Below are 144,179 nucleotides of genomic sequence, written 5' to 3'. Positions count from 1 at the left end.
AGTGTTTAGGTGGCCACAAAGAAGCTTTGCTGTCATCTCTGAAACACTTCCTCAATAAGAAATTTCCTGGAACACCAAGGTCTTATTTCTTGTGGGGGGTTAAGTCATTGCATTATCTCCTCAGGTGAAAATTCATTATGTTCATCTCCTATGTGTGTCGAACAGCCTCTTCCTTTACAACTGGCTGCCCATCTCTCCCTTAGGCAGTAACAGCATCAAGTGGTGTTCACTGCTACTTATCTTGCTCACCTGCCTATTAGCTATAAACTGTAAGAAGCATTGTACCCAAAAAGAAGAAGAAAAAAACCCCAGCAAGTTGGATCAGTTTCAAGTTTAATTAGTCCAAAAGAATTCAATATATTATTGCCTCAAACAAAAGAAAAAAACATCTGAACCTTTAATCCTCTTTGAAGATGCTTCTTACTGATATATCCCATCACATTTTTAACACTTGTGACAGTACTTAGAGAAATCATATCCCATGTTCAGTTAAGCCAGGAAATGCATTTGATTCTCCTGCTAAAATCTTCACAGCAGCTTAGTAACTGCAGCCTCTTTACCCCTTGTAAACCATCCCATCCATGGTACTTGGTGAAATGCTATGTACTAAATGCAATAGCTGTAAATTAATTTAATCTGTTTGCATCTCTGTTGTATCAAATACTTACCTCGCATGTGTGAATTTATTATTCAAGCATTGCCTTTTTTTTCTAAAGAAGGTCCTTCAAGGGTTTCCACAGTCCTGTTTGTGCCTCATGACTGAGATTAAACCTGACCGCTGGGGAGTCAGGATGAGATTCACCCCTGTCCTTGGAGTGTGGCCCCACGGGGATGAGGGGAGAGTCAGGCCCTGAGGATAATCCTGTCTCAGGGGCTTGGCTCAGGTGGGGCTGGGGAGCACCCACAGGAAGAAAATGACGTTAATTCAGTGTGCTCCAAGAGATAATGCTTGACCCAGGAGACACAAATATGCTGCATGGTTGAAAGAAGAAGGGCAAAGAAGAGGAACAGGGGTTTATCCTCAAGGAATCTGAAAGCAGCCATGAGCCAAAGACTTCTGAGGGTGTTTTCTTACTCACAAGCTTGTAGGGTGTCTTTGTGCTGCGACCAGGCTGCTTGAGTTGAGGCCAGCGTGGCTCTGTGGGGTTTGGCTGCAGGAGGGGTGGGTGGCACCTCTGTGGGTGTGGGGGGACACCTGCTTGGGATCCCATGGGATCTGTGTCTTCCTGTAGTCCTGCTCTCCTGAAGGGAAGGAGGTCCTGGTGTAAATAGGGATGGAGCTGGACGCTGCAGGGCACACCCAGACATGACCTTACCTGAGTGCAGCCAGCCAGAGCTGAGGGGCCCAAGGGCTCTGACCCCCTCCCTGCTGCTGAACACTGTTATTACTTCAAAAGAACCCTCCGAATGCCTTCAAAGTTTGGACTAATTATTTGTTTTCCACACAAATCCAACGGTTTGTTTTGCTTTCCCTTTGAATCAGCTCAGGTACCAATCTGAGATCTAGAGACTGGAGCGTGGTGCAAATTATTAAAAAGCTTCCTCTGCGCTTTCCCCATAATTGAAAAAGTGCTGACTCTGTTTCATTTTAAAACTGAGCAGGTTCTTTGTGAGCATCAGATTTACAAAACAAGACTGTTTTCAACACAAACTGCTTCAGGAGTAAAGGCCCTTACTGATTGACATAGTTTCATTTATACTCCATTTTTTAAAACACTGAACTCTTGAAACTTACATTCCTCAGGAGATCTACTCTCCAAAAAATAGAGCAATTAAAAATACAAGCTGTCATTTCAAGTTTTAAAATGGGACATTTGAAAATGGAATATGCACTTTTATGCAATCCATTTGTTTTCTGTTTTATTATGCAGTGGCATAAAGTGCAGCATCATTTTGGACAAGGACACACTTACAGCAGAGTTCTTTATTTTAACTCTTCCTGAGCGTACCTTTCTTGATTTCTGGGTATTACAAACACATTCAGAGCTGCATTTAAGTTGCTAAAACTGCTCAGAGTTGCTGATTTAACCCTTCTCAGCGAGGTGCCTGTGGAATGAACACCAGCCAGATAAAAAACCTGCACTTTTGCACTAGTTTGAGCCAAAATGCACAGTGCCAAGGTTTGATATTACCCTCCAGTGGTCGGGTCATTTGTCCAGCGTTGGACGACCCAAAGATCAGAGCTGCAGACGAGTCCCCTTGCAAAGGACGTTTGCTCCAGGCTGGTGACAGGAATTCGTGCAGAGGCGCTGCTGATGACGATGCAGAAATTGGGATGGGAGTTTAAAAGGAAAGCGCTGAAATTCGGCTATTCGGAGCCTTTTCCGTGGTTTAAGGCAGCCCTCTAGAGACAGGAGAGAGCAGTGCCGGGAATGCCAGCGCACCGGGGCTGCGAGGGAGCGCTGAGCTCGGGAAGAAAAAAGGAATTGTTTCAGTTTTGTTTGGTTTTATTTTTATTCGATTTTTTGTGTGTGTGTGTGTGCTTTTCTGTGTGTGGTTTTCCTATTGTTTCTTTGCTCGTGGTTATTGTGTTTCATTTTCTTTTCATACAAAACTTCTCCACTTAAAAATTAATTACTGCAAATGTAGTGACGGGACAAGGGGAGTGGCTTCCCAGTGCCAGAGGGCAGGGATGGATGAGATATTGGGAAGAAATTGTTCCCTGGGAGGGTGGGCAGGCCCTGGCACAGGGTGCCCAGAGAAGCTGTGGCTGCCCCTGGATCCCTGGCAGTGCCCAAGGCCAGGCTGGACGGGGCTTGGAGCAGCCTGGGACAGTGGGAGGTGTCCCTGCCATGGCAGGGGTGGCACTGGATGGGCTTTAAGGTCCCTCCAACCCAAACTATTCTATGTTTCTATGAAATTTTTATTCCACAATTACTGTTTCTTTATAACACTGTCAGCACTTTGAATATCCTGATAAATGGCTGGTACCTGTAAAAGAGGTAGAGTTTTGGCACATGGATGCTTTGCCCAGGTGGAAGGGAATTGCTGCTCTGAGAACAGGGTAAAGCTGGGCAGCAGCTCTGGGAATGAACTCTCCAGAGCACATGGAAACACACAGGGATGCCAAATTATTTCAGTGAAGTTTGGGTTAGATATTAACACATGCACCAGTTTAATTCTGCACCTGGATTAAAATTTGAAGAGCTTCCTGTGGCACCTGCTGAGCTCTTAGGGCTGGAATATATCACAGCAATGCACATATCTCCATCACACCAACTTTAACCTGCCCCTCTCTTTCTCAAACCCCTATAGCTGCTGTATCTGAAAGCTTTACAGACCATCTGGTCAGGCCTCAGAAATCCAGAGCTCCTGGCAAGTGAGGGAAGTTTGAGATGGACGGTCTCTGTGGGATCTCTCTCCTGAGTTCCCATCTGCTGCAGCTGCCACAGGAGATTTCCCCATCTGGCTCAGCCTGCTCCAAATGAGCTCCCTGCCCTGGGGGCTGTGATGTGTGACCCTGAGAAAGCAAGTTCTGCCCAGAGAAAATGTGCAAATGTCAGACCTGGAACCTGGGTCTAGTTTTTGTGATCAGCAGTTTTCAAGCAAAATGTCAGAAATGCCCTGTAAGAACCAGCCCACCCTGTCTTCTCTTCCCTGGCCCAAAGCAGAATAATCCATGCATCTGTTTGATTTCACAATAAAATGCAAAGTCACTTAATCTTGCATGAAGGAAATTTTGAAGGAAAATGCTTTATTCTTTTTAGAAAGTGTAGATAGTTGAACAAAAATGGCACAGTGTCAAAAATATACAGTGACTTCCCTATAATACCTTTTGCTTAAACCAGCTATTTGATAAACTGGGAGAATCACATCAATCTTTATTTTAGTGCAAACCGATGCTGAATATTCACCCCACAGAGGCTTTTTTGGGGGGGAATGGAGGAAGCTGATTTTATAATTGATGGTAGAGTTTGCATGTAGTTTCTTTATGTGATTTTTCTATATTTTTTCTCTTTGCCAGCAGCCACTCTTTTTCTTCCCAAAAGAAAACTCAAAATTGATGAGTATCAGGTTATTTGGTTTAATCCACTGTGATGGACATGAGCTGGCATTTTCACAGAATCACAGGATCATTTAGGTTGGAAAAGTCCTCTGAGATCATCAAGTCCAACCTGTGACGTATCCCCATCTTGTCACCAGCCCAGAGCACTGAGTGCTACATCCAGTCCTTCCTTGGTCACCTCCCAGTGTAAATCCCTCAATCTGAATAGCCCACTCTTGTTTTATAGACCCAACTCTCTTTGAAAATTAAGAAAACAACAGAAAAGAGCCTTCTTGGGATGGCACTGTGTGTGTGCCTTTCAGAGCTGATGCCCTTCCCTCGGAGCTGCAGATGTTGTGCCATGTGTATCCAGATGGGTGGCATAAACAAGGCTCTTTTGTTTTTCTATATAATTTGGAGAACAACTGTAACTTCTAAATTGTTGCCGGATTGTTTACTTTGGTCCACATCTGACAGAAACAACTGCAGTCGCTGAGCTGAACAGAAATTAAAATAGAAGTATTTATGTGTCACCTGGGATAGCAGAGCAATCTGTGGTTTCTGACCTCTCTAAGCAGCCAAGGAGCATCTGATGAAAACAAAAGGCAAGTTTAAACTAAGAAAAAGGGGATATCCTTTCATGTGGAGGCTCACTTTGGGACCAGGACCCCAAAGTGTTTGGATAGATTCATGTTAAAAAGAAAAGTCATTTAAATATGTAATCTCTATATCTGACTCAAGAAATCTCCAAGTCACTGAGCAGCAGATGGGGGATTGCTCTGCAACCTTTCACTGTGGGATCTTCTGATCTTCCTTAAGCCTCTGCTGTGAGTTTCCACTAGAGAATAAGTAATAATATCAATAAATTTTTCCCAGATGAAGTGCAGCTGTTCATTTGCTCACATTCACCAAGGAAGGCCAGAAATATTCAGCATCACACAGAGACAGCTCCTGTCCTCCCCAAAACTTCAGACAGAACAAGTTCAGCAGGGTGTGCAAGCCCCAGGGGTGTTCATGGCTGGATTTTTGGCAAGCACTTGCACACCTGCACGTGCATCTTGAGGAATTGCAACTGTAGGTCCTTAACGTAGAGATTATATTTATCTAAATCTATGGTTTCACTGAGTCAGGATGCCTTTTGGTCAAATCTTTATATCTTAGGAGGGTATGAACAGCAAAGCTGCACAAACCTCCTTACCAAAGCCTCTTTCTCTTACTATCCTTTGATATTTTCCTACCTGGCTCCTGAATTTTTTTTTTTTTTTAATATTGACCCCTAAAATGCAACTTATCTGTGAAATTACAGTTATTGCAGCATCTCTCTCCCATGGGCAGGGACCCTGAGCAACTGGCAACCTGATATAACAACCCTGAGCGATTTGGTTGTGCTTTTTTGGATGCTCTTGTTTTCACCTGCCCCAAGCCCATGCTGGCATGATAAGCATAATCATTTTCTCCCCTGGACTGTATTTGGGCCATATACTGGAATTTGATCCAACATTCCCCATTTGCTAAGGATAAGAAATGGCTTTAATGCTGCACACCGAGGTGTGAATCCCATCAATTCTTCCCTGTTTCATTTCTTCCAATCACCCAACCAATTGGCTTGGGCAAGCAATTCAGGGGGGGAAAAAATATAATAGAGGTCCCTCTTTTGAGAAAGGTACTTCTGTCCAATTGCTTTCATCTTGAGAATACAACTCTGAGGTCTGTTTCGAGGGATGTCCTTCAGCAGGCAGCATGAATTGCAAAATCAGTCACACAAATGGCCTCCCATATATAAAAATAACCAATATATCAACAGGGCTGGAGCCAAGCAGCAGTTAAAATAACTACCAGATCAGTAGCACTAAACTTACAACAGACAGTTGTGTCTGAAAAGGGAAAGTGCACGGTGTTTTTAGTTTGATTTATGTTGTTGCTTCATTTTTTATTCAAGATACAAAACATTCTGAAAAGCAAATGCTAAGAATCGAAGAGATTGCCATAACAAAAGGAAATACAGTGGAAGTGTAAAATTACTGGGGGAACATTGCTGTCTCTAATGAGGCAGGGTGCTGTGGCCAAGGTAAAAATTGGTGCAGACTTTGTGGAAAAGCCTTTTGAGGTGGGTGCTGCCACTTCTGCTTGTGCTCCATGGAGTTTTCTGTCTTCCTTGCTGCTGCTCCAGGGTTAAGCCTTACCCTGCTCGTGCAGGCACAAGAGAGCAACTCCCTTTTAGGCTGAGCTGCATTTACTCATACTCGTGTTCCTAAAGTTTTCCAAGTGTTTATTTCGAGAGTTCCAACAGGAGGTTGGAGGGGTCTAAATCAGGGAGGTAACAAGGAACGTGCACAAGTAAAAGCAGGGTTATGAAACTCCTGCAGGGACACCTTCCACTAAACCAGGTTGTTTCAAACCCTGTCCAACCTGGCCTGGAGCACTCCCAGGATGAAGGCAAATAATATTTATTTCTGGTACATATTATATAAGATGAGAATAACCTTGTCTGTGTAGGAATAAGAGGATTTAATGAGAGTACAGTTGCTGAAAGACACGTTTGATCTGCCTTAGAAGAGATGAAACCTCACTCATTAGCAAAATTCATGCTGACTTCAGTGAGGCCAGAGTTTTACCTATTAATTGATTAAAAAATGCAAATATATTCTCTTAGCTAAAGACAATTATTTTATAGGTTGTTGCTACCTGTGTAAAACTCATAGAGGGGATAAATACCCCTTTAGGTAAAATACATGTACAAGTGAATACAATTCTGGTTACAAAAACAGTTGAGAAAGTTCAGACCTAATATATCTTCAAAGCCCAAGGTGTTTGAGCTGTGCCAAAGGTTCAGTACAAACAGATACTGAACCAATATATTCCATAGGTTTCATTCAAACAGAATGGGGAAGCTCCATTTTGAGCTCTAATGACACCTTGTATAGCCCTGGGTTGATTCAGGGCTTCCTGAAGATGAATTTCCTGTAGCTCTAATATTAACTCGAGCATGTTTTCTGCTGTGCTGGCAGCTGCCAGGCTTACAGGAGAGCTGGTAATTCATTTCATCAGATGGTTTTTCAAGGGGTGAAACAGGTGCACCAGACTTCACAGAGAGTGCCTGGATACCCAACAGGCATCTGTCAGAGGAGAAATTTCCTTCCAGGGTTTTGATAGCTTTATTTGTCTGAAATATGTCAGCACTGTTTAGTTGATAATTAGGAATGTTTGCTTAGCAATTGGTAATGTTTAATGAGTTGTGTTGGTAAGGAGGGTGTCTTTTTAGGCTCTGGAAAACAGGCTTTGAATATCCTGTGCTGCAGGGAATCACAGAATTATAGACTTATTTAGGTTGGAAAAGACCAAGGGAAAAAAAAGTGTTGGGTCCAACGGTTCCCCCTGCACCAATGCATGTCCCCAAGTGCCACATCTACACCTCCCTCCAGGGATGGGGACACCACCACTGCCTTGGGCCTGCTCCAATGCATGCAAACACTTTGGTGAAGAAATTTTCCCTGATTTTCAAACTAAACCTCTCCTGTCACAATTTGAGGCCATTTCCCCTTGTCATGCCACCTGTTAAAAACCGACTGTCACCCGGCTGCCCCCTCCTGTCAGGGAGTTGTGCAGAGCCACAAGGTCCCCCCTGAGCCTCCTTTGCTCCAGGCTCAGCCCCTTTCCCAGCTCCCTCAGCCGCTCCTGGGGCTCCAGACCCTTCCCAGCTCCGTTCCCTTCCCTGGACACGCTCCAGCCCCTCCATGTCTGCCTTGTCATGAGGGGCCAAAAGTGTCCCCAGCGCTGGAGGTCCCTCAGCAGTGCCAGCACAGGGGACGGGCCCTGCCCTGGGGCTGCTGCCACCCTGCTCTTCACGGACACGCGTGCAGAGCTCCTCAGAGGAGGCTGCTGGTTTGGGAGAGATGCAGGATCTGCTGTTGGACTCCAGTTCTGTCAGGGCATCCCTGGAGTTCTGCCTTCACTTCTGGGCTCGGCCGGAATTTGCCTGTCCGACCTCTGGGCAGCGCCTCACGGCACAGTTTGCACAGAGCTCCCGAGTACTTTTAAAAGGATTGGTTGACGTTTCCCCTCGTTTTCCTGTTCCAGCCTCTCCAGCACCTCCTATTCCCACGTTTTCCGTGTCCGCCTGCGCCCGTCCGGCCCCTCCGCGCATCCCCCGGCAACGCCACGGGAGGGCGGCCTCGGGCCGCGCATCCCGGGAAAAGCGGGCTGGAATCGCCTCCCGCATCCCGGGAAAAGGGGCAGGAATCACCTTCCGCATCCCACATCCCGGGAAAAGCGGGCAGGAATCACCTCCCGGCCGCGCATCCCGGGAAAAGCGGGCAGGAATCACCTCCCTCATCCCGGGGAAACGGGGCAGGAATCACCTCCCGGCCCCGCATCCCCGGGAAAAGTGGGCAGGAATCACCTCCCGCATGCCGAGAAAAGCGGGCAGGAATCACCTCCCGCATCCCGGGAAAACGGGGCAGGAATCACCGCCCGGCCGCGCATCCCGGGAAAAGCGGGCAGGAATCACCTCCTGGCCCCAGGAAAAGCGGGCAGGAATCAGCTCCCGGCCCCGCATCCCGGGAAAAGTGAAACTCTTTGCAGAACTCTTTGAATTGCAGATACTTTAAGAATTCATTATAAATGAAGCAGGATTTCAAAATTATCCACATTATAGCTGTTTTTAATGTCATTTGTACTTCACCATGACTTTGTAAAAAACTCATGGCAGCGGCTTTCATTTTGTGGGTGATTTACAGCAATTCCCCTCCGGCGACTGCTGTGCTCCTGGGGTTACAGCCTCTCACAGGTTTTTGTCTGCTCTTTATTGCTTCTGTGCAATTATTTCCCTGGTACGAGGGGATAACTGAGCGAGACATAACCATATGAATGTTCCTCTGATTACTTGTGATGCCTATAATACACTGTGGAGGATTTCTCAGCATGAGGAAACTCTCCAGCAAATTCCAGCAGAAACGAAGAGCAGGGAATTTAAATATTTTAGAACGGAGTGGCTGAAGCCATAGATACACACCCATCCAAAGAGTCAGGCAGCTGGGAAATATCAGGGCCCTACAGCTAAAAGTACCCAGATCCCACATTTAGGGGCAGACTGGAGGCTTTTCTTGGGAATTCAGCCCCAGAGGCAAATAACTGATGGTGGCAGAGGGAAGGGCTGCAGTGTCAGCTCACAACTGTCCCACCATCCCCAGTACACAGACACACCCCACACAATGGATCTCTCCAGCCCTCCGGAGGTGATGCAACACAATTTTTTAATTTTCTTCTTTATTTGGACTTGCTGATAACATTTCCCACCCCCCCAGCAAATATCAAAAACCTTTCCTTGTTTACTCACAAAAGTCAAGTCATACCTCGCTTCTCTACTCCTTGATTCTCCTTACAAGTCCTAGTTTGGGTTGAGAATTTCCAGGTGAAAAAAACCCATTCCTTCCTAAAGAAAATGCATGGAAACCAGGCCTTTTTTTTTTTTTTTTTTTTTTTTTTTTTTTTTTTTTTTTTCTGAGTAGCAACATGTGTGTTTTGGGGTTTTTTCCCAGCAATAGTGGACCAAAGCAACTGAGCATCCATCTCACCCACACAGGATGTCAGTGAAATCCCCTGTAACACAGAGGCAGCACCTTTCCCTCGAGTAGTTATTTGTATCCAGTAGCTTCCTGATTAAATAATTTATTGGGACTTTGCATATTTATAATTTCTTAATGAGATCGGTTATGAAAGTTAACAAGTCAAGACCAGCTGGGAGGTTTGAGACACGTGTGGGACACGCCTTCTCCTCTGGCTGTACAAATGTGTTCCCAGGCCCAGCAAGTGACACAGCAATGACTTCAGTGACTTTCTAGGGGGCTGAAATAGAAAATACTCAAAAATAGTGCCCAAAAAATCAAATAAAGTCTCTTTTTGCAGGCAACCTGTGAAAAAAATGATTATTTTTACAAAACACAGGTTCTTGAGATCCTGCAAAGTTGTACTGAGCTAAACAGAGAAACTACTACAAAACAAGAGCAATAGGCAAGAGTAATGACTCCTCTTTTCCTTATGAATGCTGAGATTTTCTTCCAATCTGGAGTGCCCAGTGTGATGTTTGCCACAGGCACATGAACACCTCATTAAACAGGAGGGATGCCACCATGCATTAACCTGCTGTGCTTTCCCCCACCCCACAATGACAGGAAATGGTTGGAGCAGCTTTACAGCCCCCAAACTGATGTGCTGAGAGGTAGAGCCTCCCCCATCACTGTAAGTGCACAGGTTTTATCTCTGGTGGCAAGATTTTTTTGCCCAGCTGTGTCCCCCTTGATTTCATGTTTGCTGGAAGAAAAGTGATCGAAGCAATCACTCCTGGCATCTCTGTTATTCAAGGGAATGTCAGTTAATCCAGAAAGTCACATGCTGGTTATTATCCCTGTTAGTTTTACTCTGTATCATTTCCAAATCTTGGATATTTGCAGGCACTTTCTGCTATTGTGGATCTTAATCAGGCAGTTTCAAGCCCTGGGAAGCTGTTCCTGGGTTCAAATGTCCATTATGGACTTTTATTGTGTTTTTTCTCAGCAAGTGGGTGTCAAGCATATAATATATGAGGGTATTACAGAGGATTCCCCTTCCTCAGTCATGGAGTCATAGAATTATAGAATGGCCTGGGTTGGAAAGGATCTCAAATCTCATTTAGTTCCAACCCCCTCAGATATGTTCCAAGGCAGGATTTCAGCAGCACCTCCAGGTCCATGTGATGACCCTGTAGCAGCTTCATTTCCAAAGCTGTACAGACAAATGGTGGAAAACAAAGAGAAAATATAACTTGTCTAGGTCTTCCCAGAAAAACATCAGGAGAGATAGGAATAGTCTTGAGGCAGGAAACTTCATTCTGAGAGCATCTCTGGATGAGGAACCTCACAGCAGTGAAGACCTGAGCCAGAAAATAATTATAATATTAAATATTTGTGTCTGATAACCTCCAGAGGAGATCCCTGTGGGAGTTCCCCTCCAGTGTCACTAAAAAGGATGTTGTCACTGCTTTTCCTCTTGATTGTCCCCTTCACCTGCTCCTGGGTAGACCAGTAGGTAAGAACAAAACTCTTCAGGTAAAAGGTGTTATGAAGTGTACACAACCTTCAGTCTGGTGGCACTGACCACGTGAGCTGAGCTTCCTGTGACGCTTCTCAAGTTACCTAAATTTAAAGTGCACTGCAAACCACGTAAAGAAAGAAATGACACCGTGATGATGCACCCTGTGGAAAATGTGGGTGGGGAAGGAGGCCTGTGATTATCAAAGAAGAAGTGCAAACTGTGCAAGCCAAGGCTCATTTGTACAGCCCGGGATCCTGCGTGGTCCTTGGGAAGTGGCACCATATGGAGCCCAATGTTGACAGAGATGGAAAATCGCATTTCCAGGAGCAACACAGCTGCCTTTGTGTGCATTAATCACCAAACTGAAAAGCTGAAAATGAAGGGCAAATAATTACTAACAATGATGAGGAGGAGAATGATGATAATAATAATAATAACAGCAACAACAATAACAAAAAGACACTCGGAGAGATTAAAGGCAAGGAGGCTTCTCTGGATGTGACTCAAAGCCTGAGGAAATCCAGACCACCATTTCAGCCTGGCAGTGGGGGAAGTTCTTTGTGCTGTTGGCATCTTCTTCATGTGTGCTGCGTTGTGCAAGGCCCAGAATTCCTTTGAAAAACCTGGATTGGATGATTAAAAAAATGATAAATATATAAAGTATAATTTCTCTTGGTCAAAACAGCTTCTAAGCACGTGTTGAAAAGTTTGTTTGAGAGTAGTCTTAATGTTTTCATTTTCTGAAGGGCAGGCTGCAATAAGCAAGTTGTTGAAATTAAACACAATAACCTGGTGATTTTAATGAGTTTTTAAATCAGAGGTGCACAAATACCCACTGAAGCTGAATTAATATTAAAGAAAAGTGGCAGAGTATCCTGATGAGGCACCAAGTCTAACCAGGGGATTAATTGTGTTACAAAGTAATATTGGGGGAAAAAATCATAGTTTATAAGGAATGGAGAAACAAAAGAATAATCAGAAAAGTGTCAGTATGCTCCATATCATTAAGGAAGGAAATAAAATGAGAAGTGACAAAAGTTAATTTTTTGTAGAGGCTTTGGGAAGGATTTTAATACAAACAGCAAAAGCTTGTTGTGGCATGTAACCATGAAAAGGAAAAGGAAAGAAGCTGGATTACTGTGCAGGAAGGATGTTTTAGAGCATGGAGATAATCCACATAAGGCCCAAACTTAATGGAAGTTCTGCTTCCTTTCTTTTCAGAGATAAAGAAAACAAGCACAGCAGAAACCAAATAAGTTAATAAAGTGAACGAGGGTATGAAACTGGAAATTACTTCATCAAACTGCTGCATAAATGTCAATTGTCTGCAACAATTTAGAGCAAAGAAAATGAAAGAATCTGGTCACGAGAAATGACATCTGACAGCATTATTTCTGAGGAAGGGATCAAATTCCTGACTGACAACTGCAGAAGAAAACAGGAAATAAAGCAAGATAAGGAAAGGCTGGATGTGGATGTGAGCAACCTGGTCCAGGGGAAGGTGTCCCTGCCCATGGCAGGGGGTGGAACAAGGTGGTCTTTAAGGTCCCTTCCAGCCCAAATCATTCCATGGTTCTGTGATTCTGTGGAAGGGGAAGAAACAGCGAACTTAACTTTTCCATGGATGCCTCTGAGAAAAAAAAATTCCTATTTTCATGTTAACGTGGGACATAATGGCAAAATGCTTGAAAGGAAGGGGCAGCCTGCATTAGTAAGAACTGCTGTGTCACTGGGTGTTGCAGTACACGATAGGGAAAGACATTTGCAGACAGCACCATCCCCATAAATTTTCACACCAAAAAAACCAGTGGATAGCTTCTTTACACATGAAAAAAATCTCAATTATTCATGTATGAAGCAGTTTTGGAGCCCAACAGATCTCTCTTGCACTCAGCATATGCCCTGCCTTGGAAATATTCATGTGTTGGCATTGCAGCCGAGTGCACAAAGACATGGAAGAGCTTTCATGGAGATCCTCTCAGTGAGGCTGCCCATAGCGTGGCTGAACAAAACACAAATGCTACACCAGTCTTAATAAAGAGGATAAAACTGGCAGCAGTTCCTGCCAGAATAAACACGTGGAAAATTCAAGCTGATCTTTCTCACCCTCACTGTAACTGTAGGGAAGGGAAGATGGAAGCCAGTGGAGTCATGGAGTGAGATATTGCTCATCATGGACATTTAAATTATTTCCCCAGGGGCTGTAATTTCTTCAAGGAATGTGCTCGTTCTAACTTGTTTCACACACTAATCATGGCTGCAATTTGTTCTGAAGGTTTCTGCCCTTCTCTGGTTTGCATGTGGTCCTGTCAGTCCTCTGGGATGGCATCTCCCACTGAGTGTCCCATTGGGCACCCTGAGCCTGCCCAGGGCCTGCTGGACAAGAGCAGGACGGTGCTTGGGGGTGTCACCTTCTCTCTGGTGACCAGGAGCAGGACCTGAGGGAATGGCTGGAGCTGGGAGGGAGGGTTAGGAAAATCAGGATAGGATTTCAGTTAGGATATCAGGAAAAGGTTTTCCCCCAGAGGGTGCTGGGCACTGAACAGGGTCCCCAGGGAAAGGGCACGGCCCTGAGGCTGCCAGAGCTCCAGGGATGCCCAGGGTGGGATTGTTGGGGGGTCTGTGCAGGGACAGGAGCTGGACTGGATGATCCCTGTGGGTCCCTTCCAGATCAGGACATTCTGTGATTCTATGAACCTCCGTTAATCAGAATCCTCCGATGGATGGGAGGCACAGCAGTCTGAATTTTGGGTTTGGCACGCAAGGATCAGCAGTCCCAAGAAAGTCTTTCCAAGACATTCAAGTACCTCTTGCCCATTTTTCAGGAAGCTGGTGGAGACCAGATTCTCACCTGGGAACCAGTTAAGCAGAACAGAGACTTTGGGGAATTCATTCTCCTTTTTGGGAAGAGCCAACATTGAGCCACGTCAGAGTAATTTCCTGAAATGAGGGTACAGGAAAGGCAGTTCTTGTGTTCCCTGCCCGGTGCTTCAGCAGTTCCTGAGGTCTGCTGGGCTCCCTGGATTTTCCTGCCCTTAAAAGAGTGCAGTGACCTTTTCCTCAGGCTCCCAGTGGGGTGTGACCTGATGGCAGAGCTCAGGTGTGCCCTGGACCTGCTCCAGCACAGCAGCACTCACTGAACTTTAACACAAACTGCCGAGAAACCAGGGGCAGGTGCAGTTCCTGCATCCACCACCCCAGAGACCTCCCTGGTCACACAGAGAGATGCCCAGGAATGTTACAAGCTCTGGGAGTAGAGGGTTTGCAGCTTGCAGCCTTGGATTTAGGTGCTGAATTCCACCCAAATCCTTGTTTAAGTAATTTAATCCTGTATTGAGGCCAGCCTTCAGCTCTCTGCCTTAGTTCACCTGTAAAGCATTTCTGGCCTGGGGCTGGGAGGTTTGCAGGAAATTTCTCCAGCAGGACCTAAAGAGGATTTCATGAGTTCTTGGTACTTGCTAAGCCAGGAAGAGCAGCTCACAAATTGATGCCTTCAATTGTGCAACTTGAGTATATAAAATGTCACCAAATCAGAAAATAACAAATGATGTGGAGGATTTCTTCACAGCAAACAGCTTGTTAACAGTGTAAAAATGCCCTTCAGTGGCTCTGCTAATTGTTGGAATATTTTACAGTTGGGAAATTCTGCTTAAGAATCTCCCAGCTATGTAAAAACTGTAAAAATAAAGGAAAACAGGTAAGACTGAGCATTCAGGACAGACCTGTGTCAGGAGACAGGCTTGTTGGAGAGAATTAAAATCACTGTTTGTTCAATGTAACCAGACAGTGAGTATGCAGTCCTTGGCTATTTATAACTCACAAATAAGGCAAGCAGACAGCTAGTATAGCCAGGGGCCAGCAGGAACAGAGCAGTGCAGCTTTATTAGCAAACCTACATGGACATGCCATTTGATATATCCATGTGTGAAAGTATTTTTATGGTCTGTGTGTTGAAAAAGGTCAGAGATGCTTTAAAAATGAAATTAAATAAAATTAAACTTTATTGAAGATAGCTGTGTCCCTCAGGCACTCAGGGTCCCTCAGAGGCTTAAAGATTGTCTGTAGAGAGAAGTGGGTTAATCACAGGGGACTTCAGTCTGTGTGGAAAAAGCCAGCATAGCCAGATTTGCACTAGATGGAGAAAGACACAGCATTTAGGAACATATGGCAATTATCAAGCAAGAGAGAATAATAGCTGCTTAATTATAAACTCCTGCATGCAGACTTTGTGACATGCGAGCTGAAAAGCAACTCAGCTCTCCGAAAATGCTGCAATCAAAATAATTCCATGGAGTTGTGATGTGTCAGTTCCATGGGCTGGGTAATCAGCCAGCATGAGCCAGGCCAGCTGCAGCAGAGGTGTTGGTGGCTTTCATCCACCTGTATTTGTGTCTCACAGGGGCAGCTTTGTGCTGGGAAAATGAAATAAAACAATTTGCCCCCGTCGGTGTCGTTCGAGGTGTTTCAGTTTACTCCTTGCTGGGTTTCTTGCCTGGAAATATTTGCAGGGATGTGCCGTGGTTTGCCTTTGTGCTGAAGCCCCAGAGAGGCTGTGGCAGTGCTGGGATGGCTTCTCTGCAGCTCCTGCCATCCCTGGAGGAAAGTCACCCATCCCAGGAGAGTCACACATCCCACGAGTGTCCCAACAGCATCCACACACTCATCTTTTGCTTTTGGAGAGGAAAGTTTGTCTTTGGTTAATAGCTTTATTTTTTGTATTCTTTAAAAAAACCCCTAAAACCATTTATGAAGGAAGCCCATAGTTTTTCTGTCATTTTTTCATATATTTCATTAAAAACTAAATTGGTGAGAAGAAGTTTGAACCACTCCCAGTGGCAGCTCCTTTTTTAAAAAAGGGAAAAAGAAAATCGGTTTCTTCCCTTAAAATTTTCAAGAGATGCAAAATAAAGGAAAAAAGATAAACATGTAGGAACTTTTTTGTGGTGTTTTCTTTGGAGGTACAGCAATAACCATGACTCAGGTAACTCTGCCCATGGAGTGATTTCCTTGTGCATGGGGACCTGTGGCTGTTGCGACCAGCCTTGAAGGGATGAGGCAAGCAACCCTAAATATGCTGATCCTTTCAGACATTTCTTATTGCTTACTCCTCCCTGTGCTCAACAGTAATGATGATTTAATTGTTGTGCAAAAGTTAGATATTATTAGCAATGGTTTGGCCTCCCTCTGCATTGTACTGCATTCAAGTATGCTGTTAGCTTCTATTTTTGTCCCAATAACTTAGTTTTCTTCAGGAAAAACATCCACCCATCATTATTATAAATTCGAGACAAGCTATTCCCCCATCCAGAAAAAAAATCTGTTCATTTTTTTTTAGCTCTCAAATATGTCCTATTACAGTTCTTTTCTAAATTTTATTTGGAAGTGTCTGTGAAGGTGTGTACTTTCCACAAGAAATGAGTCAATATTAAATGATTGCTGCGTTATTTTAAAATAAGTGGGATCATAGATTCCTGGGATTATAGACTGGTTTGGGTGGGAAGGGATCTTAAAGCCCATCCAGTCCCAACCCTGCCATGAGCAGGGACACCTCCCACTGTCCCAGGCTGCTCCAAGCCCCAATGTCCAGCCTGGCCTTGGGCACTGCCAGGGATCCAGGGGCAGCCCCAGCTGCTCTGGGCACCCTGTGCCAGGGCCTGCCCACCCTCACAGGGAACAATTCCTTCCTAAAACCTAATCTAAACCTACTCCTTTTCAGTCTGAAGCCATTCCCTTTGTCACTCCACACCCTTGTAAATATTCTGTCTCCAGCTCTCCTGTGAGGTAATGGAAAGCTGCACAGTTTGCTTAGTGTTTTCTTTTTCCTTTTCACTTTTAATCTTTTCATCCCAGTCCATTTTTGATTTTTATCTCGATGTTGGGAAAGGCAGTAGCAGGACAGAATTAAAGTAGGTGTTTTTGTGCATTTGAACTCTCCTTACGCTTCAAACCCAAGGGCAGCAAGAAATCAACCTTGTTTTGCTACAGCCAGAGCAGGGACAGAGAGAGAAGAAAACTTCAGGCTGGAAGGAAAAGATTTTATGTTCTTTCATTTCTCTGTGTGCTGGAAAGGAAATGTTCTTGAACAAGATGATGCCCAGAGTGGCACAGCTTGTGACACCAGTGTTTTCCTATGGGCCTCTCTGATCCTCACCCTCTTCTACAGCAACAAGAAACGAAACTCTCCTTGTGCTATCAGTAGTAGGGCAAGCTGTGGTCATTAAAAATTGGGAGGAAATGAATTTCATCTATCAAAGCATAACCTTCCTCACAGAGCAACCTGGAAGAATGCAAAGCCCAGTGAAAAATACGTAGTTTTTATTTCCACCGCCACTTTTGATCTGAGTTTTGCTGGGGAGGGTCACAGGGTTTTTATATTTTTAATTGGTCCTAGGAGCAAAATCTCAAAGAGTCCACTGGAATAGCAAAATAAGCTTTGAATTTAGTGGGTGGAAATCAATAATTTAATGGGGAAGAGTTCTCTTTTTGTTGGTGAAAAAAGCAGTTTTGCCTTCTAGAAGCAAAGCATTTCAGCCTGCATGGGTCATGTGAGACTGGCAAATGCAAGAGGATGTTGTTAAAAACAGAGGCCACAATGCAGAGAGTACAAACAGAGACAGGTAAGAGTACACTGAATATCACTCAACAAGTAACATTTTGGACTAAAATGTTTGTTATTCCCCATTTTAACTTTTCACTAATCCTTTGAAAGTTTATATTCCAGTTATCTTTCCTATAAGAGCAGACATCTCTTTTCTTAATCTGGATTAAATTTATTATTTGTCTTCTTAGAAACAGGAATAAAACCTGGTCACATGCTTAAAATCACAAGAATCTTTTGAAATGCTCAATTTCAGTGTCTTTAGAAGAGTTATATTAATTCAAATTCATTCAGTTTCTTTCTTTTTTTACAGCAACTTGTGCAGTTCTACTGGAAAATATTTATTCCCTTGGCTAAGGACTGTGTTGATGCCTTCTTTAATTCACATTACTATTTCGTCAATGGCAAACCATAATATTTCCAGTGTGTAAGGAATGTTTCCTGTACACCATACTGCATAAAAAGGCATGAAAATAAACCCACTCATTCAGAGAGAAAAGAACTGGTGGGACTGGGAGAAGGTTTCCATCCCTCTGAGTCAGATATTCTTCTGCTTAGGCCAAAAAGCAGCACCCTCCATAAAAAAAAAACCAGTTTCCTTGTGCATCACCTACTGCACTTGTCAAAATAAGTTGTATATTATGTACTTATGAGAAAAGAATAACCAGGGAATTAGCTCAGGCTAATTTAAACCAAATTAATTAATCTACATCAGGAAAATATAAATCACCAGCTCGCTAATTTTTTTTTTTTCAAAGCTTTTTATAACTTTGCAAGAGGAAAAATTCCAGAGGAACAATCCATAGCTGCAGATGCAGCTGCTTAAAACATGAAGAGAAGAATTTATTTCTCTGTGCCTATGACATTTTTCTTGGGTAAGAAAGATATTTAAGCTCTGCAGCACAAATATCAAGACTGTGGGATCTTCACATTCCTGGGATCGATTCATTGTGTGTTTGACCCTGTGAGATGAAGCAGAAGAATCAGGACAGTCTCTTTGGCCCATCCTTTATGTATCCTTGATATTTTTTAAGGGCAATGGTTTGTCTGCTTTCAACTTCGGTGTCTTCTGAGGACTCCTGTCAGTAATTCCTTACTGAGAAGCCCTATCTCACACATTTTTACTTCCCTGCCACTTTAGCTCCCAGGGATCCATCAGAAACCCTTCCTGGGGAAACAGTGAATATCCATAGTGCTACTAAGAGTTTATCAGCTTCTTTCTTTTTCTAAAAATATTCTCATAAAAAAAAAAAAAAAGGTCACTTGCAGAGATATTAGTGAAGACTGTGTAGCAGGAATTGCAAAGGAACTGCAATTGGAGGAAAATGTTGGTTTTATTCAGGTAAGCAGGTAAATGATGTTTTTACAAGCTGCACACAGCTGGCATTGTGCTTGTGTGAGTATTTATATATTGATTTGTTTGTATATATTTCTTTATATTGTGTATACCTGTACAGAAACAAAATAAAATGCGCCAGTGCCAAGCCTCAAGCCCACTGAGGAGCATTGTGTCCCAAATGTCCTCATGAAATGGAAAGCAAGGCAAGAGCAACCCCATTTGGGGAAGCTCCTGAACGTCCAACTACAGAACCAAGAATTCCTGTTTCTGATCAGTGATATGGCAAAGCACTGGGATTTTTTGGAGTTTTTTTAACAGGATTTCCTCAAGAATCTTCATCTGTGCCCCTGAATAGATTGCAAACTCTTGTGAGCAAGGAATCTCTGGAAACTGGCAATACCTGCTATGATGAAGACGTGGTTTCAGCGTTTCCTGTGTTAAAATCAGTACCTGCTGAGATCCCGTCCTACGTTCCTCAGATTTCTGGGAATCCAAGACAACTGGGGAGACATTCCTTCCTTTGGAAAGGCTGCTGGCCTGAAGCTCTAAGGAATGGTGTGTCCAGCAGTGTGTCATCTGTTGCTGTGGGTATGTTGTTGACAAAGTTTTGTCCTAATGAGGAATGAAGTGACTCGATTGCAGCCGCTGTCTACCAGCACACACACCCCAGGGATGTGGGATTTGTCCCAGGAATAGGGAGAAAATCTGGGGGAGACTTCTGGGAAAGTGTTAATACACTTCTGGAAGAGTCTGTGGGAACTCCCACTGATACATCCCACAAACTCCACTGGTGCTGAGGGTCTCCTGGACTCACGCACGTGTCAAAAGCCATGTGCAAAGTCCTGGAGGACTTCCAGCTTCCTGGGCCTTCTGTGGGTACAACAATATCCACAGGGATATAAATAAAGAAGGCATTTTACCCCAGAAGTGTACACGAAATAGATCCTTGATAAAAAATAATTTACAGCAGTGATGAAAAAATACATGGGATAAAACCCCATTCCAAAGCCAAGTCATTCTCCCCAGCTGAAGACCAACCACAGACAAAACTAATAACTAGAAGCAATTTATAAGGAGCTGAAAACACCATGAGAATAGGGGAATAAAATACATTTTGACTAGAACAATATAATGTTATTGGCAACACAATGGCATAGAAGCCTCTGGAGGTGTCATGCTGTCTTCTTTGATTAAAAGCTTGAAGAGAAGCATGAGTATTAATTTAGAAAAACTGTTTATATCTTCTGTCTCTCCAGAATATTATTAATTGGAGTGTGCAAAATTAGGTCTTCAGAGCTCTTGCAAATTACTGTAAGCAGCGAGTCTTTATGCAGAAGGATAAAGCAAGGATTTCAGAGACTTTGGGAGAAGTAATTAAGTTCTGTTACTTGCAAGTGTGTTTGTTTACAGGAACAACTTTCCCCACAGAAGTGGACACAGTTATTTTTCTTTGTTTTCCTAACAAATATTTCCCAAGGGATGACTACCAAGATTAATTAATCTTATTAAGTCTAAGGCAGAAAACATCTCACTACTGTGAGAGACTTGAAAATCTGAACTAGTTGTCCTGGATCCTCAGGCTCCATGACTTGAGCATCAATAATGTCCCCCCATCCAAAGGCAGGGGACAGCTGAAAAAATGCTGTTTGCAGCAATTCCTTTCTTTCAGCTGGCTCAGGAGGTAAATTCCACTTTTAAATGGGTTCAGGTAAGACAGACACACCTCTCTGATCTTCCCTTTGGTGACAGCATGGGATCCATGATGAGCTTTATTCCTGGGTATTTGGTGGTGTGGGAATAGAGAAGGAGTTTTACATTTATCCCTCCTTTTAGGTTTTGAAATCAACATCCACCATTCCTTTTCCACCTTCATTCTTTTTAATCTAAAAACATCCTTCACATATCTCTTGATACTTTTAAGAGGTACAAATCTGGGCTCAAGGACAGAAAGAAAAACCAAAAAATCATTGCATTTTTTTGTACTGTGGAGCTTTAATTTGAAAAAAAATGGGGGTCATATTGTGGCCTAAGCACAATTAAATTATTCTCTAATTTTCACAGCAGTCTCTTAATGAAGGCTTAAACTCTCAAGCTCTACAAATCAATCAAAGTGATGATATTTTCCCATGAAAACGGTTAAAAGATTGGGACCCCAAATCTGCAGCTGGTGCTGAGCAGAAAAGCAGTGGCTGGGAGGATGATGAATGGTCAACTTCCAACTAAAGTCATTACACTGGAAGTAAAGGAGCTCAGGGAGTGCCCATTGCCCAAATCCAATTTTCATAGCAATGTGTGGCTGAGAGTGCAAATTACTGAAAATTTGCCAATCCAAAGGTAATATTCAGAAAAGCCTTTCCAGTAAAAGTGGAAACAGCCTCTCAGTTAACAGAGCTGCTCTCCCAATAAAGCACAGGTGGAATAAACCACACGTAATTTCGATAAATAAAACAAAACACAAAGAAAACAGAGTTGTAAGAGGAATTGCATTCTAACACTGAGCACATGGAAATAAACCCTTTTGGAATGGTTACACTCCAGCTGAGTTAGAAGTAAAATAAACCTTCATGTGCAGTCAAAGACCAGTGGATTTCTTGGTGGGAGGAAAGTCAAAGAGCCGAGTATTACCAGCAGAAAAGGGAAAGGTGGGAATGCTGGATCCTAGCAAAGCCTAAGTTTGCCTGCTAAAGTGACTTTTCCCCACCTGATAATTTCACTGACACTCATATATGACGTATTTACCTGCCTCCTTTCCACCAGATTCGCTCCCATATTTGTCCCTGTCTATCCCCACAGGAGATGATGTGGCTGCTCAGTTCCCAGGTACCTCACACATCCCACATGCCTCTGCTGGTGTGTCCTGTATCCGCCTCACCAGCCTTTGCTGAAGATCTCCAGAGGTCATAAACTTATTGCCTTTGACACAGCGATTTCCCTTCTAAATCTCATAATCCGATGTCTAAGCTCCCTGGGATGTGTGTCCATGAATCCCTGATCATTGCTTTACCCCACAGGAGGGAAGAGTTTTCTGGCACCACCTGGAAGCTGAGCAGGTTCCCCAGCCCCAACCAAAGTCTTACTGATAAAAAGTCAAATATTGTGAAGCACAAACTTGTTAAAATTATGATTAAACCCAGGGGGTGCATGTGGTAGAATCTAGCTTTAATGTGATTCAAAACTATAAATGTGAGTGAAAGCTTTCCAGTTTGGCATGTGCCTATTTCTTTGGCCAGTTTGGGTTCCATGTGGATGCACCAGCACTGAGCCAGCCTGGCTTTACCTGGCACAGCACTGGACTGAGTTGTTGACAGGCACCATGTCTGCTCTAAAGGAGAGTTTGTGTGGAAAACCTCATTAGGAAATCAAGGAGTTTGATGGAAAATGAAATCCTACTTCTATCAGCGAAATTTGGTTGCTGAGAGTCAATTTGGTGCCTTATGAGACAGGAAAAATACTTTCTGCCTCAGGAAAGCTGCATGTTAACTGGATATTACTTTGAATATTTTAGTATCCTGGCTGACACATCTGTTCCAAATAGATACAAACTTCTCTTTCACATGGCAGTTGATAATCTGGCAGCCGATGGAGGAAGACTGATGGAGATTGTTTCAGAGGAAGATTGTTTCGAAACATGATTTAAATGGAACCCTGGGATTTATAAACTTTAATTAGTCTCAGTTCAAATGCTTTTGTTTCCAGACAGAAAGTGCTGATGCCTGGCCAGGGCTTGTGCAGTGCTCCTGGGCTTGGGGTGGGGGGCACTGGAAGCTTTTTTCCCCGTGCTCTCAGGGAAAATCAAATCTCTGCCGGCCACAGCCGTGCACATGTGCTGCCACCAGATTTACACAGAAGTGATTGTCTGCCATCCTGTAAACACTTCTTTTCATGATGCCCCAGAAAGAGAATCTAGTTCACTTCCTCCAGGCTACGCAGAGCTAACTGGGATGGAAAAGAGTAAGCAAATGTGTGGAAAAGAGCCAGCAGTGGCAAAGGAGCGGCTGGCATCCCCGGGAAGCAGAGTGCCCTGCAAGGGAGGCTTTCCTGAAGCTGCCGGAGCAGAGGGCAGCCAGCTGAGCTCCTTAAATGCACATTTTCTGATGAATAAATATTGTGCCTGTCATTTGGAGAGGCAACTCTTCTGAGGGAATGCTCCCTTCCCAAAGACAGGCACTGAAATGCTCTTGAAGCCCTGCTGCTCGGGAGGGGTGTCCCAAGGCTGCTTCCTCCCTTCCCCAGTTAATTGGAGAGGATGGGATTCCAGTGTCTGGCCAGCCAGGGATCTTCTGCCCTGTGCACCTGAGCATTCAACCTTTCTGCTGCACTTTGAATCACTCCATGATACTTCTATTATTAGCAGCACCTGAGCAGAGCAAAGGGAGCACATCCTTTTAGGGGGATTGTTTTTGCCCTTAATGTGTTGGTTTATTTATTTGTGAACACTCTGGCTGGAGGAGCTTATTAAATAATGATAATGCTGGGATACAACCCTGAAACAGCTGGCATGGTGTGCTCTGAAAAACCTGACAGCATCACCACACTGCTGGATATTCAACTTCAACATTGTCATGGATTTTAAAAAAACCCCAAAACCAAATACAAATAACCATGTGTGCTTTTAGATGGGATTTATTCCCAGTTTGGTGGGTTTTCACTTTCTCCTTCATAATTTTGCTCCTGATCTTGCTCAGCATGGCAGACCTGACTCATTTGATTGCTGCACAAAGGATTTAACACTGGATTTCCATGAGAAGGTGGAGGGGGCTCTAAGGGATCATGTGTGAGGGGAAGAGAAGTTGCAGCATCAGAAGCATCCACAAGCACAGAGATCTGTCCCTCCCCTGGCCAAGGGACTTTTTCAGCTTCACCCTGCACCAGCTCACTGCTGCTGCTGCTTCCAGCATTATGCAGGGGGTTGGCATTGCCTTGGTAACTCAGCAAGAGTCTTCTCCTTGCAAACATTACCATGTTTATTTTTTTTTCAACCTATGGGAGCAATTTGGGTGCCCAGACTAAGTGCTTGTCCTATTTCAGTCCTTCCAGACTGTCTCTGCTGCCACCTGAGCTGCCCCCTGCAACCCCTCCAGAGCCCCAAAGGAGGTCTCAGTCACCCTCAGGGGTGAGAATGGCACTAGATGCCTATATTTGAGTTATTAAATATCATCTGGAAGACCTGTTTGCACACAAAACCAGCTGGAATTGAGTGAAAGCATGAGAGAAAAATAAGCTAAGTGACACTGAGCCTTTCTTAGGATAGGCATGGAAGTCACCAGCTTTCAGCCATCTGGGTAAGGGCCAGCTTACTGGGGTATTCCCTGCAATTAGGAGGCTCTTTCCCTTGCTCTGGAGCTCTGGCAGCAGCTGAGATGAGAGATCGTCTGGTTTGAGGGATTTCCTGATGATTATGGCTTTTCCCCTGAGCTTTGTATGGCAGCTCAGGCCTCCGAGCACTTTCCCTTAACAATCTTAGTGATAATTACAATTTTCCCTAACTTAAACAGAGGTGAGGGAGAATCAAGGCAAGGAGATGCTGCCTTCACTATTAAAGCCCTCTGCTTTCCTGAACCTCTTGCTGCCTCTTTCAGGGCCTGGGTTATAGTGCCTGTGCTCAGATAACACACTGTCCCTTCCCATCCCAAAGTGGTCTCTGCAGGAAGTGAAACTTTCTCGGTTGCCTCTGGCATTCTCCCAGCAGCTTCTCCGGAGCAGCTCCTGCACAGCTCAGAGCTCTCACAGGTCCCACTGCAACGGGACCAACCCCAAACCACACACCTTCTGAGTGTAAAAGATCCATCACAGCTTTCCTTGCTGAGGCTGGGATTTTTATTGGAGCTGCAGCAGAATCAGACATCCTGCATCCGCTGCATTTCAGCGGGATTTGTGCGTCTGATTGCCGGCAGCTCCTCTGACAGGCTTCCCCTCTGTTCCTGCTGCAGCCAGCTCTAAGCCTTCCATCTATTTTGGCTATTACCACACTATTAGCATCATTTCCCATTAAATCTCATCCTGCATCAAGCTCCTGACACATAACAGTGTTATAATACTTCATAACCTCACATTTACCTTGTAGCACTTGCAAGCAAGACAAAATGATTCACTCTTTTGGCAATCTCCCCTGTTTGTGGCACATAAATTATTATAGAAGTATTTAAAATTGGAGTGTGTCTGTTTAAAATACATTTCTAAGTAAGGAGGATGTATGAACAAAATAAGCTTGGTGCAGAAATTTCTAACCTAGCAGATTTAAAGCAACTTTGCTCAGAGCTTACTAACACACCTCTCAGAATCTCTCCCCCATCACCTCAGCTGGCTGCTTGCAGGGTGATTTTGCCAGAGTCCTCACAGAGAATGACCAGATTTTGGGGGTCATGCCTCATTATATCCTTCCTTTGGCTCTAGGCTGATTTTCTGCCTCTTCACTTGGATCGGGTTTGGGTTTGGAGAGCAGATCCCCCTCCTGCTGTTGTGTCACCTGAGCACAGGGGTTGTACTCTCACGTAGGCATCATGGAACAATCAAATCACAGCACAGTTGGAGTTATTTTCATGGCTCTTGCTGGGATATTATTTGGATTTCATAACCAAACAAGCCTGACATAGTTGATCTTGCACACTGAAATCTGTGGCTCGCCACAAGTATGAGCAGCAAATCAAGGTCTAGTTCTCCTTTTTTTCCCTGTACGTATTCTTAAGGACCAAAGACATCAAGTGAGGGGTTTGTGAGCCACCTCCATGCTCTGAGGCCAAAAAGGGCTTTTCCTTCCTTTATGTGAGTTGGATGAGCCTGGCACATTCTCACAGAATTGGATCCTACCATAGGATCACAGAGTGGTTTGTGTTGGAAGGGACCTTAAGGATCATCCAGCCCCAACCCTCTGCCATGGGCAGGGACAACTTTCCATTAGATTTCTCCACTGTTGTGCTCTCTTTCCATAACCAGGCTGTAGCACAAGAACATGGAGCTAATAAAGACCAAGTGGGATGAGTTTGGGAGGGGACAAACGCCTGGTGGAAGCAAACAGTGCCCACCCAATATCTCTGTAGGCATCTCATTTCAGCTGGTGGGACTGACACGTTTCCCCTCAGCCCTGTGCAGAGCTGGAGGCCAGGTTTGCCCCAGGGAGGGTGCTGGGGACTGGGCTTGGCCTCACTCGGGGTCAGACAGGGAGACATCCAACACTTCCCACCCACCCTGATCAAAGGCTCTGTGTTTGCAGAGGTGGCAGAAGAGCCTTTAGCAAATCTTCAGAAGATGGTGCAAGCGAAATGGACTGGGAGGTTTGCTCACAGCCCTGCTCTCATTAGCAGTTAACACTTCTCCCTCCTGGAGAGGAGTTAATGATTCCTTCGCAGGGGTTGACATTTTCCCACCTCCATAAGTTGCTCCCTGTAGGCAGAATGCCACGAACTGTTAGACCTCCTCCCTGAAGTGGCTTGTCGCTGAGAGAACAGCCAGGGAAACAGGCAGCCCAGGGATTCACCACTTGCAATTACCGCATCTCCCCTCCTGTTTCTACATCCAAACCCATCTGGATCAATCCTGATCTCTCTGGATTGCTCTACCCCCAGTTGTCCCATGACAGCCACCCCTACTGCACTGCACGTGACTTCAGCCAAAAGTAGCAACTCATAAATAAAAAAGAGATTTCTTCCCACCACATCCTCTATCCATACTGCCTACACAGGACTTAGTTTGCTTGTATAGAGTGATCTTATTTGATGGCACACAATACCTGTCCTGTGCTACAGGAGCTGAGTGGAGCACAGTGTTTTCCTAACACCTTCCCACTTCTTGGAAGCAACCTGCAGGCAGCTCCAAAGACGCTGACCTCAAGACTGTTTCACACACATGCTTTAAAAGTGACGCTGTCAGAGTTTTTCACGTTTTACACTGTGGTAACAGGTCAAGAATAGGCCTTTGCTCTTCTGAAAGTGCAGTGATGCCAGAGGATCCAGGGGAATCAGAGACTCACGGAATAGCCAGGGTTGGAAAGAACCCACAAGGATCACCAAGCCCAGCTCCTGGCCCTGCACAGGACACCCCAAGAATCCCACCATGCTCCCTGCCCTGGGAAAGAAGAGAAGCAGCAGCAATCCCTCCCCATGGGCAGCAAGCCCAGTGCCTCCAGGGCGCAGCCAAAGATTTTTCAATGCCTGCTGTTTGCTGCCCAAATTGTTACCACCTGGAAATCCCAGCACCTCCCCAGGAGAGGGGGAAAGAGCCCAACAGCAGTGATTTCTGGGGTTTGGGCAGTCTGACACCTTCTTTTGGATCCATTCCCTCCTGGGCTTCACTATTGCTCAGGGTGGCAGCAATACCCCCCCCAGGCTGTGATTAATCAGTGACGTCCATGCCTGGTGGTTGGTGCACTGCTTCAGCACATCTCTTCATCTTTTCCAGGGAATCCTGGAATTTTGAATTCTTCTTTAATTCATGTTCTGAGAAAATTCTGGTTTTACTGGGAAATGCAGCATTCCTGGGGACTTTGAGAAATGTCACATTTGTGGCTCATTTAAGCTGCATAGCTGTACTTGGAGCAATATTACATTAGGTCTACTGTTATTGTCATTCCAGAGATACACTGATTTCCATATCTGCACCCACCTGCTGTGTCCCATCTGATGTTATACCAGGAGCTTTCCTTCTTCATTTTTGATCTTTTTTTTCCTTCTTCCTCGGAACATTTTAAGGAACTGTAAAACCCTCATAACATGGAAGATAAGGTAGTTTTCAAGTACAGCAGACCACAGGAAGAAAATCTGATCTTTCACTTATTTTTATTTAAATTCATTTCATAACCAGGGAGCCAGAGGTTATTGCTCTTTAGAACATGATGCTGAATTTGTCCAGGTTTCTTGGTATAGACACTCATCCAGTTACATTTATTTAATGTGCTAAATGACCTTTTTAAAGTGCTTTTTGATGTCATGTAGAATATCGGCAACACATTTTAGAACAGCAACAATGCAAGTTCTTTTTCTTTCTTACTTTTGCTGTAAATCATAAAACTGAACATGCTTGCAGTATTTTTCTAACAGTCCTTTGGATCAGCTATGATATCTGTTTTTAAAAAAAGATGTAACAACCTTCAGTCCTTCCTGCCCATCTCAGGTGTTAGAAGAAATAAGGGACTAGCTGAGAATTAATCTGTAATTCCACTTATTTGCCTAAAATGTTCGTGTTCATAGCTGAAGGGACCTATCAGGCCTATTCTTCCACAATTTGCTTCTAGAGCTGACAAATATCTGGAGGGTATGGACAGAACACCAAACCCCAGGGGTGTTTAAGATGAGTTATACTGGATGGAAAGGCTTTAATAGAATAATCTTTCAGAATACTAATTGGTTGGTAACGCTGACAATTAGTTGCTTCAACTGTTTTATTTCCTTCAATTTAGACAGTTAAATATAGACACAACGTTTGATAATTACATTCCAATTGGGAGATGTACTATAAACAAATAAGATACAGTGTCTAAATTGATTAGCAAATCTGCATAAAGCTTTCTTTAAATGCAAGATGTATTTTTCATTGCTGTGTAATTATTCATTAAACACCAGCTGTTAAAAGTCAAGTTAATGAAATACAAAAAAGTGTAGGATAAAAACCAAAGTCAACTCATCTCAAAAGAATTTTCTTGAAAGGGTTTTCCGGAAATAAATATGTTTGATTTGAGTCCATGAAAGTTGTCACACAAATCTGAGGAGGAGAGGATAATATTTGCTGAGGATTTCATTGTGAAAACAAAAATGTTCCCATTTCCAAATACCATTTTCATGTTGGTTTTTGAGAATCAAACATAACATTTTACCCAAAGTCTCCTAGAGCACAGTGATATTTAAGCTCCTAGGAAGTTTATGGGAAAGCAAAACTCACCACTTCTTTTCTGTCTGAAATATTTCTCAGATTTTCACTGTCAATTACTTCTCATTCTAATTTTAAACATGAACTTAATTGCATTCAACACATTTGACTGCTTCCATATGGAATAAGACCGCAGTGAGGTTTGACAGAGCACAGAGGTGCTGCCATTTGAAATCCTCTCCTGAGCTGAAGAGGCAGGATAATGCAATGGCACAGAGGAATTCTTCTGTGTACAGTTGAACACTCCTTAAATAGCTGGAGCCTTTACATAAGGACATGTGTGCTCATCAGCTGTTGTGGGGGAGCTGCAGCTGGGCCATGGAAAGCTCCTGGTTCTGGTTATTCAGCAGAATTGTAGCAGGATTGGGAAAGATTTGGGTCCCCTGCTCCTCAGTCGCCTCCCTGCTGCTGGTCCAGCATCTGTGGTGACCAGTGACATTTTATTCAGGAAAGCTGGGAGTTTGGGACACAGAAACAAAGAATTATAGAATGGTTTGGGCTGGAAGGGACCTTAACACCTGTCCCATTCCACCCCTGCCATGGGCAGGGACACCTTCCACTGTCCCAGGCTGCTCCAAACCCCAATGTCCAGCCTGGCCTTGGGCACTGCCAGGGATCCAGGGGCAGCCCCAGCTGCTCTGGGCACCCTGTGCCAGGGCCTGCCCACCCCCACTGTAAAAAACATCTTCCTTAAATCTGATCTAAACTGTTCTTCCTTCAGTTTCAAGCCATCACCCCTTGTCCCATTGCAGTAGGACCTGCTAAAATGTTTGTCCCCAGTTTGTCAAACTGAAAAGTCTGACACTGTTCATCCAGCTGCATTTTTCAGCCTGTCTGCCAGTTAAGCAGCAAGGGTTGTCATACATAAACATTTTTTTTCAGAAATCTGATATTACTCCCTGCTGCCAATTAGATTTAGCATAAGCAATTCTTTTCCCCAGCTCTCTTTCCACTCGGTGGAAAAGCCTGATGTTTTTCTGCCTAAGTCCAGCTGAGAAGTCAACAAGCTGAGTGATTTGCAGAATGGAAAGTTGAAGGCAGCATGGATACAGCAAAACATTTGGTTTTAAGTTTTTAAATGGAAGCAAAAGGTTTGGATGGGCCCAAATCAAAGTGTATAATTTGGATTTGTTAAACTAAATCAAAACTCTGGGTTGCAGTCTGGTCTGACATGAGATGCCCACAACATCTGAACGTTGCTTCCCTGGATTCCGGATGGTTCATGGACACCAAGCAGATTTCACTGTGGTTCTTCAAGTCTAGGAGATAAAGCACATTGAAAATCAGTTTTCTAATGTTATGGCAGCCACAGGGAAAGGGTGGAGACGCAGGAGGGAGGTGAATGCCTTTGGGCTGTTGATAAGAGAAGAGAGAGTGGTTTCTAAACCAGTCTGCTGGCTAAGCCTGTAGTACACTGGAGATGATGTTTTGGACTTCTACCCTATTTTGAATCATTTGTCATGGCTTCCTAATCCTGTTTTACTCCTCAGAGCTGGAAAATTTCCCTTGCATGTCTGTATTGCACAAACCACTTGGGTGTGAATCAGCCCTTATCCAAAATGCTCTTTGAAATTCTGCTGTCATTGAATTCTAATGGCAGGAGATGCCTACACAGTTTATTAAATATTGAATGATTACCTTGGCTACAGAGTATTTATTTCCAGGCTGATAATTTTCTGATAAGAAGCTGAACATTTTTAATCAACTAACTAAATTAGCTCTAAAGATTGTAACATGTCTTACCTACTACAGTCTTGTTGCACTTAAAGTCACAGCCATATGAATGTAAAACTCTGTCTGTTAAAGAAATAATGGCTCTTTAGGAAGTTTGTTCGTGTTTATGAGTAGAAACTAATTTTTAAGAATTAGAATGCCAAGAAATCTGACTGCATACAATTCTGGCTATCGGGGTAATAAATAAAGTGAAAGCAGGAGAACACAACTGCTCCCTTCCCGAAGAAAGGATCAGTGTGCTTTCCTTTGGATATTTCTGAGGAACAAGAGGTCACACTATTAAAAGGGGTCTCAGCCTGGCCTTCAAATTTAGATTGGTCTTACTTTCCTATCCCTGAATGCATTTACTCAGCTAAGACATAAAGCATCTTACTGAACTCCATTTTCCATGGTGAATTCCGTGGTGATCAGGGTGTTTTAATTTCACCTTGTACAGGGTTGGCCATGATCACAGGACACTCCTTGGAGCAGATATGACACACACAAGGACCCAGTCTGAGACACGTACTCATCATTTTCCCCTGAAGAACGAAAAGATGGAGACATCTCCTCAGACACATGCTGAAGATTTTCAATTATCAACAACTAATGTAAAAAATTGATTGGAGAAAACCCTTTAGGCTGGCAGACACTGCTGAGAAAGATGTGTTGGGGATGGTGAAGGCTTTAAATCAGGCACTTACAGGGCTTAGTTGTCACTCATCTTTCAATCCCATCAAGAGAAAGTAATGGCTTACTCCATTTGCTGGTTTATCTACTTTAGGGTGACTGAGATCATACAAACCTCAATGTCCTGAATGATTGGCTGCAAACTGACTGTTATGTTTACTTTTTCATTTTATTTGGTATAAATATACCAAATATTTGAGTTTCATAACTTGATTCTTGGTCTGCCACTTTGAGAAGTACTCACTCTTTCCCAATTAATGCAGGAAGGCAACTAAAGCCAATTATTTTTGCCTGTTTGGGAAGTTTTCCCTGTTTGTTGAAAAGCTTAACAAGGGTTAATTAAAAGCCCTCAAAGTCTTTCTACTCCAGCAAGCTCAGGATCAGGCCTTAAATACTGTGTGCTACAGGCATATATGGATGTCTAATGAACAGGGGATAGAAGTGACATGAATGAGAAATAATCCTGATTCCAGCATAAAGAATGACCTAAAATATTGAAATGCAGTAGACTTGTGTCGTGACAACTCCTGCCCATGCTGCAAATAACAGCAAGACACATAAGTAATAGCCTTTTCTATCCAATCTTGCCAGAATTGCTCAAGAAATATCTTTTGGGGGATTAACTGTTCCTGAACACTTTCTTCAGTGTATCAGCTGAGAAAGCCTTTTTCTTTGCCATCTCTTTCTTACCTATGAGATTTTTTTCTTTAGACAAAAAGCAACCTTAACCCAGAAAGTGCAGCTTTTCAGATCCTATTAGAAAAGACCACATTTTGCTTGTGCCTTTTATGCTGTTGCATTGAGGAAAGAAGCAGTGCTGCCACACTCATCTGGGAACGAAATGCTCAGGGCTAACAGAGGCAGCCAACACAGGAGGAGCAGTTTTAGAGAAAAAAAGAACAAAGATATTGTTCTTTCTGAAAAAATTCCTGTCAAGCCCTTTCTATATAAATTCAGTAAATCACCAAAGGAGAGTTTAGTAATATTTTAAAGCAGTCTTCTGTGGTAGAGACAGCAGCAGATAAACAGCATGGTTGCAGTCAGGAGAGATCCCAAGTGATCCAAGGATATAGTTAGAACATATTTTGCTAGGATGGCTGGAAGTCTGAGCAGGACATTGTTTTTGTAAGGTGTGTCATTATTCCCAGTTCCCACTTTTCCAAGTCCATATCCACCTATAACTACAGGTCCTCACACAAACCCAGTCCTTCTTAGAATCCATGCTCCTTTGATACCCATGCAGGCAAAATCCTTCTCTGAATTTGTCTTGGAGCTAATATGATACTCCTGACCCAGGAGCTGGGTAATGAAAATATATATTCCATGTTCCTCTGAAAATCAGAGTATCAGAAAACACGTCCTTGGCTCTCTCTGTATGCCAAGTATAGCATCTTACAGTGGGACAATTAAAAAAATTAAGGAAATGAGACCAAGCACTTTGTTACCAGAATCCCTTAAAATATATAAAGTTCTGTTTGGATAATGTATTGCCTCTTGGAATTTTTATTGCAGGTCCTGTGCTTTTTTCCATCCACATTATAATACAAATTTGTTTGGTGAAAGTCATCCAACACAGTGGTTAATAAAGCTGCACAGCAGCTAATCCTGTCCTTTGGTGGATAAAAGTAATATCCTGGAATATTCTCGGATTTATCTGTATTTCTGTCTGTATCTCTGTCTATCTGTAGTAACTTACCAAGAACAATTACAGCAGCCAGGGTTATTCTCATGCTCAGGAAAGAGAGCGGTGTAAGAAGAAGGAACAAGATTACAAGTCCAGTTTTCCTGTTATCAGCTCAGGGATGGAAGAGAGAGGGGTTTTTTACCTCCTTCCTCATTGTGGGATCTCTGTGGATAACTGGGAGCAAGTTAAGGCTGTAAAGAGCCTTCAGCCCTTTCTGGGATGGAAAAAGGACTTCACCAGTTACAGCCCCTACACCTCATATGACCTGAGCAAGGAAGGGTAGCAAAGACTTGCTGCTACATCCAGGATCACCATCCACACCAGGGATTTTACACACTGCTCAGATTATTCTGTTAAATGCTGGAAAATCACACAATTTGGCTCAAATTTGTTGTGGGTTAAACCCTCATGAGGTGTCACAGAGGCAAAATGGCTTTTGAGGAACATCCATGTGGAACACAGAGCATTTCTCTGAGCCACTGTCAGTGCAGGTTTGTGTTCACAGTGCCATAAACATGTGCCATCACTTCCATTACAGACAAATATCCCCAGTGATGCATGTCTTGTCAGAAAAAATCATCTTAAAGCTGGGCTTTGGCAATGCAGGCCTTATCCTGTGAGGCTTAGAAAGAAAAAAAAAATTCCCAAATCATATTTTAAAATAAAAATATTGATTTTCGCCAATTCCTGACTCAGTGGATGATTATGAGCTTTTATCCTGTTTTGGGAAGCCTGGGAATACAGGGCTTGTGTGTCCCTGCTGCTAAGGGAGATGGTTTGTCTCTGGAATTACACTTTCAGTTTATTAGACCAAGCAAGTTGTTTGTTGATAAAACCCCCAAGTTTGTTTCAACATTACTTTTTCATCTCCCCCAGTTGCAACAACCCAACAAATCTTTTTAATGCAGGTTTTACTTGTCCCTAAAATGGTCAAATTCTTAAGAGATTTCCCTTTGGAAATCATTCCAAAGACTACATAAAAATCATGGGCAGAAATTTTCCAACTTTTTGAAACAAAAAAATTTGGATTTTTTGCCCTTTCAATCCCATCACCACCTCCAAGAAACACATAGGGAAGGAGATGGCCTTTAAAGGTCCCTTCAGACCCAAACCATTCTGTGACCCCATGATCTGAAAGGGTTCACTGGCACTGGAACTGCTGCCCTGCCAGGGTGTGTTAGAGGATTTCCTGAGGGGCAGACAGGCAGTTTCTACTAGTTGGATTGAACTTTTTATTCCGTGTGCGTGCTCTCCAGTATCACTCATCAGAATGCTCTTCCTTTCCCTTCCCTTCCCTTCCCTTCCCTTCCCTTCCCTTCCCTTCCCTTCCCTTCCCTTCCCTTCCCTTCCCTTCCCAAGTCAGCACTAAAGGCAGACTGTTGGATGTTAAAGAGGGAAAAAAATGAAGGATAGTAGCAGAGGTTTGAGTTTTGGTTGCTTCCCTCTACTAACAGGGAAGAAATGTCAGAAGGTTTGCAAGAAAGTTTAGAAGAAAACAAATTCAAATTCCACTGTGACCTTACACAGCTGGGATCCAAACGGGGCGAAGGCAATGTCCAGAGGGGAGTAACGATGATAGCTGGAAATCCAAGGCAACAGCACTGTGTGCAAATGAGGAAAAATTGCAGAGATTTGCATTAAGACAATCTCAGCTTCTCTGAACTTAAAGCCACTTTTGAAGACATTGTTTCCATTTCAAAAATTGTACCTGGAAGAAAAAAGAAGCTCCAGCATCATCTGGCTGTGGGGCTGAGGGACATTTCCTGTGTTTCCAGGTGTGGAGATGCTCCTCCTGCACTGCTTCCTCACCTCCCAGGCCCAGAGGATGAGGAGGAGCAACTCCTTGAAGCTAATTGAATTATACTGATTTTAAATGGAAATTATAAAAACCCTTTTGTTAGTGATAATGAACAATTTTCTTTAAGAAAGTGAAAATAATCAGCAAAAATAAGAGAAGAAAAAATCAGCATCTTGTAAGGAACACAAATCCCCATTTGTAGCTTTCTGTCCAAATCTTTAAGGGGGTTGGCTATGACAGAAACAACAAAAGTGGGGACTTAGAGTTAATTTAATAAAAGTGAAACTTGTGATGAAGAGCAGGAGATCCTCAACACTGGGAAAAGAAATCAGTCAGCAGCTCCTTCAATTTTTCTCTCTTTACAGTTACCAGATCAATGAGGCACTCAGGACTGCAGAGGAAATTCTTAACATGAACAGTTAAAACATTTTCATCTCCAGAGCTTGCCAAGAAAATGCAGGTGTTCCTGGAGCCCCGAGTAATAAAAACCCAGGGCTCCTGGGTCTGGCCAACAGGAATTCCTGACAAAAGGAAGTCATCTTCCTGCGTGGGAGATAATTGCAGGTGATGTTTATTATGCCTTGGCTTGATAAAAATCAAAGAGTGATTAAGGACGCAGACAAAACTTCATCACTTTCTTCTTTTCTGCCTTATAATTAGATTTTTGTGGCTGGAATCTCAGCTATCAGGTGAAATTTAATATAAGAAAAGTAAAAAATGTTGTAGACTATTATGATACAAAGGATGTAACAGCTCACTTCAGTCTCTGTCCTCACTTGCTCCTTCCACAAATCTTATATCTTCCTGTGTGTTTGCTTTCTTTTTTTTCTCATGATTTCTCTGAACCTTTATCAGAGGAGTGTTTTAAAAAGACAAATTGATTAACCAGTAGACATGGAAATAGTCTACATGAATGTGGATTCAATTAACTTTTTCCATGGGAAGAACTCACTCAAGACAGGTCAGGAGTTGCTGGTAAAAATAAACTGAAGGTAGCCCTGTTCATTTACAGCTCATAAATGCAAAGTACTGCTGTGGATTGGGGGGTTCTCCAATTTTTTCCATCAGGAGCTTGCTGAGCTTGGACACCAGTCTGGCTCTGTGTCTCTGTCTGAGTTTTCTTTCATTCCAGGTAACCCACATGGACTGAGAGGAACAGCAGAAAGTGGCCAGTATTTCCTATTTCATTGTTTGGGTTATTTTAAACATTTACTGCATTGTAAAAAAATTAAAGGAGATGACAAAGCAGAGTTAGAGTTGACTGAAAGGCTGTGAATTTTTTGGAGGAGTTTTATCCCCATGTTCCACGCTAGTGGAGAGATGAGGGACGTTGCTGAGCTCTTGAACACAGATTGCTGTGGCAGCTGAATCTATGATACTCCTGAAACCAGACCTCAGCACTCTTTGGGTTGAGCTACTACCTGAGAAAAATGATTAACTCTTGTGGAATTTAGCATAACTCACCAATTTTGCACTTGTACTTTTTTATGGAACATGCTCTGCTCCAGGCCCAAGGAGAGCCATCACGCATGACCTGCCATAAAATGAATGTTGTGGTTGCTCCCAGCTGTAGAAAGCAACTGGTGGAGCTACAAATGAGGTATCTCAGAACTAAAGTCCTGTTTGTTGTCAATAAAGGATCTCAGGATTTGCTCTTCCAGTTTATTTCTTAATCTTAATTAATCTTAATTGATCTTAATTATTTGATACAAGAAGACAAGATTTTTTCAAAGAGCAGCCAGTGATCCATCTTTCTGGATGACAAGGAAATGCCAGTACAGCTGCATTTGTGGTGATTTCCAGTGCCAATCTCAGAACCTGCTGGTTGTGGTCAATGGCCACAGGATTGTTCTGCATTAACACAGAAACCACATGTGGTGAGTAGTCTCCTCTTTTAGCCCTCCATTTACCCACAGAAGCTGTGGCTGCCACGTCCCTGGAAGTGTCCACTGCCAGGTTGGATGGGGCTTGGAGCCACGTGGGACAGTGGAAGTTGTCCCTGTGCATGGCAGGGGGTGGCATGAGATGATCTTTAAGGTCATTTCCAAACTAAGCCATTCTATGATTCTATTTTGCTTGTATTGACTTAGATTTACAGGTTCCAACCAAAACCCTTTTAAACTAATAGCATATTAAAATGAAACAGCTAAACTGATGGCAAGGGCAGGCCACACCTCATTAATAGTGCTTCCCAAACGATGGCCTGGAAATAACTTATGTATTTTTAAAAGGCTGCTGGGTTTATTGAAGGGATTGCATAATTCCTTCATTACCACCGTAATACAGTTAAATCAATAATTAAAATTAGAATTTCAAAGTCCTTAAACCTCCTGGACCTGTAGAAAAGCTGCCAGTGAAAAAAGCCTCATAAAACCTTGTCAATACATCACAGATCCAAGGGAATCACAAGCCCAAAAGAGCTGTTACAGGGACATAGCTTAAACCTTTAATAGACTGCTTTGCAATGAGCCTTTCAGTCTCCCAGAGAATGAATTGGATGTCTCCTTCCCTGAGCTGGAATGGCATTAATAAGCTTTCCAGTACATTTAAATTAGTTAAGCAATCAGGTGCAGAATTTGCAGGTGACACACAAGGAGTTGAGCCCTGGAGTCCAAAATCCCAGCAGAGTAAGGGAGGCAAAGCAAAACCAAGCTCTGCAAGAAACACTTATGCTCATGGAAATTAAATGTATTTTTGAACCCAAACTCTTCTACCCAGCCTGCGGCAAAGATCCAAATATCCCTCGTTAATAAAACAGACATATTTGGTTAGATCATCCCCATATGTATCATAACCTCCTCCCCTGCAGAACTTATTAGATAGAGCAGAAATGCTATTCTGTTCTGTTAAAAAAAAACAGAACAAACCAAACCCCAAAGCGACCAAGATGCAAAAATCAAGTACTGCAATCACAAGATAACAAGATTAATAATGGCCATGTCATGCAGAGAAGTGGATGGATACGAATATCCACATAAAATTGCTATAGTAGAAGAAATGATGAAAAATAAAATACGTAGCTAGTTGCTAAATGGAAGTTTACAAGGGTGCATGCTCATGTATGACTTTTTATATAGAAGCAGGCACTGACATCTATGTATCATTTTGAAAGCCTTCTGTTCAAGCCTCTATTTTCATCTTTGCTGAGTGAGAAGGAGCCAGCCCGGTTTAAAACAAGAGGAAATTGAAATACCACACATCTAAAAAGAGCAAGTGTGACAAAAGTGATTTCTGCTCTGACATTTTGAAGGAGTGCAGGGTAAAGCGAACAAGTTCTATCTAGAGCAGTGTAGATGTGACAGGTGTCACTTGTATCACTTATATCACTTATAGGACCAATATAAAATGTAACATCTAGCAAATTCAACCCTGCCTTTCCTCCAAAAAAATTGGGAATTAATTTGCTTTACCTGCCTTCAGACAACCAGGAATATTTGGGGTCTTTAAATTAGTGTCTGTCTTCCTTTCTTCTCTGCATTTCAAATATCCAGTGCCTTGCCCAGGACAGTTTAAATCCCAGAGTGACAGCACATCATAGGTGGCATTATGAGAGGTCACCCCGAGCTTAATTCCTTTCCCTGAATAAAAGCCTTCCAGTTCCATCACCTTCCCACTTGGATGAAGGTTCCTAAATCTCTTCAAGCCCTTTCCAGGTCCCCCAAGTACAAACTTCCCAAGGCAAGGCAAAGCTCAGGTTGCTACATCAATTCACAAGGCAGCTCTGATTGCAAAGACAATTCTCTTTCAGCTGCTGCAAAAAAGCATCCTAGAGAGAAAGGGCAATGGGATAATGGCACAGATTTCCCAGAGCAGCTGTGGCTGCCCCTGGATCCCTGGAAGTGTCCAAGGCCAGGCTGGACGGGGCTTGGAGCAGCCTGGGACAGTGGAAGGTGTCCCTGGCCCTGGCAGGGGGTGGCACTGGATGGGCTTTGAGGTCCCTTCCAACCCAAACCATCTAAGATTCTATAATGTTTCAACAGTTCCTGGAGGTTGGAAGTCATCCTTTCTAGAAGGGTTTTAAACAGAAAGGGTGCTGGTGCATGCTGGATAATTCTAACCTAAAGTAATGGTATTGTTCTACAGGCTGCAGTATTATGGATATACTAATTTTATTCCAATTTAAATGTGATGGAATTTTGTTTGTTTAATTGGAGTTTTTCAACCTCCCTCAAAGATGTTAATTTTCCCATTAGTTACTCTTTTATTCATCAGCATTAAGCAAGAGGCGAGGAGTAAAAATAGGTTGAGAACACAAAAAAAAAAAAAAATCAGAAAACCAAACTAGAAGTCTCTTATATCTTTAAAAACATTAAAATGTAGCTAATTATTTTTTGTTATTAAATATTTCCTGAGGTGGGAAATGGCAGTGCAATTAAAATCAAATGACCAAGCTCTATTTTGAGCCCCCCTTTTTGTCTTTGAGGTAAACCAAATAAAGCAGGTACATCCACGCACTATCTCCTTTAAAAGAATGCTGTTCTAACAGAGCTCCATATGAAGATGAAGTGTGACTCAATATCTGCATCACTGATGGTGCTGATAGGGAGTGATTCTAAAATACAAATTCTGAACCAGACCCCATGCTGGAATATGCCATTTAACCTCCTGCATTTGCCAGAATAACACAGAGGCACCCAGTCACTGAGCTTTCTCACCCCCTAATTGGTCCCCAGGAAGGAAGCTCTCACCTGGCTCCAAAGGAGCTCGGGGAAAGGGAGAGTTCTGCCATCCACCTACGCACACATCCACCCACAAACCTCCCTGACTCAAAGCTTCCCATGGCTTTCTGCCTTTCCTGCCTTGATTTGATTTCCTTAGCTGCCCTAAGAGTCCTTAAATACCCATCCAGCAGGCAGAAGTGCCAGGAGCACCAGCCATGTGCCTCCGGACCTGATGTTTCTTTAATTCCATGAAGCAAAGCAGCAGTGACAGCCCGAGTGTGAATAATTCACCAGGAGGGCTCTGGAGAGCAGCTGTGGAGCTGTCCTGGCACTCTCAACTCAGGGGCTGTGAGGTGAAGCAGTGGAGGGTTTCTCTCCCCACATCCCCAGAGTGGTGGCCCATGAGAAACTACCTGGCTGGCCAGGAAATCCCAGTTAATCCCACTGTGCCACACACAGAACCTGCTGGAGAGGAAGGAGCCAGGCAAGAATCCAGAGTGATGCTCATTATCTGGGACTAGGGGCTGAAGCAAATGAATTTTTCATCAGTGAAGGTGACAGGGAAGGTGTAAAGGTCACCTCTGACACCCCCAAGAGGGACAGACCTGTGGCTTCTGTCTCCATCAAAAAACCTGCCAAGGGTTTGCATGGGTCTGGCTGAAGAGAGACCAAAGTCAACTTACATGAGTGCCTAAAGAGCTTCCTCATCTTCCTTGGACTCAGTGGTCTCAGAGTCAGTTCTAACCTAAATGACTCTGTGATTCCATCCCAGGATTCCATCCCGGGATTCCAACCCAGGATTCCCTCCCCTGGGGAAGGGGGAGTGCCTGTGCAGTGCTCAGTTGCCAGCTGCAGTTAACCCTCAACAGATGCCCAGCAGATTCTTTCCTCCTGATTTGTCTAAAACGAAGCCATTTGGTGGGTCCATCGTGCTCCCTTGGGTACACATGATAAATAAACCCAGAGGTGTTCAGCAACCTCCTCTGCTGCAGGGATTAGCAACAGGGAAATTAGTTATGTAAATCGCTTGGGCCTTCAGAATACAAAATACAAAATACACACCGAGACTCAAATCCCTCACCAAGAAAAAATTCAGCTTCCTCCTGAAATCAACAAAGGTTTTCCCCTTGATTGTAGATTTTCTGCCAAACCTGACCTTCCATATTCCATCACAGCTTCACTGAACTCTCTCATTCTGCCTCCCATTATTTCACATCTATCGCTTAGGGAGAATCCTCTTTTCCCGACTGTCATCCCTAATCCTTTTTCTCCAGGCATACATTTCCTCCCCCACTGTTCACCCAGGCTTGACACCGATGCCAGACCCTCGTCAGAGCAGGGAATTACTCAGGCACAGAGCTTTTCAATCCTGGAGGCACCACAGCTCACTGAAGGGATAACAGCATGCTGTGTCAAGAAACCACCCTGATAAACCCTTGGTCTCGTGCATTGAAGGTAGGGAAAAAGCCTGAATTCCCCAGTCCTTGCAGGGTTCATTTGAGCCCAGGAGGAGGCTGAGTGTGGGAAGAAGGCTCAGGAATCACCTTGATGCCAAGTGGGGGTGAGACTCCCCTTTACCACTGTCACAGAGTACCTGCCTCTCATATATCACCTGGTTTTCCCTTTATTTTTCCCTGTTCTTCTCAGTATCCCTGCAAGTTTTCCCACATTTTTCTTCACAGTGACCCCCAACTCACAGAGCACCTTCCTGTGGTCCTGTAGCTGCCTTTGTCTGCTGAGATTTAATCTGTTCATGACTGTCCCATGGACACCCTGCTCGGGCTCTTGATGTCAGGACACCCCCCCCAGCAGGGTTGTTGCTTCCTACACAAGGGGGAAACTTGCTGATGTGCTGGTGCTGTGAAGCAGCAGCAAAACCTTCATCCTCTCCCTCATTTCCTCAGTCTACCTCTCCTAAGAGGGTAAAACCCCCTCTTTTTTAAAGAAGGGGTCACCTTTAGGCTTTTCTCATGGAATCACTAAGGTCGGAAAATCCCTCTAAGATCATCAAGCCCCGCCAGCTATCCAGCATCACCACCACGTTCACCACTGAGCCACATCCTCAAATGCCACATCCACACATTTTTTTAACACTTCCAGGGATGGTGACTCCACCACTTCACTGACTCTGGAAAAGAGGCAGACACTGTAGTCCTCTCCTCACCCCCTCAGCATGAGGAGTCGTGTTCTGGAGACAGGGAGCTCTCAGGACTGACGGACAGACCTGGGCTCTGCACCCTGAGCTGCTCCTTTGTGGTCTTTGATGACTCTATCAGCCCTTTAAAACCTGGCTTTTGATAACAAAACAAACCAAAACTGAGGTGAAAGACGTTTTTTTCTACAGCATGCCAAGCTCTGGCAGCGTGCAGGGTGCCAGCTCCGCTCCCGAGCTGCAGTGAGCAGCTGCTGCTCATGGAGATGCGCAGCTCTGGAGGGCTCAGAGGGAAAACTGCCCGAGCATCGAGCTCTCGTGCACGTGCAGAGGCACTTACTCAGCCCAAATAACCGTGCTGCAGGGTATCTTCTGCCTTCTTATTGTGCAGAGATTAAAGCTTGGCTGCCTTGATCAGAAAGCTGTCCTGATTGCTCACAAACTCTCAGCCTCCCCAGTTAAAACTGATTTAAAGAGACAGGAAAAGCAACGGGAAAACAGCTCCCGTTCCGTCCTTTAAAACAAACCTAATTTTGACACCTAATTATGTGCAAGTCAGACTCATTCCTATTTCCTTTGCCAAGCTGCTTTTTAGTTTTGATCTCACAGGATGCTCAGCCTCACAGGGAGGGAGGCTTTGATTAGGAGGAAGCAAAAACTCTTGGAGAGGAGAAAAGCTGAGCGAATAGAGGTACCTGCAGCACGATGCTGCCTCTGCCCCTCACCTGCTCTGTGACCGTGGGGATGTGGCGTTGGCATTTGGGCTTTGATTTCCCTGCTTTTAAAGGAGGAGGGCAAGCAGTCAGTTTCCTCCTCAGCATCGTATGTGGAGACAACGAACTGCAAAGTGCTGAACCAGAGCAGTAAAACCACTCCCGTCACCTAATGACAGCTCCAGAGAAGTAGCAGAATATATCCATTTCCCCCCATCTCTTTAAGCACAGCTAATGAAGAGAAAAGAAAGCCCCTGCCCTGGCTGAGAGCAAGCAGCAACACTGCAAGTGATGCACCGAAATGTAGGGAACACGCTGGAGTGCAGGAATTGGGTTACAATGCTGTTTGCAAATTAATGGCTAAATCAATTAAATGAAAGCATGGGATTTCTCTTGAGGAAAGTCTAGTCACAGTCGCAAGGAGAAGGGGAGGGGTTGTGGAGCAGGGATGACATAATCACGTTTGCGAATCACCAGCAGTGTGCATGCTTTAATCCATTAATGGGGTTTTTATCTGTGATCATAAAAAGCAGGTTACATTCAGCCTGCAAGGGAGTGAGGGTTGGAGGAGAGGGGAGGGGAGAGAAAGACAGAGAGGGAGAGAGAGGCAGAAAGCAAGGGAGAAAGAGAGCACAATTCACTCGGTGGATTGCTTGCAAGCTTGGGGCTGGTAATTAGGGCTCTCAGGAGAGCAGTTGCTCAGAATAACGTGCTCTCCTCAAAATGGACCGGCTGGAGACAGTGGTTCAGTCCTGCTGATATTTTTTAAGCCCTCCTTGCAGTTTGATGGGCATTCCCAGTGCTTTTGTGCACGTCTCGGGAAGCGTTGACGTGGAAAGGAGCAGCGAGGAGGGGGAGGTTGGAGGAGAAAACTGCAGCTCCTCTAAAAATACGGAGGGCATGCACGGGAGCGAGCAGGCTGGGGAGGAGGGCGAGGTGGGGGCACCTCGCACCATGGTCCCCCGGTGCCGGCGCGGCGCAGTTTCGGAGATGTCCCTCCTGTGACTGGACGCACCATGAGCATCTGGGAGCTGCTCCTGGCTTTCGTGGTGGTGGTGCTGATGCTCGTGGCCCTGCTGGCCAACGTGCTGGTGCTGATGTGCTTCCTGTACAGCGCCGACATCCGCAAGCAGGTCCCGGGATTGTTCATCCTCAACCTCACCTTCTGCAACCTGTTGATGGCTGTCTCGAGCATGCCCCTGACCTTGGCGGGGATCATTTACAAGAGTCAGCCGGCAGGAGATCAGGTCTGCCACGTTGTGGGCTTCCTGGAGACTTTCCTCACCACGAACTCCATGCTGAGCATGGCAGCGTTGAGCATTGACAGGTGGATTGCTGTGGTCTTCCCTCTAAGTTATCACTCCAAAATGAGGTACCGGGACGCTGCTCTCATACTGAGCTACACGTGGTTGCACTCGGCGTCGTTCCCCATAGTGGCAGCTTCTCTCTCCTGGGTGGGTTTCCATCACCTCTATGCCTCCTGCACGCTCTACAACAAGAGACCGGAGGATAGGACACAGTTTGTGATTTTCACTGGGGTCTTTCACGCCCTCAGCTTCCTCCTCTCCCTTGTAGTCCTGTGTTTCACATATCTCAAAGTGCTGAAGGTGGCACGGTTCCACTGTAAGCGGATCGACGTGATCACTATGCAGACCCTGGTGCTGCTTGTGGACATCCATCCCAGGTAAGGTTCCCGTGTGTTCAGCAACTGCTCATGGCAAAAGAAGTGAGGAGGGGGCTCAGTGTGATGCTAAATACAGACTAAGCTGTCTCACAGCAGGGGATGGGGAGGGGGAGAAAACAAGCATCCTCACAGCCGGTTTCTATTCTGCATGTTTCTTTTCACTTGGGTTTAATTCTCTGATTGCAGAACTCATTTTTTGTTAGGCTTGAGGACTTGTTTTGGGAGGGAGAGCAAAGGAACAGGCAGTTTTGGCTAAGCATGCACTTCCCTTTGAGACAGTGATCAGATCACTGCCCTTTGTCTCCAAAGGTGGATTTAGTGGTTGATAGCTTTGCATTTCCTGGGCACTGTCAGCCCAAAATGTTGCTGGATCCGTGAGAGGGAGGAGGCTGCACATGTCCCTTGGAGTTTGGAAGGGAAGCTGAGTGCTGCCTGCTGCTCCTTTTCCCAGCAGTTTTCCTATTGCTGTGCTCTCTGTAACTTTATCATTCCTGAAGGCAGGATCCTAAGGGAATTACAGCTGCAATATTCATGCACTTGAATACCTATACTTAAACCTTAAGTGAGAGAGAATTCAGTAGCAATGTTAATGTGACAAACAAGGGATGTATAGAGCTCATTTCAAACGAGAGATTTTAGGCAAGTCCCTTGTGCCTCGAGACAGGAGGAGAAAAGTTCCCAGGGACTGGGAGGATTGTGGGCTGGAAGGCAAGCACCAAACAGGGAGAGGAATGCGTGCAAAAGTCAGGCCAGGGATTATGCACAAGCTATAAATCTTGCATGAATAATCAATGCATAGATCTGGAAGGGACGCAGGCTCGGTGTGTGATACGGGGAAGAAATCTGCCTGGCAGAGAGGAAAGCAGGGAGCGGTCAGAGAGGGCTGTCCCACACCACACCTCCCATCTGACCATCCCTGCTCCCCTTCACTCCACGAGCTGGAGGTGAACAGCAGCCTCTCCATTCGCAGCCAGCCAGGAGCAGAGCTGCAGGGCTCAGAGCAAATGTGGCTGTCCTCAAAAACAGGTCATGCTCTGGCGATGCCTGAGGCTAAGACAAATAAGTCTGGGAGGATCAGGGCAGGACAGCCCATTTTAGAGGGACAGAAACATTTGCTCAGATTTCTCCTGTTGAGCTGTTTGAGCTGTCTCTTGACCAAGAATGCAGAGCAGAACTTTGGGCAACTCTCGTTGCCATTCCTGAGAAATACAGGTATAAATCTTCCCTTATTCACCAAGTCACACTGAGGAAAAAACTCCCCCCTGCCCTGCTTGCTGTCTGGTTGATGAACTGTGCCTTGACTGCCTTAGTTCCTGCAGCATGAGGAGATGTGGTGGTTACTCCCAGGAAAGTGCCATAAACCCACCAGGGCTGGTTTAAGCTGCATTCATTTTGCTTAATGCTAAAAGTATGCCTGGACTGCACAGCAAAGTTTAGCAAGAGGGCAAAAATCTCAGTGTTATTTCTCCTCCTCTGCATTTTTTGTGGTTGAGGTTGATTTGAGGGCGTTTGTGCATTTTGTGATCCTCTCACTGCGGGATGGATTCTGCGGGGCTGTGGGAATGATGCTTCTTATCCTCGGGGGAGACAGAGCTGTACAGGCACTTTGCTGTGAGCAACCTGCACCACTGGCTCTTACCTCTGGCATCAGGTTATTCTGACGCCTCTCTCTAAGAAAGGAGAGTTTTGGCTTCTTTTCTACACTACAGAACTGGTGGCTGATTTGACCCGCGGAGGGGCTGCTTTAACCAGCGACAGCTCCTGCTGCTGAAAGGGGCAGATCTCAGGTCACCTTCCCTCCTGTGAGCTCTGCACAGGGGCTGCAGCTCTGCTGGAAGAGTCAGCGATGCTCAGAAATGTCTGACATAACAAAGGCATCATTTGCATTATGTAACAGGCAAGTTCAAGGTGCACTGTAGGACCTGAGAGCGCAGCCGTGGATGCTGGGAGAGTCCACAGGAAAGAGCAAAGTTTGCAATCCCACCTTAGACTACTCTGATTCTCCTGGCTCTTTGCAGGGTCTAGTTTCAACATTGGAAAATGAGTACAGACAATTTTCTGCTTCCCATGGCTCAGAATCCACCTGCAGGGGGGTCTAGTGACAGATGGCTTTATTACCTGTGACTTGGAGAGACACAAGTGATCTCCTGAAGATCATTTGAGAGGAGCACAAAGGAAACCTCCAAACACCCTACAAATTTGTGTGAATTTTTGGGGCACGTGTCCTTTCAAGTTAGCTGAGGCTTTTTTAGTGGATCCTGCTTTTTCTTTGTTCTTAAGACCAAATTATCTTGGGTATTGTGGGAGATTTAACCCATGTATTTCTTAACTCAAATTATCTATATTATCTTTTTGGTGTATCCAGCTCTACACATCTTAAGGTCCAGCATCTCATAAACTTTGTTTAAAATACCAAACCTTCAAAGGGATATATCTCAGATTTCCCAGGATATTAAAATCTTTAAATGAAAGCTTAGTCAACAATCCTGTTCTATTACTGATGTCACTACTGGAACTCACATGTCTCTTATCTTAGTGCATGAAAGTGCGTGCAAAAGCAAAATATTCATCTGTGTACATTATCTACATGAAGGAGTGAGATAAAATACCTTCCTCTGTGATGTGGTATTTATTGGATGCATCTGGAAATGCTGAACAAAAGAAATGGGTTTAAGTCTACCAGGACAGTCATGGGTGAGCTCTGGAAGTGAAAGACAGCTCTGCATGTGCCAGTAAGGAAAAGATGTAAATAGGGAAATAGAGACAAAAAATACACCACCCTCTCCTCCCCAACAACATCCTAATTGAACCTGCTTTGGAGATTCACTTCCCTGTATTGCCATGGGCTTGGGATATTATGAATTTAAGAACACAGGTCTTAAACAAAGCTCACAGAACTCTAAGATCATTTTTCTGCACATAAAAATACTCCAAGTTCCCCAGCTCTTGCAGAACTGAGAGCACATAGGTTCCCTTGAAAAGGCGGATTTTTTTTCCCTTATCAGCTGTCATTTCTAGCTGCAAATAACTCACATATGGAACATGTAGCACCTTTAAAAGTGTCATATTCTTTAAGAGAAAGACAATTTGTTTGGAGAACAAACTTTTCCTCCAGTATTTATTTCATCACGTCATGATAGCTGCTCTGGGGACCGGCAGTGTAAGACCAAGTTTAGAATGGAACAAAAGAAACACTTCTTCTTTAACACAACCAAAGGAGCTCACTGCCACAGAGATCACTGAAACACACTGAGATCCTCAGGACACAACATGTGTTTGGATGTTGATAAAACATTTACAGATGAAGTAAATAATGTAAGGGTATGTCCATGAGCCTCAGAGCTATGAGAGAGTGGAGCCTGAGATGAGTCATCAATTAAAAATTTACAACAAAAGTGGAAAGACCAATGCCAAACAGTTTGGGGTTGTTTTTTTTTTTTAAATATATATATATATAAATACAGGACATGGGACAAACCATTCAGTTTGCCTGAGAAGTGACTGTGTCACTGTGAGATCTGTGCAAGGAGTCAACACGTGGCAGTGCTGCCATGTGCACAGAGAGGGGTTCAGGGTGGCAGTCTGGCTTTGGCTGGGCCCTTTGCAAAGGGATTTACTGAGGTACAGGCAGTCCTGTCACTGTGGGAGATACCAGTGCTGCCCAATCCACCTGCCTGGAGTAGGCAGGAATCATCCACATCCCTCAGAAATCATAAGGAGCACAGGAGTCACTCAAGCAGATAGAGGAAGAGGACGAGCTTTCACATTAATCTTGTTTTCACAAGAAAATGTGCTGATTTCAGAGATTTTTTGCACTGAAAGCAAAGCCTCAGCCCTGTGCTCCTTGCTGGCACACCAAGGGAATTCAGAGCTCTCTGATGGCCTGCTGAGACCACCAACAGGAAACTCCAAGGAAAAGCTCTTGTCCTAAAATGCCACAGCTAGGGAAAAACCCAGGGTGTGACTAATTTGTACATGTTTAGTTGGAAATGGGGCTGGTTTGAGGTGAGGAATGAGGATATCCCAGCACTGTAGATTTATTAAACAATTCCAGCTTTGCAGAGCATTCAGCACAGCAGCCCTGCAGATCTGCATGGGCTGATGGAATGTTTATGGCCACGCAGCTCACAGCTATGGGATACAGTGATTGCTCCCACATTGGCCTGAAGGTTCAGAGTGTTCTTTTTCCCATTATGATTTTGTTGTTTTGTTGTTTATCTTGCTGGGAAGTTTCTCCTCTCCATGGCAGTGGTGTTGGAATTGCTGCCTCTAGGGAAGTAGCCCGCTGCCTGTCCCACCCTGGATATTTTCCAAATCTCTGAGTAACATCTTGCCTGCAAATACAGCTTACAGTAGTTCAAAAAGGAGCTTCCAACTGTTTTCAAGGATAAATTCCACCAATTTTACTATAGATGAATTGATATAATGGAGAGGTGTGCACATAAATGTACAGTCATGTGTCTGTCAGTAATTTTGTGGAGGGTAAGATGATCAGACAATGCATTAACATTTGGTATTGCCCCATTTAAATGCAGTGCACCTGCTATTGGTTTATGCAATTAAAACAGATTGTTCTGCGTCATTCTGTAGTGAAGCCATTGCAGATTGTTACCTGATGCTGTGACTGATGCTCTTGTTTGTGTTGAATGTCACACAGTGTGCGAGAGCGCTGTCTCGAAGAACAGAGGAGACGGAGGCAGCGGGCAACGAAGAAAATAAGTACCTTTATTGGTACTTTCATACTTTGCTTTGCACCTTATGTAATTACAAGGTAAGTGTGAACCTACATCCTGGAAAAGGCTGCTGAGATGCACTCCTAGCTCAGGGAAGTAGGGCACTCTGAGCCAGAACAGGATTACAGGCTCCTGTGAAATTTTGATGCGCCGTTTCCACTCCTGTGACAGAGGTTGCATTTACTGAGCTAACAAACAATGTAAAATGTCACAGTGCTTCTCCACTCTGTCCTGATGCAGTCTGAGGGCCAGGCTCTGCTCACTCAGCCCAGTCAATGTGCAGCTGGCACATCAGTCCATAAGGTTTTGCAGACCTTTTTTCAGTTGTCACCTGCTGCTCTGATTGACTCCCCAGTCCAGGGGTTGATCTCCAGGGAAACACTGGCCTCAATAGCTCAGACTGTGAAAATTTGATCAACAACATCCAGTTGAGGTGTGAACACAGTCCACAGACTTAAACAAAACTTTTTGTGATTTATGGTCAGATGGCTATCCACCAGCTTATCTCTGGAAATGGCTCCTGTGGGAAACGCTAAATTACTCCTATGAAAAAATAAAAGTATTAGAAAGTGAGTCTCTCCAAAAAAAAGTTATCTAGCTGTTGAAGGAAATTTGCAGCTTGCATTCTTTATTAAAAGACTCTGGAAAAACTGAGATGCTGCTGTGCAAAACAGAGAAAAAAATTATTTTAAAAGTATCTCCTATTCCAGTACTATTAAGTAGAAATTAGTGGGACTGACTTCAGTCAAACTCAGATCTACCTTTAAAAAATCATTGAAAAAGCTGCATTAAGAGTGAATATAATTGAACACGTAGCCTACCCTGAGCTTTTCCTATTCAGTGTAATATCCTGAATTTCCAGAATTAGAAAGCAAAAGTAATTTACTAGAATTGCCTTCACTTTCATTTAGTGGCCACAAGACACCACTGCAATCCACGCACTTAAATGGTATGAAAGGCTTTGTAATTGAGGACATTTAGCCTTAATTCTCAAGGTGTAAGTTATTAAAGTATTTGTCTTTTTGCAAATGGTTAATTTTCATTTCATGTTGGGTCTCTGAACTTAATGAAAATCCTGCCAGTCACAGAATAGCTGGCGGCTCATCCTGAGTGACACCGAGTGCTCTAACCAGAGCTGTCAGGAGTATTTTTGCACTCCTCCAAAGGCATCTCAGCACTCAGGCACCACCTCCCCACCTCCTCTTCACTCTGTGGTGTCCCAATTTGTGTCCCAGTAGCCTTAAGATAGAGAAGAGGAGTTAGAAAAATCCTGAGCCTTCTCCCTTTAGTCTGTACAAGGATCACTTAAATGTTCTCCTGCCGAGGAACAGGTTCTCCACAGAGAGTGATGATGATGAGAGGTAAAACACAGGGTCCTGGATGCATGAGGATGTTTTGAGGCAGGGTGGGAGCTGGCCAGATGTGTCAGGAGGGTTGATGTTTCCCACATTCCTGGCCTTTTCAGTTCTGGCATGTTTAGGGGGATCCCTGCACAGCAGGCTGAGGGGAATTTCCTCTTGAGCTCCTTGAGACACCTTGCTGGACACTTGCAGGGCTGGGTGTCCCAGGACGATCATCCCTTCCTTCCCTGGGCCTCACCCAGGGCTGAGGGTGTGGACACTGAGGGAATTGGGAGAATTTGGTTTTAATTGTGTGGGAAAATAGTAATTTCTGGACTCTGTCCAGTGCTTTGCATTCTCAAGAGAGACACAATCAATCACAGTTCAAGCAGTGGACAGAAGTCAGGAGAGGGAGTGCCTCTGCCAGCTCTAACCAGCAACGCACTCCAATTAAACATGCTTTTAAGTACTCCCTGAATTGGGGGCTGTCAGCAGCAAATCACAAAGTTTTACTATAACCTTGTTATCTTCCTGTTTGCACACTAAAAATAAATACCTGTCTCTAGGAAGTCCATGAGCCAGTGAAGGAGTTGTGATTATGAACCCATAGGGATAAATACTCCTCCAGATAGATGAGAGTTTTTCAGATCACATCAAGATAAAAATCAAATTAGGCACTTCTTTTATCAAGAAAACACCCTTCTAATGAGTTCAGTGGATGACCTTAAGTGGTGTATCAGAATCTGATTGTCTTTGATCCAGTGTTTCCTCTGTACCAGCATGACTGGTGCATTCCCCCATATTATATATTTCTAGGCATAGCTTGTTTCTTGTTTTGTAAAAATAACTTGTTGGTGCACATCTCTTCCTTTGCTTTATTTTTGATTATGGGATTAAAGATACTTGTTCCAAACCTCTTTTCTCCAAGGATCTTTTTCATAAGAAAAATGAAGAGAAGTCATAGCAGTTTCTCATATTCATTTCCAACTCCAGGCATTTCATACCAAAATACAGAACTTTGCTCGTGCAAGTTAATAAGTGCTGTCAATGCATGAGGAAATTGGCTCTAAATTAAAAATCCTGAAGTAATAGCAGGCAGAAGTTCATAGTCTCAAGCCCTCAGGTTACAGAGGAGGGTGGTGGAACAAGCAGAAGATGATTAGAATTCTGTTGTATCATCTCTGGGGAATAGGGGGTGAGCAAACCCTGTTTTTAAACTGTTGTTTGCCTCCCAGATTGTGCTTGGGCACACAGGAAGCTCAGAATTCTTGTGCCATTTGTGTTCTTCAGCCTCCCAGCTGGGTGGGCACACTTTTGGTACAATATTTTAGTGCAGTGATTAACTGCACAGGTAAATAAAGGATTTCCAGTGTGCATTACATGTGTAGAGATCAAGGTCATGCGCTTCAACATGGCATTCTCATTTGTTTACTGAAGGTGGAATAAAATAATTGGATAGCCACGTGAAATGACACACTCTACAGAGTTATAAGTTTCTAAAATATGAACAAAATATCACAGAAGAAGAGCTTACAGCTTTGAAATAAAAGGGCTCTGAAGACCAGACAGTAGAAGAGAGGCTTATGAAAGCAAGCCAGGGAATTATGTAGTTGATACTGTAAAATTTAATTTACAGGTAGCACTGAAATATTAATGTTCCTTCACTAAAAATGTCTCTTTTAGGCTGAAAAGCTTCATGAAAATGGAAGCTATGCATATCATTTCCCTCACAAATGAGAAACAAAACCTTTCAAAGGCAATAAATTCTGTGATATGCCTTGAAAGGCTGACATTTAATTGTTTGTACATGAAGTGGAAATGCATAGCTTGGGGTTTGGCTGCATTTCTGTGTTTGCTGCTTGATAACTGCAAATGTAATTTACTATAAAAAAATAATACATGAGAATTGAAAAATGTGTAAATGTCAAGGAAGCTTTTGGAACGCAAGGAAAATATTTAAGATTTTGTTAATAAAATTGTAGGCTTTTCATTTGATCAGTCAATGAAGGTAAAATTAGCAAGTCTAGGCTTGCAACCCAAAGTGTCTCTTTGATGTGCTTTAAATGGAGATTGTTAATGTCTCAGAGAACTGACTGACAGACCCTCAGACACAAATTTGTCATATTTTGGTTATTCAAGGCATCCGCTGAATTTAATTAAACATAATAAAATTCACATCTGTAAAGCACTCAGTAAAAATAAATCATCCAAATGAAATTCAACATGATGAAATTCGAAATGTGAAGTAGGCATCAAATAAATGAAGTGGAGACCAACAAGGATGGCTCATGGTAGATTACAAAGTAAATGTGACTCAGTAGATGATTAATTTCCAAATTGTCAATTCTCATTTTAGAACACATTAATGTGGATGTCAAGTTGCATTTTATTAAAGAAGAGAGAATACACCACATGAGACCACCTGGAAACTTTAGTAGATGATAATTATGTCTCAGTTCTGATCTTCCTTTATGGGAAAGATAACAACCATGAGTTACAAGGAGAGGTTGAAAGAACATTTGTTTAGTTGAGGTGGAAGGAGAGAGAAATGGGACAGATGGGGGTTCTTTGGGATCTCAAAATTGCTGAGCCAAGCAGCACCAGTGGAGTGGCACAAGGGATTCCCAAGTATTTGCATGTGACATTCCCTGGTCACCTGAAATGTCCCTCCCCCTGACTGGCCTGTGCCATTCGCCAGCATTATTTTAAACAATGTGTAGCAGTGAAAGGTTTTGGAATAGGAATAAAATGACTGAGGAAAAAAAACCCCTCATCTTTAAACTGCTTGAAGTACCAACATTACTGTCATTGCTGCTGCAGGAACCGCCCTTCAGAAAGCTCCTTGGAAGTGGTGCTTTGTCTGGAGAAACGTGAGCAACTGAAGTATTTCCCAGGCAGATTTAACAACATCTGCTGCTGCAGACAGGTTCAGCAAAGATCTGATTTGCCATGTGGGGTTCTGTAACAGCACGTGGCTGTTCGACCTCTATAAAAATCAATAGTTTCTAACAGCCTTAGAGGCATATGGAACAGAGCTGCCCTTTGGTGTTGCTCAAAGACATGGGGAGTTATCAATATTTCACTGTCAAAAATATTCTTTTAGTACACAGTGAACTCTCTGGGCTAGTGTAGGTATGAGGAGTATATGGAGCTCTTCCCTCTCCCCCTCCCTTAATGATTTTAAAGTTTTGTCTTGCTAAATATGTTGCAAATGTGAATTCTTGCCCTTTGAACTGACCAGTTTTTAAATTCAAGGTACGATATGCCATCTCTCAGTGATGAATTTCCTTGTGTGTTTCTATGACTCAGAAAAACTGTTTAAAGGCATTGTACTCTCTCTAGATCTGGACTGACCAAGAGAGCTGGATAGCCCATGTGAGGTGACTCAGATACTCTGCAGGGGACCTAGAACTGCGAGTTCAGACTGATGCTGGGTTTTTAGAATGTGAGTGGTAGTGGAATATGACTCCCATGAGACCAAGCAAAGGCACTTCGGCAAACAGGCCTCAAGTTTACGTTAGCAGTCTTTAAAATTTGTAAGAGGAGGACGACATACACATTTTCATGAGTATGGCTTTCTTTTCTTTAGTTTTGTTGCAATTGCCCAGGAATAATTTGAGGGTTTGGGGTGGGTTAATGTCATTTTTAACGTTTCACTCTTTCACCCTTCCTCTTTCCCCAGACTTGTTGAATTATCCTCTGTGTTCCACATCAGCGCCCACTGGGGGATCATTTCCAAGTGCTTAGCTTACAGCAAAGCTGTTTCAGACCCTTTTGTGTACTCTTTGCTACGGCACCAGTACAAGAAGACGTGGAAGGACATCATAAACAAGATCCTCAAGAGAAGCTCCATCAACTCCTCCGCGCTGGCGGGCGAATCGCACAACCGGAACCTTCCGCAGCTGAATGAATGAGGAGCCCGGTATGGGACAGACAAAGTGAGATTTGTGAGACAACAGGAACTGGCCCATCCTTAGTAGCTCTCCTCACCTGCCCAGGTTTTGGGAGGCAGCTGTGGACAGGGTGAAGCCCAGCCCACGTCCCTCCAGTAGCCCATGTAACATCCAAGGGAGACAGGCTGCTCTGGACCTCCTGCCCCCGACTGGAAGAGCGCTATTGATCCGTGATCCTGCAGGCTCCACAAATACAAATCTCCCATTGATTTCCATCAGCAGCTGCATCTATAGATAGAAAAGTAGTCCTCAGCAGAGGGGCTCATGAAAGTAATGGGAGCAAACCGGTGCCATGGTGAGATTATTCTAAAAAGCTGCACTGGGATATTTGTGCTGTGTTTGTCACTGGCTGCAGGTAAAGCTCCCTCTGCTGTAGCTGCCAACATGGCTTTACAAAAACCACCCCACCCTAGTGGCTTGAGAAGGTTTTGTGCAGAAAATATCTTAATGGGAAAAGCTAAAAAAAAATTCTAAATATTCATCCAGCGCCCAGCACAGTTCAGCCTTCTCTGATATATATATTTGGAAGAATCCTGTAGAATTGAAGGAAGAGAAAAAACAATTTGGACTATGCTGGATTCAGCCATGTCTTCTCTAAATTTTTTATGTTATTTACTCAGAATCCCACTAATATTTTCCCCATTAAATTTCAGGAAAATACAAATGGTAGACAGGGTGGAAAGGTCAGGATGCCTCCTGCCTACCATCCATATATCTGAGCTCTGAAGAGCTGGATTTTGCCCAAAGCTGCAGATCTGGGCCCTGTGCCCAAGAGGAAAAATAACAAATCTCTTTTTCTGAGGAGTTATTAATCATAGGGTTTTTTCCTACTTAAAGGAAAGATGAGCCTAAATCTGAGTTTCAAGTATAATTTCCAAAGCAAGTGGAGCACAAATAATAGGGCCCCTCTCCACCATGAGAGGGGAACCAATAATCTGAATCCACATCTGTACGTGCAAATCTCTGGAGGTTTCAGTACAAATCTTTATAGCTCTGGATTGCAGTTCTGCATAGGAACATTATTAACATTTACCATGCACTCAGATGCATGCCCAGATCTTAAAATAGGCTTGGTTAATTAGGCTTCATGAATGCAATGGTAGCTTAAATAACAGCTGACACAACTAACTGGCTGTACTTCCATCTATCCTTGCTCATATTCCAACTGTCAATGCCATACTGAGAAAATAAGGCCTCAAGTAGTAAAAAATGTGGGATTACTTTTTAGTTGGCACCTTCTCTCATGCAAGAAAAGGGCTTGGTATGTTGCAAAAAATGCCCACTGTTGGATTTTCTGGCCTCTGATTCAAAGCTCAGACTGGGAACTCAGTGAGGGGCCTCACCCCAAAGTCAGTGAATGTGGGGTAACACCTCAGTTATTATGTGAAGATTATCAGCTACCATGTAAATAAAAATTTTCAGCTTATTTATTAATTTCAGTCAGAAAAAAATACCATAATTACAATAAAATCCACATGTAATTACAGCCACAGAATTTAAGTAAGCTTTTACAGCACTGCATTTAAATGAGCCCTTGGCCAGATTAAATTGTCTATCTCAGTTTAATCATTTTGCTTCTTAGGCTTAACATAATTTTCTCAGGTGGTATAGATAAAAACACCCAGTTCAATACTTTTTTCTTTAAAAATTCAAGACATATTGATGATTGGATTGTAGTAGTGTGCAGGATGTTAGAAAGTTGATTATTACTGAGTTTAAAAAGATAAAAAGCTCTATACTGAGCATGTTTGACTAAGATCACTTTTACTAAATTGCACCAGGAAAGTCCACAGCTGTTGTAAACTTCCACGTGGAGTTGATGCCAAAGTCAATGGGAGGTTTGTACGTCAATAAGGGCAGCTCCAGAAACATTCAAACTTTCAAATTCAAAGACAGCAAGCTAGTTTCCCAGGAGAAACAATCCAAAACATAATACATTTAGGATGTCTAGTAAAAGATGGAGAATACAGCACTGGACTTGTCTCATGATGCTTGTGTATCACAGTCAGTCACTGGTTGATTTATATCCCACCATGAGCAATAAATCTCTCCCTTCGTATGTGTTTAAAAATTTGTCTCTCTTTCATAGTGCCTTTCTTGTATAATTAATCCTATAATAGAGAATAGATATAATTTCCCCTTCCTTGCATCAGCTCTCTGTCATGTTTTGACCATCTGAAGCAAGCAGGAGTTGTAAATGCTGGTGCTTGACAAACTGCCTCAGAACACAAAATAAAAATAGCACCCCAGCATTCCCTGATGACATTTTATGGGACACTCGAAATACGATGCTGTGGCTTGTTAAGTGCTAGATATTCAGCTGAATTCTTATAGGCAACTGGCAAAATTTTCTAAAGTGTGTGTCTCAGTGATGAATGTAGATATGAGTAACCATCTGTCTGCTGAGTATTATCTGTACTATACAACACTCTGACCCGAGTGAGGTAAAATAACAGTGGTAAGTGTAATGCACAGTATTTATTATCTCTGCTCATGAAGCAGAACTGTTCTCTTGTCTAACACACGTGTGCAAAGGGGGGGGAGGGGGGATTTCCATTTGTTACTTAAATATTTTTGAAGAAGTTTGTAAAGTTTGGCTGCATCCTGTGCCCAAAATCTGGAGCTGCATGTGCAAAATCTGGGCAGCTGCTTAGGCAATATGCAGTTTTCTGTTTGTTGGTATCTGTGACCCATATGCAATATCTACTCCTCACACGCATGTTCAATTAACATTTCCTTTCTATCTTGTAAATTTGGCAGGCAGAGCACTGGCAGATGATTAAGAGAATGTAGTCCACTGTGTCATTTTGTGGATTCTGAGCTTTTTCCTTTGTTCATTTTAACGGTTTTTATGTAATTTCAGAGCCCTAACTGTGAGCTGTGATCCTGGTTTATGTTATGTTCTTGAGCCAGCTTGAATGTGAAGATCTGGGTAATTGCATTTGGCAAAATCGAGGAGAGGCTGAACAGGGTTTGTTGAACAATTATTAGGTACTAGGCCCTCTCCTGACATAGATCAAAATAATGGTTGTTTCACCTGAGGATTGGGTCTATTAGATTACTTTATCCAGGTTTTATACATGTCTGCTCAATGTGTACAGCCCTGCTTTTTATGGTATTTACAAATGGGAGGATGTAGACAGGATTTAGGGAGTTCTTCTTGTGTGTAAGTTCTCACTTCCAATGTCAGGCAACCACAATACTCAACAAGTTCTATCCCTGTTCTTCCTCTTTGAGAAGATCACCCTAACAATCTCTTTGCAGTAGCCCTAAATCAGACTTTTTAGAACTTCCTTTATGTCTGAAAAAAAATAAAAGCTAGAGATTAAAAATGGTCCAGACAAATCCTTATGAAGCCTGACGACTGTTGCAGCAGCAGCCACTCATATCACAGCACCACAGACCAGCTGAGGTTGGAAGGAACCTCAAAAGGCCCCCAAAAGGCCCCCAAAAGCCACATCCCTGCCTCTGGCAGTGATTCACCCTCTCAATTTTGCCAGTGCATCTAGGAAATGATCTTGGTTTGCTTCAGATCAAAAGTAAAATCTTCTGGCAAGGATATTTTTTTAAAAAATAACTTTGAGAAGACATTTTAGACTTAACTTCAAAATCAAAACATTTTTAAGAGGTTCCAAGAGTGAGGCAGGAATGGATGTGAGTGGGAGGCTGAGGGTCAGGGAGGTTGGGAAGTACAAAGTGGCTTTGCTGCAATGATATGGGATTCCTTGGCTGCAGTGGGATTTTCCCAGTGCCCTGTTTCCACCCCGGGAGCTCTCCAAGTCTCTCAGATATTCACTCATTCCAAAGGAAAAGGTGAAAATCCTGTCAAAGCCCTGTAGCTGTGCCACAGATTGGGCTGAGGCTGCAAGAGCAGCACAGCTGCCACAGGAGGACCCTTTTGGGTTTGGGAAGACTCTAATGGTTTTCAGATGGTTTATGTGGAAACTACTCATGTTTTTTGAATGACCAGAGAGTCTAATTCTCAAAGTCCAAGAGGTTTAGATCACTTGCAGAATGTGAATTTTTCTGGACCTACATGCCTCAGGTTTCAGAGCTCCCTTACCTCTCTTAATCCTAAATGAAGAAGACTCTGAATTCCCTGTCCCATACAGTTTTACATGTACAGTGAATATCTCTGGAACAACCCTTTGGAAATTGCTTTTCACTGCTGTTAGATCTGTCTTCTCCCCACTCTCAACGTTCTTATCATTAAACAAAGCTTAAAAGCAAAGACAGAGACTTCACACCTCTGTCAGCTCATTGTTAGTTGACTCTAAAAATCACTGATCAGCACGGAAAGCTCAGTTAGGTCCTGATCCCAGAGTCACTGTGTGTTTGCTTTGCTGGGTTGTGAGGACTGAGCACAGGATTATGTGTCTGCAGAATCAGGGATTATGTCTTTGTAACCTCCCCACACCTGAATAAGTGAGAACAATGACATTGTAGCCTTAAATCTCTTTATTTTTAATTTGCTTTTCATGCTTTCAGCATTCAATATAGTGAAAATTTTTGACAGGTGACCTTTTTTTTAGGAAAACCATCCTGCACCAAAAGGCAACTGTCCCTCTTGGGGGGGTATAAAAGTTTACATGGAGAAAAGAGCTGCTGAGTCTTTGTAAAATGTCAGCTTCTTACCTGTACTCTTGGTGTGTACGGTGTAAATATGTATTTAGGATTGTTGGGTTTTAAGCAAATACTGCTGATCTAATGAACTGGAGAAGTTTATCACATAGGTCTATATTTCTAAGGAGGAGGATTAGAGCTACAGACTTTAAGTGCCCTTCAGAAATGTGTGTGCCAAGAAGCAAAAGCGTCAGGGGTGTGACAGCAGGGGTGGCAATCGTGGAGTAAAAGAACATTTTTGGTTGAAGAAATGCTGTTTCACAGGGTTTCAATATACCCAAAGGCACGAGCCCATATGGCTGATTATTTACACACAAAGTCATGTTAGGAAAAGGATTTCCATTTGGAATTGTTACTGAATTATACAATCATAGAGTGGTTTGGGTTTGAAGGCAGCTTAAAGATCATCCAGTCCAATGCCACCCCCTGCCATGGCAGGGACACCTTCCACTGTCCCAGGCTGCTCCAAGCCCTGTCCAGCCTGGCCTTGGACACTTCCAGGGATCCAGGGGCAGCCACAGCTGCTCTGGGCATCCTGTGCCTGCCCACCCTCACAGGGAAGAATTTCTCCCTAATATCCAATCTAAATCTCCCCTCTGTCAATTTGAATCCATTTCCCCTTGTCCTGTCACCCTCTGCTCTTGTCCAAAGTCCCCCTCCATCTTGCTGGTATTAGAAAACTGTTTTCTAGTCACTGTAGTTCTACAATTTCAGCTTTAAAACAAACCTCTTTTAAAAGTCATGCAAAGAGCAAAAAATTGAAAGCCCCCATTCCCTTGGGATTTGGATCCAGTGCTTTTGAATGAAATGCCAGAGCATCCCAGTGAGATACCAGTGGGAATGCAGCAGGTCCATGCAGCCTTCCCCTTGCTGCCCATCCCAGTGTCCTGCTCTGTTGTATTGCACTTGTGTTACACTGAGCTCTGGAACAAAAACTTTAAAAAGCCCTGTCATATACCAAAGTGTTTTAATTTACCTCCTGACCACTAAGTCCTTGTGCACAGACAGGTAAATTCTCCTCCTGTTTTGCTGATGGGATCAATGAGCAACACAGGGAAAAAAATACAAAGTAAGAAATCTCATTAATTTAATTACTTTTATGAGGAAAAAGTCAGTAAAATGACTGGTGCCCTCAGGGTCACACAGCAAACAAGTGACAAGGCTGGGGACAAGTTCTCTGTGCTCTGTGTCCAGCCTTATTCAAGTGAAATAAAGCCACCTGCATCAGCCAGACTAAAGAATGGGTCTTTTTATAGAAGAAACCATAGGGCTTCCCAGATAAGACATTTTAAAACTATTATCACATATTGCCTTGGAAAATAGAAATAGGTAACTAAGAGGTGCCTTGATTATTTATACACATGGCATTTTTCTAATCCTTAGAATTTTTTTCACAGCGTTTTTTGTTTTTGAAGATTATTTTAGGATTAAAAAATTTCCATGTTTGGCAATCACTAATCATTCCCTTCTGAATTCTTGCAGGAATGTAACCTATTACCAGTCCTTCCAGATACAGTTAGATATAAACATTTGCCCCTAGATTAGACTATTAGAAGATTATTTGATTTTAAAAAAAAATTCTAAGGAGCTGGTTTTACAACTCCTTGCTGCAAGGACAGTGGGGTTGCTTGGGTGAGTAAGGACCATTCATATCATGAGAGGTATAAAAGGTTTAGTCTGTGTATTTAAAGTATTTTGTTTTGTTTTGCAAATATTGAACATAGATGGGTTCCTATTTCTAAAAGCACCTAGAGCCAGTCTGAAGGAAGGTAGTTATGAAATAACATTGAAAATAGCTGCTGTAGATAGGGCATGTTTGATTATATTATTATAAATATACCACTATAATTTATTGCATTTAACTTTTTTGTATAACAATGGGGTGTAATTGCAGGGGCTATTTATTTTGGGGGGAAATGGGAATATAAATGAAACCTTTCTAAACTGCATGGATAAAGGGATGCACAGACCTCTTTGTAATCACAACACATTCAAGAGTGCCATGAGGTAACATGGATTTTAGGGTCTCGGGTAAGCTAAACTCGATAGTCTCCTAAGAGATATTCCAGAGAAACAAATCCATTCATGCAAAGGCAAACACATAAAATCCTCTGTGTCTACAGTTAAAAGGAATACAAAAAAATCAATGTTAATCCCGAGTGCAGATTTTGAATAATGGGGCCTGTGCTGTCTGTTCTGTTTACAATGGCTTGTGCTTTGTGGATACATATCAAATATTGTAATATATTTTTATTACATAGAGTTAATGGTTAATACAAAGTGACATATATAAATAAATACATACTATATCTGTATATTGTGATTTTGTTTACTGTTAATGAAATGTGATTCTGATAAATGACTTGGCATGAGCTATTTTTCCATATAAAATTAATGTTTTAAAAAGTCTGTTTCACTTCATTGTTGCAAAAGTCAAGCCTGTGGTGTCATGGCAATGATGTGACCTGGTCAGTCCCTCCTGTTTTTTGGAAAACTGTTACAAAGTGCATTGCAATGGAATTTTACTTCATTCCAGTATGAGCAACACAAATGGAATAATTGGAGAATCTGAATATACAATGCTTATGTCTAGTTTTGACAGAAATGTTGGGTCTTAGTACACGTGGTTGTACTTAGGTTTAGCTGTTCCCTGATGTCCTGAGCAAGTTTCAGAGTTGGTTTCAAGGTTTGGGGGATTCCCTCTTCCTGCTCCCTGAACATCCTTTGCCATTCAGAGTTCCCACAGAAAGGTCTCAGGCTGAAGACTCTTCCTCAACACCACCCAAGTGGCAAATTTCCTGCATAGGGAATGTCTTCTGGTCCTCGCTGAGCAGAGTCTTTTATTTTCTATGTAAAACCCAAATTCTTGGTCCTGAAACCTGTTTTCCTCCTGATTTACAGGGATTAATCATTAATACTTTAATAATGACTAATGGATTTTAATAACAGCATAGAATAAGAGAATAGTTTGGATTGGAATGGACCTTAAAAGTTATCTCATTCCACACCCCCTGCCGTGGGCAGAGACACCTCCCACTCACTGGAATCAGCACATTTCCAGTCTTCTCCCCGTGATCTCCAGGCAGAGATTTGAGCTGAAGATTAAATTCCACTCCAGTGCACAGATTAGGCCTCTTAAGGGCTCTTTTGCTTCCTATACAGGTGTTAAATCTCCACTGCAGAAAAGCAGAAGAGATCCCAGAAGAGCTGAAACTTCTCAGACATGAAATAATTTCTGATTTAACCAACACCATAACTTTGTGCTGTGTCTTTTTTTTCCCCACTTCCCCCCGTTATTTTAAATAACTATTTTCCCCACATTTCTCTGTGCATGCCCCACCTCCCTGCCAGGCACACCCATTAACAAGTGTCTCCACGGATTAACACCCTCCTCTCACAAAGGCTGGCAGGGCTGGCTGAGGTAAATCATTTATTTATTCATGTTCAGCCTGTAGCCACTTGCAATTTACACTGAGAGCAAGGCACAGATCGGGCTCCAAACACAACGCTTTCACTGCTATCTTTGAAAGGAGAAGCTGGCTCTGCAATCCTCAATACAACAAGCATGTTCTCACATGAGGGAAAAGGCATTTCCCGGAATCACAGCTCCATCCTGGGCTCCAGGCTCAAACAAACAGGCAGAGGAAACCTGCGAACACCATGTGAGGGATTCTGGGACGCTGCTCCCTCTCTGAATCTGTGGGAGGTTTTATTTTGCTCTGGTCTCCATTACAACTTTTTTTCATCCCTTAGGAAGGACCTAAATATTGTCTTTCACAGTACAAAGGCAAATGCAAAGGCATATTAATTCCTGGAAAGTTTCGCCTGGAGATTTAGCAGAGACAGAATAATTATACTGGAAAATGCAAGGAAATGTAGTTTCAAACGACTTGCCATCCATATCATTATATAACTTTTTTCTTTTGCCAGCATCATGCTAGAACCGAGTTAAAAGCCTCATGCCAACTTCTGCTGGCCTGGCTTTGGAAGGAAAGCAGCTGCAATGCCAGCAGACAGTGGGCACGTTCCCAGTGTGGCAAGGCCCCTCAAACAATGCAAATATTTATTTTAATCCTTTGTACTTAGTAGCACGTGCAGCGTAGAAGAGAGGCCCAGCTAGAGCTGTAGGAGTCCCAACACAAAATAAAGAGCTCATGTGTGTCCCTGGAGGGGCCTGAGCCACTCTGGTCCCTGACACTGGGGCAGCACAGCAAATCTCAGCGCAGCACCAGGGGCCCAAGAGGCATCTGAAGGGAAAAGGTCGGGAGCCATTTAGTGTTTTCTGGGACATTTGATAACAAGCAGCTGACCTAAACTGATGTTCATCCCCTTGTGTGGTTGTACAGACTGTTTTCCAATGGTTGTGCTGGAATATGCTGGGCAAACATCATGGAAATATCCATTTTGGTCAGAGGGATGGAGCCCCTCTTCTCTGGAGCCAGGCTGGAAGAGCTGGGGGTGTTCACCTAGAGAAGAGAAGGCTCCAGGGAGAACTTAGAGCCCCTGGCAGGGCCTAAAGGGACTCCAGGAGAGCTGGAGAGGGACTTGGGACAAGGCATGGAGTGACAGGACAAGGGGGAATGGCTTCAAACTGCCAGAGGGCAGGGCTGGACGGGATATTGGGATGGAATTGTGCCCTGTGAGGGTGGTATCAGTTAAAAACCATTGCCCCTAATCCTGTCATGAGCTGCCTGTATACAAAGTCCCTCTCCCTCACTTTTATAACCCCCTTAAGGTACAGAATAACCCAGAAACAAACAGCAAACCTGGCAGGACTCTGAGGGTCCAACTTGACCCACGTTGAGTTTTTTCTGAACTTGCACGGAAGAGCAGATCCAAGGTTGCACTTTCCTACATTAATATTTACAAAGGCCTACACTTTTTCAGGATTGCAAATTCTTGTTTTACCACTATGAGAAAAAAACCCTGAGATTTAGAGGTTTTAATATATACAAAGTCATCATTTGTTAGTTTTTACAAGGCTACTCTTTCCTTCCATTTTTTTTCTGATATAAAGATTGCTTTCAGCACTTTGTCATCTGTCCTCATTTAATCCATTTCAAAATTTATCCTTGCAGCATGAAACGTTGCTGTTGATCCCATTAAGTGTCTTCTAATAATTGCAGGGTTTAAGAAAGCTAAAGACAAAAACTGACTGAAATTAAGCTTGAAATGAATAAGAACATGGAAAAAAAAGAGTAGGAGTATGGTAATTACATGCTTATGACTGTGACATTAGGCAAAAGAAAACAGAGCAGCAGATGGTATCTGAATCTAAAGAAAAATGTAAATGATGATGAACTCACACCATGCCCTAAATAACGGTGTGTTCAGCAGCAGGTAGATGTTCTATGTAAAGAAGTGCTGCCTGATAATCAAGGACATACATCCAACCCAGGAGGGACATACTAGCATCCTTTATTAGATGAAAAATCACTTTATCAGTTTCTGTGTACTGCAGGGCCCTTGCCTTGCTTTCCTGGCCATCTCTACCATGGTGCTTGTCAATAAGCTCACATTAGTGTTGATATTTGTCACTGGCAGTCACACAAAAGCATCACCTCCTCCTGTGACCTTGGTAGCCTTAACACAGCTATTGCAGCCTGGGTCGGTTTGTTAAAGATATTTTTACTCATGCTTTGTCCCTTCTTTGCAATGCAAAAGAAAGAAGAGGAAGGGAATATACATCTATGCATTTTTTTCATAGATATATACTTCTATATTTGAAGCACATATAAATATGGATGGGCCTTACAAATGTATTCTTCCGAAGGAATAATACAAAGGCAATAAAATCTATTGTCTGTTAAAAATTAGTCAATTAATTTTAGAAAAGATATTAGTATTTTGTAATTGTAATTTCCACTTCTGCTTCCTCAAGAGGACTGAGAGAATATTTCTGCCTAGCAGCAAACAATGAATATACATGGGCAGTGAGATCATCTCAGAAGAACTTGTAGTTACTTTGGATTGTTTTCTCCTCTATTTTTTGGGCAGCTTTCAGAGAGTTTTTCCAGGGACTGAGGCTTGTTCTTGTTATGGTAAAAATGAGCAGAGTAGATTGAGTTGATTAGGTGACAGAGATTCTACCTGTGCCTTTCTAATTTTACTTTTTCTGCCTCCATAACCCAGATTCCATGTGTGTTCTGAAATCTCCATCAATTTTAGAGTCTCTCAGGGCGAGGCAAGTATCCAGTGTGGCCCCACGGCTTCCCAGTCTCATTCCCCTTGCCCAGCTCACCTCTCCACCCCTGAGCTTCCACTCCATGGCCAGGAACAGCAACACCCTTTTATGTTTTGCATTATGCTCGAGAACTTCATTTCACCATCCCTTACCATGTATTTTCTCTTCTCCCTGTCCACCCCAATTCCCACCAGCTCTTCCCATGCCCCACAGATTGGCTGGCAGGTTACTGCTTGTTATTCCCTATATTTTGCTGCTTTTAATGGATGCAGGTGCACACACTGCTGCGCTGCTTTCCCCGGGAGCCCACAGTTCTTAATCATCCTATTAAAGTGATTCTGTACTTGCCATCATTTTCACATTAAGATGATCTGCTTTAACTGCACACACAGAGATGTTCAAATTATTTGTTGTGAACAGCTGATTGAATTTAGCTCTGTTTGCTTACAAATTACCCCCTGCCTTTTTGAAGGGGTAGAGAGCTGCTGAGTCACTGAAGTTATTCAAAATATTTCAGGTATTTTGGGCTAGAGGGGCACAAGCACTGCTGCTTACAGAGAGCTGATGTGGCAAATGGTGGCTGAAATGCCAGGGGGCACTTTGCAGGGAGCACCTCAGCCGGTGGCAATGCCTGATCTTCGAGGAGGTTATCAGAGTTCTTACCCTGAATAATTCATGTGTGCACAAAGCTTTTCTACAGCGGCAGTGCCACAGGAGCAGCCTCAGTGCTAACCACTTAAAAAAAATGTTATTGTCCCTGCTGTGGCCACAGGACCAGGGCAGTGACCGTCCCCTGTGCTGGCCTTGCTGAAGGACCCCAAATGCTGTGTCCAGTACCTGGCCCTTCATGACAAGAGGGATATTGAGGGGTTGGAGCCCCAGGAGCAGCTGAGGGAGCTGGGAAAGGGGCTGAGCCTGGAGCAAAGGAGGCTCAGGGGGGACCTTGTGGCTCTGCACAAGTCCCTGACAGGAGGGGGCAGCCGGGGAGGGTCGGGCTCTGCTGCCAGGGAACAGGGACAGGAGGAGAGGGAACGGCCTCAGGCTGGGCCAGGGGAGGTTTAGGTTCTACATTAGGGAAAATTTCTTTATAGAAAGGGTTGTCCAGCCCTGGCACAGCTGCCCAGGGCAGTGGTGGAGTTCCCCATCCCTGAAGGGATTTAAAAGCTGTGTGGATGTGGCACTTGGGGACATGGGTGAGAGAACAGGGGACATAGCCTTGGCAGGGGGAATGGTTGGACTCAGAGATCTTAGAGGGCTTTTCCAGCCTAAACAATTCTATTCTCTGAAAGGCTCTATAAAGCTAAGAAAACATGTCAAATTACATTTTTATTAGTAGTTTGTTTACAGCAGCACCCACAATGTGCCAGACCTTTTATAAACACCCAGGTGTGCATGGGTCATGAACTTTGATGTAGAAAATCCTCCTGCTTTCCCTGGGGGAATCAGATAAAGAGTAACTCTTGGCAAGCTTTGGGATACTGATAAGGAAGTCTATCATATGCAGAGACAAAGGGGTTGGGCAGTTTGATCTTGACATCAGCAGGCTTTGTATGGTTTCAGCAGATGAGCACCTGCTCTTGTTTCCTCTCTAAAGTCTCTTTACAACCTCGCATGAACTGTGGCCAAATTCCCAAATAATGCAAGGTAACATTTTCAGATGCACAAGTCACAGGAGACCCCGGGGTTCTCTTCAGCACTGTGGGGGCTTTTGTTTGGCTTCTTTTCTTTTCCCTTCTTTTCTTTTTTCGATGGTGGGAGGGATGCTATAACCACTATTTTACATCCTGAGTTCTTAGGCTTGCTGAAATTCGAGGAGATACAATCAGGGAAGCTGATAAACACTGGAGACTCCTACACTCTGCTCTGGTTGTTACTATATTAAGGCTGCATTTGTGCAATTTGGGGCTTCTAATGTGGAACAGTTGGCAGCTCTGCAGTGCTGGTGCCCCCTGAGGGCTGCCTGCCCTCCTCACTGCTTCTGTCTATGGACAGGAAACACAGGAGCCTGTGTGCCCACACAAGGCACACAAACACACTCCCCACTGCTGGTGTGGCTCAAACACATTTCTACTTCATCATTCTTAACATCCTAGTTTGCTCCTTCCATCCCAACCAGAGTTTAACTTTTTTCTTTCTAATAACTGGCATTTATTTTATTTTTAATTTGAAATAGTTGATTTCAACAGCCTCAACAGTTCATGTCAAATCACAAACTCATTGAAGGAATGTTGCTCTGACCATCCCCTTTCCCACCCTGGGCTTTTATCAGCTTTCAGGTCCCTTGGTGGGGAAATACCAAGTCAGCTTTCTGCCAGATGCCAAATTTCAGAGTAATTTTCTGTTCTATGATAAATTAATTATCAGCATTTACTGAAATATAATTTGCCACCATCTGATTCTAAACTCTCTGGCTTGCACTGGGAATCTTGAAATGCCACCACTTATGACATCCTTTGTTGTTCACCTCAGTGGCTGCTTCAGGAACAAGGACTACGTAAAAATTCAGGAAAAGGCAAATTTATTCGGGAGAAATAGGGGAGTAGAAGATTTCAAGGATGGAAATGAATCCTCATTTCCATCCTTCAGCTTTTCCTCTGTAGAAGTAGTTCTCTTTCTCCTGCTCCAATCTCACACTTTTTCTGGTCTCATTTCCCAAACACCAGACCCAAAAATCTACCAAGTTCCCTGCAGAAGACAGGGATGAGTTCTAGGGAAGCCCTATTGATTTATATTTATATTAAATCAATCATGCATCAGTCAAGGTCTTAATAATACATCTAAAGACTTTGATAATCTGAAAAGTGCCCTCTGGAGAGTCGTACTGCTTTAAGAATGATGCATTGCTTCTGAAGCCGAGATGGAAATTCAACAATTAATTCTAAGGACACTTTCATTAGGGAGCAACTGATTTTAAAATGCTGGATTTTCTCTAAATCAGGTATGTTCTGCACACAATGCTGAGGGTGCATTGACTGAGGGTGTTGACATCAGGACCATCAGTACCCGAATTTACAGTGACTGAGAGTCATTAAACTGGTCCTTGATGACCTTTTTAGGGCAAAAGTCACAAAAAGTGGACAAGTAAAACCAGATAAGTGTCTCTGAAGAACAACTCTCAAAGTTCTAACACTCAAGGAATTTGTTTTAGTGTTTAAAAATGACCACGTAGCAACCAACAGCAGCAAAGCCATTTAGAATTGAACTGAATAAGGAGATTTAACAGCTTATGTCTTTCTGCTGGAGCTGCTGATTGATTGTCTCAATCCTTCAGTGCAATCATTGGGGTTTTGAATGTTCCCAGAAATCATTATGTTCATTACAGTGGCTCCAGCTGCCCTTCATTAGCCAAATATAGAAAAATAAGGCAGATACAGGGCAGATCATAGAAACAGAATCTGTTTTTCCCTTCACTTCCCACTCCTCTCCCAATTATTCTGTAAATTTACCCGTTCTGCTTGTGAGGACAACCTTGGAGTCAGGAGCTGCTCCCTGAGCCGAGCCAGAGCTGTGACCAAAGCAAATTAATGATTCTGTTCACCTGTGAGTTATGGGACTCACAAAACTCTCTTAATAGCAATGTGATTTTAGCACTTTTTACACTGAGGCCATGTGACCAGACCAGATCCTTGTGGTAAGAAACAGATCTCAGATTTAGATCCCACTGGTCTGGTTAAGTGAGATTACGCTGCCATTGCTCCTTGTTAACCCAGGTATTGAATTTCTGTCACATCTAAACCACCAAAAGTAATCCCATTTTTCATATTTTTACTTGCTGACAATAAGGCTGGATGAATATTTAATCTCCAAATGATAGTTTACTCTGAATGCTCTTTTTTGCAGCTTTTTGGACAGCAGAGTTAATAAGAATGATTGTGCTGTTGACATAAGTGATGTATTGAATTTTAGAAAGCAGCTGCTGCAAATTAAGGGAGAGCTAATGACTAGAATAATTAAAATATCAGATGGTTGAGATTACTTAGTGTAATAATAGGTGGGAATTGTTACTGTTTTCTCTAAACACCACCAGTATTTCAGGATATACAGTGCAATGCTCTTTTGCAGTTTTTTTGGTGGAAAAAAAACACTTTTAAAAATGCTGCTGTAAAGTGGAAATCCAAGTGTTCTCTCCAGATGGGAAGCTGGCACTCCAGACATGTTGCAGGGACCTTCCCTGATGAAGGCTGGACCTTCCCCTGGAGAGGCAAGTATATAAAAGGTGTCTGGTCTGAAAATCAGTTTAATAAAGAGCAGAAAACTGTGGGATATTGGTTAATCCAGCCTATGGAAGTCACCCAACACCAGGGAGGGGAAGGTGGATTTAACATCTCTGAGTGGGACACCCCAGAAGGTGAACAAAGGCACTCAAACACCTGAAAAGGCAGATTAAATTTTAAAAACTACACCTGTAAAGTACCTTTGTGCTCACTGCCTAGAGTCTTTTTACAAGCTTTCCAAAATCCAATTATTGTCATTTTTTAGTGATGAAAATATTCATTTCCATATTAAGCTGAAATGTTGCATCAAAAACTGTTGAGTCAATATGGCCCCTCTGAAATACATGAAATGTATTAAAATATCCTTTACCTTCCTACTGAGCAAGGAGCACACCACGAGCATGTGAGCAATGTTTAAAATTTTAATGGAAACTGTAATCTCCATCAAAATCAAATAGAGTCTCGTGTCAGGTTAAGAGGACAGAGAAGCCACAAAAGTGATCAACAAATTGTCCTCCAAATCTCAGCGTGGACTTGGTGGATTTGTGAGCCTCACCTAGCTACAGAGTGACCATGGATGCTGCAAAATGTTGATTTTATCAATGGAAGATGGCAGAGAATGCTTATTTAGTGACAAGATTGCATTCACTGTGATGGCTTCCTTGAATGTAAATTTTGCTGCTAAAAAATCTTACAGCGTTACAATGAAATACAAAAATGTCATCTGAAGTTCAATGACCTTCAAAAGGAAATTAAAGACCAGTTTGCACTTTAGATTAAGTGTATGGATATGATTTAAACTTGGAATATTAAGGAGATATCAGAACAAAACACTAAAACTTCTAGAAGTTAACCACCTGGCACCAAAAGGATTCACAGCTGTTTATTAAGGACTAGAAGGAGCCAAAAAAATGTTTGTCACTATGATAACACAAAGCAGCACAGGCAAAAGTGGTCCTAAAAGTATCCATGAAATAAATGTAAAAATCACTGACCCTCTCTCCATGTGTGCAACTGCTGCAGTAGGAGAGGAAAAAGGCTTTGGAAAGTTGTATCCTCAGTGAGTGTGAAGCAGCAGAGCTTCTCTGGGCTCTGGCTGGAGGGCTGGAAGTGTGCACAGAGCTGTTTGTCCTGCAGCAAGGACACACCACAATTCATACAACTTGTCTGTGCTTTTACACTTCCCCCTCCGGCTTGTGGCTGCTGCCTAAATTCACGCAGGGACTGGTTATGAAATAAAATGTAAAAAAATCTCCAAACTTGGGCATTTTCAGACCCACAGCAAATGTATCTCATGCCAGTTTTTAAAGGTTAACTGATGGAAGGCATTGGTGTGAAACCACTTGTATTCTGTTTCAAGTTCATCTCTGTTTTGGTGTTTCTCAGAAAGGTCAACCACCTGCCACAGCGTGATAAAAGAGACAAGTAAATTTGGCTGGATCACTGTCACTCACTGCTGAAATCCACACTTTGGGGAGATGTCCCAAATTCCATGAAAATAATGAGCTGAAGTTAGAGGAAAAAACCCACAACCACACACGGGTAAGAGAAGGGAAAGTAGATGGTGACAGAAGCTGAAAATATGTGACAGGATTAAAATAGCCTATGAAAAAATGTATTTCTTAACTATCATAGACATTGATTTCATTCATATTCATTTTCATCATGTTTTACCCACACAGAGTTCAACCTCTTGGTAAAAGCCATACTCACATATTCCTAAAACTCTTCTGCTGCCAGAAAATTAAACTTGGATTAGAGATTACCAAATTACACTACATTTACACCAATGTGTTTAAGCAGATATAATATCAGTAGATTCCCAGCTTGATTCACCCATCCCTGGCAGTGTCCAAGGCCAGGTTGGACAGGGCTTGGAGCAGCCTGGGATAGTGGAAGGTGTCCCTGCCCATGGCAAGGGGTGGAACTGGATGAATTTTAAGGTCCTTCCAACCCAAACCAGTCTGGAATTTGCAGGTGCTGAGAGCTGTCTCGGAGAGAATACTGTACTTGGAGTTATCAGGAGGGATGAGGAAAAATGAGATGATAATTAAACCAATAAAAATGAATAGCTGGATAGCCTGACAGGGATAGTTAAGGAGAAGCCAGGCAGCTCCCACTGTGTTTTATGATTGTCAGGGCTCTGCATGGGAGCAGATGACTGATGGCTGGTATTATCAAGCAGAGTGGAATATCTCCTGTTTTAACCTTTCATTTGTTTAACCTTTCCTGTGTGGGTGAGGTTGTGCAGCTGAATTTCTTATTATTTGGAAGGGATTGTATTTTTCTCTTTCATATCAGGGACAATCAAGATTTATCAAAATTCTCACGTAAGAGAACTGTTAAAGGCTGTGCACATGGATCTGCAGTTACAAAAGGGCCGTATCCACCCTCAAGTTTTATTTCTTGGCATTTCTGCAGGGTTGTCTGTTTTCCTACAACACTAAAAAGAAAAGAGATTAAAAGCACAGACTTTAGAAAAAATTACCTGTTCTAAAGAGGCGGAAAAGGCAGATAAATTGAAAACATTGGTATCCAGATTTACTGGTTTGTGGTTTGGGTCTGTCTGAAGGTTAAATAATGGTGTTGTGTATTTCAAAGGAAAGGAACATTTTAACTCCCAAGTGCATAACTACAGCAGTAAATGGAGCACACATCAGATTGGTGTAATTACATCCAAGGCAGGCATAAACATCTCGGCACGAGATATTCACATATCTGAAATTCCTGGTAAAATTCCTTGGAGCCTGAGTGTTTTCCAGTGCTGGGCAATCAGAAAATAATTGCACAGACAAGTCCACTTGACAGCTATTAGGCCATTTATTTAGGAATGCCTGGACTAAAATGGAGTACAGTCACCTGCAGTAGTCCCAGTTCTGCTGTGCCCAAACACGTGTAAGCACTAGTGACAGCCAGGAAAGAGCACCAAAGCCACTGTCCCCAGCACCTGAGGCCTTCAGCAATCAGAGTCCATCCAATCTTAGCCAATGGATGTCCAAGAATTCCCCATCAAATCCACTTCTTGTTATCAAATGAAAAATAATTTCTCATTGAGAGGACTTCACTTCTGAGAACAAAGCCCAGGAACCTCGAGGTTTGTAAAGTTAAACTCTTCACACCATCATCTCAAGGTAGAAAGAACTCTCCTGCCAGGACAAAGACAGTGGTTTCCACCTTCAATCCAATTTAAATTTGGCTATTTTGTTCCACTTTTGCCTGTGCATTCCAACCATCCCTGCAAGATGCCTTTGTGGGACTCCAGAGAGAATCCACCCAAAAAACTCCATTCATAACCCAAAAAATCTTGTGTGGTCTTGGTCTATTGTGGTGATAATAAAATCTACGTATGCCAATGATCAAGTCAAATATAACTGCAAACAAATTGCCTGCTGTCATTACTCCATATTCCAAAATTATTTCACGTTGTTACCTGCACAAAGACATCATTAATCCCTTCTCAGCTTTCAAGAAAAAAAATATCCCTTCTTCACAAACTGCAGTTGTATTTGCTACCCAAAAATATGTTCCTTACAGGACACTGTAAGGGTGGTAAATAGGGTGAAATTAGTAAAATATAATTCCACATGATGGAATGATTGGATGAGTTGTTTACTTCTATTACTTAATTGAAATGATACTGACTTGGAGGTATTCCATAATTTCAGTCACAGAAAATTAAAAATGCACTCTTCTGTTTTCTTGGAGCCTTTGCTGTTATTTAATGGTATCTGCAGGACAAGCATGGGCTGGAATTGTCTGGGAAATTTAAGAATACGATTATTTACTATGCGAGGGCTCATGATTATGTTTTTCATTCTGCAGTCTTTTGCCTTTTATGTGTTTCCTACATTCCTTGACAATAAAAAAAAATAATTAATACAGATGGCCCATGGTATTTTTACAGTAAGTTTTCTACTTGCTCTTTATTTTTCCTTCAATTTCAATGATATTTTACTGAATGTCTTTTCCAAGAATCCTATCAAATTGGCAAAAACTGTAAATAGCAATCAAAATGTTTAAAACAGAATTGTATTTGGAAGAGTTTACTGCAGGCTTTCTACCAAGCATGTTAAGAGATGTTTATTTAGTCACAGACTGGCCAAAATCATGCAGCTGACCCTGGGTTTTTAGGTATAATTTGGGTCATAACATTAAAGCTAATGGAGCAAAATTGTATTTTCATCAGCTGACACTGTGTCCAGTGTTGGGTAATTCTTTCCTAGATGTGGTCTGCATCTTTCCTGAACCCCAATCCTGTCCTGCTGTATGATTTTGTTACTCAAAAGCCAACAATAAAGCACAAATCCTGCTCCCAACGAGGCATAAGGCCAGAAAAGCAGCAGCAAGATGAGCAGGCCATGCAGAGGAACCCAGAATGCCTTGCATGTCACAGAAGACAGCGGCATGAGATGTGCAGGAGCACAAAAGGCACTTCAAGTCAGGCCAAAAATCAAGAAAAAAGGTGGTATCAGTGGATTTGTGAATTAAGCACCTCTCAGTGACTAAGCCTCTCTTCTCACACACATGACACAACTGGCTGTATCCAGGAAAAGCTTTGTTCAAGTCCTTCTCCCACATCAGGGAAGAACTGCCATGCCACAGTGCTGCAGTTGTCCTGATCCCATAACCTTTTTGTCAGGTTTGGTTCATGGAGTAAAACTGCAGCCTTAAAAATCCCGAGGAGGAAACCCTCCTGGCATTAAACTCTGGAAGCACAAAGCATCCTTAAATCTAAACAACCCAAGCAGGAAAGCAAAGGTGGGTTATTCACTGCAGACTTTTTTCCTGAAGTATAGAGCTTGTCTAAAGGGGAACTTCCAGAGAAAGAGAGGAATTTTGACACAAGTTCTAATCACATTAAACAGAAGTTGTCCCCTCTCAGCTTTTCCTCCCACATGAGAATAAAACATAAAGAGTGTCAAAACTTTTTTGAGTTGCAACAATATACCAATTTTATACTTTAGATACATTTTTCAATTTTTCATTTCAATTTCATTTCATTCTTCTTTATCTCTTTTTTGTCGCTGTTGTTTTTATCCTTTCTTTTCAATTTTTAAATGATTAAATAACCCAACAAGCAAAACATTTCATTCCAGGTCAACTCAAAACACCTTCCTCCATTCTCCCTGTCTCTCCCCTCAACCCGGGGCTCCTTTTGGTTCGACTTGAACTTCATTTCCGATTTTTTTCCCACCAAAAGGAGAACTCCCCCCAGCATCCATCCAGCTCCACTAACAGAAAGGCCTCGTGCAGAGAAAAATACATGAAGAGATGGGCTATGTAACTCTCACTACGACTACAGCCAGGCTGAGAGAAGCAGAGCTGGGGCCGAGCTCTATCGCCGCCGCTGCTGCCACTGCCGCGCCCGCTGCCGCAGCCGGCGCGCGGACAGGCTGAGGGGCTGCTTCCCAAACTTCCTCATGATCTCCTTGATCCTCGCCAGGTTGGTCTTGGAGATGGTGAAGTCGCACTGGGTGGCCCCCATGTCATAGCCAACCTCGCAGGTCTTGGTGGCGGCGGTGTAGCCCTCGGCCTTGACGCCCACCACGTACTCGCCCGGGTTGAGGAGACGCCAGTAATCCCCGTCGGCTCCTGGTGGGATAAACACGGTTTTCAGGACTTTGGTCCTTTCTCCTTGAGGAAAGTGTTGTTTATAAAGGCATAGAATTGTTGAGGTTGGAAAAGACCTCCCCAAAAGATCATCAAGTCAAACCACCAACCAGCACCACCACCGTGTTCACCACTAAACCGTGTCCTCATGTGCCGTATCCACACATTTTCTGATCACTTCTAAGGGTGGGGACTCCATCACTACCCTGGGCAGCCTGTTCCAGTTCTTGAAAACCCTTTCCATGAAGAAATTTATCCTAACATCGAATCTAAGCCTCCCTGGCGCAACTTGAGTCCCTTAAATGAGGACACAATAAGCCGAGTTGGAAGGGACCCACAAACATCACTGAGTCCAACTCCCAGCCCTGCACCATTCCCAGGACAAGTCCTTGGCCATGGGTAAGAAGACACCACAGGCAGAACCTTTGATCCTCACACCAGGAGGCTGTCCAAGGGGCTGCCCCCAAAACAAGTACCCCTCCTCCTCCAACCCAAGAGGAAAACACTCCTCAATCGTATTTTCCAAATGATGAAAAAGGCTCCAATCCAGCTGTAGATTTTTGGCAGTTGGAAAGGCCTGAAGCAAAATCTGGTGATTCCCATGGGGTATAAAAGACTTTTCCCAAATTAATCGTAACTGAGGGATGCAGAGGAGCCCTGATGAAATACCCACATCACATGACCCTGACCAGACAGCCAGGACACAGATTTTGGTGCTATTTATTGGGAAAAGTGTGTCAATACATAATATCAACTCACTTTGAGATGTAAGTAAATATCCCCTGCTATGAAGCCTTACATTGGGGTTTATTACACTGATTTTCCTATGAAGGTCAATTCACTAGGATGTTTAACTACCTGGTTAAATGTAAATGCTCAAACCAAGCTCCTGTAATCAACTAAACTACTCATAAAAATGTATTTTAACACCTCATTGAATCAGGAGTTTTTGGTCTCTCCTTTTTCCTCATGAATGATCTCAGATATACCCATTTTATGTACCCATATGTGCATCAGGATGGTTTTAGCCTTCTTTTAAATATGATTTTAACCACTGAGTATTCTTAGCTGTGAATTGAAAAAGGGGAAAAACTATTACCTAAAATTAGTTTTGTACTCTGTCCTGGAAAAACTGCCTGTGAATGGAAGTACATATTCAAATATGCAATTCCATGTATAAATAGAAATGGAACATCTCCTGCATGAGGAGGGGTTGAGGTTTTTTAGCACTGATGAGACCTGACAGCCTTACTAACACCAGCCTTGGCTCGCTGGCAGTGCAGACTGTAGCAAGAACTGAAGATGATTTGCATAAAAGTATTACATTTGGGAAATGATCAAACTGGTCAGCCTCTGTTTAAAGAAACAGTATTTTAATTTAGAGTTTGGTAAAATAAAAAATGTGTTTGCAAACAGCAAGTGTTAACAAATGGCAATATCGACTCTACCCTGAAAGTGCAGTCTGAGTGTGCCACATTTGCACCTGATCAGGTCCATTCTTAAATCCCAACTTGCTCAGGTTTTCCCTTCAGCAAATTGGACCACATTTAGGGTGATAATCAGGTCCAAATTTTCTGTTTCTCAGGACTTGGGTGCTTTTAGGAAAGGTTCTAAGAGAGGCTCTTTATTCAGTTCTCCCTCACCACTGGGTCTGTTGGAAGCTGAACAAAAGGCCAAACCATAAATCTGCCCAGGTTCCTCGTATTCACCCCCAAGGGCTCATTTTTATCTGTAAATGCTCTGGCAGTACCCCAGGGCAGGCAAAGGGCTCTGGATCACCCTGTGTGTGCCTGTGATCACATCCCTGCTCCTAGCCTGGCTTCAGCCCCAGGACTGCAAACCTGACCCACATTTTTCTGACACATTTAACAGCCAGTTCATCACAACCCCACACAGGGCCAGGAATAAACCTACACATTCACACCCCACTGGGAATTTATTACAAAGCTGGGTACTAAGCCTTCAGCAGGATGCACTTTCCCTCTTTTCCATTTACAAGCAAGCAGACAGGAGTATTTCTGTCAGCTGTCAGTGCCCAGAATTTAATACCAGCCTAAAAGGTTGGGGTTTTCTGAAAATCAGATTAAATCCAGTAGGTAAAAAAAAAAAAATCAGAACAGATGGCAAAAAGAAACACAGTTAAAAACACAGATAAATTTAGTAAATAATAGGTTTGCTGAAATAATAGGTTCCAGTGGGAGCAGGCTGGAGGCAGACTGCATCCATATCCACCTACTGGGGCTGGAAAAGGATTGCCATGTCTGCTTAGATAAAAAACCAATGCATTAAGGGACGAAGATAGCATTGCTATGAATTTAATACGTCAGATTACTCCATATATTCTACAATTAAGAGAAATATCCGTTGAGCCTGGTAGGACAGACCTTAGTTACAATTATGCAATTGTAAAAGTGCAAAAGCAGTTTTTCCACTTAAATGTACCGAATTCCACTGATCTAAATACATTATGAAAATCTTTCTAATGCTCTTTTACCTATAAAAGACTCTTCAGGAAACCTGGCCATAGTGCTGCATACCCAAAGCATGTAACAACTTAAACTCAACTTTTCTGTATGGAGCAGGCAGCCAGGAATGAGGCTGGAGAGTTGTAATACCAGAATTGTGCTTAGCTTAGACTAATTAAATAAATATTTAATATATAAAGATGTTAAATATATTAAATATTACTAAATGCTATTTCAAAATCCTTGGGTTTTGGTGCGTCAGGTATACTGAAATCACAGCAAACTTACCAAAACATTCATAAAAATTTCTCTGGACATGCTGTGAAATCAAATTAATTATGCTTTGGTTCAAAACATCTGTCTTTGAAGTCTGGCTGTGACACAGAAGTGTTTCACCAGGAAGAAACTGCACATTTCTCCATCAATACATACTTTGACATTTCCCAAATTGTAGAAAGCAACCCCCCAAACTGCCTTTGCACCATGGTGGGGGAAAAGTGCAATTTTTTATCCAACTGAACTCTTTTCCAGAGTTTTTCTCGTAGATTCCAGTCCTTATCTGACTGTAACAACATGGAATGACTCAGACTTAATCAATAGTTACATCTGCATCGAGGGAAAATGGAATAATTTCCCACAAAGCTCTGGCTCTTGGAATCAATGGCTTCAATTAGCCCATTAGTGGTGCTAGCTGAATGTCAGCATCCCTCGGTCCATAAGGGATATTGTATGGCCAGGAGAAAGCCAAACCGTGCACTTTTATTTCAGTCCACAGGAAGAGGCAAAGAAATTTTCTCAAACCCTTAAATGTTATTAGAGGGCTTTTACAGACAACTTTTGTCTGGCTCTACGGGGCAGCTGACCATGTTAATGCATCAGTGAAACAGCAGAGCTCAGCTCACTTGAAACAAAACTCATGTGAATAGAGATAGGGGCCATAATTCTTCTCCTGCCTGGCCTATTTTTACATCAAGGCAACTCAGAGGTTTAAATGGATACATTTTTCATTTTAAAAGGTACAAATGAAAGAAGACTGCTGACAATTTGCCTTCTTTCTCTGGAGTTATACATGTCATTTTAGCTTTTTGGCTCCAGCACAAATCCTCTGGTTTCTGGGACTAATGAGACGTGTATTGTTATCTGGATAATATGAAACAAGATAGAACTTTTATGTTCTCATCTCCACAGTGATTCCAGAGTGTGAGCTTAAAAGTCTCATTAAAAAGAAAAATTAAAGGGAATGAGATAAGTACTTTTATTTTTACTAACAAGTGCAGATGGCCTTGAGCCACGGAGGCTCAGCAATAAGTCAAGATGTAAATAGCTGCAAGATTCCCCGAGTGTTACAAGGTGGGTTTGGGGATCTTGCACATTTATTGCACTTTATTTTTCTTTCACATGACAATCCAGAGTACAGAGAGCTGGACATTAATCACATATTGCATTAACTCAGCCTCAACCAGAGCAACACATTAATTCTGTTAACAGAGTAATGCAACCCACGCATTATGGCAGAATTTCAGCACTGCCAAGGCTTCCTAGACAAGAAAAAGCAGCTGATTACTTTAATTCCCACTGTCATTTCCCAGTGGTCCCATTTTGAAATATTTAAGGCAGAATCATTATTTCCTAATTAAATATCTGTCATTCAATGTTTTTTTTTTTACAATGGAGACACAGTCGCACTGAAATTAATCATACACTGTATATTTCAAGATTCATTATTGGCTCAGATCACCTCCTGTGGCAAACATTAAACCTTTGAAAATCACAAAGCTCTATGATATTCCATAGCCTGAAATCAGTTTATGTGTCCAAATCTGCCACTCTGTACCTCAGTGGCAAAGCACATGAAAGTGGCAGCAGATGAAGGACACAGAACACCAGGAAAGACATAAAAATACATCACATTAGTGTTCAAAACACATGTGGATGTGGTACTCAGGAACATGGTTTAGGGGATTTGTTTTTTGTTTTTATTGGGACTTTTTTACCTGTGCGAATGTCATGGTTAACACCTTCCACTGAAATAACAGCATTTGGAATTCCCTTTCCATGCACATCTTTCACGATGCCTTTGATGCCACGATGGACCTGTGGAGAGAATAAAAAAAGCAAGTAAATATTGCACAGCAATGAGCAGTAGTATTCCCAGGAGCTTACAATGAATCATTAATTCCATAAGTGAATTATATTTTCGTATTCCTACTTTATGGCTCACAAAATTGTAAAATATCATTATTAACCCCATAGCAACCCTTCAGGCATTAACTTGTGAATCAGTTGGTGAATTTTGTTAGGATTCCTGTGGCATCAAATTCAAGATACAAAGAACAGATGAAGCAACAGACACAATATGGGGTTTTTTTCTAGCAGCCCTTTCTAGCAAGCTCAGCACTCACATCAAATTTTCAGAAGCTTCATTCTTTTATTCCCTGAAGTCAGACCAGCCTGGCTGAAGAGATATGTCTATCAAAAATACCAATAACCACATAATTAGTCACGCAGGAGAAATAGTAGAAACCTTAATCTCTCAATCTCAGAGGAGTTACCCCTCTGCTGAATACCTGCTCCATGAAAACAATCAGGGACTCGCGGTTGTTTTCCCACTCTTCGGGCAGCTCACTCTCGTGGGGATACTTGTCACAGCCAACATAGATGGAGAGCTCAAAGCAGTTGGTGTGCAGGTAGCTGAAGTCATTGATGCCTGTCAATAGTGGGGAAAAAGGGAACAATTTCATTTCGTTTTTCATCTATTGATCAGACCTGAGATTTTATGCCAATTAATGTAACTTCTGCAAACACAAGTTGGGTATTCATGCAGCTGGCTCAGTCTGCAGAATTGGAGGGGCAAAAGGTTTTTAGAGATGCCACATATCCTGTAGCAAAGCACCAGAGTGTCCAAGGCCAGGTTGGACGGGTCTTGGAGCAGCCTGGGATAGTGGAAGATGTCCCTGCCCAGGGCAGGGGGTGGAACTCGATGGGCTTCAAGGTCCCTTCCAACCCAAACCATCCTGGGATTCTACTGATGGAGAAGATGGGGACACAGCCAAGAAAAAGGTCTCTCTCTACAGCAAAAACTTGTGCTTTGCTTTAAGAAAGCGCTAAGCATCCCTAACCCTGGACATGGCCCATGGAGCAGCTCTCCCTCATGAGTGCCCTGCCTAGAAATGGAATTGTCTATGGTGGGCTGCAGGGAGGTACAGCTGTTAACCCAATTTATAGAACCCTGAATGCCAGGACACAGAGCAACGTGCTCACAGGGATTGTTATGTAAAAGTGATTTATCAGAGCAGTTGGTGAAATAGTTCCTCAGCCTGTTTTCCTCCCTGAGTAATCTAACTGATACAAAAGCCAGAAAAATCAATTGTTTGATGTTACATATGGTGTCTGCAGTTTGTAAGAAATGAAAGCTGTTGCAGAAGACTGGGATCTGCACTGCTGCTCTGCATTAGGGATTTCCATTAGAAATATGTCCTAATCAAGCCCCAGGAGCCTCAGTGCCTCCAGTCTCCGAGGAGTTTCAGTTTAATTCTGCATTACAGGGACCACTGTAACCTTTGCAAAGGTCCTGAGCCCTAAAGAGCTGTATGTCCTTACATACAGAGCTCAAACATTTCCATTTTTCCAGGTTTCTCTCCTGTTTCTCACCATTATTTTTCCTGCTTCTCAGTTCTCCACTATCACATAGATAAGATACAGAGCATGAACACAAGACGAAGAAATTCTGTGAGCTTCCTTTCTTATTCCACCTGCATTTCTAATAAGAAAATATTTTAAAATAGGTTCGTTAATGATCATTAATTGTTATGTTTTAAATGGCAGAGATTAACAGGATTTGCATTCACTGAGTGCTTCTGTCTGGGAAGAGTTAAACCAAAATCTCTGTTCCTGTCCAATTACCACAGAGCAGTAGTCAAGTATTTAATGAGCCCTCAGTGCCTTCTGGAAGCAGAGCAGGAGGATTATATAACACAGATGTTAAACTTTTCACTTTTGTTGATGGGGAAAGCCTAAATATCAGCCAGTGGCATATGCTACTCTTCATAAACGTGCTTCCCCTCCACTTGAAAAACAGCCACAATTATTTTCCCCTCACATACTGTATTGCATCCTGATTAATCTGCTGTGAAATGTTTTGCCACACACAGTAATTGCTCAGTTTTAATACATGTATTTAAGAAAATGGCTTAACATTGCCAAGAGCGGCTCTTTCCTACTGCCTGAACGTGCAAATCCAGCCTCAAAACCACTGGAAATAAAATGAAACCAATCTCTTTTTTGCCTTGGTGCAGTTCACCCAGGGCAGAAACTTTATATGTAAGATTGCTGAAGAACTTGCATTCACTGCTGTTCAAAGAATGTGCAGGAAATAACATGGCTGGGTTTTAAAGGCATGAGGAGGTGTTGGGTATCTGTGGTGCACATACTTCTCTGGGGACTGAAAATAAATTAGAAAAATCCCATCTAAATTTTCCCATGGCATGAGCAGTGAGAAGTTTCTGTGCAGGACCACTGCAAGGACACAGATGGACAAGGAGAGAGGGGATGGACAGTTTCAAGGTGTGGTACGGAGAGGAGATGCCACCCACACCAAAGGATGGGTGGGAGAGCATCTGCAAGAACTTTACTGGAAGTCTTACTATAATGTAACAGAGCAGGACATAAATCATAATTAAAACATAATCAAGCAATAAAACAAATCAGATGAAACAAATCCAATATGTAATTGGTCCTAAGAAATCAGGGTAATACTCAGCATCTATGTTGTCCATCTTTACTTAAGGTAACTCAGTGTGACAGCTGTTAGTGACAAGGCCAATGCCATCTTTTCTGGATTGATTCATAATGATGTTTCTTGTAGCACTTAGGAAAATTAAACTCCTAAATTAGATATTTAAGTGGTCAAGTTAGCTCTCAGAGTGTGCTTTAGAATTTGCAGAAATGCACAGAAATGTACTGTCAGGTCTAAGAGTTCGTTTCCCCCAAATTCACCCAACACTTTTTAAACTCCTGAAAAGATATTTGAAAAGCTAATTCTTGACTGTAGCCTTTAAAGGCCAGCCAGCACTAACTTCACACTGGCCAACGTAAAAGCCATTAAAGCCATGTCCAAAATCCAGAAATGTTTATGCAGTGGAAATGCCCACAAGCTCCAAACACGAGCCAGTTCCAGCAAAACCTGGCCTGCACAGGCACTGGCCTGCATCTGTTTGCCATTAGTGCTGTTCCTGTTGTCAGCCCACTGGTGGCTGATGCCTGTCTCATTTCCTAATTTCAGGGAATATATTGTTTGACTGATGCACTTATAAAACACCAGGATTTTGAGCAGAACTGTGATGAATCAGCAGAGTTTCTGATTCCCAGCCTGCTCCAAGTGCACATCCAGAGAGACAAACGTGCCTAATGCTGTTAAAAATGGGCTTCTAATTAGGCTTTCCTGGAAACCGAGGTTTTGGCTGCACCACGGGCCATGGCTTCCCCTCTGTGCTCCTTAGCAGGGTGGCAGACTTGGGTGTATGGAGATTGATCCAGGCTGTGAGTGATCCTGGAAGAATGCCTGTGGAGCCCATGCAAAATTTAAGTGTAAGGATGTCCAGGTCTTTTAGAAATAGGACAGTAGCAGGCAAACAGAGGCTTTTTATGGTGTATTACAGCTCCAAGTGAATGGGAGTGGGGGCTGATCTGTGGCTGAGTTCAGGAGGAAGAGGCTGAAACCAGGATTTCCTTATCTGAGAGCCACTGGAATCTCTCCCTGAAGCCACTGTTTCAGCCCTGACACTGGTTCTGATGTGGGGCAGTAGTTTTCTTGTTGTCACCTTGTGAGATGGCAAAGGCTGACAGGGTCTCCCCTGCCAGTGGGTTTGGACTGGGTTGGCTTCTTCCTGACAAACTGCCTTGAGTGCACAGAGTTCTTAAAACTAACCATGTGCACACGCATTTTGGAAAAGTTGGGTGGAAAAGAAGCAATCACCAGGTATTAATGACAGTAATGACATCTGATACGTGATGAAATGAGGAAATATTCCTCTTAGAACACACATTTTACCGCCACCACCTCCACAGCGCACACCAGGCAGCGATGACTTTACCCTAATTAGCAAGGTAACACTAACTGGAGTTCCTACCACTTACTTCCAGCCACAGTGTGCCAGGAGGCTCCATTGACAGTGCCATCCTCCTTCTGGAAGTCCTCAGTGTGGCAGGCCCTCCTCCTGGCATCCGTCATCAGCCGGTGCGTGGAGGCGTAGGAATACGCCAGCCAGCGGAACACGTGGTCGTCCGGGGTGGGGGTGTAATCCTGGGTTTTCCACATGGATCTCACCATGTCATAGGGATAGGCCACCACCAGCTCTCCCCCCTGCAAGTTGCCACCCAGCACGAAAGGGATTTTTTCCATCCAGGCTATGATTGCCCGTGTCTCCACCGCCACCTGGGTGAAAAAGGACGAGCGGCTTTGATTCAGCCTGGGAATCTGATATAATGCTGTTTCAGAGGGAGGCCAGGCTCAGGAGTCCTGCTGGGAGTTCCTGAGCATGAGGAGCCAGCAGAAGGCATGTGGGCAAGGAGAAGGCCTTCTTTAAATTATGGTGCGTGTTGGCCATCCTTGGGAGGTCACAGACATCCCTTAAGAACTAACAAAACCTTCATGTCAGTAATTTATGGAATGGGAACATCTATGTCGAGTGAGGCCAAGAGCAGGAACTAACAGAGATGTCAGGTGGTGACACTGCTCCCCCTCATTTTGTTTCCAAAATAAGGGATTTTAAATATAGAAATAATAGCCGTAAATTAAAATACAAGAAGTTTCACCTCAACATGAGGATGAACTCTTCCATGAGGGTAGCAGAGCATTGGAACAGCTGCACAGGGAGGTCGTGGAGTCTCCCTGTCTGGAAAAATTCCAAACCCACCTGGATGTATTCCTGTGTCACCTGATCCATGTGACCCTGCCTTGGCAAGGGGTTGGACTGGATGATCTCCAGAGGCCCCTTTAAACTGTAACTATTCCTTGATTGTGTGATTCTAAACTACTAAAACTGCCCCAGTGAAGCTGCTATTAATAGCTGCTATTGTATTTAAAAGGTCAGGCCAAAAAAAGTTAAATTTCTGGCACGATGATCCAATAAACCACTTCAGCACAAGCCACTGCACTGGTTTTGCATATGCCTGATCTGTTGCCATGTTTTTCGAGATAAGAATATATTTCAAATAAGAGCAAGTAAGAAAACCCCAGGAGAAATCTGTGAGTGAGTTATCAAAGATCTCATCTACACCACAAAACCAGGGAGAAGCCTGATCCACATGGCTGAGCTCATGGAGAGCTTCTCCTTGCCTACCTTGCTGCCTAAATTTCGGTATTGAGTCCTGCAGGTTTTTGCAATAGCTGAGGGAAAAGAAAACCCTCTAGGAAAGAGTTTCTTCCTCACGATCTGCCTCTAAAACCTTGGGGGAAAATGGTCCTTTTGTGGTGCATTTTTATTTCCACTGACATACAGGGTACTAGTGACAGGCAGTTTAGGTCAGGTATGGAACGTCACCCCCAGGTTATTCATTTCTTGAGAAATGTAACTCTCACCCTCCCAGCACATCCCAGCCTTTGTGTCCCCTCTCCCAGCCTTACTCACAGTGGCATTTTCAGACAGGTACCAGTCAGGGATCGGGATGTGATGGTTTGGAACTTTTCTTTTACTCTTCTTCTGATCTTCTGACTCCCAGAGCAGAGAGTTTAAGTCAGGGAAGTTATTGTTGATGTCAATGCCATCCTGAGTCCATCGTCCTAAAGACCAGCCCCCCAATTCTGAACCCTTGGATTAAAAACAAAAAAAAAAAAAAAGAAAAAAAAAAGAAAAAGAAAAAGAAAGAAAATTAAAATTAATATTCATTCAGAGTAGAACAACCTGTGAGCCCCTGCAGAGTGTGCAGAGTGTTTGGGAATGTACCAGAGATAATTTTATACATAGAAATGAAAGATGAATTATTTAATTAACTGAAATAAATATAACTGGCACTTTTAAAAAAAATTTGTATGAAATCTTGAATGAGGTGAAGGAAAACCCATGAAAATTTACTTGAGGTTAGCCAAAATATGTCTCTCAATGGAGACAGCACACATCCCCTCCCATGACTATGATTCTGACTTTTCTGTTCCAGTCTTCTGCAGACTTTTCTGGAAGGTTTTCCAGTGCATTTGACCAGCCCCTACAATTTTTCCTGGTGTCTGTCTTTATCCAGACTGAATTATTACGATGCCCAACACACTGTGCTCTCCTTAAAGGCACACTATTAAATTTCAGCTGCGGAGGAATGCAAATTTTCATGTGCTGAGCTTGGTTTCTCGTGAGAAACAGACTGTACGAATTTTCCATTTTCCATAATGGTGTTCCCATCACTCTGTACACCTCAGGATGGTTTGTTCTGGCAGACTTTGTGACCCTTCTTTCCATGTTCATTCTCCTGTTAGCCAACATCACATAAAATTCTGTTTCTTTCGGCTTTTCCCTGAGATGTTTCAGTGGTTTGTGTTTACTTTGATGTGCTCATCTTTTCATTTTTAAATTTTGATCGCTTGTAAAATGTGGGCTTTGAAGAAAATAATGACAAGAGGGGCATTTTTGACTCATCTCCTGGAATGAAAAGAATTCCTCGATGTGTTCATAATCCTCTTACCGCTTTATAAGCCTTGTCATATCCATCAGGGTTCACCGAGGGCAGCAGGTGGATCCTCGTGTCCTGAATGAGGTGCACAATGCGTGGGTTCCCAGCCAGGTACTCCTGGCACATGAACTGCATCAGCAGAAGGATTAGCTCTCGCCCAAGCACTTCATTCCCGTGAGCTCCTGCAATGTAGTGGAATTCTGGCTCCCCTGTGGAAAAGCCACGGAGCAGAGTTGTAGACAGAGCAGCAAATCAAATCTCTATCAGATGGCATTGGTGCCAGTCAGCAACATTCTACTTAAGGAGTGTTGGAGAAATGTCTTAACTGCACAGAGGAGAGGTGAAAATGTCACTTTGGAGAACTAAACTGCTTTCTGTTTCTATTTTAGAACAGGCTTTTGTATCTGTGATATCCAAAGCCATTGTGTAAAACCTCCAAAACCCATTTTTGATTAAACATATTTTTAATTATACTCTCAATTTGGGCACATTAGAGGTAGATTTTAACTGTTCTGATAGTCTCAAATCACATGAAGAAGCCATTGCTAGCAGCTCTTTGGGACAGGAGAGAGTTTTCCTAACAACCAATTTAAACGTATATAAACATGAATATCAGGATATTCATGGATACATCAAAGCACAAAATTCCTTTTTTTCCAGCAGCTGTCCCAGGCACTATGATAGTGGGAAACACCAAAGACTCAATGAGTTTCTATGTTGAAGGATTGTATCATGGCAAGAAATTGAACCCCAGCCCTCACAAACGAAAAGTTATTTGGAGGTTTGGCCTATCCCTGCTTGCAATGCATTCACCCCACATGAAAAAGGTAAATTTCTATCCAAAGCTACATCAATCCTCACAACTAAAAACCATCCCCCAGCACCAAAATTCACTTTTATTTTATTACTGTAAAGAATGATCATTAAAGAATTGATCCCACATTCAAAACCTCTTCTAATTGTGCTCGCCCTCCTCTTCCCAATTTAGAAATGCAGCACTGAGGTTCCTCCCACATACATTTGAAATCTTTGCTGCCCTGAACATAATTCCATCAGTGATAATTAGTGCAGACACAGAGAAAGGGGAGGGGGAAAAAAGCCAAATCCCAACACCCTTCAACAGATTTAGTTAAGACTAAAATCCTAACCAACTTCGTGTTCTCCTGGGTTGTCAGAAATCTCGACAGCATACAGCTTCAGTCCTTGGTTGCTTTTTCCAATATTGTAAATTCTTGTGATATTTGGGCACATTTTATTCACAGTTTTCATCAACTGCCAACAAAAAAAAAAAAAAAAAGAGACATATTTAGACAATGCAGCATCAAAATAGATCCACTATGAACTGGTTCATTCTAAATAGGATGTGCATAAACACTTCATTTGCTTCTCTGATTATGTCTTAGTTGTAAAGTTTTATGTTTAGTTCATGAATTTATAGCTCTGCTATCACATTTTTAAAACATTATGCAATGGAGAGTAATTAAAATAATGGAGAGTAATTAAAACAACCACACTTTGTGATGTACTGTAGGTAAGGGACTTGTGACCCAGGGTGTCAGTGCACAGAAATGCATTTATTTTGCAGATTGCCACGTTCCCTCCAATAGAAATTTTATTTTTTTCACTCTGCCAGCAAGTAGAGACATTGTATTAAAAGCAGTTCTATTTTAGCCAAAGGCTAAAACTGTACTGTATAAATAATGTTACTGACCCAGACCTGTGTTTACTAATTTCTCTCCTCACATCTTCTTCAGATTGAAGGAAGCTCAGCTGGCTGATATTTCCCTGCATCCATGCAGCTCCACAAGCTGCAGCATTCCACAAATGGGGAATGTGAGCCTGTTGTCTCAGAGCTGTCTCTGAGACCCAGCACAGAATCTTCTGCCTCTGAAACTTCCACGGAGCAGAAGCTTTCCTGACGTGCCTGGCACTCCAGTGCTCACAGGATACCAAGAACATCAATTTAGAAAAGTGGTTGAAAGTATGGAAATGCCCATTAATAGTGAGAAAAATGCCCAGAACCAAGTTCAAAGTATATTATATTCAGTGGAAATGTTTGCTTTGGCCTCGGTAAACTCCTCACCCTCTCTCTAATTGCAAACATGTGATCATTTTCTGAGTCAAAGAACTTTTCCTGCATTAGAGCCTCAGTAGTAACCTTTACTGGGACTCTGCAGTGGAGGTAATTGTTTATGGAAATACAATCCTGAAAATGCGCATATTTCATATTTGATCTTCTCATACCCGTTTCCTAGAAATGGCACAATATTTCACCTGTGATCTGAGTTTGTTGTCTCAAAGGCAAGGTTGTACTCAAATGTCCACATCAAAACATGTAACAGTGCCCTGTGACACATGGATACATAGAAATATAGACATAGAAACCAGCACATAATAAATATTTTGGCCTGTAAACCAATCCTGACTTCTGCACACAAGATACAGCGGGTGGTCCCATTGACTGGAAGAAGAATATTGAATGCTCTTTTACAAGGAGAAAACTGGAGCCATAAATTTCATCTTCCTAACCAGAGAGTTCTATTAAAATAACCTGACACCGAGAAAATCCCTCCATCTCACAAATACTTGATTTATTGCAATGTAATTTAATGCTTCCAAAACCTGGCCCAGAGAACACCATCTCCTCCTCCTTCAGTATTTATAATAAATCACTTCAAAGAACAGCATTTTTCTGAGATGGCTGGTGGTGAAGTAGCTATGAAAAGTGACAATAGTGTATATTTCTGGGGGTTGGGGATTTTTTTGGCTGTTATTTTTGGTTATGTTGTTTGTTTGTTTGTTTTTAATAAGAAGTTGTCTCTGGCAGTTATTATTCCATTTTGCACTGAAGTTTTGAGAATAGTTTTAGGAATATAAGACTTGTTGCAATGCAACCTACAATATTCTGCCCACCAGCAATTAAAATCCAATGAGCTCCAAACAAATTAATTATTTTGACACAGAGGAAAACAGAAATTGGGAGAGCACACAGTTCACTTCTCTCAGCCACTGTCACAGATTTTCCACTTGTATGAAGAGTGCAAAAACACTCTGGTTTAAAGCTGTGGATTTTTTTCCCCCAAGATATTTCTAACCTGACCAACTTGTCTTTCGGCAATGACAACATAAATACATTTTATTTTATTGTTCTTGACAGTAATTATGCCAATTGAGTTCCTACTCATCTAATCTTTGTGCTAAGAAATATGGGCCATGAAATCTCTACCAAAATAAATGTGTGACTCAGTACACAATTGCTCAATAAAAACCAGTGGTGATTCATGCAGTATAAATACACCGAAAATCCAGCACACAGCAAGTGATTCACACACATCAAGTCCAAACATATTATCTTTATATTTGAAGAGAAAGCAGGCAGAAATATTTCTTCAGGATAACACACACTTGTGTCTGTGGTGATATGAAGCAAGATTAAAAACAATAACAAAGCCAAGAACAAGGCTGGCTGTGTGAAGTTAAAAGAAACAAGATTAACATGCCTGGTAGAGTTAAAATTATATTAACAGGGGTTTTTTTCTGGTGTTTTTGGTGAAGTTTTGCTAATTTTCACAACTGTGAATATGGAATTGGACTCTAGAGTTTATTCTGATTATCCAAACCCACTGAAATAATTGAGAAAACTGATGGCTAAACCAGAGTCAAATCTAGAAGGAGAAACCACTGTGTCATTCACCACTCAATTACACATGGAAGAAAAAGAGTGGCACCTTATATGAAAATACTCCCTCTGTCATGTAGTGTCACATTTTTCAGGTTAGTTTATGTACAAATCAAGACTTTGGGATTTTATTTGACTGTTGCTTTTAATCAATTAAAACAGGGAAAATATTTTAAAACATATTGCAGACAGAGTTTAATAATATTTTCAAGAGCTGGAATTCGGATTCCACAGGGCTGAAAAGCCTGCACCCATCCACCCTCCATCACACACCAGCCTCTGCCTACCTGCCTCATTTCCTTGTAGTTGTGATGCTTAAAGTCCAGATTATCAGTGGTTGTCATTTCATTTCTTCTGTGGTAATAATTATTTGGATCTGAGAAAAGAAATAGAAGAGTTTTCACCTGCTTAGGAATTTCAAATGTGGAGGTGCTTTGGCACAATGCATGTAAGGAACGTGGAAATCTGAATCTCACAGTCCTGTGTGTACTTAAAACAGGTTTTCTATAAGCAAAACTCAAAACCCAACTGATTTTAAATATTTCTAATCACTGCACAAATCAATTCATACAGATCCAAACAAAAGCAAGGAGGAGGCATCAGCTTTCCAGACAGCTCCTCTGCACACAAAACTCAACTTCAACAGAAAAGCAGAAGGGCAGCCTTAAGCTGCAGAGGAGGGGAAAAGTCATTGGGAAATGATGAGTCAGATGCAAGTTAAAAGAGTAGGAGAAAAATCAAATTAGAGGAAAAAGCCACAGTAAATATTCTGTGTCCACTTGATTAATTTACTATTGCAAGGAATTTTAGCTTTCCTGATGAGTATTTTCCAAGCCTATGCACTGCTTGTGAAACATGGAAAGGAACAACTGTGCATATTAAACATTCCCAATTATCTTCCAAAACAGTTCTTGTGCAAGTCAGAGGCCTTTGTCACTTAAAAATTTACTTATTCACTTATTTATGGCTATTATTTATAAATTGATAATTTGTGCATTTTGAAGCACCAAAGGAGGATATGTGGTTAGAAATGAATCTTTTGTCTCCTTGGCATTCCAGGCCCTTCACCTGGAAATAAAAACCAGGCCAAGACTCTTATGGCTCAGCTTTGAAGTTCCTGATAAATGTGCTCCTAGCCTAATCTATTTTGATTTCTTTTCAGAGACAAACAAGTCTAGTTGGAAAACATCAGACACATTCCTTAAGTGGCCACATCTGGGATGTCTGGAATTTTGAGTAATCATTTGTCAAGCCAGTGGCTGTCAGGCTTCCATGAAAAATTGTTTGCCTTCACACAAAATCATCTTCATTGGTTTAAAATTATTGGGGGAAAAGTGAAATATGAAAAAGTCTAAGTATCATCCTGTCTCATTGCAACACAAAAAGACATGGTCTCAGGAGAAGGAAAATCGTTTTAAACAGTATCACCTGCCAGTTGTGCCTTTTTTGGGGGGAAAAAAGAATAATTCTGTCAGACGAGCACGTAGGCACCATCCCACAGCAACAAACCCTTAATGAAGTTATGGAAAACCCATAACACTGCAAAATACTTTACAACATTTTCAAGTTTCATATTTCTGACATTAAACCCACTAAATATTCCCATAAAATTTTAAATTTTTGGGGGGTCTTTTGCACTATTTAAGTTATTTATGTAATGAAAAATGCAAGTTCCATTAAGCTTCACAGTAACAGGACCCATCCTTGTTTCCACTTCCATTTCCTAATCTACAGTAGAGATGTTGGAAGGTCACATGAAGGCTGCTCTACAAATACAACTGAAAAATGTCCAAAAAAAATCTTGTCTCATCAAAACCCATGCTAATTTGTAGAAATTATTCATTAATATACTAATGGATGAGAAATGGAAATCATAAAAAAACCCCCCACATCTTCTCAAAAGAGACAATGTGTTTAATGCCCCACAGAATATCTTCATAATTGAAAAAATATCCCCACGTTGTAAAAATATAAAAATAAACATCATAAAACTGCCAGGATGTTGAAGGTTTTCTCTATCACCACAAGCCAAAATATACAGCAACTGATTTTTTTTTCCCTGATACTTTAATCCCATTCCTGTCAAAGCCTGGCTCTTTTTCCATACATCAAACACTAATATCATGGGAATAACTGTGAATGCTGTAGAGCTGGTGGAAACTTAAAAAAATTGTGCAGTGAGAATGATTGTATCTCTGGCCCTTCCTCAACAACAGAGCTCCATTTGACAGTTCCCTAGGGAATTAACACTCATATTTTGCCAGGCTCTGTTGTAGCCTGCTTGGATCACTGGATTTCTGCTGCAACAGGAATACAGATTAGAACATTAAAAGCTAAAATGTAGAAAGGCAAACAAGGCTTATGCACAGCTGGATGGATCCACTTTAGCAAAAAAAAATTTTTTTAATAAAAGAGAGAATAAGAGATTGAGAAACTCAAACCACAGAAGGATTATAATAGAAATATACTGATTTATTCGCAGAAATTGCACAGAAAGTCTCTTTTTCTTCCAAGGAGAAAAGATCCTGCAGAACTGTGGCACTCACATTTATACAGAGGGATATATCGGTAATAATCTATAGTTGCACCACTGGTAGAAGTGATGAAGTTTGCTGGTAGATGCACCTTGTTCCCTTCATCCTTCTATTCTTTGTAAGGATGGACAAGTGACTAAAGCTGTTAAATCATAGGTTCATAGGGCCACAGAACAGCCTGGTTTGGAAGGGACCTCAAAGTCCATCCAGTGCCACCTCTGCCATGGGCAGGGACACCTTCCACTGTCCCAGGCTGCTCCAAGCCCCATCCAACCTGGCCTTGGGCACTGCCAGGGATCCAGGGGCAGCCACAGCTTCTCTGGGCACCCTGTGCCAGGGCTCCACCACACTCACAGGGAAGAATTTCTTCCCAAAATCCCATCTATCCCTGCCCTCTGGCAGTGGGAAGCCATTCCCCCCTGTCCTGTCACTCCAGGCCCTTGTCCAAAGTCTCTTTCCTTCTTTCTTGTCGGCTCCTTCAGCTACTGGAAGGTCACAATTACATCACCCCAAAGGCTTCTCCTCTCCAGGCAGAACAATCCCAATTCTCCCAGACTTTCCTCATGGCAGAGCTGCTCCATCCCTCTGATCATCTCTGAGGCCTCCTCTGGATTTTCTCCAGCAGCTCCTTGTCCTTCCTGTGCTGGGGACCCCAGGGCTGGATGCAGAACTCCAAGTAGGTTAATGCCCAATTACTTTGCAGCATGAGGGCTCTGAAAACCGCCCATAAAAAAGTTCCAGAAAGGATCAGTTGCTCGGCAGTTGATGAATAAAAGGGGATTTTCACTTATTACAGCTCTACAGCACCTCAGCCAGTGGAGCCCTGATGCTTCCAGTGGGTTTCAGCTTCTCAGAAGTGGTGCTCCAAATGCAGGACATAATGAAGGCAATGCAAGTGATTGAGAGAAGCTTTTGATAGAAAGAATGTTCTGATCCAAATCCTTTAGACTGCCTTAAAACCTCAACGTGCTATTTTTCAAATGACTGATTTTTTTTAATTTCCATGTAATTTAAGTGAATTTGACTTGTCTTCACTAAATTGAACATCTCACAGACAGCACATGTGCAATCTTGAAATAAATCTGCTGGCAGCCACATCAGGTGATCCTAAGTTTTTTTCCACATGATCTATTTCATGGCAGCCTTGTGAGCATTAACATCACACATGAAATCAGCAATGAAATAATTGTTTTCAACTATAAATTGATCAATTTCTCCTTTTACTCTCAGAAGTAGTTTGCTGGATTTAGAAGTGCTGTTTACACGACCATTTATAATGAAAGATGTTTGCAGAAAGCCACATTTTTATCAAAAAATGAACACAAGTCTAGACTTGACCAGCTAGCCTGGCACTAAGAGAGAAGCAATAAAAATAAGACTGAAGCCACTGCAACACACAGTACTCCATTACAGAGTTGTTAAAATTCATTTTTTATCTTGGGTTCAAAGTAATGGCATAATCATGGTACCAGTGATAGTTTTCTATATAAGAACTATTAAAAATTAAATTTCATCACAAATTTATTCCATTAAAATAATTGCCTCATGCCTTGAATACTTGAATATAAATAAATGCATGAAGAACTCAACCAATTTTCTCTCTCCCATCTCTGGGTACTTTTGATCATATGCAATTTCTTTTTGACCTTCCTTAGGTTTGGGAAAGAAAAGGCAAGGAAAGCACATCCATCCCTCTGAGGCAATTGCAAAAGATTGTGTGTGTCAGTCTCCATCTGTGTATATACCCAGCATTTTTGGAAAGCAGAGAGGGAATTAAATGCTTGTGGTTTTTGTCCTCTTTTTGCCCAGTGAGACATGGCAGCACTGATTGTTGCTATAGGTAGGATTTTCTAGTGTTTTTCCTCCGGGGAGAAGTGTCCTTCCCTTGGTGAAGCAGCAAATCCCTCCTGTTGCCGAAATGACAGTACTGTCACAGCTGGATAACACAGGGGTTTTTATTTTATTAGAGCTACTGTAACAGTCTAGAAAAGGTTGTTTGTCCAAACTAGTCTATGGCACAACAAAAATGTACGTTATGGATAAGCGATAAGCATTTCACTGATAAAAATTACAATTATCTTACATAATACTGAGTGACTTCTGTGTTCCAATTGTCCAAATAGTGTTTTCTCATGATTTATCTGATTTTTGGTGCATCTACCACATGCAGCAGGTTTTATGGAGAGAGCCCTGCCCACAGGAATGGGTTCTAGCTGTCTTTAACCATTTCCGTCTCATTCTGACAGTGCTAACAACCTCTCCTAGAATATTAATATCTTAGTCAGGTTTTTTCTTTATCTTTTATCCTTTCTCCTTATTCCTTTATTACTCTCCCTCGTGAGCCTGCTTGATGGAAAGCTGATACAGAGCACAGACTGAATGCAAATGGTTTAATATATTCAGGGACTAATAAAGACATAAACCTTAAAATTACAAGTCTAGAAGACATGAAAAGGAATTAATGCTCCTGAAAATTTGGTTTCTTTCCACTCGCCCTCCTTTAGCTGTTGGGGTATTTCCCCACAGGTATTTCCCTGTGTCTCTGGGCTTTGGAAAGGCTAGAGGTGAGTGAACTAACAGAGCTCCACTTCCTGATTTTGGAGAATTTAGGAAAATTGGTCATTTTTATGGAAAAAGAAGCGGTCAGAAAAGAAGAGCCTTTGATTTTCAGTCCCACAGTCAAGACAAAGTGTTAGAGCAGCACAAAGCCACTGCTCCCACAGCCAAACCAACCGGATATTTAAGTTGGAATGAGCAAAATGGCACCAAGAAGTGGTGAGGAATCCACTTAGAGGGAGCTGCAAAAAAAAAAAAAGCCCCATCCTACAGGAAGAAAACGTGCATGGAAAGGCTTCTGGAACCTGAGGAACAGCTTTGTTCCGGGCGCCTTGCGTGCGAGGAACAAAATGAGCAAGGAGAAAGAAATGCCAGCTCTTTCTGAGCTAAAAAGATGGGTCAGCACTTATCAAAACCTATTAGTTCTTCAGTCCAATTACATTTTGAATGAACACACCCCACTCCCATTGTGTTTCTCAATGAATGATTCTGGTATTTTCTTTCAGGAATATACTGAATCAGCCACTGCCGGCAATTAACTCAATAAATGACTACCAGGAGGACGCACTGATGCTGCTTCCATGTGAATCCAAGATCTGTGAAAAGCTGGAAGAGCACTCAGCAGGACAGTGGTGAAAGTGCTGATGTGTTCCCAGCTTCACCCACTGACACAGCCCCGTGAAGCTGAAGGGTAACCAATGCCAACACTGCCAAGCAGAATTTGGCCCTGGATGGGTGCAAATCCAGTAAGAATCCAGAGTAAAAAACTGCTGCACTTAACAAAAATCACCTTTCCAAATACTGCCATGTTTGCTTTTTCCTGTTTAGATGCAGTTTTAGGGAACAGAAAGGGATCATGAAGATTTCCCTAGAAATTACCCTACAAAACAGTTTGGGTGCCATCTCTGTCATTCCCTGGAACCCTCTGTGTGTGTCCTGTGTGCCAGTAAAAAGTCATGGTGCTGAAGAAAGGTTCCTTTCCCTTCAGCCTCACACCCTGGTTTATAGAGAGTGGATCCTCTGCAAACCCACAGGAATTTGGGATAAATCACTGCTGAGAGTTCCTTCAAGAGCTGAGGGGAAATATTGTCTGTGGAATTGCCCATCACAATGGCAAACAAGCAACCCACAGAGGTGCAGTGTTCTAAACCCACAGCTAAAAGAAATCAGAATCCTCCCAAAAACAGGGAAGTTCACATGCACAGGGCACCTTTGGTCACTGCCATCAAGTCCAGGATGCATTTTTTACCCACTGACAGCAGTTATCTACATGCTGCTAAATTTCAGTGCTTCTTGATAACACAACTACAGACTGAATTTTATGACAATACTTGCCCCACACTTCTCTTTGGCAGAGAATTATCCCTTCCATGCCCCAAAAAGTTTGTTGGTTTTTTTTTTTCCTGAGTGTTTAAATATCCAAAGGACAAAAATCAAGCTATGTCTGCTTGGCATGTGAAGACCCTACATGACCAGAGGAACTGGAGGCAGCAAGTTCTGAACAGAGGCAGGAACAATTAAAGCACCAATGGAAAGGCAGTTTTTTCTGTCTCTAGTATTTCTTAAAACACTATTCATAGACTCTGGCAAAAAAATCCCCATGGTGCCAGAATCTGAGATCAAAAACAACCAAAAAAAGCAGATGAGAGGTGTGGAGTGAGTAGTGAGCAACTTAGAAAAGATTTGAGAAAAGAGTTTTTTTTCAACATTTATGTACATGTACACACAGAAACGAAGACATTAACCCCCCACAAGACTATTCACAATGTGCTTAGCAGAATCATGGCTTTGCCAGAATTTGCAGTATTGAAGGATTTTGGTTTGGTTTTTTTTAGTAGTCTTGCATAACGTAGGACAATTTCCCTTCACTTTGGACTTACCAGGGATGATGCTGGATTTAATATGCTGAAATATCCTAGAAATTCCTTTCACCCCCTACTCCCCTCCTTCCTCCCTGAAAGCTAAGTATGAGTTCAGCAAAAGGATTTGCCTTCAAAATATTTCAGGGAAGTCCTATGGCCTATATAGTGAAGAAAAAATAAAAAAATTAAAAATCAGGTTATGTAATTGTAATTTCTTGCCTTAGAAGCTTGAGACATCTGCAACCAGCTTTCCCAATACATAATCCTATTGCCTCCATTGTACATGTGCACTCAGGAAGATTTGTTGCACTGCATTTAAGCCCAAACAACAAAGAAAATCTTGTTAGATCATCCATGCAATCTTGTTTTATTAATAAAGGCACTTACAGATACTATGGCTTGCAGATCAAAAGTTATCCTGTCTGTTGGCTTGGGCAGATATTTCTGTTTCTTTTTGCGTGACTCTACTCACTAAAGAGAAATTTTATACCAAAAGCAAAGCTATCCAAAGGAAATGAAATTTTTGAGTCTTGGCACAGCAGCCATGCCAACAGCAATTGATAAAGGCTCTTACCTGGCAAGGGGCAGCCCAGGATTTCCAGCCTCAGGCAGATGCTGCCTTCTTCGAACCAGGAGCGGGGGTTGATGCGGATGTAACGCGCCACCAGCGGCACCGGCAGCATGTTCAGCACTGGGATCTCCTTCTCACTGTTCCCTTCGAAAATCTGGGCAGGCCAAACACGGGGAAGTGGCAACATCAGTGCTTCAAAATGTCTCTTAGCAGTTCTGGTAATGTCTTGGGGTGACTTTGTGATGTGTATCCCATATCGCTGCCTATGCCAGAAATTAATTCCTGTGCCTTTCTATGCCTTTTAACTGAGCCTGAGAGGGGGGAGAAAAAACTGAGCAAAACTTTTTCAAAGCAGTTTGCAGCTTGTTCAAGGTCACACAGAGATAGAGACTTTTTTTCCACCTGTGGCAGGAGAGCGGGAGGGAAGGGAAGCACCCGGCTTGCTTTTCTTTCCAGCCAGCTTTGGGCAGTTTTTTTTTTCCTCAGCTCTTTTTCCTCCAGAGAGTTGAACTTATGTTTTCCTGGGACTTCGTTTTTTCCTTTTCTCTCTGCTGGACTGTTTCAACATCAGAATACATTGGGAGGACTTTCTACTGAGGCCGTGGCCCTGGAGGTGGGCCCACCACCCCATCCCAGCTCCAAGGAGGGGGAGAGAGATCTACAAAAGGACTCTGAATTTTCCCAGGTTTCTCTCAGCAGAGCAAGAGGTTTTATCATTTAGCATCATTATCCCTTTTCCTGTGTGTTTGTTAAATAAATAGTTTTTATCTCTTTCACTTTCCTTCGAGGAAAATTCATTTTTTTCCCTAACCTGGTGGGGGAGGGATGGTTGTAGCCTGCCTTCTCTCAGACGATGTGTTTCTAAATTTGGCCTAATCGGAACAGATAATAAAAATATAAAATCACCTTCCAGGTCCAGGCTGATGGTGGCTCAGGCCAGAACTGCTCTTTGATGAGTGCAGTCTCCCCATTCCCCCTGGACAATTCTGTGTCCATTTCTGTACCTTGGGATTTGCTCTTAAAAATCAATGGGACCACTGAGAAATGCTGCCTTTAAATCATACACTGAGTAATCTGTGGCCAGTCCCTGCTTTCCTACCTCTGCTCTTCTTCATAAAACATGTTTCATTCTACTCACCACATCTCCAGACTCGTTTCTGACAGCAGTCCACGCGTGGCTGTCATTGCTCACCAGCACTCTGTAAGAGGTCACCCAGTTACTCCTTGAAAAAGACAGAGAATAAATAAGTTACTTTTCATAACTTAGAATGACTGCACACTATTTAATATAATCAAGCTTATAAAGCTGCTAGCGGTGGAAATCCCATTTGGCAAAGTCATGCCAATCTGGATTCAACAGAAAATTCAAAAAGCCTAGCAAATAGGAGCAAAATCCCAGTGAGATAATATTCTGGGATTCCAGGAGGTGAGAGACTTGCTGCCCTCCTCTCCTTTTATATGCAGAGTTTGGGATAAATGGCTTATCTAGAACAGATTTATGCAGTGTTCAAAGATCATCTTTTCAGCTGCAGAGCATTTATTAGTTCTGCTATTATTATCAGAGAAGATAGGAAAAAAGTAATAAATCCTCGAGGACGAGACATCTGTGAATTTCAACCAGCAAAATTTCCATTTCTTTCAATAGAAGAATAACTGGAGCCTGCAGTTATTCTTGTATTTATTAGCAAGAGATAGGGACAGTGAGATAATTGATCACAGGACTACTGCACTCCTACAACATCCTGATCAGTCCCCAATAGCTGATTTTTCTAATGTTATCCGATTTACAGCAAAATCCCCTTTCATCTAAAAAAGCCAAATACTTCAGTTATGACTTGTGTGCATCCATCTAAAGAAGAGTAGGAGGAGATGTATAATTCTGCTTCCTATATCCTGGAGTTAAAGCCATGGAGTTTCACCCTGCTTGGGCATTAGCCATGGAAATGTGTGTACAGGCCTGGGCAAGGCTGGAGAAGGTAATGCCCACCTCTCCTCTCAGATTTGTTACTCAGGAAGAGCAGCAGTGATTTGTTTTTTCCCCTAACACCTGGTCAGGCAGGCACTGGGAGGAGAGTTGTGGCTTGGAGGAACGTTTGTACCGTGAAGTCAGTCCAGGATGATTAAATTCCATATTTATGGATATAAACTGATCATGTGAAACCAGCAGGGCTCTAGAGCTGCCCTTCTTCAGCACAGGTTCTTGGCTAAGCTACATTCCCACGGCTGGAAGTCAAACCAGGGCAAGGAAAGCTCTCAGCACTGGAGAGAAGAACAGGCACCTTGGGGCAGGTATTGGAGAAGCATCAGAGTATAAATACTGGAGATCAGGAGTACCTGGAAGGACAGACACACCTAAAAACTTCTCCTTGTACTGCTCCTGTACAAATACAACTTCAGTTTGTTTTGTTTTTTCTTTTAAAATGAACTAAATCAATAACCTAAACTCAAATAATTTAATAATTCTAGCAAACTACCTCTGAGCACACACACACATCAAACCCACTGTGCCTGTGTTTGAAGGGACAAACCAGCCTTTATGTGCTCACTAAAGAGAGTCAGGCTTCTAATGAAGACCAAAAAGGGACAAGGATGGAACAAGAGTAAAGCCATCAGCTCCAGTTCACCAAGCCTTGTACAAAACAGACAATAGAGTTCTGGGATTTTTTTTTACACACCTATAAAGAAAGATGAGGTAAGTATTTAGAAGGATTTGGAAAATCACTTCAGGACGTTCTATACTAATGCCCCCAAAAGTAAAAAAAAATTAAGATTTTGAAACAAACCAAAAAAAATCTGAACAAACCCAGCTCTGTTTTAGACACTAAACCAGTCCTTTGCAGCTCTTTCACCAGCCCCCTTCAGTGAATAGATTTTGCCATTCATGTTAGATTAAATGGAAAAATCTTGACTATTGCCAAGCAGACCGAACTTTTTGTTATCATAGTGAAAAGAAGGGTACATTTATCACTTGTAATGCACACAACTTTAGTATTTGGTAAACAACTGTAACAAGTTAGCAGCACTCTGAAAATCCTAATTGTCCGCCTTTCAGTGGAAGGGCTCCTGGGGTAGGAGATTTACTGGAGAGCTGAGAAGTGCCGTGCTGGCATCTCTAGAATTTGGCTGTAAAATGATGAATGACACACAACAAAATAAACAGTGACTTCAGCATGCTGGATAAGTTTCTACTGACTCTTGCAAAGAATTTTATTTTCTTCCCTCAGCTTCTCTGTATTCTTAAGTTGAAGAAAGGCAGATTTACTTCTGGCAAAGAAAGGAGCTGACAAAAAAGAAGGAGAGGGACTTTGGACAAGGACATGGAGTGCCAGGACAAGGGTGATGAAAGAAAGTAGTTTTGGATCAGATATTACGAAGAAATTCTCCCCTGTGAGGGGGTTGAGGCCCTGGCACAGGGTGCCCAGAGAAGCTGGGGCTGCCCCTGGATCCCTGGAAGTGTCCAAGGCCAGGCTGGACAGGGTTTGGAGCAGCCTGGGACAGTGGAAGGTGTCCCTGCCCATGGCACAGGGTGGGACTGGAGGTCCCTTCCAACACAAACCTGTCTATGGTTCTATAAAATGGCCAACAGCAAAACTCCAAAAAGAGGAAAATAGCTTTTTCTGAATTACTAGAAACAGGAAAGCTTAAGAGCAAAAGTCCTGGGTTTGAAGGAGAGTGCTGGTGGCAGTGTACATATTCAATGAACACAAAATTATATTGGGGGTTTTACTGGGTTTATTTGCTTGCTTGTTTTGTTGGGGTTTTTGTGTGGGCTTTGCATGGTTGGTTTTTTTGCTATTCTTGGCCATCTCTCAAAATCAGGCTAAATGGCCAGAAGAGGCAATGCCACAAACCAAATAACATCATTGCTTCTGAAGTACTACAGTACTACAGTACTACAGTACTTCACTTCAACTGCACAGATCAGATTAGGAGGACAAACACAACACATCCGTACTCACTGCTCAACATCTGCCAAAGAAATTCAAACAGAGTACTAAAGTCACATAAAACCACAACAACAGTGGACAGACTCTGTAACAGACTTTTGTAAGAAAATCATGCTACATATAGGAGGTTTTAAAAGAACATGCTCGCTTTACTGGCATGAGAAAACGTTGCTGTCACAGTAACATTTCTAAGCTGGGACTTTTATTTAAAATATTTTGATTTTCTCACTCCCTACCATTACAAAAGTTCAAACTTCTCCCAAAGGAAAACATAAACAAGTAGTCCTGCACATTTTCCATCTTGAGCAGCAGCAAGTAACGTGCTTTGGAGAGGCAGAATGCAATTAAAATCCCAATGGACTGCATCCAGTCTTGGCAGGACAGAAGGACCTCAGAGGGTGATGGATGAGGTAAATCAGTGCAATGTAGGAAGGTACACACCATACACTATTAATTCTGTCTGCCTGTAAGGAAGAAGCAGCATAAAAATGTCACAGGGGACCAGATCCTTCTCCCATGGGCTCTACCATGCAAGGCTGCCTCCAGGGGCTGAAATCCTTCCCCTTTTTTCTCCTCAATGCCATAAAACCCCCAGATTTTGATACTATTGAGAAGGCTGCTGCAAATTCAGATTCCCCTGAGGAATGGCACCTTCTGCCTAAAATCCCACTGGGGTAGGGGAACTCTGTGTGTGTTCTTGTGGTCAGAGGATCTGGAAAAAAACTAGCAAAGCCTAATGCTCAGGGCTTCTGACTGAGCATCATCAGATCCCAGACACTTCTACAGCTCCAGACCAGCAGAAGAACATCCAGCTCACTAAATCTCCCTGAGAGCTGCAGTTTTCCCACCCGTGTGTGGCACAGGAGGGCTGCTGACCCCAGGAAGCCGCTGGGTGTGTTGCCCATGCTCCAGCCTGTCTGCAGCAAGAACAGCACTTCCCAGAATCGAGGAGCTCCATACACACGTGGCATATTCGTGTAGGCACAGAAATTTGAGGCTTTTTTGTGGCAGTCCATCAGAGGAGCACGACAGCTGAAGCAAAGCCTTGTGCCAGAAGAAGTATTGGGGAGTTTTGTCTGTGTGATTACCTGGTGACACCAAGATCCATCTCCTCGGGTTTGGGATTTGCAGACAGGGATTTCTGTCACATCCAATCTTTTTGGGGCCCATCAGCACTGAACAATAAAGCTGTCGAAGAAAGGCTGAAAGAAAGCTGTAATGTTTTCCAAGACTCAGGATGTCCCTGCTGTTCTTCTAGAGAAGCTTCTCTGGTTTCACTCTATAAAATCTCCCAGGACCTACCATTGCACTCCTGGGAGAAAATACAGATATTTGTTGGGTTTATAGAGGTGAGGAGACAGAGTTGCAGGGAAGTCCTAGGCCAGCATTCAGAAAAGAGTGCGTTAATTATCGAGCTTTCTTGGCAGAGGGCAAGGCCGTACAGAAGCCATTGCGTGACAATTCACGAGTGTTCGAGGTTACCCCCAGTTCATCACCCTCTGTCACAAAGTGCCACTTCTGCCTCACAAACTTCCTCAATGCTGGAAAAAGATCACGAGGCACAGATTTGACACTGGTCCTTTGGATTCAGGTGCATCCCAGTAATAGTCCCTTTTAAAATTTATGCCAGCCGTATCTTTTCAGAAGCAGCCTATCTGAAAAATCTCAGTATCCACTGCCAACATTAATCAATTCCTTTCAGAGACAGTAAATGCAAAAATCAAAATATAATTCAAATTCACTTAATGTGGCGGATTTTTGAATTATTACTAATTACTTGGTTTTTATCATGTAATGCACTGGCTTTAGACAAAGCTTATCTGAACACCTTCAATATCAAATGCAGTCTCTTGTGATGCATGGAAGTGTCCCGCTTTTCCATTTGCATCCGAAAAGAAAAGCTGAGGGATTGAACAACTTGCCCAGAGACACAGAGAGTAAACCTGAATGAAAGCAGAGAATTAAAAGCAGATCTCCTACAGCCTTGGCAGGTTCCTGTCCCAACAATCAGCTTTTCCTTATCTAACCACAGCATCAGGCTACTGAGCAAAGGCAAAACGAGCATGACAGCACCAGAACAACAAAACATCTTCCAGCCTTGCCTTCACTGATACAATTTCCTGACTTTTCTTTCTGTGTGTTGGACACGAGGCTGAATCCCAGCTCAGCAGAACACACAGCGAGTGCTGAATGGGAAGCATGGAGGGATGCCAGGCTTTTTCCTGCCCAGGCTCCAGCAGGCAGTGGGTCAGCTGAGAACTGGGGCTGTTTGGGTTTATTCTGTTTGAGCAGCACCTGCTGCTTGTAATATTTTAAGGCCAAGCTTCTCTATCATGGAAGGCTAAACAAGCAACAAGTGAAATAAATCTGACACTTTGATCCTCGTCTCTGAGGATGCTTTTCCACATCTAGGAAACCCCATGTGATTTGAGGTAAACAAGGAAGGTTGGCAGGTGCTGGTGAGCACAAGCTCAAGCCCACAGCGGCAGAGATGGGCCACAAAGAAGATTGAAGAGATGCAGCAGCTCTCCTGTCTGGAAAGGCTGAGAGAATTGGGGTCGTTCAGCCCAGAGAAGGCTCTGGATTGATCTTAGAGCCCCTTTCAGTGCCTAAAGAGGCTCCAAGAGAGCTGAAGAGGGGCTTGGGACAAGGTCATGGAGTGCCAGGACAAGGGGGAATGGCTTTCCACAGCCAGAGGGCAGGGCTGGATGGGATATTGGGAAAGAACTCTTCCCTGTGAGGGAGGTGGGGCCCTGGCACAGGGTGCCCAGAGCAGCTGGGGCTGCCCCTGGATCCCTGGCAGTGCCCAAGGCCAGGCTGGACAGGGCTTGGAGCAGCCTGGGACAGTGGAAGGTGTCCCTGCCCATGGCAGGGGGATTGGAACTGGATGATATTTAATGTCCCTTCTAACCTGAACTCTTCCACGGTTCTCTGACATTCTAGGGATGAGACCAGCAAACACCAGCAGAGCTCACATGATCATCATCTACAATAGACCTGGCTCCAGCTGAGCATTTTATTCTTCTGCTGTCAGGCTAACCTGATTTATCTGCAATACAAACCCCTAAAATTAATATAAAATAGAACCAGCCAGGCAAATAAATGTGTGCCCAGCAATAATATACAAATTGACAAGCCAAAATACTTGAAATAGCAAAATCTCTATACCAAAACCATGCTGGACAAGCCTTGTACTAAATGGTACTCATGGAACAAAATCAGCATGCTGGCAATTAAATGGGTTTCTACTTGAAAAATTAATTTTTACTCTCATGCAATTAAATGTAAAACCATTAATATTAAAATTCTATAAATATTCTATAATAATATTTATGCTGATAAAATTTTAAACCACCCACTGCCAAACAGCTTCCAAACAAGCCAAGTCAAAGAATTGCCAGGCAAACCACAGGTATCCCAGCAAGATTTGCAAACTAATTAAAATAAATATGATTTAGGAGATGAAGATTGACCAGCCAGCAAGGGTAGTTTTTTAATAATTGAAATCTTTGAATGTTTAATTTTTAAAATTGCTTCTAGCTGACTTAAATGAATGTACTGCTGTGAAATCCATCTCTTTGGAGGCCCTATGAAGAAAAGCTCAGGGCCAGAATTTCACTTGCATGAAATGAATTCAGCACTGATTTTTCAAAGCTTTACTCAATAAACAGGAGTTGGGGTTGCAAATACCTTTCCAACCCAACATCTGCAACTTACAGACAGGTTTTTACAAGAATTTTATGTCTTTCTAGAAGATCTGGTGCCAGATGTGGGTGTTTGTTTTTGCTGTTGTACATTCAGCCTGTAATGTCTGAAGGTGCCAGGGTCAGAGACATCCTCTGCCCCAAACATTTTGGTCTTAACACCCATCATTTTGGGCCACTCTTTGCAACGAGATCTGCATGAGTTTGAAATTCTTCCTACACCAGATCCTCTGTATCTGCTGGACACAACCAAGCTGTGATGCCTTTTCTTCTGAACCTCCTATTGGGGCATTTTGAATTGTTCGGGGGTTTTTGTGCCTATCCCACCCTTGCAAACACCTCATGCATTTGAGGAGAAAAATCCCGACTTTATAGGCACTGCCTCACTACATGAATGTGAAAATAAAGGAAAAACAAAAGCCCTGAGAGTAACCAGCAAACAAACACGGCTGTTTGTGTCCACAGCTGAGGTCTCACTGCTCCCAAGCCCACAGAGACGTGGCCGAGTGCCACTTGGTGCGTGTGGAAGGGATGCTGGTTTGGCAAGGCCACCAGAGGAGGGGCAAGGAGCCTGATGTCCCCAACGTGACCCCCACACAACCATTCTCATTGCTACAAGTCATCACGCACGTGGCAAATACACAACTCCAGGCTGTGATGAGTAAGTGTGAGTAATCTGCTGCAGCAGATGCCTACATTCATTTGAAGTCGCCTTTTCCAAAAGGCTTCGGCTCTTTTGGTTTCAAGTCCCTTCTGTGGAGGTTAAAAAGATTTTCTTCCACTTGTGAGCATCCCCAATGAGTCTCACTGTGCAGGAAGGTTCTGTCCACTCCTCAGCACCCTTGGAGAGCGCAGAGTGAGCAGGAAGGAGCTGTCCCTGGGGGCTGCAGTGACCTGCTCCCTCCCAGTGAGTCACCGAGGCTTGGGCAGAGGATCCCTGTGACAAATCAGACCCACAACAGAGCAGCATCAGCCCTGACACTTTTGTCAAACAAACTTGTGAAAGCATAGAAGTGTCTCTGGGTGTACTGTCAGCACCCCACCCACACAGGATCACCCCAGCTGGTCACCGAGGCAGCTCCCCTGTGCCACGAGGGGTGGGGAGTGCTCATCAGCGGTGACCAATGCTGTGACAAAATCCTGGGCAGGGGACAAGAACTGAGCTGGAAAATCAACAGGGCACAGGGGTTGAACTTAAACAGATGGAGAGCACTGGAGGGGCAGCTGCCAAAGGCTGGCTCATGAAAGCCCCTGAGAAGGATCCACCAAGCCACAGTCAACAGAAAACACAACTTCTTAAATAAACCAATCATAAACATTAGTATAACATGTAACTGCTGACATTATTATATCAAGGGAGCTTTTCCTGCACTGAGTTCAGGTTGTTTTATAACTCCCATCAATACACTTGACATGATTTCTATGGATTTGGAACAATTCACTCCATGAGGCTGACTTCGGGAAAGTTGTAATAATCTCTGCAGTCCTGTCACCCAGTCAGGGCAAGTAACAGTTAGCACTGATTTAATGCACCAGAACAACTCGAGTCTGCACACAGCAGCTGCTTGTTTTGTTACAGGATTTGGGTAGAACATCGAGACATATCCACTGAACTTGTTGAAGTTTCACCAGGGTGCGTTTTCACAGCCTTTGCGTGGGGACAGGAGGAACTGCTCCAAAAATCAGTGCCAAGTTTGTCTGTTGTACTTGTGAGCTGGGCAGGGTTTAGGGTTTATTCTTCTCTGCTCTCACAAGCAGCATCGCACTGCTGAATTTGGAGCCTTCATGTGTGCGGTGCAAAATTCTGTTTTTTTAGATTGTAGTAACAGCTCAAATACCTGTAAATATCCACTCCACTTTCCCAAATGCTACCACAGTGTCACGGGAAGGATTATCACTGCTCTGTCTTCTGTTATTGTCAGAATACTAAAGATGCTCATGTGATTCTCTCTTCAGGAAGCCAATGTTACTGCTGAGACCGTGACCTTAGTACCAGGAATAGCTGCTAGGACCCTGGCAGTGTTATTTTAGTGGTTGGACTTGATGATCTTAGAGGCCTTTTCCAGCCTTGAGGATTCTGTCACTCTGGTTTTCACTGCCTTGCAAGCAAGAAAATTACCCCCTTGCCATACAGACTGCCTAAAAACAAATCTCATCTTCTGAGAAACTGCTGGTGAGTACAGCAATAAGTTGAAATGTGGGGCAACACATTCATTTTGTCACTAAAGGAAGAGCAGAATGCTGTACCACCCAAATTAAAAGCAAGCAAGCAGATTGCACTGACCTAAATTTATCCTCAACTGTATCTCTGGAAGGCACCCAGCTTGTTACAGACCTACAATTCCCTCAGGACAGTTTGTCAAAAGGGATGCTGGGGCATCTTGAAGAGCTACACTGCACACAGGGAAGGCTGAGGTCAAGGGTGTGTTGCAAAAAATTGCAAAATTAGTCCCCTATTCAGTCACAACAATCTTATCTTTAACAAAACCATGAAGAGACACAAAATCCAATCTGTTCAGTATTTGTTACTTGTTATCCCTACAGAGCAGCAGAGGGAAATCAAACAAGTGACAGAGTAGGGAGGGTGCAGTGGTGTCTACACCAGCTCTAGTTGAAAATGTTTCTTCAGCATGAATCAAAATAAGTGACCAGCTTAAAAGTGTGTCAATTTAGAACCAGGAAATACATGGAAATCATTCCTTCCAGCCAGCAACACCATGATGTGGTGTCTCCTCAAACCTTTGAAGAGCTATTGTAATTTTACAGGACACAGAGACTAATCTCTACCCAAATCAGACTTGAAAAATTAAGATGTTCCCCCTCCATTTTTTCCTTAAAGACAAATATGTTGCATAAAAATAAAAAAAATCTTCAATATTTTCATGAAGATGAAAGGTCTTAAAGAGAACGTACTTGAAAGTAAATCTATTCTGATTTTTTCCTAAGAACTTCAGAATTTTGTTTTGGAATTCCAGCTTTCTGCACGGATTGTTTCCTCCATGCTTTTTCTTGTTGTTGTCGCTTTGTCATTCCATGGCACTCATGGCAGTTCACCATTTACCACGACCAAAAGGTTAAGTTTTAGAAAATCCATCATCACAAATACATCTTGCTCACTGCAACATTCCATCCTCCCCTGAAAACCAAAACATCCTCTGCATTCACACAGCCCCAAGCTTTAAATTACTGTCAGCACACACTGACTCTATTTTGACATGTGGGTTTTCTCTCGATACAAAAGATGATGCTGAATTATCAGAAGAGAGTTGGGTTTGTGGGAAACAAGTTTCTTCTGTTTTTTTAGATTCTTCCCAAACTGCTAAGAGTGATTAATAGTTTCTTTCCCTCTGTCAAGAGAGTGCATATTTTAAACTACCACATCATTGCTTTAAATAAGTGGCACAATTCCACAGTGATGCATCCAGTGTCCCACTCTACAGCCTTGAACAGTTGTTTAAAGAAATCTGGTTCCTAAAACTGGAAGATGTATTGGCAGCAATAGGAAAAATTGCATATATTATTTCTCCCCCAAAGCAACTGATATTCTGCCCACTTTCAAGGCATTGGATTTTATTCCTATTAACCAGCACTTGTGGCACTCCTGACTTTTGGATGTCTTCAGTGTGAAAATCAAAAAGAACTGGTTCTTGCAGCTGGGCTCCACTTTTTCTGTGAAATTCATCATCTGCTGATCTTCTGGATGAGCTAAGCAGATTTGCCCATTTATGGTGGCAAAAGAGCACTTTTCCATGATTTCAGGTTTCCCAGGAATGACTGAGGTGCCTGAACACCAACAGCCCCTGAGCCCACGTGCTTGCTTTGACTGGTAAAAGGAAGGACTCCTCAAATCCAGGATTTTTTGTTCAAAGCCTATTTTTGCTTGTTACAGGCATAGAAAAAAAAAAAAAAAAAAAAAAAAAGAGCAGAAAGATTTGGTTCTGTGTGACCATCACAGAATTCACAGCCGGGCAGTTGGAGCAAAAAAATTGACTCAGAAGTGCTTTTCCTTAAAAAGGAAATGATTAAACAATCCAAGTATTCATTACAAACCAGGCTCAGTTTCCTTCTCTCCAGTTGGGTCATCTGTGTTTTCAAGAGCTGTTTCTGCAACTCGGCCTCTTCCTCCTCAAGGCTCTCCTGTCTCAAGCCTGGGCTGGGCGAGAGGAGCCACAATCCACCAGAGGAGACAGATGGGGAATAGCAGAAGAGGAAGGACTGAGGAGAAGCAGCTCCTGCCAGCACACAAGAAGTGGCAACCTCAAGCATTTTTGTGCTCTTTGCATTGTGTGAAGTGTAACCTTCAGTCTGTCATTGCACACAAAGCCCCAGAAAACCACCCGATAAGTAAAGCTGGATGTGAGCAGATCGTGTCTGGCTGGAGTGGTCACAAACAAAACCATGCTCCAGGTGCCAGAGCTGCTCCAAAGGAGGAAAAGGATGAGTCCAGCACCAGTAAAAGAGCTCTGGCTGTGGCACTGCACACAGGAGAGCAAAGCCAGGCTGCTGAGAACTCAGCTGTTGCAGCCTTGCAGTGAAGGGCACAGCTGTTTGATGCAGGATTCAGCAGGGTGTCCCTGCCTGCCCTGCCTTGGCATTTTAAATGTCCTCATTAAGTCAGCAGCAGGAAACTACAGGGAGCAGGGCAGGTACAAATCTGATGTAGGCAGATCTTCCAGTGAAGTACATGTTTTCATTTGTTAAAGATTCTTGTTCAAGAAAAAGAGTTGATTTACTGGTTCCTTACCCCTATGACATCATAATGTGAGCAGAGCATGTATCCCAGAGTCATGGAATCATGGAATGGTTTGGGTTGGAAAGGACATTAAAGATCACCTCATTAAAGATCACCTTCCACTATCCCAGGTTGCTCCAAGCCCCGTCCAACCTGGCCTTGGACACTTCCAGGGATCCAGGGGAAGCCCCAGCTGCTCTGGGCACCCTGTGCCAGGGCCTCAACCCCCTCACAGGGAACAATTCCTTCCCAATATCTAATATAAGCCTGCCCTCCTTCAGCGCCTTGATTTTTTATTTTTAAAATATAAAGCTGGGAAAGTCTCCAAGGCTCTGGACTAAATAAAAATCTTACCTCGGCTCCCCTGCTTGGCAGGCTTTCACTTCTAATACAACACAGATCAGAGAGGTGGTTTTTTGGCTCTCCAACCTACAATAAGATTATTCTCCAACGTATGTTTCCATCAGTCTGAAAGCACTCTCATCTTGTCACACAGCCTCATAAAGCTGGGAAGGTGCCTCAGGTAACAGAAGGGCATCTTTTGGTACAAACTTTCATATCACAAACAATTCTTTTTGATACCATCACAGTCAGCAGCTGAGGGCAAGGCAAGGAAGCCGATGAGTCTTCTTTGTTTTCTGAGCAAAGCAGGCACAAAGGAACTTGCCCACCCCAAAACAAGTCCTACCCCACTCTTCTTCTGTCCCTTACTGGGAGTATTTCTCCCCACTCCCCTGTTCCATGGGACAGAGTTCAGTCCTACAGGACGTGGGTTTTGGTAAACATTAACCTGCCCTGCAGTGCAGTTGGTCCAGTTGAAACCACCTTTGCTCCTATCAGGCAGAAATGGGCCTGTTTTTCCTCAAAGCTGAGTAGCAATCCCCAAGGAGCCTGGACCTGCTCTGCCAGCACCACTCCTGCTCTTCCTGCAGACCCTCAGGGTTCTGCCCATCAATTTTTTATGGGAAAAAAAGGGCAAAAGCAACATTCCCTGCCCAGGGCAGGGGGCTGGAACTCAATGATCTTTAAGGTCCATTCCAACCCAAACCCTTCTATGCTTCTATGGTTGCAAAAAATCCCCAAACCCCTCAAGATGACTGTGAATACCAGCTATAAATAGAGTGTCAGGTCCTGCTGCAAACTCCTAACAGAGCTGAACCAAAAATAGAAACACGACAGGATGAAGCAGTGCAGCTCTGGTGTTGAGAGGAACAGCGATGTCAAGAGGACGAATAAAGAAAAGAGTAAGGCTTTGCTACAGTAATTATCTACCTACCACAGAACAATGTGGAATGAATATAGAAACCTTATTGCCAAATAAGCTCCTACTCCCACAGCCATGCTGAAAGAAATTAAACCAAAAAAACCCCACAGACAATTAAACTGTTGAAAGAAAAATATTCTTTTCCTAAGTTGTAGTGGCATTTTTTCTGGTTTACCTTTAATCACATGTCACATTCATTTTCTAAGGGAGAGTTCTGACAGAACAGATCTGTCAGAGTGGCTCTGCATCTCCTGCATACTTGGGCAAAAGGACCAGCAGCACAAGTGGCATTGTTTGCTCACATATAGCTGTGACACCCAATGACAAATTAAAAGGCAAAAAAAACACACATAGAGCAGGAAAAAAACCCCAAATCCTCACCTCCAGTTCCTGTTTCTGGCATCTGATAGCTGCATCCCTCATATACACTCAGCAACAGACACAGAGGAGTAAATGCACACAAATCTGGGCAAAACACTTATTTCTCAGTGCCATGAACACGGTCTCTAGCACAAGCAGTGACCAGAAAGCTCAAAAATAGTATTTATATATATTTTTTGTTTCATACAACCATATATAAACATATAATTAAAATATTTATTACAGTTAATAAAATTTAATCATAAATATATAAATATAAAATTATAAATAATATATTTACATATAAAATATATTTTATTTTTATATATATATATAGTGCTATAAAGTTTGGTTTAGCTGCTCATGTAAAAATAATTTTATTTTGGAATTACAGCAATTACTTGGTGATTGCCTAGGTATTAAGACATCTCAAAGCGGAGTAGTTATTCTAAACTAAATAAAAAGGGCCCAAAACTTTATCTAAACTAATCAAATTGAATATTGGAAAAGAATGAGGAAGTTTAACACCAGCAAATACAACAAGGTGAGTGTAAAGGCTCAGATGTAGGTAATGACTATGGAAGTTTGTGACCTTTAAACTTCTATTTTATACCATATATAAAGACTTGGCCTTTTAGTGTTCCCCCATTCAATTTCTCAATGTCTCACAGAATTTCCACTCTTTCTGTTTTGATTTTTTTTCTTGAAGAACCAAAGCACATCAGGACATGAATTCCTTGGCCTGAAAGCTCAGAATCCCATGGAGAAAAGCCAGCGTGTACTTACGACCAGAGGGAGTTTCTTCCCTGTGTGATGACTCCAGTGAATTTTGTCAGCCTTCGAGCATCTACTTCAATCCACTGGTAGGGGTCATTTCTTCCTGCACACCAAGCACCATCATAAAAATCATTTTCGTTAACACCTGCCTGAAAAGAAGGCAAAGCTGACCATAAATCAGAGCTAGGAAACTGAAGGTCTTTCATGGGAAAAAGAAAGGAACACATCACTCATCCCACTCACTCCTCTGGCACCACTTTGAGACCCTTGAGGCCCTCACCAAAATATTTCCTTACTCAAAGCGGGGCAGGAAATTCTGGGAAGTTCCTTTGAAAACTAAGAATGCTTTTGTATAAATTTAAGTCAGAAAAGATAAACAGAGCTCCAGTCTGATCACCTGTCTGTGCCTGTGGCCTGATAGAGCCTTTATCCAGAACAAATTAGCCACATGGTCTGCAGAGCTTTGACATTTCTAAAAAGCCAGCTCCAGCCCATGTAAATAATGGTCGGTGATTAGACAATCCTATTTTCCCTGGAAGCAGCAGAGTAGAGTGGAGGGCACAAAGAAACAGTAACACGACTTCCCACCAGGACCAGAATTATTAATTTTCATAGCTAGGGTGGCAAAGGTTAAAAATTCAGGAATGTCTGGCTGTTCCCCAACTTGAGTACAAATCTGTATCCCAATTTCTGCTGGGAAACCCACCACAAACAGCCTTCCCAGCATTTTCAAAGAAATAGCTGAAGGTATTTTGGGTAAGCTCTTTTCCTAATAAATCTGAACTAGAATTTAATGAAACATAGCATCTGAAGCCCTCAGAGATTTATTTTCCTTCTAAAACCCAGGAAATGTTTGGCACCCAGCTGGATACTGCCATAAACAGCACAGAAGCTTTGCCATGTGGTCCTCTGAGGCTACATGTGTTTTTGTGGAATTTCATCTGTGGTGTATGTGGATTTACCATCACCATCCATGCAATTCCAAGAATGGATATTGCTAAATATTTCCCAAATGAACATGAAGAGGTTTACAGACTGTTTCTACCCAAATGGGCATTGGGTGGCTCTAACTCAGAGAGGATGCAGTGGTTAATCCCTTTTCCCAGTGTGAGCCTGATGGGATCTGAAGGAAGTGCTGCAAAACACAGGACACTGATTCAATTCCTAAACCTTCTCATTTTCTCAGGTATTCAGATCTGAGATAAGGCAGCCTAAAAGTTATTTGTATTCCTCCATCTAGCAAAATTAAATTAAGCCACCTACTCCTATGCATTAGGTCTGATACTTTAAGGGGAAGTTTGTATAGAAGTCAAAGAAAAAAACACAGATAAAAAGCCTTTTAACAATGGGAGATAAATTCTTCAGGGAGAGCAGAACAATGGGAAAACATGAGAATATAAACATGGTCACTGACCTGAGTTATAACCCTTTGCAAGAAAAGGTTTCAATGCAATTTAAAATACGATGGAATTTGAAGTAGCCTCAGGCTTTAAAAACCAACGCTTGCCAGGAAGTGTTAAGATCTACAGAGCACCTTGAACCAGCATCCTGCTAATCCCCTTCACACCGGGGAAATTCCACCAGTTCCTGCTGAACAAGTCCCCCCATCTCCCAATCCCTGGTCCTTATTCAAGCTGAGGGTGTTTCCCATGGGTGTGATGCATATCAGGGAGCAGAGCTCTCCTCCACATTACAATGAGAAGAGGAAAGCAGAAGGAAAAAGTGCTTATTAAAAAAAACCCTCCCACCTAGGTTACAAACATGAGTATCCATGGTTTCAACTGGGCCTAAATAAAGTTAAGTTGCACATAAAATATGGGGAGTTTAGTTATCCACAGCTTAAAATACTCTGGCCTTAAATAGGGGCAAAGATACCATAAAAAGAAAAAAAAAGAAAGAAAAGGAGAAACCATGCTTCTAGTCCTTCCTGCTCTCTTATTTTCTGATATCAGCTTCTCTGAAGGTAAGAAAATGATTTTTACAGGTAAAAAGAAGCAGGTGTCTGAGTCTAATCAGCACAGAATACTACTTGAAAAAGGGGACTTCAATCAAGGAGCTCTTTCTAGAAATGTTTCTGAAGGAAAAAAAATCAAGAAATCTGTGCTACAATTTCTCCTCTCAAGCTTCAAGTCTATATTTTTTTCTGAAGGTGCTTAATTTGCCCTATGGCCACCTCAAAAAACTGTTTCAATAAAATAAATAAACTTATAAACTCAAGAAAATATTTAGTAATTAGAATTCCTATTAAATTTCTTTGGGAAAATGATCATTCCTGAGAGGTGGGTACGGTTATCACCAAGTATTCTATCAAATAACACAGATCAAGATACCTTTCCTCAGCAAGGTGTTTACTTGAATTTAAAAAAATCCATATTGAATTACTGGAAAGAATAGATTCAAGTTATGTCATGGATACTTAAATTATCTTCATAAGCAAGAGACTGAAGGAGCTAACAAAAACTGGAAGCCAGGGCAAAGTCTTGAGCAAATCCTTTTTCCCTTCACAGAATATTCAAGAATAACTCCAAGTCTAACCCAGTTTGTGTTTCATTTGCAGCCAAATGCAAAAATGTTTCTCAATATGCAGTATCTTATGAAAAAAATACCTTTTGGATAGAGGAAGAGAGACTTTGTTCTGTCACTCACAAAGAAGTTATTCCCAAGTGTGAAAGTTGAAAATTGTAATTCAGCTGAACCAAATCAGCTGCTTGTTGTGTATCCAGAAAATAAGATGAAGGTTACAATTACTTTACAAATAATGTGACTTTGGATTTTAATTCATGTTTCTCTTCCAAATTAGATGTTTGCAAGGCAGAATAAAAACTTGCTCACATTACCACTGTTTTAAAAGACTTTTTCTATAATGAGGAGAGAGATGATACTACCAAAATGATTCAAAGAAAGAAATTCCAGTCTTCTGCCAGAAATCAGCTGGAACAGCAGTAAAAATACACCAAATATCAAACCACCTCTACTTAAAATCTTTTCCATTCCCAGCAAGATGATCAAAAAAATTATTTTACCATAGGAAGTTTGGGAGGGGAAAAAAAAAGCATTACTCATCACAGGTGTTTATAGCAACCACTGCCAGTAGGGAAGAACTAAAACACACGGGCTGCAAGTGGATCTCCAGTAGTTTTGTCTTTTCCTGGAGATTTGATAATGCAGCTTTTCAAAAGGAACCAGACAGACCCGAGAAGGAAATCATGGAATCATGGAATGGTTTGGGTTGGAAGAGACCTTAAAGATCATCCTGTTCTACCCCGTGCCACGGGCAGGGACACCTTCCACTATCCCAGGCTGCTCCAAGCCCCGTCCAACCCGGCCTTGGGCACTGCCAGGGACCCAGGGGCAGCCCCAGCTGCTCTGGGCACCCTGTGCCAGGGCCTGCCCACCCTCCCAGGGAACAATTCCTTCCCAATCTCCCATCCAGCCCTGCCCTCTGGCACTGGGAAGCCATTCCCTGTGTGCTGTCCCTCCATCCCTTGTCCCAAGTCCCTCTGCAGCTCTCTTGGAACCTCTTTAGGCTCTGGGAGGTCTCCTTTATACACAAATACCTGTGTTTGCAGACACGGGATTGCTTTACTTGGTTAATCTTCAATGTTTGGATTTCCCTAACAAGGAAAATGAGGAAGGGGAAGAAACATAGTTTGACTAATTATTCACGTTTCAACCACTCTTAATTATTGAATAAGTGACAAATATTAATTAATTTGATCCCCGAAGGCAGAGAGCCTCAATTAATATTATTTTATGCCATGATTTCTCTTGATGATGTTAAATTACTACTGGTTGTGCCACTATTGCAGTTGCAGCTAGATCTCCAGAATATGGGGCTTTGCTAACACAGCTTCTGCCCTTGAGAAACACCACCTTAATCCCCATATTCAGGCAGGACTGGCATCAAAATCAGGTCCCACACAATGCAAGGGCACAAGAGAAGTAGATCCTACAAGGTCTGATCCAATTTTAAGCCAGTCCTTCTTTGGAATAAAGCACACACCAACTGATTCATTTCATGTGCTTCAGATAATCTAAACAGGAAAAAGGAAAAAACCAAAACAAACCTTCAAAAGCTTTGGAAAAACTTAATTATTCTGCAAATTCCCTGTGAATTGAGGCAGTGCCAGTTACCTGGGGAGAGCCCTGAGCTCCTCAGCTGACTTCACATCAGATGATGAGGTTGGGCAGAGAGAGGATTTTGTATTATTTCAGGGGGGAACATCACAGTCCCATGAACATTGTGACAGCTCTGTGTTGATATCCAGATCGCTGGACAAAGCAGCAGCCCATAAAATTGCTTGTCACCACACCCACAGCATAACATGTTCACAGAATTCCAGAGGCACATCAGTGTTACCGAGCTGGGCCAAGTGTTTTCCTTCTTGTTCAGTTCTGAACAGCAGGAAAACACAGCAGCTTAAATCCCAGTGCCTTTTGCCTTTGCCCAGCGTGCTGCAACCTCCTGTGCTGAGCAGCAAAGAGAAATCACCAGGGAGCTCATTACCCACCTGGCACATCAGCCACCTGCAGTACCTGTCCCTGCTTAGAAGCAAATTCGCTCTAAATATGAAATTCAGAAGCCCTCATGCAGAGTAAAACGAAGCCCTGAAACCCCAGTGAGAGGGTGACTGAATCCCCAGTGGCAGGGACCTGCAGGTTCTAGGTTTGGAAAAGTTTTAGTCCTGTTCATTTTTAATGAAGCCCAAAGAAAACTGTAAAGAAACATAAAGGCAAGCCCAATTTCTTTCTAACAGCGCCAGCCATGGTAGCAACCCTAAGTGGTCAGGGGGGTTAGGGAATTTCTCTATCTATAGTTTCAGTAGGGATAAAAAGCTTTGGATCACACTTGGTCTAATCCAAGCTTTGGGAAATTTCAGGAAGAGCTGAGTGGCATTTTGCTTCTGCTTTGCTTCCCAGTAAAGACTGTGCCCTTGGCTTCTCTGGAGACTATATGTAGAGGAAACATCAGCCACAGGTAACACTCTATTTATTATATATATATTATATATTTATTTATCATCTCTCTATTTATTTTAACACAGTACTGGTGATGACAGGACTGGATGGACTCCTGGTCTAAACCAGTGTGGTCTTGTGGTTAAATAAATTGAATTTCAACAGCAGCATGAAAAACAAGTAGCCACAACCAATGGAGAGGTTTGCATCACAGTCCTTGGTTTTATGCCATTATATAAGCAAGAGTGTTACAAAATATTTAAACGTTCCTCCAGAACCCCCCTGAATATCATCTGCATCCTGTTTTTGTGATCATGAGAGGTTTTTTTCCTAGCAGAAAATATCAAGTAAAGAAGCAAACTACCTCAGTGGGATCTCAGAAGCCAATAAATATGAAGGCTCCAGGTGAGACCTCACCTTGCACACACCCCCCTGTACGTGCACACCAGATTGGAAAGGAAGAGCCCATTCCCACTCCCCAGCTGGCTTTTCCAAAGTGGTTTCCTGAGCTTTCTGACCAACTTTAATACATTAAAACAAACACTGAAATAAACCCAGGAGGGGTATGCAGGTATTGTTCCCAGAGAGAAGCTCAGAGAGCTGTGTGTGCAGAGGCACAGTGGGATTTTAACCAAGGGTCATCCCTGTTCCAGTGGGAGCCATGTGGAATGGCACTGCTGATCAGAGCGCATCCCTCCCAGTACCAGCCTTAGCCCCCATGAATATCAAACCCCTTCAGCTGGAGACTAAAACAAATGGAGGCATCTAATAATAATAGATAACAAACTAAATAAGCTTCAGAGACCGTTCACTGCTGGCTCGGTGCTAATATCCTGTTTATGGCTTTAAATGTTGCGCTTTATCATGCAAAGTAGCATTTTTAGTCTGGACAGACTGTAATTCAGAGAACAGCACTAATAAGAAAGTGGGAAAGAGAAACATGAGAAATGGCAAAATGGAATTTGGTCCTGCAAAGCTCCTAAACACATTTTTAATCTTAAATAAAAGAAGCTAGACAAGATTGTATGTTAGAGAGTCCTGAACTGAAGCATTTTTTGGATAGTATAATCACTGCTTCTGAAAAAACTGCCTTAGGGAAAGGGTTTCACTTGAAACCACCCTTTCAATTAACCATTGTCATTAATTACATGCAAACAACAAAGAAAACGAAACTTGCTGTGAGAGCTTCCTTGCAGGCTGATTCTGAAGGGAGCTGGGATGATTTCCTGGAGCTGGGAAGGGAGCTGCCTCCACCTGTGCTTGCTCACAGAGGTCTGTCTGGATTTGCACACCAACTTTGGAGATTTTCCACGAACCCAAAGGTTATCCATCAAACCTACTCACTTCTACAGTGCCAGTGTTTCCCCTTCATTTGCATTACATGAGCTGACAAAGCAGTCAGAACCAATAACTATCCACTGGTTCTCTTTATTCAGCAGCACAACCTGGAGCCATGCTCCCACTTAGGGGAAAAATTGATGTTACCTGAATATTGAGCCTTCCTCGGTGGGCCCCGAGGCCGTAGCGCTTCGCTGTGGAGGCATGGAGCTGGAAGTCAGTAATTTTTAATGTCTCTAGACCAAGTGGAGGGCAATCTACAAAACAAAAGATTGATTAAATTTTAATTAAACAGGAAAAACAACAAAAAAACCCCCACAACAACAAAACAACACAAAACAAACAAGTATTCAAAGTTTCTGGATTTCAGCAGCGCCAAGCTGGCCGGGGTCCTCCCTGGGATAAATGAGCACAGCAGTGCTGAGGTCAATGAGAAATGGCAGCTCTCGGAAAATCAATGAGGCAACGCAGATTTACACCATTTTCAGGGGCTCAGAGAGTTATTACTGCTTGCTCTATGCCTCAGTTTTTCACTGATATGCACAGTATTTCCTGTCAAGTGCTTTTCAGTACAAAACACCACTGAAACGCCCTTTTATTTTTCTTTTTGGTGTTTTCTTTTCCATCACTTGCTTGGATTTTTTTCTCCCTCCCTGTACTCGTTCCAAGCTACTGTATGAAGTTATGTTTCTAATTAAAATCTGTTCTGGAAACTTCACTCAGAGTCCCTCCCGGTGCACAATAGCATCTGTTACAGAGGTCTGGGAGCCCGAGAGCTGAGCTCTGCAGAGGTGGTGATTAAGCACAAACAGAGCAATTTTGAACCAAGGACCACGTCTTTAAGCCCCAAATTCTTCACATCCTTGAGGACAGAAAAGCAAATGCTATTACTTTAGCAAACCAGTGCTTGGAGCTCTGGCTTTGGAAGATAAGAGGCTGGGAAAATTCTGTTTCGTGATTAGCAGAAAAATGTTTGGCTTTTTAATCCCTCACCAAAATGTCATGAGGTTATCAAAGTATGAAAGAATCATTTATGTTGGGAAAGCCCTCAAAAATCATCAAGTCCAACCATTCCCTCAGCACTGCCACGTTCACCACTGCTGTCCCCAAGGGCCACATCCACACCTCTGTTAAATCCCTCCGGGGATGGGGACTCCACCACCGCCCTGGGCAGTGAGAATGTACCTGACAATCTCATCCTGGTTGTATTTAGCTTTCAGGTGCAGTTTTGCATTGTTAGGCACAAACTTGCAAGACATGAGATTTCCCGAACTCCTCCTTAGTTCACAACAAACTAAAATCCTTCTGGAAAAATGTTACATGCTGTCAATTCACGCTGCTATTGCTTCGTTCATCCTTAGGAGGGTTCTCACACAAATCCAGGGCCAAATGCCTCCTTCAGAGGTAGTAAAGACAAATGCTAAAAATGAATGCATTTTCTAAAGCACCAACAGTGATCTCAGTCTTACATAAAAGCTAAAATGTAGACAGTTCCTCATTTCAAAGAGCTTTCGATTCAATTATCCAAAACAGAGAAGAGACAGGATGTACAAGGAAAGCCAGAGGAAGGAATAGCTGGGAGGATTTTGGTTTCATTGTCTGATTGTTTTAATTGCATTTCCTTATAGAGTGTTGCATCTTTCATCATACTCCAACTGGAAGAAGTCTCAGGCTCTGACAGATCTCTGCTGGGAGTAAATTGCATAGCTGGGAGCTGCCTGCCTTTTTTTAACAAGTTTGGTCCTCAGGAGAGGTTTGGAAATCAATCTCATGGTGCAATCCTGAGAATGGTTTTGCACTTTGGTGCATTTTCCTCTGTGAACAATCTCAACATTCCCTGCACCCAAAAGTTACCCAGAACGACCTGTGCCAGGTCTGAGCTGAAAATAAAGGCAAGCTGAAAATAAAAGCAAGCTGCTTTTGCATGTTTGGTCCGTAAAATATCATTTAATTCAATGTTTGTGCTGCACCTACCAAAGCCAAGGGGAAATCTACAGGCACTGCTGGGAGTTATAAAATAGAAGGTGAAAAGTCTCTGTTTCACATCCTGTTCTCTGCTACCAAACTGCAGCAAAGGTTTGTGGAGCTACCCCAGGTGTCACATCCCAGCTCCATAGGATGCACAGGCACAGTCCCTATCCACCCCTGCTCTCTGCTGTGCAAAACCCTATTTTGATGAAAGCTGTATGAAATGGGCTATTTTTGAGCCTGGCAGCTGCCTGTCAGAGTGGGCTGAGGTCCCCTGCAGTGACATTCACCTGCCCATGCAGGTATGAGAAGAAGGTTTGGTTTTATTCAGAATGAAATGTTATTAATTCACTATAAAGCTGCAAAATTCCTGGGTTGCCTGTGGATTTAGGCTGCAAGGTGGGTATTTCCAGGCTGAAAAAATTCCCTGAGTGTTTTGGTGTTTATCTCTGTTTCTAGAGAAACTGAAGCTCAGTAACAGACAGAAAACATTCATATGGATCTCAGAGAAAGGCACTTGACTGCTCTTTATTTTTCAAGGATGAATTACTTGTGTTGTCTATGAATGCATCAGATTACCAGGCCAATATTAGGAAATGCTCAGTTTAGCAGGAGCTGTTAATGAAACCAAGGCTGTGTGAGCAGGCAGGGACTGCAACACGCAGAACAGGTAACTCTGGCAGAAACTCTGCAATGCATTGTTCACAACACTCTGTCCTTTCCCAGTGTGCTCAAGTCTTACAATATTCCAGGTGAAATCATGAGGATCTTTACCACCAATTCAAGAGTATCCTGGAATTTATTTTTTACAGTTATCCTACATATATTAATATATTAATATATATTAATATTCTAATATATCCTATATATTAAGAGGAGAACACCTGCTTTCTCTAGACTTTAAGCTGTGACTTCACTAACTCACCAAATCAAATCAACTTTTTATCTTTTATATTGGGAAGAAAAAACTTGAATATTTTGCTCCAACACTTGATTGAAAATTAATGAAAATAATTTCCTCCTCTTTCTCCAGTGGACATCCTGAGCTGGGAGCAGAGCAACAGGATTTGCATTCCAAGACCTTTAGCTGTTTCCATCTGTGTAACTCTGCATGGGGATGGTATTCTTGGAATCATCAAGACTATTGTTTGCAACAGCTTAGATGTATGGAATTTGTGCAGTTTTCCACTAGAGAAGACCTTTGATTTTGGTTTAACTAAAATGATGTCTTCTATTTTTAGCCATAATATTTGAATATTAATACTTTAGGAATATTCATGTTTTCCACATGCTTACGGATTCCAACACCAATAAAGGGAGGAAAAGAGGAGCATGCAGACCAAAACAACAATTTGTAATGCGCAGAGATGGTGGCGACAAACTTTTCAGTATGGCCTCTTCTGATTAACTCTAATTTACTCATTATAATTCAAAAAATCCACCTGAAGTTGCCATTTCACGACTGAAAAATAAAAAAATCCTGAGTCATGCTGTGAATTTAATTTTGGATAAATTAGGTGTGTGTTCCCTGCTTCTTAAAGCTACTGCAGATAACCAGGACAACCTAGTTTTGAAAAACATACAGGAAAAGAAGCTGATTTATGGCATTCATAAAAACTTTACTTTTTAAAATATTGTTTTAATATAGTTTATTTAACTTGAAGAAATCTTTCATGTAGCAATAAAAATTGCCACCCAGTCAGTAAGACTGTCTTAACAATTTTGTACTCTCTATGCCAGTTTGATAAAACCTTGGGGAAGCTACAGAAATTGGACAGCAGGAACGATCAGAGATTGTGTGAATCGATTGCATAATGGATTCAGCTGGAAATGACCCAGTTATTTGGTTGTTTCTTTAACCAGCTGAAAATTTCATCATTATAAAACACAGGGAATTCAGCTGTGGCTTTGAGAGACATGGAAATACACATCCTATGTACATAAGAACTTACTAACGAAATGCACCTACAGCATTTCTGGTTCAGAGATGAAAACAAACATTAAGTTTGCAGGTTCAGGGAAGAGGCTGCTGTGGACATTTGCTCTTCCTGGCCCATATCCAACCGTTATTTTACTTGTGATTTGCAGCCATGGATAGGTATTCACTTTAGAAACAATAATAAGATGTCTGGATCAAATCAATTAATTCCAGGCTGAGAAAAGACACAAAGCTTCGATTCAGACTTAATAACATTTGTCTGTGGAAGTGTGTTCTTGTGAGGTTTTCATTCCAGAACAGCTTTCCTACAGCAATGCTAAATGGCCACATTTCAGTGTCCATTGTTGTCAATTTTCCTTCTCCCAGGGGGCTGAGTGCCAGCTGAGGGCACTAAAGCAGTTCTGGTAGCTGGGCACCGTGAGAAATCCCCTGTCCCTTAAAATCAGCACGAGAAACACTCAGGAATTATCTCAGCCACCATCTCATCTCTTGAATTTTGAATTTACCTCTTATTTTAGGGTTGCCTATAGCGAGATCAATACCTGGGGGTGCTGCTGAGCTCCCTCCTCAAGCCAGGGGCTCAATTTGCAATCTCAGCATGTGCGGGGATATTTGAAAGCGCTCTCATCCTCATGATGGCTTTGTCCTATTGCTGCAACAGCTTCCACTGAAGCTCTGGGAAAAACCCCCACCTTTTGCAGAGCCAGCTTGGTTTCCTTCACTCCTGCAGCATAATTACGGCTGCTGTGCTGCAATTTTAGCTGTTCTGTATCACACAACTGTATTAGCAGGGATCCTCAGAAACAGTTCCATGGGATGTACGTATGAGCAGGGCAAGGAAAACACTTGTGTTCATGACTCTTGCCTAAATTATTCATTTATTTTATTTCCTTCTGGTCTAAATAAAGAATACCAGATAAGCCCAGATTGCTTTTATGGCTCTTGTGTCTAATAAAGATGCATTTAGGAAATCATTCTGTCCTCCTCCTTCAGAGGCAAAGCAGACAAACCATTCTTTTCCTTAAGGAGTGCTCTCCATCAATTTTGGAATACGTCCAGTTTTTCAAATGGAAGGGCAGAGAGAAGCATCATGTTTCCTCCTCAGCCCATATTTTAAGAGCCATACCTGTAATCTTCTCCAATTCCTACAAGTCTGTGCTTGTCTAACTCCTGATGAGCAGAGAGATACTGGGACCTGGAAAAGGAGAAATATCAGCTTTGTCTAGTCTGACAATCTCCTATCCCATGGGAAGATACAGGATTCAAGTCTTGTTTAAACAAAACACTCCAACGTGCAGTTAAGATGCAAAACTGTGAAGCTACTGATAGAGCTAAATTAAGCACAGAAATAAGTGTATACTTTGTGAGAATTAAGACTTTAATGCTCATTATACTATTCATACTATTCTTAGGTCTTTATGGTCTTGCATAAAAATTCTTAATGAGGCCAATATCATAAATTTTGCCCTTGCAGCTAAATTTAGAGGTTTTCCTATGAAAAGTTTGGTTGATAATTCATCTTCCAACAGCAGAAACTTTTAATGGGAACTCTGGCAGTCTAATTTCTGTGGCTAAAGTTATGCTTAGGTCACAGGTATGCAAAGTACTTTAATGCTGCAATGCACCTGCAAGGTGAAATAACAGTAAAAGCACATTTCTGATGACTTTCACCTTGCTGAAAATATCTTCTGATTGCTTTTCTGTGAGGGACAGCCTTTGTAGGGGCTGAGTTAAACACAGTAAAGTTTTCCATTTTCTAAACAATTTGATATATATATATTATATAAATATTGTATATTTGTTTTTGAGGGCATTGGGGGGGTGCAAATGTGGTCTCTAAATGTTGCTGTTTTGGTGATGTGATCATGGAAGTGTGAAATTCCCACAGATGTTCATGACTCACACTCTACAGTTGCTATGGCCCAGCTTTTCCCTGGAACAATGTCCATGGATTTCAGTCTCAGTGGTTTTCTGACTCTGCTCATATCTGAAGTATTGCTAACAATTACAAGTGTGCTTTCTGGCCTGAATTCAGGCCCCCAATCACTCTACACCCCAGATCATTTGAAGCAGCATCTCAAGGCAGGTGAAAGTTCCTCGAACACACACATTTTGCTTTTTATTTACTTTTTCTGAAAACCCCTTTCCCAGAGCACCACGAGAGAAAGGCAAGGAAAGTGTACTTACGAGGAATCCCCTGCACCGAAGTTAAAATGCTGAATTATAGTCCCAGACCGAAGATCAAATAAAGAATTAAGGAGGTGCCAACATTTCCTATCCTAAGAGCTCATTAATTATTGGTTAATGTTGCCTTAAAGCTGTATATTTTTCTAGGACAACCAACAAATGCTTCTTTGAGGGCTACAACATCAGGGACTTCTCTCAGGAGGAAATATTTATCCCAGCACTGCAACCTACACTCATTCTTATGATTGCTCTTGAAGATTTAAAAACAGATAAAGAATAAATTAAGAATAAAAGAATAAATTACTGGGTTCTTTAGGTCATGTCTGACATGAAACCAAAAGAGGTTCAGAAAATACACTTTTTCATTTTCTTTCCTTATTTTTCACATTTTTGCTCTCTCACAAGCGCAGGTTGTGGCTGGCTCGAGATGCAACAAATCATTTAGCAGGAAGAGCTTCTATTATTCCTGGCACAGCTGGAAGCAGGAGTTTCCAGAGTGCCTGGGAGTTTTCTGGCCAAGCCTTCAGACTCAAGAGGCTCATCTAAACTCCAGACATCACATTCATTCCCTGAGCTGCCTTCTCCTGCCACCAGCCTGGCAGAGGATGGGACCTGTGATGTGGCACAAGGTACCCTCCCATTTGTACCCACACCTGAAAAGACCTCCCCTTTCTCTACAGAGTATTTAATTTAATCACGCTGAAGAGAACATATTATCTTTAATGGCCAAAAAGAAATCCATTCTGAAAAATATCATATCAGTTCTTAACTTTTTATTATTATTTGACAAAGGCTGGATTCTGTGCTATTAATTTTAAACTGTCTTCCCTGACTTTTTTCTAAAGCACAGAAAAAACTTTTTTTTGTGGCTAAAGCCACAAAACTGAGTGCAGCCATCAAAAATGAGAACAATCCTCTTTTTTCCAGAGCCAAGCAAACAGACTTAGCCAAAAAAATGGAGAACAAAACTGAGACAGACCACTTGCACAATGGCTGGGTATAGGACAAAAATTACCATTAAAAACACATCTTCGTGCCAGAAATAGCTAAAAATACCAGGTCACTGAGGTGTACTGCAAGAGCAAAGATTCTACACTGAGAGCATTAATTGTAGCCATTAAAAATAAACACTGAAACTTGGAATACCATTAACAAGCACAAAACCAAGACAGAAATAACTCTGATCTTAAGATACAACCCCGGCTCAATAAATGAGACATCTTAGAAGTGCTCAAATTTAATCACATTAGCAATCCCACTTGAGTGCATTTTACCAAAAACAGGATAAATATATAAGAAGTTGTATGAGTACAAAACTGGCTCGTGGTGCAATTATTTCCCTCCCCCTCCATGCAGGCTGTAGTAGGAATTTTATAAAGCAGTAAATATATCCAATATATCCATAGTTGGTATGGCACATTCACTGGGCAGGGTGACAGCACGGTCATGAAATTCCTTAAACATACATAAACTGGAAAGTATCCATAACTCCTGGTCCTAGAAATATACATTTACTGGGAGTTCTGGCTGTTTTTTCAGGATTTTGCAGCACAGCCATGCTTTTGGAGCAAAACATGGATTTAAGGTGGCCCAAAGGAAGTATCCAAGTGGGAGGACACAGGAAAGGGGCTGTAAATGCTCCACCCTGAGGATCAGAATTGCTCACCTGGGGCTGAGATACACAAGAACAGCTTCAGAAATCCTCTGGAAATGCCTAATTCCACTGGAATAAATGGCACCACTCTGATATCACCCAGATTTCAGATTCTCACTCTCCTGAGCACACATGTGAAGCCCACACACACAGAGCAGGAAAAACTTGAGAAACTGTGAAGTTCTCATTAGTAGTGACAAGCCATTAAATTTTATCCCCGCTACTACAGTCACCTCCACTCCCAAGTGCTAAATTTACACTTGAGAAAGGCTGGAATCAGGCACTTCCCAGTCAGTTCCACTTAATGGTATTCAAATTTTAATCCAGTTAAGCTCCAGCACAGACAAAACTGCATTTTTTTTACTTCTCAACAAGGCAGAAAATGAGTTGAAAATGATACGGAAAGAGACGCATTAACTTCCTTTGATGATGTAGCTCAAAGCCTAACATGAGTAAATCATGGATGTGGATAGAATCACTTGGCTCTTCAGCTTTGGGTTTCATAGGCTGTTTTCTACTGGTTGAGCTTTCTGACTCAGTTTAGCTTTCTGATTTAGCTCCTGATGGGAGCCAGAAAACTCCAGAGGCAGGCTGATGAAGTAGCATGAGCTGTGCCTTTAGGCAGCCGAGAGTCATTACTCAGCTGAGAGTCGAGATGTCATCTTTCATATTTTTATGATTAAAACTAAAAATACTCAAATTACCAACAGAATGCAGGCTAGCAGCAGTCTGTATCTGCAGTGAGACCTGGGTGAGTGGTATAGGATCATCCTTCTGACCTGATCATCAGTCCTCCTCTGTTGCCTTGGGTAAAACTCATCCTTGTCTGTTTGAAATCTTCCCAACAATGTGCTGCTCCTCAGTGGTGACCTTAAAGTTTGAGCACACGGCTGCAAACACAGCTCCATGCACAAGCAACACCCTCAAAAATGGGCTGGGATTGCCAAGCCAGCCCTCACCCCTCGGAATTCCCACCCCTTCTCCTCCAGCAGCACTAAGGGGGCATGGCTGGGAGGCAGTGCTCCAGCCCCAGGGTCAGTTTGAGCTGTCACCCTGGTCTCCCTCCCTGCCCAGCCCTCTGCCAGGCTGCACATCTGGGATAAATACTCGACCTACATAAGGAGCCTGTGACAGGAAATACCTCAAACCAATCCAACTCCAAAGGTTTTAAAACCTTTTATAAAGTGTAAGGTCTGAGTTTTATGAAGACCTGGTGTGTTTGCTCCAGCAAATTTAGACATTTATACTTTTTTTCCTAGCATCACATCTGTTGTTATTATTGCATGTGAAATAACAAGAGAAATTAATAAACCCAAACACTTCTCATAAGGCATAGAAGTTATCATAGTGCCTGGAGCTCTTGCTCAGAGAGTGATTCCAGAGGAAAGTTGTGTGGTTACAATTAACCTGAACTCAAGCTTTGTACTCCTTCCCAACCATTAAAAAGGAATCAATTTGTAATTTCTAGAGCAGAGTAAAAAAAAAAATTAGTTTGGTTGAGTTGTCTGCTTCTCACTCTTTTTTATTTAACTGATTATTCATTTGGTAGACTGGGCATTCTTGGATGGACAGCTCTAAGACAGAATTAAAATGTCAGAAGCAACTTATACATTTAGATGCCCGAACAGTGGAACACTGCTTCAGTGAAGGGATGAAAAATTGGCCAGGTGCACACAGAAAATAACCAGAGGTTCTTTGGATGTATCCAGAAGTGCAGAAAAGCAAAAGATTTAGGAACTCATATAACAGAGCTTTCTTCTTCCCTTTAAAGCCCACTATGTCCAAGCTGTTGCACCCTTGAGAAGCACCCTGAGAGCAGAGGATTTAAGAGTTCAAAGCACCAAGAAGCAACATTTCAAAAAATAACTAAACCTCTGAGATCTGAGAAAATCAAATCCAGGCCTGGATTGAAGTGTGATTACTCTCTTTTATTAAAAAAAAAAGCAAAAAACCAAACCAACAACCAAAAAAACCCACACCCCAACCCAAACCCCAGAAATAAATAAAAAAGGAAAGAGTAGAGGAATTGCAGGGGTTCAGGAGAGATGCTTCCCTTGGGAAGAGGTCTCTGACTGGCATTTGGGCTCACTGACGGGACACAAACCCCAGGGCAGCACAGGAATCCCACAGGAAAACACGGAAAATCTAAGGACAGAGCCCAGCTTGCAAAGGCAATCAGTTCCTCCCTAAAGTAATTTCAGAGAAAGGCATGATTTTTAAGGAGCTCAGAAAGCCCCCTCTGCAGCCAGGCTGTCCCTTTCCCACATTTCCTCAGGTGTGATTCCCTGAGTTTTTGTTCATCTTCCCAAGGGTTTCAGCTCTCAGGGGACTTTTTAGCTTTCATGTGTCCATTGTGAAGATGGCATTTGGACATACCAGAGTCTCTCTGTTCAACTTTCTCCTCTCTACCTGCCTTCAAACTAATCATGGAAAACTCATCTTAGGGAAATAACTCAATAAATAAATTTTAAAATGCCTCCAAGCAAGCACCAGGATTCAGTGGATTTAAAAGCTTGGTTAACACCTTTAAAATTCTGAACACTCAGCATTTTCTCTGAGCTTCCTGCCTGCAGAAAGAGAAATGCTAAAATGGAGAAGGACATTGCTTTTGGTAACTCTGAGAGGATTGTAGGGAAGGACTGGAGCTTCAGCTGGGAGGTCGGTGTGAAGCTCCAGCTCCAAAGCAAAGGAGATAAAGCAGTTCAAGCAAGGTTCAGACAAATATTTCTGAGGGTGGGCACCTCTCCAGCCCTGAGTGTTCAGAGCTCCTTTCTCCCTATTCCAGCTTCCTATGGTTGTGCAGCCTTATGCAGCCCGCAAAAGATTCCCAAAATTCATCCTGTCCAAACATCTTTTCTGCTTTGTTTAACAATTCAGCCGAGATCCAGCAAAGGCTCATAATCACAGGCTCCACATTTAGCACATTGGAGGCTTCACTGGTTCAAAGCAAAGTGTGTCAGGAACTCCAAATGAATTGGAATGTGAGTTATTAGTGAGTATAAAACTGAATGCATTCACGTCTGCCTGCTCCAGGCTGAAAGCCCAAAAATCCAAGCTGAAGGCAACACATTTCCCAGCCTGTGGACCCAAGGAGGAGAGCTCAGGATAAACTCTAATTTTTACCAGTTGCCCAGTGAGGTTTTATGTCCTTTCCCTGGAGAAAAGTGCCCACATTGTCACCAAGAGATTCATCTCCACTGCAAAACATCAACATGTTAATGTGAAAAGTGCAGGTCATGATTTGGGACTTTTTAACTCCAGGGCTGCCTTGGAGAGCCCGTCCTGCTTCCCATCCACAGGAGCCAAAAGTATTTTCTAACTGTAGGTATTCTGCACTTGAAAAGCCATGGAATAGGGAAAGCTTCAAGGCAAGCTTCCCTGAGCATAAAACTCCTCATTTTTCAACTTTCTAATTGGAAAGGAAAAAAATCTGATTCAGGATCAATGAGAAGAAATATGGAAAGGCTTGCAGAGGAAAAGCTCTGTGCTATTTTCTGTCCACTTTTTCAAAGAGTTCTGTGGCATTTTATCTGCACTAACTCCATACCAGCATTTTTTTTATCATATTTTAAAAAGTTCCCCATTTTATTCTTCTTGTAAGAGAGCAGGGGGTCTACATGTCTGATTGCCATTTGACTTGCATTCAAGCACCAAAAAAGCCAAGTACTTATTTGGAATATGGAACAAATCAGATGTGTCAGCAGGATTTTATATTCCATTGCTACCAGCCTCAGGTCCCTCAGCCCTCATTCCTGCAAGTTTGGCAGCTGAGGAATTCATCCATTTCCTTCTGTGAGGCTCTTGCCTTTCATCCATCTCTTGGCTTCTGCACTACCTGGACTCACTTGGTCAGCATTTTCAAAGGGCTTTGGAAGAAGGCTCAGAGTTCACTCACATTTCTGTCTCTGTATGTGATTCCCCAATCCTTTGTTCCACTACCAGACAGAATCAAGATTTTTGGGGGCCCTTTCTGTCACTTCCATGTATCTAATGAAATACCTGATGCAAAGGAACTGGACTAGATGTGGGGCCACTCATGTGGGGATCCTGCAGGAGTTTTGGACTGCAGTCCTCTGCTGAGATCCAGAATTATCCAGAGGAGCCTGAGGAACAAAATAACCCCCAGAAGAGCTGTGAGAAACTCTTCTCTTTGTTTCAGCTGGGGTGTGTGCTGAACCTGGTTACTCCTCTCCTCATCCCTCTACTCCTCAGCAGCATAAGAGCTCTGGCCTCACCTGGGGGAAGCCTCCTGCTCCAGGGACCTGCACTGAAGACTGGGACACATCCCCACGTTCTTGGGTCAGCCCCATCCTGCAACAAATCCAAATCCACTCCAGATTTACCAGGGGAAATTCCAGGCTCCCCGCCAGGCACCTACATAGACCATATACAGCCCAGATTTACTTTTGGCAGAGTTCTCAGTGGAATTTTTGGTTGGAATTTAAAGACAGTGCGGTCTACATACTCTGAGATAAAACTGGCTCTGTCCTCTGGGATAGGGCATTTGCCATCCAGTTTGTGATGACAAACACAATTTTAACTGTCTCTGCAATGCCTTCTGTAACTTAGAATCGCAGGATCATTAAGGCTGGAAAAGACCTCCAAGATCATCAAGTCCAAGCTTTGACTGTATTTTTCAGTGCATAAACAACTATGGGCAAAAAGGAGAAAAATCATGTTGTTAGGGGCTGAAGTTCTATTTTTAGGCAATCACATATGAAAAGGCTGTTTGGTTGAAATCATAGGTTCTGTTATCAGTCAGTGAAACATTTTTGGGAAGATTGAGGTCTGGTCCCTTGTTTTCAGACAGCTTCTGTCTTGTGCATGGGAAAATTCATTACACTATTGAAAATTATCTTGAGGGGGGAAAAAAGAGTGTGTTAGAGCCAAATCTGGCCTAAGGGGTGGTTGTACCTGTGGTGTAGGGAGTGCTGACATCCAGGTCTGAGATCAGCTCTGCCAAGATACTTTGAACTGTTCCCTTCCTTTGACAGATGTTTTAGGAGCATCCTGAAAGTCGTGAGGAGCCATAAACCTGTCATCATAAACCACTGTATCTCTGAAGGGGAGTACATAAAAATACTCTGTTTTCTGGCAAAGAGGGAGAAAGATGGGTTTCAGTTTGCTGCCACTGCAAACAACACCTTGGCCCAGCACACCGGGATGATTGATGGGCTCGGCATTTCCCGAAAATCCTGGATGTGGAAAAGGAAGGGGATGCTCAGCCTCGCTCTGAGCTCCCCTGTCAAACACAACTCCCTTGAAATGGGAGGGTGCTTTGCTTTCTAAAGTTCAAATGAGGAAACAGCTAAAAAGCAAATCTGGGGACAATGGGGTCTGCAGACCTCCTGGAAGACAAGCAGGGACATTTGGGCTTCCCCCTCAGGGGCTCTTCTATGTCCCAGCCAGGAGGACTAATCCTGTAGAGCCAAAATGAAGGGAAACAACCAGAAAACCACTAAATTTGTGATCTATGGGAGGGTGAGGAAGAAATCATCTACAGTACTCAAGCCCCACAATCTAAGCAAGAAAATCAGATTTAGGAAGGTCTGTCAGCCACTGTCTGGATGAGCTGCTGAGGTCCAAAAGGAAGAATCATCATGACCAGAGGACTCTGGTGCTTTACCCAACTGGGTCCCATTGTAGAACTTTCAAAATTCCCATATTTTTAAGTTTATATCTATAGATATACACATAATTCTTTAATATCAACTTCATGAAGATCTCAGTTGTGTTGTTAGCTGAACTTGGTGTTTGGGAATCATGTTGATTACAGGAGAACAGTTCTGCCAGGTACATACCTCAAATAATTCACCAGCAGCCCCAGGCTGATGTATAGTCACACAAGAAATCTGTCTGGCAATCCATTAAGAAAAAAAATGTAAACCACAAAATAAATCTGTAAGCAATTAACCTCCCCCATAAAAAAGCTCATTTAATCACTTCCACTGTTCACTTTGAAAGTAATATTTTCTATGTCAGTAGCTAGAAACTACAGAGCAGATACAATGTGTAGCATAAGGAATTTAAAAGACATGCAACTACAAACTATGTTTAACTTCTGCACAGAGCTTTTACTGTGATCCTTTCTTGGCCTGTTGGATGCAGCAGCACTTTTGCAATTACAGCATCCTGCTAATGCTTGTGTGAAAGCAGGAGCAGAACTATTATTTACTATTATTTACAGGCCTGTTCATTTACAGGTAAGCAACCACACCAAAACAGAAGATTAATCCTGTAACTGGGCACTTTCACTCCTAAATCTGCTCAGCTCCAGCCATGAGTCACAGATACTGGATGTCACTGTGGTCCTCTGGAGATTGCCAGCTTTTTGTCACTTTTCTGCAATGCCAAATCCCAGCAACACAGCCCCCCAGAGCCCAGGCAGTGCAGGTTTGGGGGGCATTTGTGTGTCACAATAGGAAATGATTCACTCTTCCTAAGGCAAGAGTAAAAGGAGTTTCTCCACCTGACAGACTGGTATAATCTCATGTAATTCTTCAAAATGTGTTGTTATAAAATATGCTTCACAGTGTATTGGGGCTGATTCCCATTTATAAGACAGCTCCTCTAAACACCCCTCCAGAATCAGAAAGTCTTTAAAGCCCTTTTTTGTTTAGAAAAATGATGTAAACCACTGAGAAAATAAGGAATGAAGCCCTGGTATTACCTTGTCTCCATTTTACCGATAATGATACCGTGCAAGGCCTTGCTCTCTGCCACCAGGATGTTCCCCACCAGAAGGGAAGCATTTTGTGTCCAAAGCAGGACTTTAGATATCTGTCAGCAGACTCACCAGAATATCCTTTGTAATTCAACTCGGGCAGGGCTGGAGAGATTAACAGCTAAACCCAAGAGCTCCGAAGATGCCTCAAGTGATCCCCACACACTTCCTCTGATGCCTTCACAGGCACTCTGACTCTCTGAGTCACCATCTGGCATCTCTTCATTATTCTTGTTTTTCTCACCATTTTTTTTGTTGCCATTTTTAGCTACGGGTAGAAAAGAGAAACAGTTTTCCTTTTACACCTGTCAAGTTGATTTAGCCCTCCCTGGTGAGTGCACGAAGAATAAAACGCCTTGCTCCTCTCTGATAGTGCTCCATCCCTTCCAGCACACAGCAGACTTCCAGAATACCCTGTTCTTGCCCACAGTGGGATGTTAAAACCACAGGGGAATGGAATCATAAATGTTCCTTTTGCTGTGCCACAAGGAAATTATAATTGTGGTTGCATCAGAAGTAATGAATTAACATTGCAGTATATTTTACTAATGGTTTAATGTAGGTGTTTCTCATTGCTTGATTAGATATGCAAACAGCCCACCAAACAGCTTTTGAAGCTGAAATAGCCAGAAAAAGACACTAGAGGAGCAAGGCTTGACCCTGAAAGAGACGAATGAGCTCAGTGAGCTGTGGCTCAGGAATTGTCATCAGGAAAATAATCAGACAGCAGCAGTGGTGGAGACTCATCTTTGGGTTGCCCACAGTTTCCTCTGAACATCCTCATTTCATTGTCCAGGCACTGAATTTAAAAGTGCATTTTAAAAGGCAAGTAATTCTGACTAGATCAGAGCTTTGCTTGTTCCCATTTTCCTTGCGTACCCAGTGTTAAAGGCACATATTTATATTTCCATAAACCACATAATCCCACAAGACATCACCTCAGCAGAGCCTGTCAAGACCAAACCTAGAGCATCCTTTGCATAATAACAATAAAATCACGAAACCACTGTGTGAATATGACACTTAAATCCCAACTCTGTGTTCGGACCACCAATCTTTTGGTAGTTTGCTTTTTACACAGACAGTGAATTGGGCAAGACTTAAAAATGCCAGCTCAGGTATTGAAAATTCAGGAAATTACTTCTTCTGTACCACAGCTTCTACTTCCACTACTTCATCTTTCTGACATATTCAAAGTTCACATAACTAACAGAAACGTTCATTCCAAACCCAAAAGAAATAAGTGAAATTTGGTTGTGAGCCATGGGATTGACCTGTCTAGCCAGCTCACTGAACAGATAATAACATTAAACCCCAAGACTGAATTCAGCTAATGAGTGTCTCATATTGTGCTGGCATTTCAGGAGCAAGTCTAGGCTCAGATTCAGACTATTAAAAATCTATTCAGTGAAATCATCCCGTTTTTTAAAGAGGTTTTTTTAAAGAGACATTTTTCTCATCTTAAACATGAGGTTGAATTCAGAGAAGGCTGCTGGAAGAATTATCTTTGAAAGTGGTTTTCTCTGGCGTAATCAAATGTGTTTATTCCCATTATTTTCTTTCTCATGTTACATTATTCATTGAAGCCATGGGTAAAGAATGATGCTAATCAAAAAGGTTTGACCAATTTTGAGGGTACTGCTCATTATTCATTCTTAGTCATCCCTTGTCCTCTTTTGTTGTGACATTTTTTAAAGCATGGGCTCTTAAATGGAATGGTGAACACTTCACTATCCTACATATTTTAGAAGAGCTGAGGAGAAAATAGAGGCTGGTAGATGAAAGAAAGCTCATTAAAAGCCACATGTTTCCATCTTTGCTTGTCACATATGGCAATTAGGATGCAATACAGGTCATATTAAAATTCATGGGATTTCCACCTAGGGCCAGCAAGTTCATTCTTAAAAGTCCCTATTATAAGAAGTTTAAGCAAAAGCTTTAAAATTAAAATCTATGCTCTAGGTCACAGGAGTGCTCCTCTTTGTCTGGGCTGCTCAGAGAGGGAAGGTTTAAGAGAGGGGATACCAAAGGACTAGAAAAGAGCAGCACTGGGGTTACCCAGCACATGAGAAACACTGTGCTGGTGTATCTTGGTGACCACTTCTGAAGTGCTTTCAGCTGTCAGTTCAATGCCTTATGTGTCACTCTCTCCTTTCTTCTTTCTAATGAACAAAATCACCACTCGAGTGCCAGTAACGCCACAAACCTGTCATGTTTTTGACTTCACACACTCGTCAGATCTCCGCCCCCATTTCGCACCAAAATATCTCCAGCTTTTCCTGAACAGCATCCCTGTGATTCAGCTTTCCCTCCTCATTCATCCATTGCTCTCCCTCCAAGCTTTCATTATCTTGATAAACATCTCAATTAAAGTACTATCAGTCTATTTTTTAAAGTCAAACTCTTTCTGCAGGATAATTTCCATGGTTGCTTGCTCCGTCCATTTTATCCTCTCCTTGCCTTCCCTTACTGACTCCTCCTCACACACATGCCCCAGAGAGGACCTGACTCATCCTATGCACTACATGAATTGAAAAGAAATAACAAACCAAAAACCTTAAGAATTGCATTGTTGAACAGGTGGCAGCATTGCAGGAAAATAAACAAATATGGGGCAAGTAAACAGTGACATATCTGAGGAGTTTCATCAAGCCTGGGGAAAGCACCAAATAAGATGAGACAAAGGAAATCCTGATTGCTAAACACAGACAAATGTTGGGTTGTGCAGAGATGAAACACTGGGAGATCTGTGAAATACAGAACAAATGTGCTCTAAGCCCCACTTTGAGCACTGCCATATAAACAAATATTACTCCTCTATTTTCTAAATGCATTCAGAATTGAGGTATGGCCAGAAAAAGAACTACAAGTTTAAGTTTTGAAAATCAAATCAAAATAATTACAGACTTCATTGTGGCAGATCTGGGCCACACTAAGGAGTGTTATAGGGCACTTCAGCCCCATAAATCTCTTTATGATGAATTTTTGCCTGTAGTCAGACCCCCAGACTGAAGAGATCTGCCCCACAGATGGTAGCTGAGGCACCATATATCAAACTCTATTAAAAGCCTCATAAAAGCAAAACATTGATGTTAACAAGACTCTTTCCATTGATTTGAGTGGGCTTTGGACAGAGGCCTATACAAACAAGGATGGAATTAGAAAATGGAAATCTCTATAGATGCACAAAACCCGTCAATCCAACTGTTTGCCTTCCAAGGATGACCTATTACCACTTAATTTATGAGGCATTTAAAGAGCAAGGAGACAATTGATACTTTTTACTTTTACGTGGATCGAGTATTTGCAAATATTGATTCTAATATTTTAAATAAAAAAATTGCAAACCCACTGGCATCAATTGGATTTCCTTCTACATTAATATTTCACATACTGCAAATATCTATATTCTGGCCACCTCCAGTAATTAGCTGAAATAAATTGAGTGTGTGTCATCTGTTTAGTGCCATGTCCTTGAGACTGCTCCGGTTGATTTCCACTTTGATTCAAAGCTGGGGCTGATCAGGACCAGCTGCTCAGCCAAAGGGCACATCACACATTCCCATTCCTCCTCCTCCTCCATCCCAGCTCCCAGCCAGGCTATTGTTTGTTACAACTAATAAATCCCGCATGTCCTGGCTGCCAGCGAGCCTCACAAACCCCAAATTTTGGTATTTACTGCATGGCCAATAAAGTAATTCCACTTCTGGAGGGATGCATAAATACAGTTGTGTACATGTAAGCACAGTGCACATCCTTATTCAGGCAGATTTACGGTATTATTCACTGATATCTGTTTGACAGCTGTTGTTATTGTTTCTAGCTGGCCTCTAAACATCCAAATGTGAGTAAATGTAGGTGTGTATCAGTACTTAAACATCTCTGTGAGGGCCAGATTTTCAGATCTTCATTCCAAACTGATCCCTGGGGACATGGCACTAAGCATCAGAGTTACTGCCCTGGCAGGACCTGGCCCTTGCCTGCCTTTGGGTGAGGAGGAAGGAGAAATTTGAAATATTATAGCCAGAACTTTTAACACTGCAGCTCAAACTGCCTGACACTTCCTGCTAAAACTGTCCTGGTTTCACTCACATCTGTAACAAATGGTGACCGTTCTCCTCACTGGGCATTCACCTCAGGGCTTATTGTGCCCATGGCAGTCAAAATTGTTCAGCTGCTCCCAGGGAAATCCACTGAATTTTCCCATAGGAATAAGCCCAGCAGCCAGTTTGCTGAGTTGATGTCACACACCCATATCCTGGATCAAGGAGAAGGAGTTTGGTGGAGGAGATCAGTTGCCTGTTGTACCTCTGGTGATTTTTTTAAAAGCTCAGAGGCTTTGAAACCTCTTATTGCACATGGCTGGTGAAAGCTGAAAAGCTCAGCTGTGTCCAAAGAGCCCAAACTTGCTGTGGAAGGAGGGACTGAGCCACTTCTAGCTGCTTTTGGTGGTGCATCATGAGCCTCTGCCCTTGTGCTCAGTGTAGCAGGTGGAGAATGAGGAAGATTCAAGTCTGTAAAGATAAACGAACTTTGCCGTCATGGATTGGACTCTATTCTCATCACTGTCAGGTTTGGAGCAAGTGTGAATCCCCAAATGCTGGGGAAATTGGGAAAAAGCCAACAGGAAAGGTAAAAGCAGAGATGAACCACAGAACATCCCATCACAGGATGGAAATCTCTATTGTCTCCACCACAAAGAGGAATCAATAACCTGCTGCCTAATTACAGAGCTTTAAAATCCAAGTGTTTCCCATGGTCATAAATTTATGGAATGGTTTGAGTTGGAAAGGATCTTAGAAGCTCATCCAGTGCCAACCCCTGCCATGGGCAGGGACACCTTCCACTGTACCAGGTGGCTCCAAGCCCCAATGTCCAGCCTGGCCTTGGACACTGCCAGGGATCCAGGGGCAGCCCCAGCTGCTCTGGGCACCCTGTGCCAGGGCCTGCCCACCCTCCCAGGGAGCAATTCCTTCCCAATATCCCATCCATCCCTGCTCTCTGGCAATGGGAAGTGATTCCCCCTTGTCCTGTCATAATCCGCCTGATTCAGTCTGCCGAGGTGGAAAGCAGAGCCTTTTTTCCCTTAATTTAAAAAAAACAAACAAATGACACATTGAAACAAGAACTCTCTCAGATGATCTCACGTAGACTGCAATGACCATACTGGGATAGTAAACCTGATAAGCCAGTCCTTGAGATGCTATCATCCCCTTGGGAAGCTGCTGCATGGATGCTCGTCCCTGAGGGGACAGGGACACCGATGTCTCCCGTCTCTGCTGCCTGGACAAGGTGCATTTGCCATCATCCCCCTTGACTTCTGCCTTGAGTGACCCTGGCATGCCACGCTGCCTGCTCCACAAACACTTTTCCAGATGTTAGAAATTACATTTTCTTATCGGTATTTATTAGTATAAAAGCCCATATCTTTGCTGCTCAAATGTTAATTAATTCAGTTAGTGTTAACAGTAAATTTAAAATATTTTGTTTGCTATCTGCTGGATGTAACTGGACAAAGTTGAAGCCACTCTACAACCCCTGATCCTCTGTTTTGCTGTACTGATGGCTCTAAATCACAAATTTTGTGCCATATACCCCAGTCATTAACATGAAGTTTCCCCCTGAAGTAAAGGGGAGCTCAGCTGTAGGGAAGTGAGATTTGGCCCCAAATTTTACAACTCTAAACTTCATGGACCAAACTCACTCCTAAGTATCCCAAACCAGTAAAGTACCTACCAGACAGTCAGGGAACACAGAAAGGAATTAATCTTTTGGGGTGGTGCAATTAGGTGTTAATGGGAACAATGGGTGGTAAAAGCTGATCAAGTTTCTGCAAACTTTAGGAAATGGAATTAAGGGTGTCCTCTTTATTATAAGGCATTGCTGTTGCTGTTTAATTTCTTTATTTTACGGGTCGATAATTAAATTGAGCTTGTTAGGGCTTAGCCTTTTACAGGAAGATCTCTATTTACATATCTTCCTCTGGGGGGCTTCAAAGTGAAATCTCAGAGAAATTCACAGGTTTAGAATTGAAATTAATTCAGAAACCTCTCAGATTGAAGTGACGGGGGTAAGGTGAGATGTCACTATACCTAATCACCTTTTACTATGAAATCTGTCTCTGTTCTTTTGCTTATAGAACAGCAGCTTTCACAGCAAGCCAGTTGCCAAGTGTAATTAAGAATAATTAAGAAGGAAAAGCCCACAGACTAGCCAGAGTACAGCAGAATTAATACATTCCGACGCCGAAATAATCACTTTACTTGAAAGGGAAAGAGTTGAAAAGTCTGTAAAAGTTCTGCAGGTCTGTTCTGCGGGATATTAAAATTTAATGTGTTACCATCATCATCACCACAACCGCATTTATTGTTATTATTACCAAGACTGCCATTAACTGGATATTCATTAATGCTAAAAGTCACAGTCAGCATGAGATTCAGCAGACTCCAAACTCTGGAGGAGAAGGTGGAAAGTTACCTGGTGGCGTTTCAATAATGGATTTTCCTTTTTTGTTGTTTTTCTTCTGTTTTAACTCCTTCTTGCTCGGTTTGAACCCTGGGCGCTCCTCTGCCTCTGCAGCACGGATAGGTCCTTCCTCTCCGGGCTGCTCCGTGAAAGGAAAGAACTCTTCCCCAGGATATGGAAAGGAGTAATAATGATCCCTGTTGGTAATTTCCTGCAGGTAATAATCCTGATCGTCCATGGGGACAGCCCGGGCCACATCCCCCAGCAGCGCCAGCCCAAAGGTGCAGAGAGCGAGCCAGAGCTGAGAATGGCCACGGGCGATCATCGCGTGCTTTCGCAGGAGTCTCCTCTGCGAGTCCTGGGACTTCATTTGGAGAGAGGGCAAGCAGAGTTCGGGCAGCTGGAAAAGCCCTCCGGGAGCGGCAGGGGAAGGAGCCCGTGCTGGTGCGGGACCAGGCTGCGGGGACGGGGCAGGGTGGCACAGCCGGACGCTCGGACGCTCGGACACTCGCCCCGCTCGGCCGGCCCGTGGCAGGTGGGATCCCCAGCTGGCCGCTTTCCTCCGCTGCCCCGCAGCTCTCGGGGCCGCTCTCTCCAAAGCCCGAGTTACGCGACAGTTTCCGCTCAGTCCCCGGACTCCCCACTCCTCCTGCGCGCAGCTCATCCAAGAGAGCGCTTATTCCAAGAAAAGTAAACTTGGCAGGCAGCCTTCTCCTCCCAGCCCGTGTCCAAAGTGTTTCCCTCCCCTGGGAGATGGGGGTGGGCACGCAGAGCCTGTGCCGGGCAGGGGTCGTCTGCTGGCACTGCCTCCCTGGGCACCCAGGGGGGGATACGTGGGATGTGGGACTGTGGCAAATAATCCTCATTCCATAGGAGTTATTCCCTTTTGTGGTGGTTTTCTCCCCCTTTTAACTTTTACAAAGTAGGATCCGTCTCCAGCACCAATCTCAGCCTCTCTTGTTTCTATTAATTTACATATATATGACCTAAAAAGTTATATCTAACAGTTTCTAGATATAAAACTATATTTTAGTTTCTAGATCTAAAACTATATTTTATATATAAAGTTATATTAGTTTATAGTAACTTATAGCTTGTTTAAATAATATAGTTTAAATAATATAGCTTTCCATATACTTTTCAGTAGCTTAGTCTTTTGTAACAACTTATGTAAGTTATCTATAACTAATATAACTCAACACTTATCATGTGCCAAATTATAAGAGGCTTCTCTTGGGGTACATGGCAGCTCCCTGGATTCAGCCCAGCTAAAAACCAGGAAGAGCATGGTTCATCTGTGGCCCTTTTTCTCACTATTTTTGGGATAATCCTGATATTTGTTCTCACTGGAACATCTTCCCAGCAGACCAGGATGTTTTGTGCTACACACACGCAACCCAGTGTCGTTAATGAAATCGATTTGTCTGAGAGCAAAGTCTTATCTTTCATCTTTTTCATACCTCAAAATAACCTTCAGTGCTGAAGGAAATGTGCAACTGTTGGCTCACTCGAAATATGAATTCTTACTCCTGTGTTGAAAATACCAGCTTATATTTTCATCATGTATATTGTATTTCTCACCACGGTCCAGTCATCTGGGAGACAGCATTACTTCTGTTACCCCAGTCCTTATTCTGGCTTTGCGCTCACATTTTTTTGTGTGTTTCTCATCATTTTAATACCATAATAAGCATCATTTCCTGTCTTGTACCTGTATCTTTTGATATATTTGGTTTCCAGGCAGTGGGTGATCCCATCCCATATATGCAATGATTATCCTTGCTTTCTTAGCTGCTATCCCAAAAGGAGTTTAGTGATTATATTGTGTCTGTTGTCCTTCCTTTTAGAAAAATACAATTATATTTTTATCCTGAATTTTAACTTTTTTTTTCCTTTAAATCTGAAAACAGTGCATCTCTCTATTTTAAACATAGGAATTTTCATTTTTTAAAACTAGAATAAAATATGCTTTTCTTTTTCACTGCTTTGCTGAATTATATGGGTATAAATAAACTTTATTTGATGAAAAGCTTCTTCCCTTCAAACTTTTCAGACCCTTTTATCTGTAATAGATATCTTTGTCACCTCTGCCTCTGGGTGCAGTGTGGGAGCTAAGTCCCACTGGGTATGGTGTGTGGAGCAGGCTGAATATCCTGGAAATCCCCTCTTAGTGATTTCACAGATATTCTTACTTTGTTTTCCCTTTCCAGAGCACCCAGACCTCTCCTGCCTTGGTCCTAATTTCTGAGGACAGAGCACAAGCTACAGAAAGTGTGTTTAATTTTGCTGCCATTTGCAGCACAGCCAGTCTTCTGCAAATATTATGAACACTCTCACACCTAGAGAAGTAGTAGAAATATAAACTTTTCCATGACATCATTAAGGACTTGGCTTTTTGGCAACTAGAGGAGCTTTAGCTGCAAATCATTATTTAACTCGCTGTAATGTTCAAAGACAGACACAGAGATGAGTATTTACACTTTTAAGCACAACAAGAAGCATTTTCATAAGACACAAAGTCAAGTGTGCTTTAGGTAAAGACCTGAGGAACGTGATTTGGGGAAATTTTACATTCCACTGGGAAGAACTTTGCAGGACATCAGGCAGCACCAAACCCACCGCTCCACCTCCTGCAGTCACCACAAATAACTCCCTCTTTTCTCTCTGTCTGTAATTACCTTCAGAAAGATTAATTCATCCAAACACACCTATCAATATCTATTCCTGGGTATCAACCTGTGCAAATAACCAGCTCCCCCAAATTTGTTTCTCTAGGGTTTTAATACTTTCTGTGGGTGTGAGTATGGATTCACTGCTTCCCCTTCCAGACCCACCTCTCTTTTTGGGATGTGCATGAATTCAGCGAGCTGGGACCACACAAAAGTCTGTCTCTAGGCAGAATTTTGATCTGCTTCACCATAAAATGTTTTTACTACTCTTTTATCTGTCAGCATCCTAGAAACAGCTAGGAAAGGAGGTTTTTCTTCTAAGAGTGGCACAGAACTATTAAGATCACTGGGGGCTCAGATGTTTTTGGGCCTAAGGGCTCTTCCTTTTCTTTTGCCTGGGAAGTATCACAATAGCTTGTAAAAACCTGCAGCTGATGTGGAAGGAGACAAAGTAAACTCAGATTTTTGTAGAAAACAACTGTAACTAGCATCACCCTCCCTCCTGAAATGATGCCAGTGAGAGTGTACAAGTCATTCTACACTGTGCTCTAAATGTTTGTCCTGCTGCAATGAAACACAACATGCTGTGGTCTGCAAATGAGCAGGGTTTCCCCCTCTGTTCCCAAGAAGAATTTGTTTGGAAGATGATGGTTTGCTGTCTAAGATGGGTTAACATTTCTCAAGGCACCTGTTTTGAGCCAATTTCAACACCACCTCTGGGAAAAGAGGCACTCCCAGCTCTTCCTTATCCCCTAGAAACCTCCCTCCTAGGGGAGGTTTAGAGTGGATATTAGGGGAGGTTTCATCATGGAAAAGGTGATCAAGCGTTGGAACAGGCTTCCCAGAGCAATGGTGGAGTCCCCATCCCTGGAGGGATTTAAAAGCTGTGTGCATGTGGCACTTGGGGACATGGGTTAGTGGTGGGATTGGCAGTGCTGGGGGAATGGATGGGTTCAATGATCTTAGAGATCTTTTCCAAGCTAAATGACTCTGGAAAGAGCAGATTCAGGAATGCATTTCACTGAGGAGAGGTGAAGTTGTACCTGTAAACACAGGCCTTGTTGAGGATCTTAATTTGGATTTATACTACACAATCAGTGAGGACACATTTAGGTTTAATTCAACTTCAAACAGCTTAGTGACTCCTGCAACTTCTCATTTGGAATGTGCATCATTCTTTTAGTGGGAGCAAAGCTTTGTGGTTGGAAACACAAAAAAACAGGCATCTCTGTTTTCCTTGCAGTTCCAGGGTAACTTTCTGAGGTAGCACATAAGGTTTCTATATGCTTTGGCAACAAAATGACTCTAAAAATAACTTTCCTCCTGAGCACCAGTGAAGTTTCTGTTGCTTTGTACTTCAGCTCTGTAGTAAATCATGAAGCACAGAATGGAGCAAGAAGAGAGAATTACACTTTCTAAAGTAATTTTCTTTGTCACATAAGGCATTTATCCCTGCTGTCAACAAGGTCAAACCATCTCAGAGGAATTGGAAACCTAAAACTGACACTGGGAAATACAAAGTAAACTGCATTGAACATTTATGTGGCTCTTTGATGCCTGTTTCTTACACGCGTGACAGAGACAGGTACTAAGGTTCTGCTCACCTGCATACCCTGAGTGTATCCCCGGGGTATCCTGGCATTTAAAGCCCTGTTTGCTTTGTTGATAAGGCAGAGCCTTAAAAGAGTGGTTCTTACCACAGAAAAAATGACTGGAAACATAAACAAGCTCTTACATGGATGTATTTTTCTCAGTTTTAAGATACATTTAACTTTAAAGGGAATGTAATTATGTTACCAGGTGAGGGATGCCAAATATACCCAGAATCTCAAAATTTGTCTCTGAACGTATCAAATACTGGTACAAAATATCCTCCTGAGCAGGCTGCTGTTCCCTTTGGGCAAAGAGGTTTTAAAATAAACTGATGCCATTAATGAAGGCAATTATTTCCTTCAGCAGCTGTTTATTTTAACTGGTTAGAAATGCAGTGTGCATCCTGGCTGGGGAATTCATCCCAGTGCATTCTCCCTAACTTTTTCTCCTAAAAACAACATGACCTTCAGATAATCATTCAGCATATTGCCTTTGTGCTTGTGTCTGGAGAAGGAGCTTGGATTGCCATGGAAACAAAAGTTCCTTGTTCTCTTATACTTCCCCGTGCTATCATTTTCACTATACGAACCCTTTTCTGAGCCAGAAATGGAATTGTGGTATTTTCATGTTTTGAGCACCTCAAAGTGATGGATCAGTTCATGGCACAAATGCTGTGAATGCTGAGTAGAGACTGCACCCACCATCATTATTATTTGGGGATATTTAGATCAGATCCATCTGCATCAGCCCCATTCTGCTGGAGAAATGAAAATTCTCTATGTACACTTTGCCAGAGTTTTCTTCACTTTTTCTTTCTGTGCTGAACACATGAGAAGGAACAGAATTTTAAGAAAGACAAAGTTAACCAGTGACATAAACAAAGCCAAAAAGGAATTTCTGGCATTTTTGCAAAGAATGTAATAGTTTTTTGGGGTATTTTTATTATTATGGGAACTACATTTCCTCCTGCCCCA

General features: G+C 42.6%; 2 protein-coding genes across 2 annotated transcripts; one reads left to right on the top strand and one right to left on the bottom strand.

Annotated features, from left to right (window-relative positions):
• Positions 1-42,802: 42,802 nt before the first annotated feature.
• On the top strand, positions 42,803-59,035 carry GPR26 (G protein-coupled receptor 26). The gene is made up of 3 exons (XM_010407880.4): positions 42,803-43,943; positions 48,601-48,714; positions 53,699-59,035. Exons 1-3 carry the CDS (start codon positions 43,276-43,278, stop codon positions 53,928-53,930), a joined length of 1,014 nt encoding a protein of 337 aa, XP_010406182.1. The 5' UTR covers positions 42,803-43,275; the 3' UTR covers positions 53,931-59,035.
• A 10,357-nt stretch (positions 59,036-69,392) lies between these two features.
• Positions 69,393-139,723, bottom strand: CPXM2 (carboxypeptidase X, M14 family member 2). Its single transcript, XM_010407867.4, has 13 exons — positions 138,956-139,723; positions 118,154-118,263; positions 111,719-111,858; positions 98,064-98,148; positions 96,929-97,079; positions 89,690-89,778; positions 86,872-86,995; positions 85,736-85,932; positions 84,694-84,873; positions 83,201-83,498; positions 79,633-79,772; positions 79,060-79,159; positions 69,393-74,582 (listed from the first exon to the last, which is right to left on the bottom strand). The coding sequence occupies exons 1-13, from the start codon at positions 139,605-139,607 to the stop codon at positions 74,326-74,328; spliced, it is 2,523 nt and encodes an 840-aa protein (XP_010406169.2). The 5' UTR covers positions 139,608-139,723; the 3' UTR covers positions 69,393-74,325.
• Between the last annotated feature and the right edge of the window lie 4,456 nt (positions 139,724-144,179).

Source organism: Corvus cornix, chromosome 6 (genome assembly GCF_000738735.6).
Source record: "Corvus cornix cornix isolate S_Up_H32 chromosome 6, ASM73873v5, whole genome shotgun sequence".
NCBI classification, from domain to species: domain Eukaryota; kingdom Metazoa; phylum Chordata; class Aves; order Passeriformes; family Corvidae; genus Corvus; species Corvus cornix.
The sequence above is the reverse complement of the archived record's forward strand: the minus strand, read 5'-3'. Positions and strand labels throughout refer to the sequence as shown.

What these genes read in the sequence shown, in the direction of transcription:
- GPR26 (XM_010407880.4), top strand. Translation starts at nt 43,276, where the DNA reads ATGAGCATCTGGGAGCTGCTCCTGGCTTTCGTGGTGGTGGTGCTGATG. An exon ending in CTTGTGGACATCCATCCCAG is followed by an intron (nt 43,944 to 48,600) that starts GTAAGGTTCCCG and finishes AATGTCACACAG; the next exon opens with TGTGCGAGAGCGCTGTCTCG. An exon ending in GCACCTTATGTAATTACAAG is followed by an intron (nt 48,715 to 53,698) that starts GTAAGTGTGAAC and finishes CTCTTTCCCCAG; the next exon opens with ACTTGTTGAATTATCCTCTG.
- CPXM2 (XM_010407867.4), bottom strand. Translation starts at nt 139,607, where the DNA reads ATGAGCTGCGCGCAGGAGGAGTGGGGAGTCCGGGGACTGAGCGGAAAC. An exon ending in GAGGAAGGCTCAATATTCAG is followed by an intron (nt 111,859 to 118,153) that starts GTAACATCAATT and finishes CCTTCTTTTCAG; the next exon opens with GCAGGTGTTAACGAAAATGA. An exon ending in TAACCATGACATTCGCACAG is followed by an intron (nt 74,583 to 79,059) that starts GTAAAAAAGTCC and finishes TTATCCCACCAG; the next exon opens with GAGCCGACGGGGATTACTGG.